This window comes from Lutjanus erythropterus, chromosome 9 (genome assembly GCF_056507025.1).
Source record: "Lutjanus erythropterus isolate fLutEry1 chromosome 9, fLutEry1.hap2, whole genome shotgun sequence".
NCBI classification, from domain to species: Eukaryota; Metazoa; Chordata; class Actinopteri; order Lutjaniformes; family Lutjanidae; genus Lutjanus; species Lutjanus erythropterus.
The window spans coordinates 21694780-21825633 of NC_139325.1; the positions used below are offsets into that span (position 1 = coordinate 21694780).

Here is a 130854-nt window from a genome sequence, read left to right on the forward strand (position 1 = left end):
GTATGAAACTCATATAAGCTAATGCAGTGTTTCCCAAACTTTTACTGACATTTCTGCATCACCTTGTATTAAACAACATGGGACATTTCAGCCTACTTCATAATAGGACAAAACAAGTGGATTTTTTTTCCGTAGTCTTTTATTTATTTGGTGACCCAAATAAAATCTCCTGTGACCCACCGGTGGGTCCCGACCCAGTCTTTGGGAATGACTGCTCTAATGTGACCCCCTTTGAAAGTCTTTTAAACTTTTAATTAGGGATGGATATTAGGATTTTATTTAGAACCCAACCAGTAAATGGGTCGACCGATATTGGCCTATTACAGTTATATCAGTCTTTACAGGTATATATGTTGTCAGATATGTGCGTATGTATATTTGATTCTTTTTCTAAATTCAGGCTTAAGTATATACATATATTTTGCTTTATTTATATTTTGTCATTTATAGTTTTACTTATTTATAGTTGTATATATAGTTTGAGGGGCTGCAGTAGCTCAGTCAGGACGGAGGGTCAACGGCTCAAGTCCAGTACAGAACATGGACTGGTAACTGGAGAGATGCCACTTCACCTCCTGGGCTCTGCCGCGGTGCCCTTGAGCAAGGCACAGCACCTCTAACTTCTTGGGCTGCCTGACTATATGTATGTGTGCAGCTCCCTCAATGATGCATGTCGATAGGTCCTGTTTGTTTGAGTATTTGGGGCCTGTGAGTTTCACAGAGTGAAAAAAAGTATTTTTTTCTGGGACTAATAAGAAACTACTATAAAACTAGCTGCCAATTAATGAATCAACACTTTATATTTAGTATAGTAGTACAGCGGTATCTGTAACATATATGTTGCTATGATCAAGTTGTGTTGTTTTTGGAATATAAAACAAGTTTTGAAAAATTACACCAGTTGACCCCACGGGGACACTATAATTAATCTTAGGCAACACCAGTCTAGTTATAAGAGAAGCTGGGAGGGCCATGAATTTTGGCAGCCTTTGCAAAACTACATGATTGCCACAACTGAGTGTGGGTCAAGATTTGAAACAAACAACAGGCAGTTGGCGTATTGCAGGTGCCTGCATCATTTACAGGTCACAACATGTTTACATGTTTGTGTTGTTTACCTATACATCAGTCACAGAGAAGACAGGTCTCAGAGGACCATAAATCAGCCAGTGACAGGAGACATTTCTGTCCCACATTGAGAGGCCAGGGAGTTGAGCACACAGCACTGTTGACATCTCATCTAAGAGACGTAGTATCAACTCTCACTCGACTGTGATGTTTATGCTGTGCAAAGTGATTGGTTAAAGCAGTGGTTCCCAAACTGGGGGTACAGAACTTGATCGAAACAAAATTGAATGAATATGATTTATGTAGGGAAAAAAACAAACAGGAGTTTGGTGGTGCTATCATGCCAACCTTCATTTCACTAAAATTCAGCTTGAATCCTTTTTTACCAGTTGCTTCCACAATCATTGTTCCTGATTAATAATAATTGTGAGGTGGAGTTTTATATTTTCTTGTAAAACAGAAACCATTAAAATATAACTGAAGGTTAGAAGTATACAGTAGTCGTTTTTCCAGAATCTTTGAGCACACAATCAAATTTCAGTAGCAGCAAAACTGCCTGCAGATCTGTTCCCTCTTTTGGTACAATTTACAAGACTTATTATTAAAGGGACAGTTCACCCCAAAATCAAAAACACATATTTTTCCTCTTATCTGTAGTGCTATTTATCCATCTAGATAGTTTTTATGTGAGTTGAGTTTTGGAAATATCGGTTTGTGGTGCTCAAAGGACAAAAAAGTACCTTTGATTGGTTACTTAAGATAATCCAGACCTTGTTGTGAGTGGTTTTATGTAGGAACTACTTTCTTTCTTGAAGAAAATAGTTCTAAAATGACAAATGATTATTGCATTCATATAGAAGTAATTACACATGTACTGGAAACACGTTTATCAATGAGATGATATCCCTGCATTAATAAATTATATATTATAAATTGTTTTTCATGGTAGATGCTGCCGTGAAAGGAAATTTTTAGGCCTCTTTTAATGTGCAATAAAATTAATTCCAAATACACTTTCAGAGAACTGTACTTTGAGAATGAATACTATGTATACTTAGTGTCTGCTGTACTAAAATATTATCCTATACATACTAAAACATGCAAACAAAGTCACCTTGAATGAGCCAAATAAAGAGTCGACACAGCACAGCTGATTGTAAATGTTCTATTCTAGAACATTTTGTACCAATTAAAACAGCTTGAGATACATTATAAATACAATTCTGTACATTATAATAGTGTAAATACTATGTTCAAATACATTTCTATTTACAACTCCTTATGAGGGAGAGCAGCTTTGTTCTCTTCTTTAAAGTAAGGTCTTGGGTTTGTTTCATTTACTTGAAATTACAGCTTGGATATAATAACTATTTCTAGTCAGTTCCACAGTTCACCACTTCCATAAAAATAGGACAACTTCTCCATAACAACACTACTTTTGCACCGTCTTGTGTGACCTGATACTGTCTGATCCAATCCTCCATGTGAAAAAAAAAAAAAATGCGTTATTAAGTACCTTTTAACATGTAGTGTTATACAGTATATCGGTCAGTTAACATATAAAATGCTGTTAAAAAGGTCTTCTATCAGTCAGTTGGCGAGGCTGGATGGCATTTTGAATGCATCATGATATACATACACAGGTTTCAGGTCCATACAGTTAGTTATTTAAAACTCAGTGAACTTATTATGGCGTTCATTGAGTGGTCTGGGGTCTATGTGCCTGCCTTTATGGAAACAGGGGCGTTAAGGCATCAGTATATCCAGGCCTCGACTTGGACAAAGCCTAGCTGCTTTGTTCCCCGCTTTAAAGTGATGCTTCTTCAGTTAGACAATATCTCGACAGTCCAATATGGAAGACGGTTGGTGAACTCTCCAAGAATCCTTTCCAGTGCAAGCTTTCAAACAGCAACAGTCTCATGCTGGATGGGGATCATCTCCTCCACAGTGTTACAGTACTTCAACAGGATAATTATTTAACACCTTTTAAACTGCAGTCAAACACTGAAAGCTACTCAGGTTGTGCAGATTTGTCCTCTGTTAAAAAGGGTATGTGGCATTCCTCCTAGAGATATGGCACTAAGCTTTACTTGGACACAGATATATAATGTTTACCTCCACATACATTAGAAAAATAACATATTACTCATCATAACAGCAGATATGGAACCGTAGTTCTTTGGTTACCCCTGACATGTCATATTGATGTAAATATCAACGTTTATTAACAGTAGTACATTCTTAATCTTCATCTCCCAGATTAATCCACTATGAGCCTCAGGGGAGGATGCATTGTCTTATAAAAATATTATATATAATGTCCAGAAACCAATGTAAGAAAATGTACGGGGGTAATATTTCCATATGGACTCCCAGTTAAAAGTGAAGTTCTCTATAAAAATATCACCGTGTAGAAAACTCAGATATGTGCATAGTGAATCTTCAGTGGACAGTAATTAGGCTATACCTTCATTAAATGCACAGGTCAGATATGCTTTACAGAATACATCAGCTCAGAGACTTGAGTGGTCACCCATAGGCACTGGATCTGAGGACCACCACCCTCTGGTCCCTGCCGCTCCACAGAAAGCTGGTCCGTCTTTGGGTCCTATCTGATCAGAGTCTGGGTTTCTGTGTCCATGGAGGGGGGTCCTCTGGTGAGACGAGATGGCTTCACAAACACGCCGTGGCCAGGGGGACAACGGAAGTACACTCTGCCCTGGACAGTCCCATTGTGCTTACCTAGAGGATCAATAATAATAATATGTCACATTTGGACCATTAATGTACACAAAAGACATTTGTTACCTATATTAAACAGTAAAGCACAAACAGTACTTGATTTTTGAAGCAGACACTCAAGGTTGAATTACTAAACAGGCAAGGAGCCCTGACTGTCCCATATCTAAAGGAACTGCAATTTAGTCAAAGGATCAGATTTGATTTTATCAAAGGATTTAATTAAATTATCAGTATGTAGAATTTAGCACCATCTAGTGGTGAGCTTGCAGATTGCAAACACCTTGAGAAAAATGCAAAAAGGTCACATCAAGAGTCAGTTTTAGGTTTTTGTTCTTGGCTGTAAACATGGCATCCTACATGGAAGAGGACCTGCACCTTCTATAGATACAAAAGTTTCATTCTAAGGTAACAAAAACATAACGAGCCTTATTTTCAGGTGATTATGCACTAATGGAAACATACTTGTGGATATTTCATTGAATTTCTGCCATGTTCCTCCAATACGTCCCCATAAATCTTACAGATTTAATGTGTGTCAGCTGGTTTGCTGTAAAGTCATTAATCATATACCAGTATATCTACGAGTAGTGCTCATGCTGGGATTAACTGGGGGTTAAATAAGCCTGATAATATTTTGGTTGATATTTGTTATTTAACACAGACAAAACATTTTTCTGAGGATCTCTACTAACAGAAAGTTGTTGGGTTTTTTTGGGACTCACCCACTGCCATGTCAAGCTTCACACCGATCCAGATCCCCTTAGCAAACTCCACCCCTCCAACATAGTGGACCGTTCCTCTCCTTTTCCCCACCCACACCTGCTCTCCGGGAGCCATCCAGTCAGGGAGCTGAGCCACGGGGGTGCTCTCGTCCCCACTGGAGTCGCCTGAGGGCTCTGCGCTGCTGGGGTTTGGGCTGGGACAGGGACTCCCATGAGGCAGATCTCCCTGGGCTGGCTCCTGGATCGGAGGCTCTCCTCCTGCTCGTGGAGTGATCGGAGCAGAGGATGGTGCAGTGGGTAAAGATGCGATCGGGGATGGTGATGCTGGAGATGAAGCTGGGACTGGGGCTCTGACTGAAGTGCAAACAATTGTGTTAGAGGGCACTGCTACATTAACAGACACTGTATAATTTGGACGTTTGCATGTAGCAGTTGAAGTGTTTTCAGGAGCTGATGTGTTGATAATACCAGAGACATCAGAGGAGGGTTGACTGCCACATGTTTCTATGTTTTCTGGCTTCGTCTGCTGTTTTGTAGACGACTCCAACCCCTCCTGCTCCCATCCCTCTGTAAAATGTGCTAAATCACCAATACTGTCGTCAGCTCCTTTAAAGTCTGTGAACTCCTGACTGGCACTGAGGACACAGTTGTGAGGAAGAGGGAATGTCTGCTGCTTGTCTCTGCAGTTTGGGATACTGACAGGCGGGGTGGTGGGGTGGCTGACCACATCCTGAACCCCACCCGCAGAGGAGAGAGGAGGCTGCTGGCTGTCACTCCCTGCAGAAACACTTTTGGTTTGGGTGCAGCCTCTCCCAGCAGGACAGCCGTGGGGGTCGTGTGCGTCTCTGGAGGTGCAGCTGAGGTGGTCAGAGCTCTCGCTGGCACTGAAAGGCATGTCTGACAGAGTGGCATTGGAGGCACTGTGTGAAAAATAGCCACTGGTGCAACTGCTGGCTGTGGGGCTACGAGGCACCTCTCTGTCTCCGCTCGCACCTCCACCTCCACACCGGCTTCCCTTCGAGTCAGGGCGGGAGGACAGAAACCCTTCCTGGCTCTCCAGAGTGGCATTGTAGATCTCAAAGTTGGCAAAGTCCTCTGGGATGTAAGGCTGAAAGCTGCTGTGGCTCTGAGGGCCCTGATCAAGGTTCAGAGTCATGTCCACGTCTGTTTCCTCATCCTCAGAGTCCTGCTGATCAAAACGACAGCAGCAGGACAAAAGACACGTCCCACCAGACATGACGTCAGTGACAATCTGCATAAAGCATCGGTCTACATAAACACTGTCTGTAAAGAGAATGAAGACAAATGGAAAAATGGGGTAAAATGTGATAATGGAACATGATGTGTATGAATAATGTGCCACATTTTTCTTTTACTTATTATTAACTTTGTTTTAAGGTATACTGTTGTGTTCATGTACTGTGTGGGCTTAAACCTACTGTTCTCAAGGTACTGGTGATGTTAGTGTTGAGAGAGGTATATATGAATATATGTGATTAAAAATAAGGATTATTAGGGCTGTAATTATCTCCTATTTCAGTCGTTTGTAGAATAGTATCTGATAATAGAACTGCACAATTAATCCAATATTAATCTCAATCACAATTTCACAATTACATGAACATGAACAACTGCAATATTGACATTTAAAATGTGTGCTCCAGTCATAGAAATGTCAAATCAAGTGATTCCTAAACTAACAGCCAGTCACCCTGCAGCAGCAGCCTGTGAAAAAATTTCCTGATGTTGCGGCTGCAGTCCAGAGTAGAAGAGTAACGTACAACACAGAGCAGACCAGCAAAATGAAAATCAAATGTTTGGAGTAGCAGGTAAGGTGCTTTTCCCTCAAAAACCTGTCGTTTAAAACTGTTTCAGATTTAGGGAAACTTTTTTAAACAATAATATAAAAATATGCAAAGGTGGCATAAGACTTGTCTGCCCTGTGAAGTAATGCAACTTGTTAACTTGTTGTCAACTAAAAAACACCACAAAGTGCAATATGATGAACAGCTGAAGGCCAGAATAATAACGTCACTAACATTACCTCCACGTCCTTGTCCGGTGACAACTCAGACATCCATAACGGTAAAGCTGTGCAGCATGGCGTTGTATGAATGTAGCACAATGTGAAAGTCACAGCAGTGCTCTGTTGATTTAATTTTGGGTAAAATGTTTTGGTACAATTTTTTATTATTTTGCTTCTAGGAGATGCACTGTTAAACACAACATGGAAGTGAGAGCAGTGCTCTGTTTATTTAAATGTGAGAATACAATACAAAATATTTAGTCCCTTAAATCAATGAATAATCATTATAAATAACTGTGATCTTAATATTATTTAAAATAATTGTGATTATCATTTTTGCCATAATTGTGCACCCTTCTTTCATAACACTGTAATAGTTGTCAGGCACTTTCTGAAACTCAACCATTAACATACTTACACTCATGAAAAAAAAGTTATTATCTCTTTCTACTTTGCAAAAACACAGTTTTTCCTTTTCTCTGCCATGATACATATCTATGCACACATGTACACAGTGTGGCCAGTCCAGTGTATGAGGAGCAACATGGCACTACATGCTGCAATACAAACATTAAACAGTCACATTCAGACAGAATCAGGTGTTGTGGCATTTAGCCACAGAGTCGTGCCAAAAGAAGATTCTTAATATCTCTACTTTTGTGTGCATTGCATAAACTGTAGCCAGATCCAGATGGACATGAAATAAACCAAGCGAGGACACAAGTGCAGAGTATCATCATGAACTGCGCTTGGATAACACCTGTTGTCAGAGAGGCAGTATTTCAGGCTGACCGTAGAGAGTCTGATCACGGGCTTGACATCTGGCCACGTTTCCCCAAAAGTTGTTTCAGTTTCAACTTTGTCCGACACATGCCGCTATGTTTTTTTTTCCCTGGCATCCCCTGGGCTCCCACCACCACAGTGTTAAAAGGACTGTCCCATTCAAAATGAATGAGAAAACTTCGCTGTGGCACTTGGTTCTGTCTGAATGTGGCTGAATTTTGACTTGTTGGATTCTGTGTAAGAAGCAAGAGAAGAATCACTTGACCAGGGAGTCAAGTTTCAAGTTTGATGTGATGCTCAAGATATCAGATGTTAGATTTCGACCATTTTATAACTTTGTATTTTTTTACTTACCTACAGTTAAGAAACTTGGAACAGAGTATGCGTTTTAATTGGGAATTCAAACTTTGTCAGAAAGACTTCATGGAAATCTTGTCAGTTCATGGAAAGCGTCATATGTACCAGTACAGAGACTGGTTCAAAAAGGGGTCCATGCAGTGTCATGGGGTGTATGTGTGTGTGTGTGTAAAACTCTTACAGTAACCTTCAGAGCAGTGTGTGCTGGTGTGTGTAGCACTTACAGCAGTGTGTGGCAGTGTGTGGCTGAGCTGTCTGCTGGTGGGAGTGGTGGTGGTGGAGGTGGGGGTGGAGGTGGAGGTGGAGGTGGAGGTGGAAGGCTTGCAGTGGCCCTCGCTGCCTGCCCTAGGACGGCGCCAGGGGCAGGGAGGGGGGAGCAGTGCAGGGCTGTCCACACATGAGCGCATGCTCTGCAGATGGGTCAAAACAACAGCAAACACTTCACACACACACACACACAGCATGCATGGAGCTGGGCAGGCCAGTTACACAGTTAGTGCCATGCAGTTGAATATTTCACAAAAAACAGTGCTTGAAGCGTGCTAAGTATGAGGAAAGGGTACTTTTTATTGCACCAACACTTATGTTTGACCTGCATTTTCTCATACACACTATCATACCTGTCAACTTCACACTTTTTCCCAAGATTATCCTTCTCTACTGCCATCCTCTGGTTTAAATATTTTCCTGTAAAGTATTTTTAACTTCACTAAAAAAGGCAGTCCTTACCTGTCAGGCCTACTTAATGTATTTGCTACATTCACTTAAAGCCCTCAGAGCAGACAGGTGTCAATTGGAGCGAAGGGATTAAAGTTTAACAGTGATATTGTGACATTAAATGTACAGTGAAGGCTACAGTTTACCCATGAACAAACTCCACAGAAGAAGTTCAAGAAGTTCCCATGTCTTGCTTCCTAGGTGTTGGGTAAAATAATGTTTTTATGCCATAAAAAGCCATCATCATGAAATCAATAGTCAAATCATGAGTTAAAAAGTCAATTATGAGGTAAAATGTCAGTTACAAAGTTCAAAATATGAGAAAAACGTGTCAAAACTGTGAGATATCTGTTGTGTAAGACGTGTGAGCAGTCTAAATGTAAGGGATATGTGGACAGTGGTTGGGGAAGTGGGATGGCCTGGGTGGAGTGCCGGAAAATTTCCCTTATTTTCAAATCCCAATGTTGACAGGTATGACTCACTATTATAGCCCATAGTGAACATCTTAGCTCTTTCTCCTTCTAACTTTTAATATTATACAAAAGACCATTTTTATCCAGACTGCAGCTATTTATGTATAACCACAATCATACGCTCAGAACTTACTCCCTCTCCTTTGCTGTAAACCTGCTGTCATTCTGCTGCTGATTTGTAAAGTACCTGCACCACTTTTAGTCCACTTCAAGCACGGATGAAAACAAATATGCACGGTTAGTTCAAATGGTCGCAACAGCCACGAACTCTGGAAAATCCAGTTATCACAAACAAAATCAGATATGAGACTTTATAGCGTAGCTCTGTCTAATTGAGTGTTATGGCTCTCCACAGCTGGAGTCATGCTCCTGTGAGTCAGGCTCTTTCATTTCAATACTGTGACACATAAACACAGTGGATGGTGCCACATCGTGTTTTCTGTCTAGTCATACAACAGCAAAGTCATTTTCACAAAACTCCTAAGGCAGCCTTGGACAATTAGTAATTCATGTCAATGTCAATATATTTAGCATGTTGTGGAGATGTAATTTGATATGATAAGTGACATGGTAAAGGACTGACAACACAAGCATATGAGGGACTGAAGATCAATGGGATAGGAAACAACATGGCAAAACAAACTCCCCTGTTGACGAAGAGTCATTTTAACTCTTTTCTCCTCCTTACCTCTTGTCCCAGCAGCGGCCGGGCCTCCAGGGCTTTCTTCGCCTTGTTCTCCTCTTTGACAGGCAGCAGAGACTTGAGGAATTTGGGTGGCTGAGGGGAGAGGACTTTGAAGGGGCTGGAGTTGAAAAACGTGGGGCTCTCTGGAACTAAACCTGCGTGGGAACATTTGGTGGCTGTAATGTAGCAGCACAAACACTGTTCATCGTACAAAAAAGGAAGTCAAGACAAGACGGAGATGATACACATCTGGATTTTCTGTAGTTTACCTGTATTCTCCTTGCTTTTGACTGGTGTCGTGCAAAGCGAGCCATCCTGGAGACTGCAGTTTGTGCCATCCACATGATCACAGTGGTCCTAGACAATAAAACACGGGTTGTATTTGAAAGTATCAAGAGATTAAAGTAAAGTTGCAGCTAAAAGTCTCTTTTGCTTTATTCATAGACGCCTGAGTAATGGAGCTAACAGAGCAGCTGCAACCCCACTGTTAGACTTTGGTACCCTCTCCAGCAACAAAAACAGGAAACAACAAACCAGGCAGTTACTTTGGTAACAGCTGAGACAACTCCTCAAATACTGTCAAACACGTTAAATGCAGAGTGAGTTAAGTGATCAACATGTTATTAAGGCACACCTGACTTACCTTACAGTCTTCATCGTCACAAACAGTCAGGTCAGTTTTACTACACGAAGACTGGAAGAAAGAAACAACATGTTATCAGTGTCATGTCATTTAATAAAAAAATATATATTATGGTTGTGTTGGCAGTGCAGTGAGTGATGTGTTCATTACATGCTGTACATTTGGTGTGCTGATACTCCTTCTTAGGTGTCTCCCCTTTGCACTGAGCGCTTCCTTCACCGTCACAGCCTTCAGGACAAAATAACAAGACAAGAGCATCTGTACATGACTCAAAACAGATGAATGATTTACACAGCACTAAATCACACTTTACTAAACAGCATATGTATAAAGATGCATGAAATACCTGTCGCAGCTTCTCCAGACTGAGGATGTTCTCCACCTCCAGAACTCCCCGAGTGTATTTCTCTATGTAAGTTTCTCCATCCTGAGTCTCCTCGCTGTCCCCGCGAGCAGCCATGAGGGCCAAGGTTTCCCTCTCTTCTGGCTCCTCTGAGGCCTGGAAGATGAGGAATCAGAAGTAACACAGAAAAGGGCTGATGAAAATCAACACCAAACTGGTTATTTACAGAGGCATTATGGTTTTGTATTTTTCATTATTATTTTTTTCTTTTAGTTTATATATTTTGTTTTCAATTAAGTTTAGTGTAAGTTAGTTTCCAGAGTGGATTTGCTTGTTTAATTTAGTTTTTTTTTTTTACATTATTTTATGGGAGGCATTTATCAGGGGCAGGACTTCAGAAGTTCAGAACAGATATTATTACATTCATTTAAAATTCCAGTTAACTGAAATGTCTTTTCACACAGTGTTTTAGTTTTTAGATTATTTTCAGTTAAGTACAATAAACGTTGGTTATCTGTCATGCATCTAAAACACAGTTGTACCTTTGGTATGTTGGAAACGATCTCATAAGTCACACCACAGGAATAAAGCGTGTTCTTTAAGGACATTCTTCGCTTGAGACTCTGAGTGAAACTCTGCAGGAAACAAATCAAAATGATGTTAATTAATCATTAACACAACTCATTGCACCTCTGCTGTGAGCTGACATCCTCTTGTGTTAACCTGTTTGTTGTAGATGTTGACAGCGATCCTCTTGCGGAGCACCAGCTCCATGGAGGCGGGGTGGCTGAGCTGCACCGTGGCCTTGATGATCAGGTAAATGCGTTCATTAGGAGACGTGATGCGGTTGAGGTGAACAGAATCGTGGATGGATGAGTCCCAGGAGCACACCGCAGACACCTGGTGGATTAAAAAAGTTGTGTGTCTTTAATGTGGCTGCACACACAGAGACATGGGCTACAGTCATGTAGGTGGGCTGTAGCTTTGAGTCAGCAGCATTTGGCTAATGAGCAGAAAAATCACCATCTCATGACACAATTTAGCACAATAAAGAGGGTAGTAATTACCGTGGGGTTAGTGCTGCTGCTACATCAAAGTAAGAAAAATTAAGACGACTTTTCTTTTAAATGCTTGCTCCCATGCATGACGCTGTGCAATTACAAGACAGTGTAATTATTCAATTATGTAACTAGTTGTAGGAAAAAAATATGTTGCCCTAAAGTGCTTGTCTGTGTGCGGTTATCTGAGAAAAAAAAGGAACTTCTAGCAAGAAATTAAGTAGTAAAATCAGCAAAATTCAACAAAGAGCCCTGGTCAAAACACAATGTGCATTTTTACTAGAGATGAAATGCTATAAAAAAAAATCATAGCATGATTATAGTGACCAAAATTATCATAATTATCAGTAATATTGTGGTATTGTTAAAATGTGGTGCTGAAAATGTTCACAAAGTATTGATACACACACTGAAATCATTTCACCAAGTATTATTTTGAAAACTTTTCATTGATTTGAAATGGCATCATGTCTTTTGCAATGTCAGTGTGTTCAGTGTGGTAATCACACACGTTTATTACAGTAACTAAAATCTGAGAAACAACAAAAATTAAGAAAAAAATGGAAAAGCCAAACTTTTACATTTACACATGGTCTTGTACACAGCTTTAAAAGCCAGGGACTTTATTATTTATATTATTTTATTATTTAAAATCAGACTAGCTAAGTTTACATGCACAAAATAAAAGACAATATTCTACCAAGCTGTTTATATGTCAAATGAAAATGAATATTCCATTAATATTCCAGTTTACATGCAGCCATGCCTACTCCGATTTACAAAATGGTGTATCTCTTATACCTACACCCTACAGAAATGTATAATATAAAAAAATGTCTTTCAGACGTGTTTCTCCTTCTGACCAGAAATCTGTGCTTTTCTTTTGTGCATGCATATCTACCCCAGCCTCGCAAACTGTCGGCTAGATGGTTTGTTAACATGTCCAAAGATTGCTCCTAAAACCCAAATAATATCAGCATATCTCTCAAGTCTTCAATTGGAAAATACTACATTTAGAATAAGGCCTAATTAGGATTATCCACATGGAACATGCCATATACCTGATTACTATCATATTCATAATAATGGTGTAAAATTAGTGTGTATGTAAACATAGTCACTGAAACTACATCTGCATCTATACTTGTTTATATTTCCCAGAGTTCTGTTTTTGGCCACAGGAGGGCAGTAAATTCAAACCCATTGCTCACCTCCTCATCACTATGCCTGATAATGGGCAGATAGAAGAACTGGCTTCCGTGCTCCTTGGGCAGGATGGAGTTAACGCCTGCAGCATGGGGGCCGGTCAGCTGCTCATTTACTGTCAGATTATCAGCTGGAGGCAGAAAAGACAGTTTGTGTTCGTGCAGCTTAAAAAGAAGCTGTGAAACATCAGTTATATGAAGGATGAGTCTGCTTTACCATTTAAATCCAGGAAGAGCACAGGGATGTGAGCTTCCATTCCTGCAGGTGGAGTCCTACAAAGAGATGAAGATAAAGTGAAAAAAGTGGGCTGCAAGTTAAGTCTGACGTATGTAGGGCAGTGTGTTGTTACCAGTCTGCAGGAGCTCCTGGGATGCCACTGCCAGGCGCAGGTACCAGCACTGCGTTTCTCTCTTCAGTCAGGCCGACCCACTGCTCCACCAGCCGAGCCTCACGCTCAATATCCTCCTCTGACTTCTCTGGAGAGATAAATGAGGAGAGAGGTTAACACTTATAGCTATATAAATATCCAGATAATGTTTAGAAAAAACATATTCTCACTCTCAACTCGTTAAATACTGCAGCTTGGTCAGTGGCCTTACGCTTTAAAATACCCCACTAGCTTTAGTTTTACATGTGCAGGGCTCCATGGCCAAGTTAGCAATAATAAATATGCAATGTCAAAATATAGCCACAAAAAGTAGGTAGGTTTAGGAAAAAATCATACTTTGGGTTGAGCTCACATATGTAACATACAAAAGTTATTTGAATAAATATATAAGGTATCATAATCATCAGTTGCAACTTTATAATAATTATCCAAATAATGTTTATAGACATTATTTCTACATAATGATTTCTTAAAGGTTTACAAATCATTTGGTAATCATTAACAAATACTGAATATAGTGTATGAAATGTTATGCAACGATAAACTGTTAGTTTAGTGATTTAATCACAATGTAATTCTCAGCTATGATAACTATATAATTTAGAAATTAATATTGGTTATATTACACAAACTAATGACCAAATAACATAAATAACATCCATGCTAACTATAGTTTAATTAAAGCTACTATGGGTAACTTAAGTATTTTGTTGATTTTGGAAGGCTCTGTGGAAAAAAGTGGTAGTGTTTCCACTGCCAAAATAAAGTACCAAAAATAAAATAATCCAAATTTAAATCTCCTCCTGCTTCCTTTTAACTGGCTAACATTAAACTCACTGTAACTTTGCCTGGAAAAATGTAAACACAGGCTCATTTCATTTGATATCATGGATAATCTCTGATCTGGTGGCACACACCACAGATAACTACACAGAAGATGCTGATCTTCTTCCTTGATGGTCTTGTCTAGTAAAAACTCTCTGTAGTAGGTTGAATTATTAATTTACGCTTTATTAATGATGGTTATTATGAAGTGTTACAGAGAGGTTTCATCACAACACTCTGACAAACATACTAAAAATAGAAGCACACAGCAGCCACTCTGCAGGTCCTTCAGCATGTGGTAGTTATAACAAAGGGCCTGAGACTCACCATGTTTGTTAATGATTTTCTTGATTTGTTCATCAAGGTACTCCCGCCGTTTGATCAGGGCCTCTGACCAGCGCTCTCGAACACAGTTGAGATCTTCCTCCTGGAACCAGACAGAGACCAGAATCAGTGCCAGCTGGCTCAGTGAGGCAGAGAGTCTGCTGCAGGGCACGGTGAGGTGTTAACATTGCAAGGTGAGGGCTGATCTGTCTGAGGGAGAACCGTAACTGCTCCTTAATACACCCACGTCTAATAAATTAGCCAAGCCAAGTGAACGCTAATCCTGACTTAAGTTCCCAAACCCCAGGTGTTAAAAATCAAAGCCTTCAGGCCTGCAGCTTTTACTGAATTGTGTTCAAATTCTCCAAACACGCACACACACTCGCATAAAATCTCTCTTTAGCCCATTTGCAACTTCCACACGTGCACTCACACATTCACACTTGCATGCACACACCAACATGTCCTCACATGCAGCCACAGCCACCACCCACAGTCCTACCTGAATGCACGGCAGACCACTCTGCGAGGGAACCGCAGAGAGCCGATTGCTCTTTGCAACGTCCACATTAACCAACAGACCTCAAAGCCAACCATAGAACATCTCTGACGTCAGCACACTTCCACCATGCAAAGTACTGTAATCATGCAGCCATGCAGTGCCCGTGTGATTAAGTGAGGCTTATTATTCCTGCAGCTCTTCAGTAGTGACAAGCAAACAGTAGCATTAGTGTGTGAACCTGAGAGGAAAGGCAAGAGAGAGCGGAACGAGATCCCTGGCAGACAGACTGCAGGCTGGCTGGGAGCTCAGCCATGGGTGGGACTGGATTTTGCAAAGACGGCTGCCAAAGAACGGTTGGTGAGATTGATAATTACAGCATCAGAAATCATCCGTATGTGCAGCTGATGTTTAATAAAGCGCTCCTTTAGCTCTCTGCCTCCTGCCTCACATGCCCTCAGCAACAGGCCTAGTGGCAAACAAACGTTCAGCTGTGTTTCCTTCATGCTGCAGAGTGAACTACGGGGAGAGCAGCAGCAGGAGGAGTCTGAGAGGGTACCTGATAACTATCCACATCGTCCTCCACCTCTCTCTGGCAGGAGAGAACACACTCAGTCAAACGTGAGGAACCAGAAAAGCCCGTGACATGACAGCTCATTGCTCATTTACTGCTTGAGTAACTTTCTATGAATCTCAGTGATACAAAAGAACAATTTACCTCCATGTTTATATGGTTTTGAGTAACGGAGAACTTTAAAATTAATGACCAGCCCCAGACTTTACTATTCTGAATTCGGAAATAAGTTAAGAAATAGTTTTCTGTGACTACTTAGAGCTTGTCGAATCGTTGTTTCTTGTCTGCGTCAGGGCATATCAGTGCATGTTAACAGAACAAACAGGGCACTAATGAGTTTGTACATTCATTCGTCTTCTTTAGACTCACTGCCAGCGATCCAGCTGAACCAGTCATGGCACGAAACCAGAGATGGACTAAGCATACTTTTCCTGTATCAGTATAATATTGTATGTCCCTGGCAGGAAACAAGTACACTGTTCCCAAAAACACTCCTCTGTTTTAATGCAGAATCACTTAAACATCATCAACCTGTTTTCCTTCACACTGTTTTTCTCAGCAACAGCTTAACCCCCACTGGCAGTATCTGCTTTTACATGGACCCTAATATTCTACTAATAATCAGAATAACTGTCCAGTCAGAATGAAAATGCCCCATGGAACCACCTCCATCAGACGAGACTCTGAAGTAAGTATCAATCAGGTTCAGTTGGGTGGAGTAAACCTTTGACAATCTGTTCAGTCAGAAAACATTAGCCTCTAATAAGCATGAAAAGGATTAATCTGATGTTATTCTTTGATATATTATTTTTGGGCATGTTTTCCCCATGTTGGGGTAACATTAGGTTATATCAACGAGTTTCTGGGAGGCACACAAACATAGTGGCAACAAAACAGAGCTAGTCTCTGGCTTTTGGTTGTGATCAAAATACTCAAAACAACAAATTGTTCAAACAAATATTTAGAAAAAAATTAAGCAGGAATCCACCGAAGCATCGACCAAATCAAAAAACGCTGGAAACGTTTGTTTTAACAGGTGGAAACACTTCCTCTTCTGTTATATTTCAACTAGATTAGATGCTTCACAGCAGGCAAAACCACTTTATGCGTGTCAAAAAAGTTGTACTCTGATTAAATGCCTTGGAGCATCTAAACAAATGTCTTGATAAATTGATAAAGATCACTTTATCAATGTTAACAGTTAAATTGGAATCAGAAAAATTGAAGAAATATAGTCCATGTGAAAACAGCTACTGTCTTTCATACCTTCCTGCACTCCACACGTTACATTAATGTTCTGTTTTTTATTTATGTTTCTTTGACTTGCAGTAATGGCTTTAATCTTTATTCATATTTTCTTGTACAATATTAACTGTATAGCACCAATATATCAACACAAATGCCTTGTGTGTGAAAACCTACATGATAACAAACCTGTTAGTGATTCAGAGTTTAAAAATGTGTGTTTGAGTTTCACAGACCTGGTAGCTGTCCAGTGGTCTCTGCAGTTTGGTGGAGCGAGCGGACACACAGCCGATAGAGACAGACAGCAGCGCCTCCACCAGCAGAGGCAGAGTGCCTGAGTTTTGGACCGGCTTCACACACACCTGCAGCCTCCTGGAGTGACCCTGCTCGGACAAATCCCCACAATTCAATGTCAGAACGCTGCTTTCAGCACTGCACTCTCAAAGTGCTAAACGCACACGTTCGTGTAGAATTACATAATTAATTATGATCCTTTTAAGTGAGTGTTTGATGTCAGGCAGCCAGTCTGACCTGAAGGGAAACTTTTGGCTCATAGTTTGTCTCTGACCTGTCGGAGCTGGAACACTCCTCCTGTGCTGATGTCTTTTCCAGGATGCAGCTCCACAGGCGAGTACTCTCCCTGCTCGTTCAGCTCCTGGATGGAAGTCCAAAGCTCGATCCTGCGAGACACCTCGTTCCACCTAAACAGCCAAGATTAGTCAGGTGTGAAATGTCAGTGCCTGTGTCTAAAAGTCTGAGTGATACACCTGTGAATGATGGACCTGTCTCGGAGCGTCTGTGTCTTGGCCTCCAGTGCGTCTAACTCCCAGAGTGAATGTCCGTTCCCAGCACAGCGGTGACCCCACACCTCTATGGCCAGCGCGCCATCCGATATAAACTCCAGAAACTCGTCCGTCACATGCACAACATAGTCCTGCACAAAGACCAGAGGTTAACCAAATCTGTCAAGGTGAGGCAACTACTATAATTTTCAAACTGGATCCTCTTTTCCCAAGTTTTTGTGTCTAAGTGATTAATTCAGACATTTTTAAAAAAAAATCAGTCCAGTATTGTGGGAGAGAGGGGGACTGCAGGAACTGCAATTTACAGAGGCAAGACAAAACTCACCTAAAAACATCTTGGCTTGTCTTTCCACTGTTCCAACAATCACAGACTCTATTTGGTTGCTAAAACTCTTAATTTACCGTGTTAGATGTGAAAATAGTGAAGAGGGAGAGGAGCAACGAGGAGAAACAGCGTGCACAGACAGAATATTTTCACATCTAACGCAGTGTGTTAAGGGTTTGTTTCAACGTAATGACCACACTTGGTGATTGTTGGAGGAGTGGAAAGACAAGCCAAGATGATTTTGGTGAGCCTTAATTTGTTTCGGTTGTGTTTAAATGAAGTGTGTTTTACGATGATAAAATTACTGTTTCTGTAAATGGAGCCTGGTGAGTTTGGTGAAAGCAATAAAACAGCTGTCTCTGGTTAAACAAAATGTATATTACTTTCTAAAAAGAGTCTCCAACAAGCACTTTTAGTGGATGTACTTTCACTTCTGCTGGCTGCAGTGCTCTCCCTCAATACTGGACCAATTTAAAAAATTTTTGTTCCTGCAAGTCCCTTAGACACAAAAACAAGGGCAAATAGGGTCCATGTTGAAAAATACCAATGTTTTCCTTTAACAACCAACAGCTCCTTTTCACTTACCTTGCAGTGATCAAACTGAACAGTAAATTGGGCGTCTGGGCTTCGAGGAGAAGGCCTGTCTGGGCTGACCATGGGAGGAGCCACAGTAGGCTCGCCGTGCTCCCAGAAGGTATACTGACAGAAGACAAAGTTGGACAGGTTGAGCGGCAGACCTGTGGCCTCCCTGATCCGAACCTGCCGCAAAGAGAAAAGCAGACAGGATTAAGCTGAGTCACTGAGACAGTCATCGGTTTGTCTTTGAACAGTATCTCCCAGTGAAATGCTTGTGCGTTTGCAAACAAGAAATAAGCCTTTTACCCTGCAGGTGAGCCTCTTGGCCATGTGGACCATTTCCCCGTTGGTGTCCATCACCTCGTAGCAGCTGCTCTCGCTGGAGTTCTCTGATGAGTCGTCTCCCCCGGACAGACGCTCTGGTACAGCTCCACTGACCCGCATCAGCTCAATGTGCAACCTGCCTGCTACCTGTGCACACAGGACAGAAAAACATCATCTCCTCCATTAAAAAAAAAGTCTGAAAATGTATTTGATAGTCTACTGCCTCTACATATGCATGTGCCCCATATATATTTTTTTAACACTGGTTCTTTTGTGGTTTTAACATCTGAAACATGTAAGACACAACAGACACATCAGAGGCCATACAAATTCTAACATTTGTAATTGTACATTTGTAATAAATAATATATGTCTCATATTACAAATTCACAGTACACAGAAGAGTGTCATTTGAAAAAAGTAAAGAATTATAGTGGGTAAAATAAAAATTAAAGTAAAAAGTGAATAAATGAAACTAAAAAGGGAGTGGATGTCTATAATCCTTGTCAGTGAATCTGTTGGTGTATCTATAGAGGGTCTGTCTGCATTCTGCCCACGTGTTTCTATAATCGAGTGTGACTAAAGAGTAAGTAGGAAACTAGTGGTGAAAATGGTGGTGTTTACATTTGTTATTATTTTGGGTCTGGTCTGGTTGAAGTAATTGAATGAAAGGCAACCATACTTTATACAAATTACCCTCTTGTTTTTTTCATGAGAAAATCATTTTATGACTTTTAAGTAGTACATTATTTACTTTAACATTCTAAATATACAGTTTATGCAACTCATCCTTTTATTATGGACCTGATGTAATATGAATATTAGAAAGCTGCGCCATGAATAATTTATATGTATTAATGTGTGTGTGTTGGTGTCCTCTTACCTCTCCCTGTTGGCTGATGATGGGGACAGCATACTGCAGTTTGACATCGTGGAAAAGGCACTCCAGAAAAATATTGGCCACTCCAATCAGGTTGTGGTTCTCTTGTGCCTCATAGAACGGGTCGCAGTTGTTACTGTGACCCTTGTTACACTGAAAAAAAATACAGAGGAAGACCTCAATAAGCCAATACATTAAAAAAAAACAAAAACAAATTTTGTTTTGGTTCTGATCATCAGTTTCTTACCGTCTCCTCTGTGCCTTCCCTCCAGTCCCTGTAGTGGTCTCTCATATCCACTAGTTTGTTTTCCAGCCTCTCAATGGTCCACACCTGCGTCCCCTTCCCTTTTCTCCGCACCTGAATGGCCGGCTCGCTCACTATCGCTCCACGCTGGATAAGAACACATTAACAGATTTAGACACGTCTACACCAACGACATACCCTGTCTATTCTGAAGTAAGGAGATACGGCGATGTGCGTTTGCTCAGCGTTCAGAGGTCTGACCTTGCGGTTGGCGCTGAGGTTGGCTGCAGGAATCTGGAGGGTGACCTGATAGTCAGTCAGTTTGTTCATCTCCTCCGCCAAAAAGTTGGCTTCTCGCACCAAGGTGTTGGCTTTCACGACCTGCTCCCTGAGCCGCGAAAGGCTCTGACGGAAAAGCTCATCGCTGACACATAAACACAGGACACATAGATCATTCATTCATGAAGATGAATCCGTTATCTACCCTCAATGTGGACTTCAAGCATCCTAATTTAAAGAAACAGCTTTGTACAACAGTATTGTATCAAATGTATAATTCTGGCATTGCGACTGAGTGGTGTTTTTTTTGTGCTAAAAAAAAACAACTGCTGTGAAACAAACAGAAAATAACATTTTATTTCTCTGATTCACAGGCTTTCTTCCTACCAGTGCTCCCTCACCTTATTCAGTCTCTCTCTTAATTGCCCACAGCTGTGTACTCTCTCTCTCTCTCACCCTCTCTTACTCTGCTCAGCCACACTCACATCCACCCAGGCACACGCATTTTATGTCATTTTATATGTTCGCCATGTAATCAATACTAGAAATGCAACTGTAGCTCACTATCACTGTGAAGATTCATACCGTAAGATGCTTCAGTTCGAATGTAGTACAGAGAGTTGTTGCAAAGGAGATGATACACCGTCTCACACAGTAACACTGGTGCAAACTGGCAGGTTTTAGGAACATTGCAGATCAGCACATTGCAAGTATGTGCAAGTTTCAACTCATCTAATCACAAATCTTTGGTCTGAACCTCACTGATCTCAGATTTGTCTCTCTCTCTCAAATATTTTAGTTATGTTAGAGGATAATGGTTAAAGCTAACTAGCTGTCAATTATTGGTTCCAGCGCAGTAATCTGCCATGCTGTCGATGTTTCAGGAAAGTTTTGGTGTTGTAGCAGTATCGGATATTCTCTTGTCAAATTTAAAATCTCTTGGGACACAATTTAAGCATTGTTTGAATGCCACAGTGTACCAAACATTGATGGTGAATTTGTGCATTCCTTCACTGAACCATTTTTCAAATGATGCTTTGAACAGCAGTGACCATAACGTCTCAGGATTATTGAAAGAAGACGGTAAGTAACTTTATTTTATCTCAGATCCCCGCTCACTGTCTAGATCTGATCTCCACATAGCATCTTTATGGTGAGGAGGAACTTAACGTCATCATGGCTCACTTATAAAATTGCAGGAACTGACTGACTCAGACTGAGTCAACATTCAACATAATCCCTGCGAGACATTTCAACACAGTGAATTGACTTAATGCTGTAAAAACCTGAGGATATTTTTGGCACATTTGGTTTCTACATGTTCATATAACTGGGTACATCTAATAAGGTGAACGTCAGAATATTTCATGCAACTCTGGTTAAAGAAATATACTTTGATTTTAAAATGATAAATAGTAACATATGTCTGTCACTCCACTGACCGCTCTTCTGTCCACAGCCGCAGCTTGCTGTGTGGCGTGTGCGTCGGGAACGTGAGGCGCTCGCTGCTGCTGCGGTGGTGTTGCGGCGTTTTCTCGGGAGACAGCTGTTGCCGTAGCGATTCCAGCTCTCGCTCATACATCATCCTCTGCTCCTCCAGAGCCGTGCGCTTCTCCTCCAGGTACTGCTTCTCCAGCACCTGGACCACGTTCTGCATCGGGTCTACACACATGAGAAACGGCACATTTGTCAATCTAATACACACAGGTCTTGATTATGACTTACAGGTACAGCACCAAGCAAAGCTTCAGCAATGCAACAGGACAGTAAACAACAACGTATAATTTCAGTCAATACTGATGAGGAGGAAAAAGGCTAAACCACTTTATTTTTCAAGGCACACAGGTAAGAGACTTGTCCTTTTTTAATTACTGCACACTGTTTCTGCTGTTGTATCACAGAGTGGTGAAACTGAACAACACATATCTTAAATTATTGGCTGTTCACACAAAAGCAATTTTTATTTCTCAGGTGATTATACACTAATGAAAACCATTTCTGCCACGTTTTGCCAATAGATGAGTCTGAATCTTGCACACTGGACCTGAAAGTGAAACTACTGAACATTTTCTTATTGCCATTGATATTGCCATGGTCTTTTGCTGATAAAGTAGTGATATCACTACTGTTTTATAGCACAGGCCTAAGACAAAATCAGTCATTTTTTCCCACAAGCATTAGCGTCTTCATGATACAAAAATATTTGTAATTCATACTGAAATGACTGTTTAAATAATCATTTAGACAATCAACCACAAAACTCAACAGATTGATAGAAAAACAGTTTGAAAACTAATTTTGAATCAAATTAATCATTTCTGTCTATTGCCAAGTACAAATGCTGAATCTTTGGTGACTCAGTAACTCTTTCACTTTCAAGAAACTCAAGACTAAAACCAAAGGAAAACCAGCCCTAAATGTTAGGGTTCGCATCTTTTCTCTGTTTTGTATCATCGTAAATCATCATTTTAAACTGAATATCTTTGGGTTTTGGAGTGTTGATGACAAAAAACAACTGTCAACATGGGTTCCAGGTAATTGTAATGTCCATTTTTTTTTAACATTTTCTGACATTTTAAGACAAACTGTCCCGAAATGATCTATAATGAATGTAATCATTACTTTGAGCTCTACAGTATCTGATCTGTCTCAGCTGTGGTGTCTTTTGTTCATCCCACCTCAGCTCCACCCAGGATCCATCTGACCACAAAAATCTGGATTTTTTTTTTTTTTTAGCAACAATCGTCTGACAAAATAGATTATTGTTGCAGTTAACACAAGAAATGTTCTTTTCTGTATTCAAGATCGGGAGATAAACAAAGTACACGAGTATATCTAAAAGATGTTATTAAAAGAGTAGCTGGAAGAAGCTACGTGGAGCACACTCTGTATACAGCTGTGGCCTAAAAGCTGAAAGGATAATGTAGATTGCAGAAGGCAGATTATCCTAATCATACCATTGTTCCCCAGAGTCTTCATTATGACCTCCATCTGGGCAAACTCGTAGCTGTAGTCCTGCTCAGAAGAGGCCTCGCTAGCCGTCTCCACATCTGCCTCGACAAAGCTCTCTCTGGGAGAAGCTCTCTCCAGCTCCTTTAAACGGTCCCGCCGCTTTCGTTTAGGCAGATTAATCCTGCAGAGCAACAAGACGACCAATCAGTGACTTTTTCATTTCATGATACACTTCAAATATAGAGCTGCAACAATTAGTTGATTAATCGATCAATCAGTTTAGAAAAAAATGTTCAAATTCTCTGATTTCAAACTCTCACGTGGATATTTTCTGGATTATTTACTCCTCTATGACAGTAAACTCAATACCTTTGGATTTTGGACAAAACAAGACACTTGAGGATCACTTTTGGACATTTTTTGTGACATTTTATGGACAAACAACTCATCTTTGAATCAAGAAAATGATCAACAAATTAATCGATGATGAAGTAATCGTTAGTTGCAGGCCTACTTGAAAGTCTTATACCTGAAGAAATGATTGTTGCCCCATAAGATTCGATCTCCGTGCCACAGGTGCACCAAGGAATCGATCATTGTTCCATTTACACAGGTCCTGTAGAAAACAGAAATACATAAATAGATCCACACACCAGAAACTGCTCATTTAGGATATTTAATAGCGTCACCACATGAGACGTTTTGGGCATCAGCCTTTCATCAAACATGAACAAGATGAGAAGACACACCTCGATATATACAACCAGTGGTGGTCACCCTACAGATCATGTGATCACACATGCAGATATACAGTGCAACACACTACAGAAACACTACAAAATTGTATAATTAGAAATGCATGGACAATTCATTCATTTACACAAAAAAGTGCATTTACAAGCAAAGTATATTTACAAAAAATATTTACAAAAACAAAAGGCCAGCAGTGCCTAAGGTATCACTTCAAATATCACATGCCTGAAATATCAGGTGAAAAAAACATGACATGCAAATTCAAGGTGAAACAACAGAAGAAGATAGTTTTATAATTCATATATTTTTTGAAGTGTCTCTAATACAACAGAAAATAGTGATACTCCATGACAAATACCACAGTGAAGTAACAAAGAGAGAAAATAAAATCTAATAATGAAGATGTCAGATGGTATTATAATCAACTTTAAACAGGGAAAAACTAATTGAGAGGGAAGAATCTCTTTGTAGTGGGAGGGAGACATGGCTCTGATATCAAAGCGAGGAGCTCAGATCATAGATTCCTGTACAGTGAGGTCATGTGAAACTCTGACGTCCAGTCATCCATGAAGCAGAGAGACAACAGAGAGACAGACGAAGAGCATGTTGGAGGTGGTTGTTTGGTAGCTCACCTGGCGTTCCCGATGGGCATCAGGGTGACATCACCATCTGGGCAGAGCTCCAGGACGCAGTGCTCCGGCTGGATGCCGATCCCAAACAGCTGGATGTCCTGAGACGTGTCGGCGCCCACACGCGTGTGCTCCTGGACACAGGTGGAGGACAGATTAAGGGAACTACAATGGAAGATCTTAAAATAATTACACTAAACATTGTGTTCCAACTGTCAGGTCATAGCCTTCTGCAAACTGTTTATTGAACCAATTTGCACAGGAGTATTGTCAGTAAGAAAAAATAAAACCAAGTAATTCTTTAATTTCATGAAATTCAAGATTAAAACAAAGCAAAACCATGCCTAAGTGAAAAAAAATCATGTCTCTCTCGTTGCAGGAGTGGGCGTTGTTAAACAAACATCCATCCCAGCTTCTAGAGGATGTCCTACCCCGCAGTGAACTAACCCACTTCACTCATTCCACACTGATATGCCAGGCTGGCCTGCAGCACGCAGACAAAGGCCTGTTGTTCAGTGCGCTGTACAGGCTGCTCTCTCACATGCCTCTGCTCTTACAGGTCCAGCTAACTGGCTGCTTGTTCCACTTCAGTGCTCTGCACAGTCCTGACTGGACTCCTCTCTGCTCTCACAGGGTCATCAGGATCACTGCAACATATGTGCTGTGTTCATGGCCTCATGGTCAACGGTAAATATTACTGTTGTGGTATGTGGGGGGGGGCAAGGTAGTGGGTTTGTGTCATTAACGATATACTGTAACACCAGAGAGCGAGGGAGCGTGTGACTAACTGGCTTTTTTTTTCAGCAGCTATTCTTGCAGCAACCTTGTCCACTTCTCTGACGTCTGTACAGACTTTACAAGGTGTTTTGGATGTGAGACTTTTGCAGACTCTAGAAACGAAAGGTTACCGCATTTGCCACAGTTAATCAAAATCACAAGATGGCCAAGTGCAATATCCAAATTGCAGAAGCTGCAATTAGTTGACAAAGGAAAACTATGTGACAAATCAACATTATAATTAAGTACTATAGTGCTGCAGATACATTCTGGCCTACAAATCCTGTTCTTTAGGTTGTAACCGTCAGTTGCTGTCCATGTAGGGTGACCTAGTTTAGTTTAAAAAGTTATTTATTAGCATTAACTCTGATAACAAGTCAGGTAATGCAATATTTTAGTGGTTTTAGGTCTTGTCCATTTTTTTTCTTTAAAGCTGCAGCACACTCAGATAGCAACATGAATCTTCACTGGGAGGCTAGTCACAGCCATCCATCATCCAGACACTTAAGCAGGTACAACAGCCCTAACCTACTCTTAATAGCGTCCATGTTGTTTCCACAATACAATTTAAAAGCTCGTGAACAATGCCAGAAAAATGGCTTCTCCACTCAGGAAATGAGACCATCTGAGGAGCACGTGAATGCAGCATGTTATAAGTATAAATCTTGATGTATTAATGGCAATAGGTTGGATGTGCGATTAGTCGTCTTGCCAGAGTTGCACTGTCACATGGCGTTACCTTCAGGTAGTAGACCAGCAGCTCGTTCAGGGCAGGATCTGCGTTCAGATTGACCAGGAAACACTTGTCTTCACCCACTTTAATCCCTGATGTCTCCAGGGAGATACCCATGCTCTCAAGCTGTTTCTGACGCTCCTGTAAACAAAGATAATTACAGTGTGACTGTACTGTATAAATATACTGAATATGAATTAAAGGTTCTGGAGTGTGTTTATGACTGATGTGCATACAGTGGCGATCTCCTCTGTCTTCCTCAGTTTCTCCTCCCAGGTGACAGTCATCTCCTGAATGAGTTTCTCAGACTCATGCAGTTTCTCCTTCAGCTCTGGAGCCTTCATGGACTGATGGGAACAGCAGAACAAAACAATCAGCTGGATCATCATGTGGTTTGATGACAAATCTGGCACAGATTCATTCGTAATCTGCGTGCCTCTTTGCTCCACCCAATCCCTCCTCTCACCTCGGCCTGAGAGAGCTGAACTTTGAGCTTCTCCACCTCCTCCCTGAGCTCTCTGATGATGCGAGCATTGGGGTCTTCATTCACCACGGCGTGGTTGACGATTCTCTTGGCTCTGTCCGCGTAACGGAGCGTGGACAGAGTCTCCTCATAGTTATCAGCTGCTGGACTAACTGTTGCTATCATGGCTGTCTTGCTGTTGCCTCCAAGATTGTCCTGAAGATACAAAAACACATCAGATGGAAGAATAGCTTAAAAATCTTTTCAGTCTGCATGCAAAGATTGCAACAACAAAGATAATAGAGTGCTGCAAGGACCCGGAAATTAGCAGCGCTCTGATTATCTCCAAAACAAGCTGTTTGGATTTTTCCATTGAATTGTGGATTGGTGCAGAAAATAACATCTGTGGCAAACAAAAGTTTATGATACTTACACATGACAGAAATTATGGTGTTTAATGTCCCAAACAACCTGTGTGGCCCGATTTGGCTTCAAAAATTCATGAATGGGATATTTACTGACATACTTTGTGTCACAGAACAAAATGTCATAATGCTGAGGGAGCCAGAGGTGCAACTCACGCTAAATGCTAACTCTTTTTCAGGTTTGATATAAAATATGACATTTTTCAGTCATATTTCAGCATGTCAAGAGCGAATCACATATCATTACTGATATCGATAATTCCATGATTAAAAAGTCTACCACACATTATTTCATATAAAAACCAATGAAAAATGACAACTTAAAAAATAATACTAAATCTGATGTGCACAGTGTTGAAACTTTGTTTTTCCTTTTAACTTAAAGTGGTTCTGCTTTCCTTCTTTAATAAATAAAAAAGCCAATCATGTCCAAAGCATAATTGTCTGAATGTTTGAATTACTTTTGTACAAAAGAAAAACAATTCAACAGTCAGTGGCAGTTCTTTTACAAAATCAAAGTCAAAATAATAAAATCAAACAATTAACCAGGTAATATTACAGTAGATACTGTCAAAGTCCAGCACAGTAATGAGGCACTGAGAGATTTTTTTTACTGCAATATCGCAGTTTGCAATATGTTGTTACATCCCTACCTGCACTGTCACAATTTCAGATTTTCACTACATGATTATTGTGGCCAAAAGAATTCAATATTGCAATATTTACAGAAAATCTAAAAAAAAAAAAGAAAAAAAAAAAGAAAAAGATAATGCTAGTAGTCAAATTCATCTTAAAATAAATTACACTCAAAATACGAGTGAAGGGAGCTGGAGAGAGAGTCTGTACAATACTATAACAATTAATAATAATATTTCATACTATAAATATTGCAGTTATTGACAATACCTGTATATCACAATACCCCTCATCCATACGTATCATTAAAACAGCCGTGACAGAGGGCAGTGATAAATATGTGTAATGTGCGTTTCAAACCTTCAGTAGCCAGGTGAGGACTGAGTCTCTGTATGGTACAAACTTGGCCTTCCCCTTTCCTGCAGACTGATCAGCCAGAGCAGAAATCACACATCCTAATGTGGTGAGAGACCTGCAAACACACACGCAAACAAATACATTTGAGCTGTGTCAGTGCTAACCTGTCAAATGATTCGTTGTGCTTATGTTAGGATGCCTTTCATATCAGAAAGTAAACCTACTTGTTAATGTTGCTGCCCTCTTTGAGTCTCTCTCCAGCAGCTCCGGTCTTGGACACTCGTTCACTTCCTGCCAGGTCAACCAGACTCATCTTGCTCACTTTCTCCCCTGAATTCTGTTTGCCACCACAGCATGAACAAACAGTCAGTCGGACAAATACAATCACAGAATAAAACACAAATGAGGTCATTCGTTTCACTTAATTCAAGGTGGAATTTATTGTTAAAGTGGCTGAAAAAAGCTGACTGACCCCAGACTGAAGATCATAAAGCGTTTGCGTGACAATGATACTGAAGACGGCGTGTGATCGACTGCTCTCCTCGTTCATGTTGGTGGCTGCGACTGTGCGAGATTTGTTCCCCTCTGACATTAACACCTCAATGTCCTGAAAAGACAGAGTTTTAGGAAAGACTGAAAAAAACAAAACAATTTGAGCACATTTCACTTTAAAACCTGAAAATGAGTCATTCTGATAACAGTAGAGTCAGTCGGTATTCTCACATGGCTGCGCACCACGTGATTCAGCCGGGTCACGGCAGGCGGTGGGCAATCCACTGGACTATCAGGCCGAGCAGAGCACAGAGGAACAGGGTGGAGATGTTTAAACTTAATTAAGGAAGGCCCTGCCAAGGCTTGGCATACAAACTACACGAAACCCCATGACTACATCCCCACATCAGGAATATGCGTCATAAAGAGTTTCTACACTTGGGAGGTTTTGAAACGAAATGGTTATTCCAAAGTAAATCAGCGGTTTGACAACTGGGGATATGATATTAAAGCATTTCTGCTGCATTTATAAATCATGTCTGCGTATATGAAATATGAGGCCTCTGGTCAGTGATACAGGGTGGATTCAGCTTCACCTCTGGTCGCAGTATGATGACAGAAGGGGGAAATACTCACCTCAAAGCTGGTCACAGCCAGCTGAGACAAGCCGTCCACATATGGACCCAGCACTTTGTGTTCCCGAACTTTCAGGGACTGTCGGCTCCTTCAAACATAAACGAAGCAACGGAATGAATAAAAGAAAAAGGATGAAAAAAGGAAAAAAATCTTACCATTTACAATTAAGGACATATATGTGCCAAAAGAAAGAGTGAAGATAATGTGAGAAGGGTTAGGGTCTCTCTATAAGGTCCATTTCATGTCACACACCTTCACATTCATGGCAGCTCAACAGATTCTGTCCCCGGAGAAGCTAAAAGCATCTCCTCTGACCTCAAGTGTTCGATCAGAGTGAATGGAAACTTGATGCTTCGGGGTTTTTAGGAGGTCAAATGACTCATTTATCCTCCTCTTGGAACATTAAGTCAAATCCTTTTCTGGTGAATTAGAAACAGCCTCCTGTTAATGTTTAGTAACAGTGCTGTTTTCAGAATAACTTCAATTCCTCTGAAATTCTCTGACTGCATATGTCAGACAAAACAGTTTTTATCAGCTTTTTAAAAATTTATCTGCATTCATATGTAGATATGTGTTCATAGAACTTGGCCTCCAACTCCATTCTAACGTCTGAAGTTGATAATCAGACTGCAAACAATGACAGGCACAAGGAAGAGGAAATCACGGCCCAGATATCCGTTATAAATTCTCCATATATCCGCCGGCTGCACCGGAAGCCTCAAAACATAGGCAGAGGCTGAATCACTGCCATCTGATAGCTTAAGGTTTCCAAGATGCTGATTAAATAAAAGTGCTGCGTCACCAACTTAAACTGTAGGAAAGAGTTTTACGAGACTGTGCAGGTGGATAAACTGCAGCTCATCTTCATGAGGCTGCCTGCTGGATGTTCAGGAGAAATCCTACAGACCAACAGGTCAGTGAAGCCCTCTAGATAGAATAGAAATAGAACCAGGGTTCTTCGGCTTGTCCCCGTAGGAAAACCCTTTTTGCTTCCTGGTTGTAGGTTCCACTTGGAATCCTTTCAAAGAGCTCTACCTAGAACCCAGCCTACACATAAAACCATCTAAGAAAGGTTTCACCAAGAAGACCTTATTAGAGGTTCTACAGAGAACCGTTCTACGGTGTTGTGGTTCCACCCAGATCTCTCACTGGGGGTTCTATCCAGGAGCTTTCCACCTTCTTAGGGTGCTAACAAAAACCGGTCCCGGGGGTTTTATATTCCAGGGGTTTAATCTAGAACCCAGTCAGTGGAGTATAAAGAGAACCCTCGTATATTCCACAGGTTTTATCTAGAACCCACCAGGGGTTCTCCGAAGAGCATTTTTATGTTCCAAGAGTTTTATCTAAAAAATACCCAGCAGGTTATTCAAAGAACCTTTTTATATTCCATAGGTTTAATCTAGACTTAGTAGAACCCACCCAGCAGGTTCTAACAAGAACATTTTTAAATTCTAAAAGTTTTATCCAGAACCCACCTAGCAGGTTCTACCAAGAACAATTTTATATCCTCAGGGATTTATCTAAAACCCACGCAGTGGGTTCTACGGTGAACCCTCATATATTCTAAGGGTTTTATCTAGAACACACCAGGGGGTTCTACCAGGACCATTTTTATATTCCACAGGTTTTATCTACAACCCACCCAGGGGGTTCTACAAAGAACATTTTTATATTCCAAGCGATTTATCTATAACACACCCAGAAGGTTCTACTGAGAACCCCTTTTTATTATGGTACAACAAGCCTTTGATTAAAGATTCTGTCAAGAACTTCAACTATCAATTAAGAACTCTTTCTTCCAAAAAGAGTTACTTAGGTTGAAAAGGGTTCTTAATAGAACCATTAGTCTTACAAAGAACACTTGACAAATTATTTCTTCAAAACAGGGTGTTTTCAGAAGCAAATGGTTCTGGGTGGAACCTCAACCCTTCAGGAACCCTTATTTCTATGAGTACACAGAACGACCGAGGCTGGCAGAAACCTCCTCTTGTAATTAACCACCCACTGCAGCAAACGAGAGGACGCAGCCGCTTCAGTGTCAAATTGATCCAATTTACGGTAGACTTTGCATGACATGTCCATATCTAGTATTTGATCCTACACATCACAGAGGCAGATAGATGCGCAGAGAGTGTGACGATTGTTATATAAGCGAGAGGAAGTTGCAGTCGAATGGGCTCTGGCTGCATCTTAACACATCTGCAGCACACAGAGAACTGCACTGTGGTCCCTCTGTGGAGCTCGGCTCACAGGCTGCTCTGACCGCTCTCTTGCTCCCAGCTTCACTAACAGATGTCCCTGAAACACACTCTTTCACAGTCCGCTCTCCCCTGCAGTCTGTCTGCCAACCCACATCAGACCACGGAGGCAAAGAATGCAGCAGTGTCCGAGGACGATGCTGGACGCTGTCCTGCAGGAAATGACTGGGTTCAGCTTCCTACTCACATCACTCTGTCGCCGTCCCCCATTCAGGCTACTAGACACAACAGAGCTGTAAACAGGGACGCGAACGAACACAAAGTACGTGCTCGTGCAGGAGTTGGAGCGAATCTAGACTATGAGACCACAGTTTGTGCAACCAGCTGTGTCTGTCAACATGTAGGCCAAAAGCATTACCAAAGCATTAGCTCATTAAATTCACATGTGCTTTTTTCTGAAGAAAACGTACAAGACCACACATCAGACTCACCCTTTGGGATCAAGCAGGTCACGGACCTTCTCGTTGTAGATCTCCATGTACGACACCTCCACCTTAAAAGTGTGGGCCTCGTTCTCCTCTCTGTGGACCCTCTCAAACAGCGAGCAGCAGAGTCGAGGGATTAAACCCGGCTGCTCCCCGTTCCCCATCATGGAAAAGGACTTGCCTGAACCTGCATGGACATTACAGTCACACATGATTATGTCCCCTACAGAGAGAGGGCTATACAGCACAGTGCTCCAATAACAGTGAAACTCTGAATAGAACACAACTGTTTGAGATTTTGCAAATTGAGCCTTTCTTGATCACAAAATAACAAATTCTCTACATGTTGTAACATTACATAAAGTCTGCAGCCAGCTAGCAGCTAACTGTGAAGCTGTATTTAAACATAGCAGTGCTTTGAGCTAAAGGCTAACATCAAAATGCTAACAAAAGTCAATGACAATGACAACAACCAACCAACCAACATGGTGATGATGAGGAGGTATAAAGTTGTCACCATATTAGTTTAGCGTTTAGCGTCATTGATCAGTTTTTGCAATCGGTGACTAGAAAGAATTAATCCATATCTCCCTATCGCATATTTGCATAATGAATATCAGCTGATAACAACTGGCGGCTGATCAATCTGGACATCTCTAGACCAAAGTCATTAGGATTCATGAATGAATGACGGCACATTGTGAACCAAAACAGAGGACCAACTGAAGGAACAACCAAAACTGCCATTCCTAGAGGTATGCCGCTAATATCACTGAAATTAATTCTTTTATTTAGACTAACACTGCTTTGAAATCAAACCAAACACCTTGTGCCTCTCTAGTTCCCAACATGACTAATGTGCTACTCTCTTTCTTAAACATCAGGTGACTGGAGGGCCACTGAAATATTTGTGCTCTTCTCTTCAAACCTTTGAGTAGGTGTGTCTCTTACTGAGCGTTTCCCTCTAAGGCAGGAAGTGGAATAAAAGAGCTAATTTGATTCATGATGAGGAAGGATATGAGTTAAGTGATTCACCAGTGCGATCACAAATACAAGTCTTCCTGTTCTTTCTACAGACACATCTGGAGACGACTCGACCTGCGAATATACTTAAAGACTTAAGACATTTAATAAAAGAGTGACTCAAAGAAGATTCATCTGGATTTTCAGTTACCTGTTTGTCCATAGGCAAATATGCAGGCATTATATCCCTGGAATGCATTTTCAAGTATTCCCTCTCCAAGGCACTTGAACACCACCTCTTGACCTTTTAGACAAAGACTTGGTTACCATGGAGATTATGGTAAACAGATCAAACATTCAGTTGCATAAGTACTCTTAGTTGTCTGGTTTGCAGCCTTAAATTAATGGAGTAAAATGAAAACAGAGAAATGTATCAACAAGGGCCTCTAAACAAGACGCAACAAAGAATACGATTCATGAAAGGTGACAGACTCCTGTCTGTCTGGTCATGAGGAAAATGTTGGACCGTGTAGAGAAATCTCTTGTGCTGCTTACTGTCGTGCTCCTGCTGAACGGGACAGCTGTTTAATGAGCTAAATAAAGCCTTGGCCCGGGCCCTTGAGGCAGCCCTTCACTGAACAGATTGCCTTGTCGGTTCAGCACAAAGCAGATGTAAAGCATTACATTTCCATCACAAAATGAGAGCAATATGACAAGGAAAATATCTACAATGATTATGTAAATGTGCCTCGGACACTGGCAGCAATAACCTCTTCTCTATAGATGGTACAAAAACTGTAGCTCTAACCTTTTCTGTGCGGCGCTCATTAGAGAAATGAAAGGAAGAAGACAATGAATGCTAGTTGAAGAAATTGAATTTAGAATGTGGTTTGGTACAAAAGAAGCAGAACACTGGTGGATGCTAACAGATACAAATACAACTGACCAGTATTTGAGTACATATTGCATAAAACCTGATGGTGGTTTCGCTATTTTCATAAAGATGATTAAGACTGGGTTGCACTAACAAAGGTTAATTTAATCTATGATTAGTTTAATTAGGTTTAAAATCAGTAAATCCAGATTTAAAATTAAACAGAGCTCTGTCGCACAATTCAAGACTAATCTCTGTTTTACAGTAATTTTAATGATTTAAACCAAAATTAAAGTTCAATCAATCAAATAAATATGTAAATGTTTGCTTATCCAAAATAAAATAAATTAAAAAATAAAAATAAAAATAAATTTGAGTGCTGTTGGGACCAGCATAGAGCAGGTGAAACTGTTAACTTTCATCTGTTCTGTATTCCTTAACAAAGTATCACATTGTTTACTAGCTGGCAAGAAAGTTAACAATACATTACACTGTTTGCTAGCTTAAGAGTTCATTAGCTTAGTTAATCTTTTCACGATGGCTCAGCAGAGAAGCTCTAATTACTCCTCCTTTTGCACAATACATCTCAAAAGGCAGCCATTTTAAAAGTTCAGCCTCCTCAAGTATGGATTTAAAGTTAATACTGGATCACATTTAAAATTGGCATTTAAAGTTTTGGTGCAACAGATTTAAATGTAATGTAGGTTTAGATCAAAAACTAAACTGAGGTTTAACGAGGCTGATATGTAATCTTTTTTCATTTTAACTAGTTTATAAGCTTGGTGCAACAAAATTAAAAATTAAACCATGATTTAAAAAGGTTTCAAAATTAATAATTGTTGGTGCAACCCAGCTTTAATGTATTCACTCACAATGCAAATGATCCTATACACCCACAATGCTTTGTTTTGCATGATGCAAAAAGAGCTTTCCATCAAGTGGGGACTTTCCCTGCACTATTGCTGCACAAAACTCAGCAGGTCTTCACTTGGGACATGATTTGAGTTCTTTGGTGATGAGTGAGGGATCAGTTTCACAGTACTTATGACTCACCGGCATATTTGGGAACGTTGGACTCATCCATGGACCAGAAACAGTGGTCAAAAGCGAACACCTGCAGAGGAGACAGCACAGGGGTGTAAACACACACTTCTCACACCTGTCCAAGCACGTACAGTACAACATAACCTGGTCTGTCTTAAGAGTGGTCTACTAAACCAGGCTTATTGTGCCTTACTGTAGCATGCCACCCTGCAGTAAATCAGCAGGACCGAGCTTGTCCGAGTGAGTAAGATGAAGTCTAACCAAGTATTGTTCGTGGTAATGCTCGTTAAGCCCGCGCCATGACTGTCTGCACAAATCCACTGTTAGCTGCTGCGTGTTTTGTCATAGTGGCCGGAGTTAAATGAATTCATAAATCAGGGTCAGCGCTCCCCAGAAGAAATTCCAGCACCCACTGACCCTCGTCTCCAAGGAAACGGGGCCATGGCTGTTCCCGGCGGTGCGGGCTGGCTCTCAGCCCTCAGCACTGGGTCTCACAACACAGACTTCAGCAGCAGCAGCAGAGACCCCTTGTGTCCCCCAGGCACCTGCATGAGCTTTGGATGTACAGCACAGAGAGAGGATGGTCTCTGGGAAAGAGCAGTGGCCTCATTTACCGAGGACCCCTACTCCTCTTCACAGACAAAGCTCCTGGTACTGTATATGCTGCAAATACACTTGAATCCCAAACATCTCAGGTTCCCCTTTAATTTCCCCTTTGAGTAATATAGAAATGTCTCATATAAATGTTTTATATTTTTGTGTTATGTGGGTTTCCATTTTAAAGGGATGGTTTGAATTATCTGAAGTGGCAGAAGATACGCACCCCCGGTTAGTCAGCAACAAAACATGTTTCAGCCACTAAAAAAAGGTCCACCTAAACGAAATCAATACACATATACATGCAATGTTGCAATTGTGACAAATCGTCGCATCCTCAGCATGATGTTTCCTGTACTTTATATAATAAAGCAACATTGCTAAAACACCAAAATATCTCCAAAAAGTAGTGAAAATGTTAACAACAATATTCCACCAACATTTAAAATAACATGCAAGTGACAAAATGAATTTCAGCTGTCTAGGTTGCTACAAAAAACATACAAGAATTTAAATTTAAAATACTATAAATATATGTAAATATCACATACACTTAAACTGATATTGATTTTTTTAGGTGGACCTTTTTCAGTACCTTTAATTGCTGATCTACAGACTATGTATATGTACGTGCCTCAAACAACTCCACATTAAATAACCCAAAATAAACCTTTAAATAAAGAAAAAAAAATCTACAAACTAATATTTTTACCCTAGCTCAGCAACTCTTGTTTTAAGATTGCACTGTCATCCTGCAGTACAAGCACAACACTGCTGCACATTACTACTCCTGGCTTCTAGTGCACTGCTGCTGCTCTGCCAAAGCGCTTTCCCTTGCACAAATACCCCAAATAATTGAGCTCCCTTCTAATCATAATAAGGGCTATTGGCCAGGGAACCACTGGTTGCACAGTCAGCATGGGAAGCACTGAGATCACTCAATGCTTTGAAAGCAAGACCTCCTCTTGTGACTTCACACAAGTGAGTGGGTGCCATTCAAAGGAACAAAAGTGCCATCATTCTCAATTAGGGCTGGTTTGGTTTTTGGTATCTAGGGCTTCATTCTCCTCTGGTCTGTCTCCGTCCAGCCTGAGGGTGTGACTGCACAACAAATTGTTCTTGATTGGACAATTACTTTTAATCAGCAGTACAAATAATGATGAAGACGAGTAGCACAATGCCCACTTTTGTCATTTCTCGGATGAAAAATGCTTGAAAGCGATTGGACTGCTGCAGCCTCTGTTTTCAGTTTTAGAACACAAGGAGACTAATTTGAGCACCGCCATAACTTAGCAGACAGCCACGTGCTCATCTAGCTGAAGGGTATTACAGGGTAACTCAGGTTCACGGGCCCCAGAGACCACGCACGCCTGCGGCCCATGTTAACGCTCCCTGGTCCTGTCAGCGGCCTGAGTGCACCGAGCACAAAGCCCATCCCTGGTGTGTGAAACATCTCTGAGCTAGTCACCAGCGTGTTGTCAAGGGGGGAGGTGGGGGTGCACTCCAACAATGCAGCTTTGAATGTGCACACACACTGCCCCAGTGTCCGCGCTCATCCCTCTCTCATTGTAGAGCCTTTGTGGGTGTTCACGAGATCTTAGAGCGCTGACACATTCACACGGACATCTATCCGGCTCCTGCTGACCAACCAAACTACTAAAACACTCTCAATCATGTCCCTAGAAACAACGCCACGACAGTACACCGACCCGTGCAGGGTGCTTCTCAGCCCCTCGGGGGAGCAGTGCTGCCTGTGAAGCAGCCTGCTTCTGGATGATTTCAGTGAGGTCGCAACTAACGATTTTTATAGTTATTATTGGTATAGTAGTTATTATATTATTGTTATAGTTAGTGATTGGTCATCATTTTCTCGGTTAATTGATTAGTTATTTGGTCTATCAAATGAAAAATGGTGAAATGTCTGTTTTGTCCACAACCTAAAGAGATTCAGTTTACCGAAGAAACTACAGACATTAATGAGTAATCATTAATTGATAAGTTATTGTTTATAATTCAAATAATTAAACATTAATTAATTAATAATTAATTAACAATTAATTGATAGTCTGGGAAAGGTAATGATTGTGCCTTATTTGACATTGGCAGAGGCATTTTGTTGAATAAGGGAATTTAAACTTAAAATAAGAAAAAAAAAAAAAACGAAAATTAGAAAAAAGGAACAAAATGTGTTTTTTTATTGTATTCATTTTTAAAAGTGATTAATCAATTAATTTATTGTTTACATTTTCAAGTGTCAGTTAAGAATAAGACATTTAAAAAGCTGAAATCAAAGACTTTGAACATTTTCATATTAAAAAAAAGAGAATTATTAATCAATACTCAAAATAGTTGGCAATTAAGTTGCAGCTCTAGATTTCAGCATGTTGTGATACCAGGACAGTCAGTGACAAGTTACTACAAATAGCTACTTGCACCAAAAATTAGGGCTGGGTCTTATTCTGGGCCGGGTATACAGTTACTGATACTTCGGCTTTGATGCCAGTTTTTGAACAAAACTTTTTTCAATACCAATTTTATAAAATGTATTTTAATGAAAAGAAAATAACATTACACACTACAAAGCAATTGCTCACTTCAAAGGAAATAGAAAAACATAGAGTTTTTCCTGCATCTAGATGTGCAATGTTTGACTGCCAATTACCAGAATTATTAGATTTTGGTATAAGCACGCTGCATGCTTGATGGCTTACTGACGCCAACGTTTAAGCATGTTATCAAAGGACAAGGCATTTTTCAATATTCTTTAGTATTGAAGCAACTGCGGCAACAGAACCAGATGAAAAATACATACCTTGGGTTGTTTCCTGTTGAATGAGAGTTGCAATCCATCATAAACGGAGAAAACCCATGGGGAACACAGAGAGAGAGCAGAAATAACATGGTTAGCATTGATGCAATTTAACAGTCAGAACATGTTCACACGCTCAGTAAGATGCAGCTGCACTTCTCACAGTTGGAAACTTCCCATTGTCTGTGTTGACACAAACAGCTTTTATCAATTGAAACGTGTGCATTATGAAACCTCCGACTCCTTTCTAACTTTCTGTACTTCCCAAATTCCTGGTGTGACTTCCTCATTCATTCCTCTCCCCTCATTCATTCACTCATTCATTTGCTTCCATACAGTGGTGTTTCCTGGTGGTAGGTGCTGCTGTGATTGGGTTCATAATTGGGCCAGTGGAGCGTGAGGAAGGGAAGAGATTTAGGATTCAATGTCCCACTGACTCTGTTGAGTAAATAGCTCTTATGCCTGTGGACTTAACAGAGAGGCCAGGTTGGGGAAGCCGCACTCAGCATTGGCAGCTGCCGGAACTACGGACAAAAGGGTAATATATATATGGCACTGAATTATGTAGGATTACTCACTTAACTGGAGGGGGAATTCCCCGAAAAAGAAAAAGTGTAACATTAAAGTAAGACCCAACAGCTCAAAGAAAATGTTACACAGCAAGGGAATTCCATGTAGGAAAAAAATTCAGTCCTCCAATAATTTTTCGATACCAGGTTTAAAACAATGCAATATCGATCAATTATGTTATCAAAAGTACCAAAGCTAAAAAAATATATATATAAATGCTCCTTCAGGACCTCAGTTCAGTCTTTACTGTGCTGCCTGAAATTTGGTTTGTAGCATTGATCTGAGCCAGATCATATTTTGTGTGCTTTGACTTTTTTTGTTTTGCTGTGTTATTAAAAACGGATTGAGTGTCATTTTTGCATTTAAGTTTAAAATTCTGCCACCGTGACAACTATGTATTACAATTTATTAGCACTTCATTTGAAAGTGTGTCCATACAACTGTTAGTCTTTATGAATGTTTGTGACTGCTGTTGTTAAAGAGATAGCTCACCCAAAAATGAAATTTCATTCAATATCTACTCAGTGTTGCAGTCAAGTCCAGTGCAATTGAAGTGAATGGTGACCAAAAAGACGCAATTTACACCTTGTTTTTAGCTTAAATGTCAACTGTAGCCACGTGCACACGCCTGAAGCGGGTACACAAGCTCTTGCCCAAGTGGCACAGCCGCAGCAAAGAAATTATGTTCCTCTTCTATGTCGAAGACTTCAGACAAGTTTCTTTGTTGAAAGTTTGCGAAGTCAACTGTGCATGTAACAAGTCACTATTTCTGAGCAGATCTCTCTCTGTTGTCTGAGTCGCCTCCAGGTAGCATGTAAACACAGACATGAAGGTATCGCGAGATCTCGTATAGCTCGTGTCGCGCTGCTTGGGCAAGAGCTTGTGTACCCACAACGTGTGTGTGTTCTTTCATCGTTTCATTTTTTTTTTTGGGAGCTGATGATAAAAGTAACAAAGGAGTGACACATGTCACCTCCTTCTCATCCCTGTTGAGAGCTGCACATGCTCAGTACTGATCTGTGCTTCCCCTCACCATGCTAGCATCACCATTGTCTCGATGCGTCTGACCAGAATGGAGATCCTGGCTGGACCAAACACAGCCTCCAAGACTGACAATGGCCACTTTGGTGACAGGGAATGCAGTACCAAGGTGGGTTTCTTGCTGAGTTTGGCTTCTGGCACCTCAGGGCAGAGTCAGCTAATTAGGCAGCTAGCGCCATGGCTAACTAGCTAATGCGAGACAGTGGTTAGAGGGAGAGACAGTGGTTAGCCTACTTTAGCAACAAGTAAACTAGCTCACCATTATTTGTCCACCAGTTAACGCTGTAAGCTAAATCACCATGGTACTGTACTCTGTCATCAAACTGGCCTTATAACACTTAATGACATCTTCATGACAAGTTAAAAATGTACCACTTCAAGGCAAATATTCATGAATCACTGCTCTCATGATGACAAGTGTTAAAGCCAGCCACATATGACAGTTAAATGTAATGTTAAAACATAAAGCTTAACAGTTTCTTTAAGTTTGATAATGTCAAGTTGCAAAACAAAGACATGTTCATCTTGGTTAATGTCAAGTTGTCATAACACAGACATCTCAAGCGATGTCAACTTTGTAATGGCAGTCCTATGCATACCCCTTCAAGTGTTTTGCATCAGCATGTTGCAGTATGCCGCAGCACAACATATGCACCACCCTTGTGCTTCTACACCTGCTACAGTCACGTCCTTCAACAGTCAGCAGATCTCTGCAAGGCGTCTGCTGGCACAGAGTCAGAGGTGGGCATCACCTTCACTCAGTAACTAATACAGGGCTGCTGTCGGAGGACTGAAACACTGCACCAAAGTGTCTCACACCAACTGAGCTGAGTCACCAAAAACAGCAGCACGCCTGGAGAACTATATGACAAAAATACTTGTCTGCACATTTTTTTTTTATGTCAGGCATTAAAAATCAAAAAGGAAGGTGACTTGAAGTAGGACTCATGAAAAAGATTTCCTTTGAAGATGACACCCAGGCCATTAACTGTGCTCAGGCTCATTATAATTAGAGACAGCAAAGAGAGTGAGTGGGAAGGGGAGTCAAAGAAAGAGGGCCTCGTTTGGGTTCATACTCAATCTGAATCTGGGCCACTGACAGCCACTGTGACTCGGTCTTAATCAGAGCAGACAAAGACTGCAGCCCCGTCCTCTAGTCGGGGCCCTCAACACTGCAGAGCAGAAAGGGGATGTCATTGACGAGCAGTGAGATACAGATCAGCATCAGACAGCAGAGAGCACAGATCTAATGCTGTGTTCTAGACAGCTCAGAACTCAAAAACGTCCAACCTTGGGAACTTGGGAAAATCCAGCTATCCCAACTTCAACAGTTGGCTGACATCACACAGCCATGGCACACTGTAAACAGTAAACCATCAACTAAAAGGCAACATGAAGTATATTTGGGTGTATTTGACACATTTTATAGATTTTTTATTACACTAGTTAAGAGAATATTTAGATGTGTTTCCAAGTATACAAATGGCACAAAATAAAATGTATGTGTACGCTTGCCAAAGAACGTTCAGTTTGTCAGGGTCAGCCATGTTTTTTGTTTATGTTTGTTACACAGCACTTGGAGTCACTTGATCAGAAGTTGAAAATTTCAAAGGGGAAATTCTGACCTCTGACTTTAAATCCACAATATGTAGATTTTGCCGCGAGGGCTCTCTCACATTAAAACAATAACGAAAGTTTGATGCTATTGTGAAGTAGCATGGGATCATAGCGAGGGATCATGGGAGTTGTTATCTTCATTTTGACCATAGCTGCTGAAAATCTAACATGACTCAGGCAGAAATTATGCTCATGAGGTAATATTTAACTTTTATTCATGTTTAGTCACATTTGCCAACTTCCTTCCTCACTCACTGACATATCCCAAGTATCCTGTGTTGTTCCTGGAAGTTATAACAACTAGCAACGGCTAGAGAGAAACACACCGTTACCCTGAACAAATTATGTATTTCTCCGTGTTCGAACATTGCTGGACACAACAAGCACACAACTCAACAAAATATGTCTAGATTTTAAATTTTAATGCAGAAATGTTACATCTTATAGTTTTAACTGTAACGCAGAATAAAACTTCCTGTGAGCAGAGTAGGAGGTGTGATCACGGACCATTGAGCAGGTCCCAATGCATGTTAAATTTAAAAAAAAAAAAAATGTCTGTCAGTGTTGCTACAACATGGAGATGCCAAAGATGAAAGAAACATGTGGGAGAGTTATGACAACAAATAGAGAGACAGCAGCTACAGCCTTGTAAAGAACTGGACAAAGACAGAGAACAGATGTAACCCTACGGAGAACAAAAGGACAACAGACACAAGGCCGGAAAGACACACACACACACACATGCACACACACAGATATTAATGTGGAGACAAAAGACATGCAGTTATGGAATGCATGCAGTCTAGACTCTGTAGCTGTAGCTGCTGTCATATACAGTATGTACAGTGTACGCTCGGTATGCTGAGCAGGACAATGGGAGGAACTGTTTCAAACTGGCTATATTTAGGATTTCACAGAGCTACAATTTCCTCCTCAAGTCTCATATGGAATTTGTTTCATTCCCAAAATGGAAAAAATCATTTCAGATAAGTATTGAATGTTATAGTGTTCTTCCTCACCTCCTCCCCCATCACAATATTAAGACCTCCCCCTCAATAAGTTAAAGAACATCTCCAGTTGTCCCACTCTGCTTTAGACATAATCTCTTTAATCTCCCCAGAAATCTGTGTCCATCTTAGCTATTTTGCACATTGCTTATAGACACCATGTAAGCTACGTCCTCTCTCTCGGTTAGTCCAATTTGGTTGTATAAATCTTCTATTATTCATATTGATGTTATAATTACAATACTTCATACTGTAAACTTTTGCACATTCCTGCACAAAATCTGCACAATTCTTTCATTTATATAACATATTCTACACATTCTTATGACATTTTTTCATATTTGATCATCTATTTTCTTTATTCTATTTATGCTTCTTCTTGCAGGACTTGCTTTTTTAATCTTCATATTTGTCTACTTATGATGTTAACTGTTATAAACTATAATTCTATGGCAAATTTCTTCTGTGAGAACACCTACTTCACAACAAATCTGATTAGTAGTGGTGTCAACAAAATCTTGTATTTTTTTTTAGGTATTATTGTCAAAGTTATTGTAGAATTGTAAAACTTTTGAACAACAAAACCATTTTATTGCACTTCTATAAATATAATGACTATGTTCAATGCAACAGGCGTTGTATATGAATATAAATTATCCACTCTGTCAATTCTTTCTATAAAATATCACAAAATAGTGAAAAAAGGCCATTATAATTTCCCAGAACCCCAAGTGATGCATTCATATTGCTTTTGTCCAAGCAGTTCTCTAAAAAACAAAGATAGTTTATCATATATGACTAGAACTTCATCAATCAAAAGAAAATAAGTCACCATCTATGACTACTAATTGTTTCAGCCATTTTTCAAGCTGAAATGTCAAATATTTGCTGGTTCCAGCTTCTTAAATGTAATGGATTAAAAAAAGCTATTTCAAGACATCACTTTGGCCTCCAGGCAACTGTGATGAGCATTTCTTTTTTTTTTCCATTTTATACACTAAACACTTAATTAATGGTGAAAATAATCGCCAGATTATTCACTCAAGAAAATGTGTGTTATTCGCAGCCCTTTATATGACAAAGAGCTCAAACCACAGACTGTTTGGCAGTTTTGACTTGCAATACAATATACAATGATTACACGTGATTAATTTAATCATAATTAGGCCTACAACATCTTAATTCCCATCACTTCAGTTAAGAAATAGTGCCGGTGGCAACTTGATCACAAATGTAGCAGTTGCGCGGTGCAGCTCCAGATGACTCACGCATGAAGCCCACAGGCTGTTTGCTTAATAATCAGCATGCATGTCAAGTCATGGCTCGAGGACTTATTAATGACTGTGTCGTGGTTGAACAAGTGTGTGGCACAAATGTACGGCACAGAAGTGCCAGATAGCATCAGATTCCTCCCCCCTCAGAGGCAGATGCAGGCGGACACTGCAGACCCAGCAGTCTAAAAGTCCCATTGGGGGGCAGGTTCTGCGTGCCTTAATGTGTGTGTCATCAAGGGCACGCTTGGGCTCCCACGCCTCCAGCTACCTGATGCCAAGGCAGCCATGAATGATTTCAACTTGGCTGAGGGTGAAAACTGGCTTCTTACACTACTATGATCCTGTGTCGCGGCAGACAGATTAGGATCTTCTTTCTAAAACCCTCAGTTTCTTATCACTTTTAGTCAGAAGAACCTCCTCGTTTCTAAATTGATTGATGAGGGTCAGATTCACTGCGATCACGCATGAGTGGAGAAAACATGGCATCTTTCTGAGCCTTGCAGCTCAGAGTCAGTCTCATGCATACTGGCACCCATAAGGAAGGTATGACAAGCGGAAGAGCAGCAGTGGAATCCCCCCTGTGGTTATGGAGCCGGATTAAGGCCACTGGGTTATTATGCCACCGAAAACTGCACTCTTCTAGCCCAGTGGGCAACACACCAGATTAATCTACTGTATCATCCACCCACTGAAGCATCTACGGATCTATCTTTAAAAAAATTACATTGCGTGCCCACGCAAGTATCAGACAAATGGATCTGAAAATTTTCATGTATCGTTTAATTTGATTGGACATCTATGATGACAAATTACAGCCAAAACAGGTAAAAAAACAAAAAACAAAACATATATTAGTAATGTTTGAGAACCACTGGTATGGACCATCTGCACCCACAAACAGCATACATGGTGTGATGAAGATTTTTCTCATAAATTTGTGATTTTTTTTTTTTTTTTCAAGTTTATAATCTTAGAGAAGATCTTATGTTTTTCTCATAAATGTACCACTTTAATCTTAATGAATATCCAAGATTTTTTTCTCTCGTTTCTTTTATTTTGGTTTATACTGCACATACTGTTTATATATCATCAACTTGTTTACCTATATGTCATCTTGTTCTTGTTTCTTCTTTCTTTACTTTGTTTTTTATTTATTAATTTAAGTTTCTAGTGTATTTTTATGTTTATGAATAGAATAATTTACAACACCAAGTAGAGAGACATGGCAAACTATCATTATACTGGTAACTTGTTTATTTCTACACGTGACAATAAAGCCTTTGAATGCTTTTTTATTTTATGTTTTTTTTCCTCAGAATATTACCCCTTCCCCCAGCTTCATATTTTTTTAAACCTTCAATAGGTCTAATGCATTGTCATAGTCATCCTTAAACACCCCTTTAACTGACATATCAGTTGGCTAGTTCAGATTAGTAACCAGAAATTACAATTATTAAGTGGTGTTATCTTCAGAAATCAGGTTTTTACAGCCCCAAGAATGAGTTTCAAATCAAAATAAAATAAAAAAAGTGCACATGCTGTAGCTTCCAATGCATTAAGTATATGTCATCTGTGTGATTTAGCGGCAGACACTGCACAAGTTTCTGATGATATAATCCTGCTGCTCCACTGGAATATGTAAATCACATGGATGAGGATCACCCCCCATTGAGATGACATTCACAGCATTCATCTGCAATGTGCACACACACACACACACACACACACACACACACACACACACACACACACACACACACACACACACACACAAACACATTTTTTTCCTGGCATGCTCCCCATAGAGTCAAATTCCTCTTCTCGATCTGTCGCTAAAACTATGCCTCCCCCACCCTTTTAACCTCCATTTAACCACACACATGATTCTTTCCCCTGTTTGGCTGTCGATGTGCTTCAGACAATTACAATTCAACAAGCTCCAGAGCCAAACACAATGTCCAGAGCTCTGTGTGCCTGTGTGTGTGTGTGTGTGTGTGTGTGTGTGTGTGTGTGAAAGTGTTGGGTTACAGCGCACCGTGCTCCCACAGGCAACCAGCTAACATTTCAGATGGTCTTCCAGTATGTTTAGAACCGAACACGCTGGTCCCCACCCACTCAAAGCAGAGGTCACCCTGCTGCACAGGCAGACAGACACAGACAGTCAGGAGAGAGCACGAAAATGCCAAGCAGAGTTACAGCTAGACGGGGGTGGCTCAGATGATTCCAAGGAAGCATGCAGCCTAATGTAAGATTGTCTGTGCTGTTGCTTTTATTAGCATGAGTGATCCTAAAGTAAACCTGACAAGTGGTTGAAGTCAGAGGTTTACATACAGGACATTCAAAAGTATTCGAAAAACAGCAGTAAAGGAAGTTGGCTTGCTGATGACAGAAACAGACCTGCAGGATTGATCCAAACTACTGAGACAGCTAACTATTTTGTCACACAAACAATTTCTGGAACTTCTTCGGTCTAATTACATAACAGATCTACTGCAAGTATACAACGTCTTGGCCAGTGGTGGAAGAAATACTCAGATACTTTAACTTCCCCTCCAGGTCCAGTGTGTGACATGAACGGAGGTCTACTGTCAAAATATGGCAAAAATCTAATATTTATAAGAATGTTTTCATTAGTTTATAATCACATGGAAATAAGTAATGCTGTGTTTTCGTTCTCATAGAGTGATCCGTTTCTACCGACAGAGGGTATGGATCCTCTTCTGCCATGTTGAATCGCCATGTTTCTACAGTAGCCCAAAATGGACAAACTAAACACTGGCTCCAGATTCTGACTTTCGAGTTCTGCAGCCAGTGTAGGGTCTCCTACATGCTTCGATTGAAAAAAAAAAACAAAACAAAACTGATTACACATACGGACTAAATAATTTAGCAAACACGTGTCGGCTACTGAAAAGGCGAAAAATGCCATTACCTACTGTTAGCTAACACTGTCATTAGATAGTTAGCAACTGCTACAGGTAGAAAAGAGATTGATAAGACAACTTGACAGTTATCCTAAAGTTCTGAGAGTTTATTTAAGATTTTGAGTGGTTATGATGCTTGTGTCATACACTTTTTCTATCTTTATTTGGGATAGGAACATTAACTTGAGAATGTTCATCTGTAATGGCTTTCATATACCTGTCCTAATCCAAATTACTATGGTAAGTTTCTGTGTTGCAGACCCACACGCAACTTCTCCTTGTGTGTCTGTGTTTGTTTGTTTGTTTGTTTGTTTGTTTGTTTGTTTTTTGTATTTGTTTTGTTTTTTGTGTGAAAATTGCAACTAGAATCTGCTTTTATATAAGTGGTCACAAGCCCAAAAGATTGGGATCCACCGATTTAATGTTATTCTGTAAAAATATTGTATTTCACAAGCTTTTTATATGAAATTTTGATAGGAAACGCAACTAGTAACTACTTATCAAACATATGTAGTGGAACAAACAGTTTAATATTTCCCTCTGAATTAGAGTATAAGTATTAAATAGAATGACAGAAATACCCACATAAAGTACAAATATCTGAAAACTTTAATTAGGTGGTCATACAGTACTTGACTAAATGTACTTAGTTACATTTCACCACTGCTCTTGTCTAATTACACATTTTTCAAACAAATGAGTCCATGTGTGATTGTTCTCAATGCTAAACTTAGCTTCCTATGAAAATATTTGGGGTGGCTGGGGGATATCTCTCATTAGGTCATCAACATAACTCCAGAACATTTCTGTATCTTGGCAACCTCTGTCGCTAAGCAACGGTGGTAAACATGGAGGCGAGACAACCTACCAGCCTCATGAGTCAAAGTTCCAAAATGAAAGCCAAGCTCAGGATCTCAAAAACAGCCTTAATGAAGAGCGCACATGATGCCGCTCATACCCACTGTTCTGTGTGGAGTTTCCATAACAAACGTTAACAACACAACATATGATGCAGGCACGATCTAATTTAATCCTGTCCGGCATTTCTGACACCACTGTGACAAGCTGGGTCAGCAGGCCGAGGGGTGTGTGTGTGTGTGTGTGTGTGTGTGCTAAAAAACACAGAGAGGAATCATGACCACATCTGCTCTTAAAAGCCCTAAATCTGGTTAGTTTCAAAGGAGACAAACAAGCCAAAAAGAAGTGAAGTTCATCAATTTGTTCAATATATTACGGCGTCCTCCCCGGGGGAAAGGAAGTGACACATTTACTACCAGGACACACCTCCTTTGACCCTGTCTGCTTGCTAAATGTCACTTATCTGAATACATGCGCCATGTGGCTGCTGAGGACAATAGACAACAAAAGCCACATGCTCATGAAGTGCAAAGCATATCGCAGAAGTCAATAATCGCAAAAAGAAATGTGCTAAAGAGATTGTTAACAGTAATTACATGCTTGAACGTAATGAGTGGAATATCTCTTTGCAGACGGAGATGAGGTAAAAACTTGTTTTTTAAGCTTTTGTTAATGTTGCCTGGCTCCACTTCCCCTGAATGAGACTGAAAGTGAGTCCACAATAAACCTATCCCACCATGAAATTAAATTCATGTAAACACAACAAGCCGGGCTTCAAAACTTCAAAAAGGCCTCATCTGAAAGAATCATGCAAGAGGGAAAACCAGAATCATTATGGAAGAAATGTCTGAGTGAGGATTTTTTTCACATCAACTGCTCTCAGAATGAGAAGCCACATCTGAGATTAATGAGGCACAGGCTTGACAAAGAGGGAGGACGCCATCTTTTCTCAATTCCGGATCAAGATGTAAACAATGTCCCACCCTCTAAACAAACAGGGAACAACTCCTTGAGGGAAGGCAATTGCTTTATCAGCGACACACAGCACTTTCTCCTCATGGCACGCATGAATACAGCTCTAAAGAGAAAAGTTGGGTTGATAGTGTGTAATTTAGGTCAACTAACTCTGAGAACAACATCTTACTGAATGGAAAGGTTGATTATTGGCACACAGGGAGCAAAATGGAAAGACAAAAGGAACATTCCTGAGGGTAGCCACTGGACAAGGCAGCATTGTCATTCAGTGAAGGCTTGTTTTGGAAAGCATGATGACACTTAGTCATGTGTGACTTGGGAGAAAGTGTGACCAACCTCCAAAACTTCAACAACGCGGGAGACTGTCATGTCTGCTCAACACCTTTTTTTTTTGCCTTTGACAGCTGTGTATCATAAGGGTTAACAAACAAACAGACACCATTAGAGGCTATCTGTAAAAGTTTAACAAAACACATGTTGACCACATTGGGTTGGTGTCTGGCAGTCACCAGAAAACGTCTCAATTTAAAGGAACAAAGCAAATGCTTCCTAGCGGAGAGTTACATGATACCACTCTCATATCTGAATGCACATGAAGCTACAGCCAGCAGCTGGTTAGCTTAGCTTAGCACAATTGCTAGAAACCCGGGCAAACAGTCTGGTCCTGTTCAAAGATAACCAAATTTGCCAACCAGTACCTCTAAAGCTGACTAATTAACATTTTATCTTCCTTGTTTAATTTGTACAACGGTGTTAAAAAAGTCCATATTACAGAAGCTTCCTAACTGAACTCCTGGCTTAACTGTAAAATAACCATGGTTATTATGGTTAGGACCTGACTTAGAAAAAAAAAAGCCCTTATAGATTGACAGTTTCTAGGTCAAAGCCCCTCTCCTAATTTAAGATTAACTTACTACTTAGCTAATGGTAGCTAACACTAGTGTTGGCTAACATTCGCTAACGGTCAACCGTAGTCAATAATAGTGTTCGCTAACAGTGACTAGCAGAAGTTTTAGCTAAGAGTAGCTAACAGTAGTGTTCGCTAACAGTGACTAGCAGAAGTTTTAGCTAAGAGTAGCTAACAGTAGTGTTCGCTAACAGTGACAACAGGTAGTTTCAGGTAACAGTCGCTAGTGGTAGTGTTAGCTCATCAACTCATGTGTTGAAGTTAAGAAGTTATATAACTCAGTGTATGTTACAGTATGTTTCAATGATAAAAACTAACAGATACAAAGTTGTTTAACTTGGCAAGATGATAAAAGTATTATTGGACAGAGGATAGCTAGCTAGTTTTTATGCTATGAAAACATAACCTGCTGCTAGCTTCATATTCAAACATGAGAGTGGTATTGTTCCTCTTCCTGATAAAAGCAATAAATCATATTCAAAGTATTTCTCTTTAACAGCAGCCTTTTTGTATAGGTTTCTTTTACAATTGAGGTTGTGAAAATAGACACACAACTATCTCCGAAAATACTTCCAAAATTATTTGTTCAAAATAATTTACAGCTGAAGAAGCACGGTGTAAGCAGCACCTTCCTAGTGGCTGATTCTTTAACTGAAGCTCCACTTTACTCTTCCAACTAAGCAAGATAACGCAGTGAAGTGGAGATACACCAAACTGAGCTCTTCTAACCATTAGCGATAAGGAAGAGATTAGAGCGGAAATTACAAGCTTGGTTAGGGACGTTATCAGATAAAGACATGCAGTACTTCCACAGTACTCGTCACAGCTCGTCTGCAGAGCTACAGTAGCTCGGAGGTTAAGAAAACAAGAATTACATTCAGAACCAAGAAAAAAAAAACATCTTTAGTTAGACATATTTTTAAAAAACTAGATGCTTGTAGTTAGCTACAATGAAAGGAAGGCAAAAGACAGCACCTTCCTCTGTCATAAACCAGACTCCCCTCTGCTTCTCTAAAAAGTTAGCTGTGGTTAGCTTTGGGCTTTTGAAACAACTCTGTTTATTTAGGCTGAAATATACAGAAAAAGGGGGGTTTACATAAAGACTTTCCAAGACTTGACGGTCCTGTATTCAATTGTTGTACGCTGACGGACATGCTGGGGCATGATAGATGTAATATGGCCCCGGTGTGTGAGTCGAAGGGTATTTTCTTGTCATGATGCTCCACCACTCATCCCCTGTGCAGACAGCAGCCTCAGGTATTTCTCCACCTCTCCACCCCCACCTTCATTGTGTCCAAACCCCAAAGGAAAGCAGACTGGCGCGTGAAAACAAAACTACTTTCCCAGACTCCCGTTTCAAATATGCCATTCGTGCCAACTTAGGAAACTTAACCTGTTGCCCTGAAGTCACAATCCATGTTTCATTCGCCCACCACTGAGATTACTGTTCATTTCTCAGGGAAATAGGAGAGGGGGGTTTGGGTCACGAGTGTTGCTATAATGCTTGGCGGTGCAAAGAATGAGGCTTAGCCATCAAAGGAAATGCCTTATATTTCTTTGAATTCTTTAGGTGACTTACATGTTTTCGTGGTGCTGTGTGGTCTCTGCAAAACCGGATTAAAGTTCAGATACAATCTGGAAAGTTTTCAGCTCAAAGCTCACCCCTCTAGAGACTTATTTCCAGTATTTCATCAGACTTAAGTAATATTTAGTATTTTTAGGTGTTGAGCAAAACTGTTGGAGCAGTGAGTTCAATTTATTTCAGATGTTTCTACATAAATCTATCTATTACTGCTGTTTTCTCTCTGAGGCTGCGCCTGAGCGTTCCCATGAGAGAGAAAAAGTTCCCATGATCTCGGCCCTGCAGCCATATTTGGCATGCTAATACCCACTAAATCTGACACATTCGCAACACACAGGAACAGGTGTCCTCAAAACAAGGAAAAGACTTAGTGATCAGGGTATCCCCTTTTGTGGCTCCACAAGCAGCCGAGAGGAAAATTATATGGTTTAAGAAAACCATGGCAGCCTAAACACAGAGACCCAAAACACACACACACACACACACAGAGAACACTGAAATGTTAACAAGTAATTATATGCCTGGACTACACTATAGAGAAGAAATGTGACATAATAAAACCAAACTGAATCACAACTGTTCAAGGCCATGGTCACTTTATAGCTACAGAATGTACTACCTTAAAGGGATAGTTCGAATTATAGGAAGTTGGATTGTATGAGGTACTTATTGATAGTGAATGTATTATCTACCACTAAGTAATGTACTGCTGTGGACAGGGTCAGCAAAAAAACGAGACGTCATTTTAGCCAAAACGGTCAATGTCAATTAAAGCGTACACTCTATTTAGAATATTTTCACTGCTTTAATTTGCCATCAGACGGACTTTTCAGACAGGAAACCTCCATTATAAAAGTCAAACACTGCTCTCTCCAAACCAACCAAACTACAAGGGCAAAATCAGTCATTTTACCTCGCAAAACACGGAGGTTGCTTACCTACCACTGCCAATCTGTTAGTTTGTTTATGACTTGAGAGATTTAAAAGCATCATTTTGGATTCTGAAGTCACACAATAACGTAAACAAACTAACAAACTGAGACAGCGGTAGACAAGTAACTCCTGTGTTCTGCAGGGTTAAACTACCAATTTCACATCACAATATTTCAGATCAAATAATCCGAGTCATCGGGGCGCCCCTATAGCTCAGTTGGTAGAGCGTGCACCATGTACTGAGGCTTGACTCCTGCCTATGGCCCACTTGCTGCATGTCATCCCCTCCCTCTCTCTCTACCCACTTTCCTGTTATATCTTCAGGTGTCACTATCAAAATAAAGGCAAAAGTCTCCAAAAATAACCTTAAAAAAATAATAATAATCTGAACTATTAAGACTTACAATTGATGAAATTGCTGGCAGAATAAAAATGACCTTGTCTAAACCCTCGGGCAACCATTTATATCATTGTCTCAGTCTGTGAAAGGAATCTCTGCAGGACTGATATGCCATCTACATCAGATATGGAAACTTCTCCTGAATGAAAATATGCTTGTGTCTCCCTCAACAACATGGCGGCAGGTCACAGTGGAAAGATCCAGCATCATATCCAAATACTCATCACTTAACTGAGACAATATTGCAGCTGCAGTCACTCTGAGTCTCTGTACACTTACTGTCATTCCTATGACCTCTCACCCACAACAGCTTTTTGTTCTGTTGTTACGTACCCTGCTCCACATATGTTCGCTCTGAGCGTGATTTGTTTAATTGCCTGGAACGACGCCATTGTGTGGCAATTTCTGTTCTGATAATTGCCTTAAATACAGGTTAATGTGTGGACCCAAGATACTGGGGAAGCAAGCTCATTACCATTTAATGCTGACTGCTGGTTACGTGGAGCAGCAAAGAAAGCGTTACACTTTAACAAGACTGGATGTGGGCCATGAGAAAAGCCTCGACTGTGTGGCATGTATTCACCTACTGTAACTTTACTTTCAGCAGTCACACTGTGGGCTGTTGCTCATTTGAAATAATCTGAAAAAAGGATCAAATTGTTGCCAGCCTCACAGTAAACCACAGTAAACTTCTTGACTATTAGGATTACTGTTTCAAATTTGAGTTATGATTATAACACGGCTTTGTTAAATGATTGGTTCTGATTGGTCAAAAAGCATTCTATGGTCTGTGATTTCGGAAAAGTGGTTGTGTCTAGAAGGAAACCTTTGATTGGTCAGATTTGTGAAACTCTCACAGGAACTGTACTAGTCCCACTGTGACTGGCTACCTCTACTGAATTGTGGTTGGATAGTATTTGTTGCCTTGATAACACACCTTTTAGATTACCAGAAAACCTTTCTAATGTGTAATGCAGGGACTTTTTTTTAATTAAAAATTATTTTTTTAACCATGAACCCTACACCTAACTCTAGTTTTTGTGCCCAAACATACCCGGGTAGTTTTGTGTGTAAATATAACCAAACTGCAACTAAAAAAAATACATTTAGGAAAAGAAACTGAAAGTAAATACATCACGTCCAAGTGTGCATGTGCAAGAATTTTGCAAATCTAGGGTTCCCTTCTAGACACAACCCTGAACAGCAGACCGTTGCTCTGAAGAATCTTTTGTGTCAAATTATTATTTTTTTTTAGTACATAGCCACGTAATAAATGGGATATTGTGTAGTCAGTGGGTTATTATTGCAAAATAAACCCCTTCAAAGTGAAGTTAGCTTACTGCACTTTGAAAAACTCATGGTAAATACAATCCAACATCAACCAAAGTCTGCAACAGTCTCTCCAATGGAGGTGCACCATGCAACATAGATTTGTTTTACACCAATGAAAACACTGACATCACAGACAAAATGTTTTTAAACATTTTAACAATACCACAATACTGACAAGCTCACTGAGTGATAAAAGGAAATAAGCAAATAGTTCTGTATTTTGTTTGCTAAATGAGCATCATTCTAGATTTATTTGGCCTTGTGGGGAATCAGGTCAGCTGTTTAATCATGTGTGACACCAACAGCAGAGGAGAGCAAACAAACCAAGCACAAAATTGAAGAAAACGACTTCAACTACGATGGGAAATAGGAAATATAGCATCTCTGACTGTAGCTAACAGGCATGACATATGAATGACTTCACAAGCACACAGCCATCATTAGCCTACATGTTATGTGGCTCCAGACATTTCCTCATTACACATTTGAAGGCATGTCAGATCACAAGCCAGCTGAAACTGCAGCTTTTTTTTCTGCCGACCTTCACTCTGCAGACCCGGCAGAGTCTGAGGTGGATGCTTTGCTTTCCTATTGTTGGAGAAAAGTGTCCTGCCATTTGTAAAAGACACGGTGTGGTCTAACACCACTTTGAACGCTACATAAGTTAGATTAGTTCTGACTCGGGAGATTTACGGTGATACCCTGAGGCTCGACATTAATCTGTTCTGTCTAATAGGCGTCTTCATGTGTCAAACAAGCTCAACCACCTCCTCTGGCCTCGAAACTCAACATTAAATACATGCAAAATATGACAATATTATATAGGGATGTACAATATGGTAAAACTGTGACTATTCTGACAGATATTGCAATATACTTCATGATTAGTGGGAATGATTTTGCATCACAAGAAAAAACATTGTAAGATTTGTAGGCCAGCACATCTGCACAGCACTACAGTGCTTCATTATACTCTATTAGATATAAGGGCTCCAAAATGGTTCTTCATGAAGGACTGAAGTTCTACCCAAAACCATTTGCTGCTGAAGAACCTTTTTTTTTTGAAGAAACGGTTCCACTAGAACCCCTTTTCCTCTAAAAAAACATTTTTGGAAGAAGCAGGTCTTCAAGGATTGGATCAGTATATTGAATTCCATAATTTTTGTGTCATGTGTATAATACAATATGGTTCTTTGTAGAAACCTCAGAAGACAACAGGGTTTTAGACAAAACCCTTATTAAAAGGGTATTTTTTAGATCCCTTGTTTGGGTTCTAGATGAAACCTTTGTAATATAAAAGTAGTATAATCTGAAGAACCCTTCATATGGGAGTCTGGGTGGGACCCTTTTATATATAATTCTTTATGCAGTGCTCTAGATGAAACACTCTAACAGGGGTCCAGGTGGAACCTTATAAAACATTCGACCAGGATCCAAAAAGAGTTCTCCTATGCAGACAAGCCAAAGAAGCCTCTATAATTCTAGGTGGCACCTTTATTTTCTGCTGTTTAGTCACACATTTTTCTACATCAAAAAATTGTAGCTTGTACTATTTGGATATTTCACTGGTCATACTACGATTTTGATATTTCAATTAATTGTGCAGCCTTTGTGTACATGCATTATTATGCTGCACTGATTAGTATTGGAAACTTCACATGAATTGCATAACATAATATCATGTTGCAGGCAGGTGGGTGACAGACACGGCGTCCTCAGCAGAGTGCAGTATTACTGCCTCTCTACTGCATTTATTTACTGGCGTTTCTCTTAACACATTATTTGAAATCAAGCTAAAAGTTTCTCATGCAGGTTGAAAGATGATGCTGCCTAACGTCCTGGTGTATTTTCGTACATTTGAACTAGTCATGTGCTCCAGGAGCTCACTCGATAGACAGTTATAACTAACCTTGAGTGTTATTGTTACTGTTATTACAAACAGGGTGGGATAAAGTTGTTACAGTAAGGGTGCAGTCTGCATTTTTCTGCACTTACAGACATTTCCAGAACACCCACAGTCCCCATAAGTGTCCTGCAAAGACCTTTTTTTCTCTGTTGCACTCAAACTAACCACAGCAAAGCGATAGATGCCTCAGCTACAACAAGCTCACTGCTCTATTAATCTTGTTATAATACACTTTGACTGTGTTCATGTCAGTGTTGGCAGTATTTCAGCTTTGTTTACCTGTTCTCTCCTTTTGCATTTGAAGGTGGAGGGTGTAGAACTGTTTGGTTGTCCTCCATATCCACGACACATTTTGTATTCAGTTCAATTTCTGCAAAGAAGAAGTTTGTTGGGAAAGTGAACAAAATAAAAAAGCAGAATAATGCGGGGGTGTGAAAAAGTAAAATCCGCTTTTCAAACTAAACTCAAGTCTGACTCCTGGCTCGTAACTCAGGCTGAAAGCAGCAATGGCGAAGAAATGAAAACTTTATGATAACGTAGCATGAATCCGAGGAGTTTGCAAACAGAAACCATCGTTATAAAACCACTTACCCCTGCGGTTCATGGGCCGAACTCTCACTGCAACTTTTACCTTTGTATCCGACATTTTCGTCCACTTTTCACTCCCACCCTGTCTCTATGCGCCGAGCTATCAATGTATAGTCTGTGAATCCCGAAGAAGCCCGGATTTCTGCCAGAATAAAAAAGCCTCTAGTCAAACAACCCCAAAAAGAGTCCAGACCTCGAGGAGAAGAGATGGAAATATGTTCATTTTTCTTCCTTTATATCCATCCGGGCTCGCTTTTTGTGCAAATCCAGCACTCTGCTCCAGCCCCAGACAGCATCCCCACCGCCATCTTCCACTGGGAGCACGACTGCTATCCTCTGGCAGGCAGACTGGAGACGGCTGTGCCAAACAGGGGGAAAGGATTTACGCACCGCGCCGCTTATTGGGGGGGAAAAAAAAAAAAAAAAAAAAAACAGTGGACGAGAAATGTGAGGCTGTCTGACAAGTTGATTAACATGCAGCCGCGATAAGCATCGTTTAAAGACACAATGAAGAGCAGAGGGATTATTAAAGAGGAAGTTTAAACAGTCATAAAAATAAAATGTCTTTCTCGCTCTGACACACACATTAACTGGATTTTATCAGTTATTTTAATTATTAAAATAAGATTAGTAATATCAAACACTTGTGCTTTGTGCAGCAGCAGGGCAGTAGCTAGGGTTTTAGAGATACTGATGGCCATGTGGCCCCAGTATTTATTTATTTATTTATTTATTTATTTATAGCTATATAAATAAATATTTGGCATGTAAGGACACTAAAAACTCGATATAAGATAATATCATGATAATGATGTTTAGCATGGTATAAAAAAAAAAAATAAGACAAAAATTTTTTACTCCAAGGTGTTTTAACTGGTTATGGAATAGTCTTATAAATAAACAAATCGGACCATCTGAGAGAAGATTGGTTACTTTTGTAGGTTTTCTTAATGCTTGCCACTAGGTTGGATTCTTCTTAAAATCAGATGAAACGTGTCTGTATTTACATTTTGCCTGGGAAAGTTTGCCAGTTAAAAGGAAAAGAGGATATTTTTTTACATTTTGTCATGGTGATGGAAACCTCTGTCCATAGGAGCCTCCAAAACCAACTTACTATTAAAATTCCTTTTTGTAGCTTTAAATAATTAATCTGATGTGTGTAACATCTTTTGTTCATATAAAATTCCTTTTTTCCTTTTTAACCTTAAGTGTGTCTATTTCTCTTCTTTAGTAAAAATAAAATAAAAGGAGCCAGCCATGACATAAGTATTTGCAGAAATGTTACTAATTTTATTTAGCAATTAATATTTGATTTATGTATGTATAAATGCAAAACAAAAACTATGCAGCAGTCAGTACCAGTCTTTTTATAAGATAAAACAAAATAATTAAGCATATAATAATGTATAATATAAAGTACAATAATATCACATATCGCAGGTTTCAGGAGATCATACAATGGATCATATGTGTGTTTGTGTGTTTGTGTGTGCCTATTTGAATGACTAATGGGAGCTTGTCTGCAGCTAATCTTGCTGGGAAAAAAATATTCCTGACATGTGCTCAGTAACTCTGTATAGCAGTGGATCCCAGTCTTTTGATTTGTGACCCCATTAAGATTAAATAATTTCTATTTGTCTGGCAGGTCATCACAGGTTTATGGGCTTGTGGACATGAATTGGAAGCAATTCAAGAGTGAGTTTTTTCCTTAGATTGTTTTATGTTATGTTTTTTGTGGTCCCAAAAAGTAAAAGTATCCTGTATAAGAAAACAAAAACAAACAAACAAACAGTTTTTATTTTCTTATCAGTTTAATCTTGTGACCTTTCAGATTGATCTTGGGACTCCTTTGAGTGATCCTGACCTCCTGCTTGGGAGATCAATGCATTATGAATTAGTAAATAGCACAATTCTATTTTCAAAAGCTGGGAAGAAAACAACATACAGAAACATTAGTCTGACATTATTGCACAGCATATATCCAGTCTAAAAACAATGACTATTCATTGATTTTATCATGTGCAAAACAAATTACAGTAGTCTGTAGCACTCATTTTATATTCACATTTATAATTTGTAAAAGTATTATATAAAAGTTGTTTTTTTTTAAAGGTATTGACAGATAATCTCATCACTTAATGATATGATCCACTGCAAAGGCTACACATAGGCCCCTCTAGGCCTGCTCATACTCAGCTATATGTTGGGCCCTGCATCAGATTTAGCAGAATAAATCTTCACTGTGTGGTCTCCACCATCCAGAATGACCAGCATGTTCTTCAATGACACCAGTCCAACTGGACGGATGAGGTCGTCTCCCACCAGAGGAGTCAGGGCTGGGCCATTCTGGAGCTTTCCCAAACTCCAAACCATCCCCTGGTTGGAGTCAATCACAATCACGTCTCCATCTACGTCGAAGGCTACGGCTGACATGTTGAGCCTCACCGTGGACTGCAGGGTCAGGCTGAAACTGTCCGTCTGATACAGGACGTTGAAGTCTTTTGAAAACACTCTCAGCCTCGTGTGCTGGTGCCTCTCAGGCGGATGTGTGTCATGAGGTGGATGCTCCATCACTGCAGTGTTCCCAGTAACCCGACAACAGGCCACTGATTTTGGCTGCTGGAGGTCTGAAATTACTGTTTTATGCTCCAGAATGACACCATGAGTATAGTCAACCTTTACCTGGGACAGCGTGCCAGCCTGGACATCCGAGACCAGGATGTGCCCACAGCTGTCTGTGTCTACACCCCAGGGCAACTGGAAGGAGTCTTTGACCATCAACACGTGGTTCCCTCTGGAGGTGAAAACCTTCACAGCTTTATCCCCTGCATCAGTCACCACCACGTAACCACAGGTAGTCACCGCCACGTCCACTGGATAACAGATCTCCCCACTGCCTTGTCCTCTTCGCCCAAAACGGTGCAGCCTCTTGCCCTGTGGACTGAACACCACCACACTCTTCTCTCCATCATGCACCACCACTATTGTCCCTGAAGAGCCCAATACCGCTATCCCAGTAGGGTTGATAAGAGTCCCCCACCCGCCAAAAGCTGTACAGAGGTGCAGAGCTGTGGATGTCAGACCTGCTGCCAAGGCAAGGCCTCCCTTTGGCCTGTGAGGAGGACTCCAAGACAACAAGAGCTCCTGCAGGTCTGTAAGAACCTGGCAGTGGGAGGTGCTGTCAACGCTGCACAGCTGTCGACAGAACGGGCACTCCAGCTTCCTCAGGAGAGGGTGGGACAGAGCCGTGATGCATTCCAGACAGAGTACATGGCCACAGGAAAGGTTCTGTGGTCTGCGCTCCCTCTGCTGAGTGCTGAACTTCTCGAAGCAGACTTTACACTCCAGTAAGTTGATCTGGATCTCTCTCAGAATCCCCGTGGGACTCTTCAGGCTGCCACGACTCAGGGAACCAGGACTACTGGACATGACTGAAATATCCTGATGTTGTTCAAACCTACAGGCTGCAGGAGGTTCAGCGAATAAAAAAGAGAGCTGGTAGTTTAAATGAGACAGAGAGAATGATGAAGAGAGGGGTTTGAAAGCAGAGCTCTGCAACATTCTTGTCAACACACTCATGTCCTGTGCTGTAGGCCCAAAGGGTCACGTGACATTTTACACACCACTGAGGCTCTCTGCTGCCCTCCTCTGGAAATCAAGTTAAACACAAGTTGGAAAAGTTAACTGGTTACTGCTGAGATTCACAGACACACAGACAGCAGAGGGAAACAGAAGGCAAACAACTTAACTCCTCAGTTTATATGTATATAAAAAATTTTAAAATAGAAGGCTATTTGTATTGGTTGGATGTGAAGCCAGGAGGTGTTATATAGTGTTAGAATGTGCACTGTAAAAAAAATAATTAACTAAACATAAATATACTAGTTTCAGAAACATTTCTTCTAACTTGATCTCTTTTGACTTGAAATGATGAGTTGAATGAATGTACTGTGAGGTTCAATCAACTCATTAAATTGTATTTCTTAAGAAACATGCTCAGCATATCAGCATACTTCGCAGCATACAGCATGCATGAGAAAATGTAAAAGGTATTAAAATTTGTAATGTTTGACTTAAAAGTTGTTGGTTCAACATAGTATCTTCAGGTAACATGTTTTCTCAAGAATAATTGAATTACACTCTTTTTATATAAAAATTAGCACATAAATGGAGTTTCTAAATGCTAAAAATAGGCAATAGGCCCTTTCTCCACTGCTGGTAGACAGTTTTGTCTGTTTTTTTCTGTCTGATGTGTGCTGGAAAGCCAATGCTCAACTCACATGTGCAGTAAAGCAGACAGAAAGATGTTTTTAAAAGTCTCTGTGCTTTTGTAGCTTCTAATTGAATCTCTGCGGTCTTAAGTTTAGTCTCTCTCCTGTGTAACTGTACTTTCAGCTATATGCTTTGTTTTATTTCCCGCTTCATAATTAATGCCTTTAGATAACAAAATATTTATTGTTTATTATTGCTTTTTGTAAAGGTGTTTATTAGAAAATTCCATTTGTTTAGAATCATTAAAAAGTAACCAACTCTTCTTTTCAAGCTCATTCTACTTAATAGGTGCAGGTAGCCTGACATTAACTTTTTTTTTTTAATTAAATAATTTAAGTTTTACAGTGTGCCTGAATACTCTCTGTCAGGTGACAACTGCCAAGAACTCTTTTTGGATATACCTCTCTCACTTCTGTTCATTTTTTTGCTGCTCTTTTCCCAGAGAACATCAATGGTACCTTCAGAAACATGTTGTTATAGGTCAGCATGAGGCAGCTATTTCTGTCTGAGTTCCATGGTGTGCAGACTGTGTGAAATCTGATCCGAGACGGGCCGTGGTTGAGTCAGCCAATCCAGTACTGCTTTGCTGCAGTGGGGCGCTCTTCAGGGGTCGAGCAAGGTCATTCATGATTTTCCTATTGTTAAACAGCCTCCTACTTACATTAATGTGACAGGAAGTAGAAAAATAATTCATTTAATGAGTAATAAAGGCATTTATTGTTGACAGTAGGGTGAAAGTGTGGTGTTGCTGCTATGTTTCAAAAACTAAACACAGCAAATGCCTCTAGTAACAACTCACAAAGAGTTTAAGAGGAAATGTAAAACATTTTAATGTTTCATTATTTCACAGTGAAAAAGAACAGCACAAGTAATTTTCAACAGAATTGCTTTTGGCAAATGACATCTAAATCCAGAGACAATGTACCATTTATAGTGTCTACTGTAATAAAGGAGCAAGGTCCATTCCACAGAGGTCAATGTCTGGATTGTCGAGGATTATGAGGGGATATATCTGTACTGAGATGAAGCTGACAGAGCAAATGAAAATAAACCTTTAGTAAAGCACTCGAAGCACAGAAGAAATCAAACACAAAAAGCCCAAATTTAGTATTAGTACAAACTGAGAATAAAAAAAACATGCAAACAGGCACTAAGGGATAAATTAAAATGTTACAATGACAGTGAAAGACATAAAAAGTACAATACTGGTGTCCTGGTGTGCGGTGTAATATAAAGTTCTGATTACTACTCTTGTAACATTTTCCTACTAAAACACTTGATTTGATTTGACACAGCCATGCAAATGCAATATATGCACTAACAAGAAGGTCAACAGCAAAAAAAAAAAAGCCAGGTAAAGCCTGACAACACATGCAGGAATTTGAATAATTGCCCTCTGTTATCAGTACAGTAAAAAAAAAAAAAAAAGTGATAGCAGCCACAGATGGACAGGAGAGTAAAATCACTCAAGGTCACAATGATTCACAAAATACTCAAACATTACAAAATGTACAGTATTTGCAAGAAAAAAACATTCTGGAAAGTGCTTAAACTGTGTGCTTTGCTTTGTTCCAGGTCAAACACAAACCTCCGTTGATACCAAGCTAAAGCTGTCTTGCATTGAAATCCTGCCCACAAAACAGGTGTGAATATCTATGACGAAAACAGACAATCAATAAGAGATGCTAATAATAAAAAGACTTCAGCCTTTTCTGTGCTATAAACATAGAGGCTCCAATTAATGTGATAAATTCTACATAATGGCTTTTTAACATTGACATGTGTTGAACCAACATACAGTACTGGAGTTAAGGCTGGTGTAAACCAGTCACATGTACATTAACCATCAATGATATACTGTATTGTAGGATAAATGTTTGCAAATTATAGTTTATCAGCTACAATGATCATGCAGTCACATCTAGAATCGGCAGTTTTTGTTCCCACCGCATACGCACACGTGCGTGTGCACACGCACGCACACACACACACACACAAACCTGTGATCAGTGGTTTAGGAGCTTTTTTTTATGACTACAGCACACAGTTAAGTGTGCATCTCTGTAGTCCAAGCCTCTGTTCACTCCTAATAACACTGCATGGACCTGTTCATCCACTTCCTTTACTGTCTCTACTCCCTCTGCTGTGGGTGGGGGCTTTCTATACTTCAATTACACCAGGAAGTGGTTGTATCTTTCACCCCCTTTTCACTCTGTGATCCTTCACGCCCGGCTCCTTGGAGTGAGTTCAGGAGTCGCCCACCGGCCTCTAGCTCCGTCTCCTACTGGCTGTCCAGGCCGTTAATAGATTTGGTCTTTCCAGAGCCCTTCCCTCTACGTCTGGTTGTAGGGCTGTCACCACCCACCTCTGTCTCTCCTGGAACGTGATGGTCAAACACTTGGAAATGAGTTTATAAAAAGATGCAACTGAACTTTGCAAATCTACAGCATGAGTGAAACACCATTCCAACCACTAGGGGGCAGCCTTTTACAGGATGATGAAGATGAATGTATACTTTTATGAGTCTTTTTATGTGGTTGATCAATAACAGTAAAGTCACTGTACCTTTAAATCCTTCTGACATGTAGTCAGGAGATTCTGTGTAATTACTGTCTTCACATTCTGAGAGGCTCTGAGAAAGGAGAAGAGGTCAAACACATGACACACACATACCATACACTGGACAAGTAACACACTGCAGCTAACTGACCCTGTACAGAATTCACACTGAGTGATAAGAATCTTTAAGGGACATATATATATGGAACATGCAACACTGCTTCACTGAGCTTCAGAGGAAGTGACTTCTTGTTATGTAAAGGATCTTCACCAATTTATTCAGACATGACAGAACATTTACAGAAAGCCAATATGCTAGTGAAATATTTGGCACTTGACACACGAGAGGGAGGACAATTTCCACTGCTGGAACCAGCGGTGGGTTGAAGGGTACAGCCACACTAAAAGGTTTAAAACAGTCTATGTCCAAACAAGCGTTTTAGCTCTTCTCAGAAATAAACTCTGTCCATACTAACACGCCTGAAAAATCATATCCCATGACCAGTCGCACACACTGCGCATGCATGTGGTGGTGTAAACAGGAAGCCAATTGTCTATTTTGCAGTTGGTTGCTTAGTTGTAGAAAATACTATGGACGGGAAGAACAGCAATGGTAAAAAGTGATTTCGTTTCTTGGATCAGCTAATGTGGAACTGTTCAGCTATAATTTCATTATCCATGTTGAATTAACTTCTGGTATTCAAGGCTGATGTTGTTTGTTTTCTTCTGGAAAAAGGTTCAGGCGGCATGAGGAGTCAGGGAATGACACATCATGACTGACGACACCGAATCAGAAAGCAAACAAGGATGTCTTGTTAACGAAAGTTAACAAGACATCCAAGAGTCTTCAAACTAAAACGGGGTCAGCAGCATTTCCAAAAATCTCTGCTTTAGGGAGTAGTATGGATGCATGGCATAAATGTAGCAAAAGTTGTGTTTTTTATGAAGAAATGTATTAGTGAGCATAAAATCAAAAAGTAATGATATCAAAGAAGAAGAGGGTTCTGGGTGTTCTCAGGCTGCATCTATGATGGATTTCAAAACTTATTTTACCGTTACAGCCTTATTAAAATGACCATCGTGAGGGACACCCTCCCTCATTTTCATATTTAATCCTCCAATGCATTTTCTCATCAGTAACTTATTAAATAGAATCCCAGCTGCCTACTGACCAACAGCACACAACCATAGAAGAGGCATTAAGTTTGAAAAATGAATCAAATCATACTTTCTCACATGCTGTCTGTAAAGCATTTTTGTGGATGTTTTGTGGCATTTAATGTTTTTGTTTGTTTTGTTTGACCTCCTCTTAATAAGGTGAACAAGATGTGTTTGAGTGTTTCTAAGTGTCAAGGTCAACCTGGTAAAATGGGTGACTTTGACATAAAAGTGCGTCAGGCGCTTATTCTAACATGTGACCAACTTGTAAATTTGCCACCATATTTACATAACATGTGCAAAGGGGGCTTTTGTTTTTAAGGACTTGTGCAGGTGTGTGAACTGTCATTGCCTCAGGGTTTTAAACAAACATGATAAAGATAAACAGTAAATACTTTCTGTTATCAACTAAATGACATACTGTACTTTTAAAGCCATAAACATACCTTTTCTCGTGGTCCGTAATTTTCAGCAAACCACACCATTCCATACAGGCACAGGAATGTAATGAAGGCCTAAAAACAGGTCAAACAGTTTCACGATTCATGGAAAATCAACCAGTCAATAAATACCTTACAGCACAGAAACTGTGATGTGTTGCTAGCAAAGTTAAGGCACATGATTTAATATATGTTAAAGCATGATGAGCCTTCTATTGCAGAAGACCAAAGAAATTCATTGTGACACACAAATGCAGCAGTGCTGTGATCCTGATCTTACCAAGCACAGTAGCCAGAGGATCACATAGAGGATCTGTGTTTTTGAGAATAAGTCCTGTCCAAACTTGATGCATGCCAAGGCCTCCAGAAAGGCTATTGCCCTGTGAATAAGGGGAGAAAAACCAACACACACAAGTGAAATCTCTGAATAACCTGCAGTAAACTTTCACAAAACAAACATGGCTGCATGTAGCTTTCTCCTGAGAGCAGTGCTCTGCTCACTGACCTGAACACAGTAACATTTGCTTAGTGAGATGTATTACCCTGGTAGATCAGTTAACATCACCTCCCTTATCTGCCCTCACTGTTTATAGCTACTTGATACACACACCACAGGTACACTGCAGTTCACACACACACACACACACACACACACGTATGTTGTAGAAAAACTGACGTTGAGGGTCTTTCTTGAAAGGAAAATCAACGTAAGTCAGGTTTACAGCTTAGGTTAACTTAACTTACCCAAACACCCAGCACTGGGTCCCAACTCTCTTACACTGTGTGTCTGTAAGGTATGCATAATACTGCCTAAAAAAAAACAAAAAAACACAATGCAAACATGAACAAATTTCACCTACAAATATGTAAGCATGTAGCAAAGTATAATATCCAAACAAAATCTGGCATTATTGGTTTCTAGGCACCACTAAGCTTGTAATAAAGCTGAATTTTGTGTTTTTACCTGACTGTTGGAGCTGTGATGATACCAATGAACAGGATCCGACACCAGCTGAGAGCATGGCTTGCAGGAAAGACAAAAATGTGCTTGAGGAAGAATGTGTTCAACTCTGTTAGCTACGGACAAAGAGGGAAACAGACAGGAGAGGATAAAGATTTTCGTGTCTACTAGCTACTGTGTAAACAGAGAAATAGGACAGAAACCCATTTTTACTGTTTTGGATCTGTATTTAAACACAACTGGGAGTGTCGGAACATTAGCACTTTTTATACATAGTCCCTGAATTGAAGGGGCCAAAAATTAGATGTAAAGTGTAAAGTATTCATATTTTGTGTTTGGTTCCATTTTCTTTGCTAATATTGATAGTCAAAATGAATATTTATGGTGGTCTCCTACACTGTTAGAAATTAGCATCTATTCCTACCAGTGTCCTCCCAATTAGGATGGAGTGTCCTTCAACACTAGCCTGAAAACCAGACAAATGTGCCGAGATCATGTTTGCATTTTCTTTGGAAGATCATTTCAAATTCAAATTAGTCTGGCGATGCCAGGCCACTTCAACAGCCTTAAAGCTGCAAGACGGCATCAACTCCAGTGCACAGAGCTAACACAATGAAAACTGTGTCACTGTTCTACTACTTATGGACTGCGCCATACTTTTAATTTCACAGGCCTTTTTCACAACAGACATTTTGACTTGTCATTGTAGGAAAAGCAAAAGTTATTAATAGCACAAGGAACCTATGGACTCACTGAGCTGAGCTAGCATACAACAATTTAATTTTTAACTGCAACTTGACAACTATATAACTTAATCTTCAACTCCTGTTAGTGCTCAGCATTTTACATTTCTTTATGTGAATATGATGTTCTTATGAGTAGTATGTAGTATGTATTGTATCTCTATATGTGCCCTGCAGCAGTGAAAGACACATTTCTTTTATTGCCAGCATTAATGGACAATGAAGTTTTAAATCCTGAAAATGAATGATGGCTCTAGTCTTTTCAAGTGTCCAAGGAAGCCATGACAGTGTAACAGTGAGTCACAATACCAGGATCTTGAAATAGATCTTTTAACAGCCATTTTGTCATGAAACATTAGAGTAACACAGGTTTTTACCAATGATACTAATCAAGGTTCCATTCCATTCAGGTCAAACTGAGTCAGGGTGCTCATTTTGTGTCAGCTATTGTTATCATAACACTGCAAAATGTAAGCAAGTCATAGGATAAGTGAGGAATTGTTTTGTGGCTTTATTTAATTACACATAATCTCTGTGTAATCTGACAGGAATTACAGTACAGTTCCTGTACAGTTTCTATGTGGCCTTTGATTGTATAAACCAGATTTCACAAAGACAGTAAAACCTTTTAGTAAGACAATATCTAATTTCTAAAACTTTTTATTATATTAAATTTTTCCTACCATGAGTTGATTTTTGTCTTGCATGAGCACTGTTGTTCAGTGACATTTAATGACAGCTCAGTTTCATTAAAATGCGGCAATTAGCAATGGCAATAAGACCACACCAAAACACAGCCCTGGAACTGACCCACCTACAAGGAATGAAGCCATTATTAAAGGAGAAATATGTCATGTATTTACTGATCCAAATCATAAAATGACTGTGATATGTTATCAGAGATTAAGGAAAATATGCTAAATTGAAACACTGGAAAGTCTCTGGTTTTTTTTGGTATGTGTGATTCCGCACACTGCTTATTTTACATTTAATCACTTTACCTAAAGTTAACATTAATACCAAATGATCACAGAATAAGTAAGTGTCTGTTTATGCATTGTAAGAAATAATTAATAATGTTTTAGAAGGAATCAATGTTAATAACTGTAAAATTTAGCAATATGTTAATGGAGTCTGGCAGGCAGTAACACAGGCAGTGGCTGAACTCAAAACTCCAGAATGTGTATTTTCAGAGCAGTGGGCTTTTGTTTTCAGGCTTAGTCACTGTCAAAATATGTTGCACTTTTCCTGCATTCCTGTAGGTTCAATGTCCCTGCAACCTGCAGGCAACCTGCTTTGAGTCTAATTAGGAGGGGTGGCAATGAAACAGTTCAGACCTATTTAACATACCGTCTATGTCTGCAACTTGCTGTTTGGACTGCAGGACTCATTTTTGAGCACTGGGGTGTTACATATTTCACCTTTAATTTAAAATGATATTTTGACAGACATTTCGCCTTTTGCAAATATTGCGGCTCCTGCAATTTGAAAATTGCAGTAAGCCAAATTGCAATTTTGATAAAAATTTCCATTAACCGCTCAGCCCTAACCATATCTCTGTTCCATTAACAGGTGCCAGTTAGCCATACCAGTGAGACTACACAAAGGCAGGGCCCAGGAAAAGGCCTGCCGATGAGGAATGCAGCCATTATCAATGTTATTAGTTACACCTGTGTTCGACATGTCAAAATGTGTGCTGTGAGTAACGTCTTCTGGCAATGAGGCTAGCGCTTTATTACAGGCAGATGCACTGAAAAGGTCAAACAGTTCTTCAGTTAAATGCGTAGATAGAACTATCAATGGCCTGGCGGCAGAAAACTGATTAACAGAGGTCCTTCTATTGTGCATGCTGGCTCACTATCACCATTACTGGGACACTTAATTGAAATGAGCCATAATTACTGCTAGTAAGTCCAACTGTGTTTTTCCTGTTGTGACAAGTCAAAATGTCTGCTGTGCCACCAGTCCATTGTTAAAGAAAAATGCAGTATATTCCCCTGGTGTAACTCCCTTAATTAATGAAACCTGGGCCTTCCTTGATTACATCTAGGAAATTTCCAGGTAAATAATGTTATGTTTTTATTTTTTCCACTCTATTTTTATAATCTGACCATGTACAGTATACAGATCATTTTATAAAAATGTCTCTTATTGCAGCCACTTTGAGTTGAGGTTAGGACACTAACAAACATTCTTTTACAATGCAAGTCACACTTGGATTAACAAATTGGCAACAATACAAGCAGTTCATTTTGGGGGACACTTTGTCTAAGCCCCTCTCAGCTGCACTGGGAGATAATGAGAGGGAGGCCTACTGCCATGCTATTCACTCATTTGGCCTGGAGCCTGTGCGGATGAACCCAGTGAGCAGCTAAACTGTCACCACGCTAAGTAGAGCTGAGCTGCCCCACATCTCTTCAACTAATTCTCAAAGACTGGTAATTACTATTTAAAGCCTCAAGAGAGCTAACTGAGGGAGCAGGGAGGACGGTGTTGTTTCATCACCACACAAAAATGAGACAAACAGCAGCTTTCATCACCATAGCAGCCCAGTGGTCAGAAATTTGGCAGCTATAGTTGACTCTGTGACCAATGGAGCTTACTCAAGTTCTCCATCCAGTTTTTTTTCAATACCATAAATTGCCTCTGAGTAATCCAGCCGGTCTTTCACTCTTATAGGATTAGCAGTTAATGTGTGGACAGTAGGACACTCATTATATGGATCCATGTGAGACAGGTTTTAGATTACAACAGCGGAGGAAGCAATTAGATTACCCTGGAATTAGCACGCAGAGCACACAGGATGATCCCCGACTAGTCAGCACTTAGTCACATCAGTCAGCAAGAGAGGACTGACCCACCTGCCAGATGATCATAAACAGATAGACGCCCATTACACGCTGCAGGGAAGACTTCGGGTCAAGCCAGCGTACATAGGTCCAGCTCGCGGGGGTGAACTGTAACACGGCTCGTTTGATCTTCCCCGTGGTGGTGTGGATGTCCCTGGATGGGAAGCACACAGGAGAAGGATTACAAAGACTTGCAGATAGATTTACAATAAGCATTATGGTAGTGCAGTGGACAAAGCCAGATGAAAGCAATGCCATCACATTAATCATTCAGGTCCACTCCTGCTTGATGAACTTGTGAGATCATGTTTCAAAACAACAATTTATGCATTTTAAGTGCAGTGGCAACTAAAATGCCTTATTTGAGTGGAATGGATTTCATCAGTTATAAAAGAGCAGAATCAAAATTAATGTATTACATAGTGTTTACTTGTCTGAATATCTTATTCTGACTGACCTTATTTCTTAAATATTACACACAAGTCACACTTTTATAACATGGATAAAAGTTACCAATTAAATATTTTTAAAAAAAACTTAAAGAAGAAATATGTAAGACCCTAGCCTTCACAAATGACAACTGCAGTCCAAATAGCAAGTTGGAGCCATAGATGATATATAATAAAGGTTGAATCCCTATCTAATATACAATCTATGGCTGAGGCAAATCGTTTCCCTGGCCCACTCCTCCCCAGACTCTATGCTCAGGCTGCAGGGGACACTTAACCTACAACCTATGCATGCAAGACAAGGGCATTATATTTTGGCAGTTACAAGGAATCCTACACAGTAAGTTGATCAGCAGTTTACAACTGTTAATTGTCTGTCAAAGTAAAGCTAAGCCCACTATCCTGAAAACAAAAGCCCACTGCTCTGAAACTGAGCTCACAATATAAACCCCACATCCCTTTTCACAACCTATAAATGGCTTAGAAAATGGGCATGTTTTTGTTCTGTAAAATTGTAACACAGTTGTTGTTCACTTCCGTACTTAATACTGGCCCAGTGGTAGGTCCTCATCTCCAAAAAGCGGCAAACAGTCATGCCAAGCCAGATGCCTCCACCATTGCACAGCAGAATGTCCAGAATCACCTGGTCCCACCAGCACTCAGCAAAGTTAGGCAGCAGATGCATGAAGAATAGCTGTGAGAACAGATGATTAGAAGGCTGTGAGAGTCTTCATCATATTTGAATAACTGTGAACCTTTCAGCCTAAAATAAAAGTCAATGAATGTTACATAAAACGATTGTGGATGGACAAACCCATCAATTTTCACCAGATAAACAACTTACATCACCAGCTTAGTTGACCTTAAAATGTTCCCATTATAAAGTGACAGAATGAGAGCGAGAGGTAGACAAAGTGCCAGGTCACAGGTTGCTAGTGTGATAACCTTATTTGATGTTCGCTTCCTTACCTCAGTAAGCTCCCAGGTGATACTGATGGTCCAGCAGAGGCCATAACTTCGAATGAGCAGGGCCTTCATACCCCAGCCCCAGAAATGGCTGAATGCAAAAATGTCAAAATGGCTCAGGATCCTCTCCCAGGTGATGACATGGCAGTTCACAGCATACTCCTGCAGAGAGAGCGGCAGCGCAGATAACCTCATTACAATGATTGATAATCCCCTGTCGGTGAACACAACTGGTGCACGTAAATCAGTCTGAAGATTATTTCCAGATAAGCCTTCATCACTCACCATTATGTCTGCCTCTCTCTTAGCATAACGCAGGTTTGGGTCCAACCAATACATTAGCTGCTTCACCTGCTGCCAGTTGAGGAAGATGATGAAAACCAGGAACAGGAAGTAGAGCACACTCAGACCTGAATAGCAGGGAAACATGACATTGAAGAAAGGAGGTCTAACCAAACAAAAACCATTTTCCCCCTTGTAAACAATTAGCAATACTCACCAAAAACTATTCGCCATATTGCTGGATGTGGTCTGGTGAATGGACCTACAGTGAGGAAGATATATCAAAGATATTATCTATGACAGGTGATGGAATAGATTTCACATTATGCCTAAACAATTAAATCAGTTTTTTTTCATTACTGTTTCACATGGGGGTGGACTGTACAAATGGTATAGAAAGTACACATGTATGAATTTGTCCTACAGTATGAATTTAAACTATACTTCATTTTGCTTGACCAAGGCAGACGTTGTCTCAAGATTTGTTTCATCTGGAAAACGTTTCCTTTTCCTTTCACATGCCCACTGGTAGATGTGATATATGGTTTTGAGAAGGAACTAAAATCTCTCTGATGAGAGTTAACTAACAATAGCAACTGAAACTGACAATGGAGAAACCAGACTGAATGAGGTTGTTCCCCCAGGATTCAAATTTTGTTTATACAGTGTATTTTCTAGTTATTCCTCTCATAATGAGATTCTCACTGAGGTGTTTACTTATTCTACCTAAGGGTCTCCTGTAAAGCAGTCATTACTTACCGTGCCAACTGTTTCTGAAGCACCTTGTTGCTGAATGAGGTCTATGCAAACATGCTTAACTACAGCAAAATAATAACTTTAGTGTCCTTTTTTGCTTACCATTAGGAAATGCCAAAACACTGATGACAAGGAAGAAAGAGATGACCAGGATGAGCCCCACCCAGAGATTACTGTCAGGATTCCCATCATCTCTGCAGGCAGGGTGAACAAACATTTCCCAATGAACAGTTAGTTAATATCACCAGTTAGACTGAGGTATAACTATATTAAAACAGCCCATTTTGTAAGTAGTGTATGATTTACACACATATGTTCAAGCAGTGCCGCAAGTAATGATTATTTTCATAGTTAATTATGGGTTGATTGTTTTCACGATTAATTAATAGTTGCTCACAGCCCAAAGATGTTTAGTTAACTCTCATAAAGAAGAAAAGAAACCAAAAAGATATTCACATTGAGGAAGCTGAAATCGGAGAATTTTATCTTTTTTCTTCAAAAATAGGTCAAGCAGATTAATCGATTATCAGAGCAGTAAAATGGAGCAAAAATGGATTAATAATCGAATGATCTTTGCAGTTTTGTAGTCAAGTTTCAAAGACACTGCAAATACATTAGTGTTTGCATTAAATTAGATTTGTAAATTGTGGTTTGTAAAGCAGTGGATAACTTAATCACTTCAAATGTTATGACTCGTTTCCTTGCTGGTTACATTGTTGTGGCTAATGTCAACACGGGAAACAGTGTCCATCCCTGAACTAACATTACATAACACATTAATTCATTTTATTAGTTAAGGTGAAAAACTAATAACAAGAAAATGTAGGCAGTCATCATTCAGAAAACTATTCCAATGCTTTTATGTGGATGTAAAATTCCTCTCAGTGATAAAATCCTTTACAGAGCAGCTAACAGCTAGCTAACGTGTCTGTGTTACCTGGCACTGTCACAGCAGCATCACTGCTCCTGTTAGCCGAGCGCCAGCTAAGCTAGGCTAGGCTAACCCTGCGAGCTAACTAACCGTTAGCGGTTAACGACTCACCTTGTGAAGGCGAAATACATCAAACTGAGCACGGTGCATGTCAGCAGTGTTATCGTGTGCGGCCTGTAGAAAAACTCTATGGTGATATCTTCAACCTGCTGCTCGTTTATCATTCGGAAATGCATCCTGTAATTCACATCATCCTTGCTTAAGGTGTGAGATCCGCTATACACGGACGCCATAGATGGACGCAGTCGGCAGAGCAGCAGCAGCAGCAGCAGCTCCTCACGGTAGCATGAGAAAGTGATCGGCAACGCACAGCTGCGGCAGCAACGACCACCACCACCACCAGGAAACAGTTAAAATAAATATAAAATGTCACATAGCTAGCAAGGATTGTTCCGCGTAGAAGTGACAGGCTGAGCAGAGGGAGCGACAGAGGGGTTAACAGAAGGGAAGAAACAGTTTGTGTGAAATCGTTCACTTTTGATTTTGATTGGTGTGCATGTTTGCAGGGAGTGTCCCGAAGCGGAAGAGTTCACAGCATGCCCTCCTTCATCATGTGCTGCTGCTGCTTCTGGTCTGGTTGCCCAATTTTTCTGGGAAGAAGTTTTAAGTGTGGAGTAGACCCTTGTTCCTTTTGTGATGTATCAGGCAAATCTTTCTTCTCATGTCCTGTGTCCCACCTTTTTTTTACACAGATAAATCCTTCTATATCTGATATAATAATGGGGTAAATAACATTTATTTTATTACACGGCTTCGTTAAATACTTGATTCTGATTGGTCAATGGCAGCATTCTGCGGACTAATATTTGCGTCACATAAAGTAGTACTTTTTTGTAAGTAACCATGTAATAAGTAGGATGATGTAAAGTGACCAGGTCATGATTGTCATCCTGTCAGGATTTATTTCACAATAACGACCTGCCCACTGTACATTAACCCTTCCGTAGCAAATAGATAAATAATAAGCTCTTATGTTTGGCTTATGATTATTTAAAGTTGTTTTTTGCATTCCGTAAAAATTCTTTCTCGTTAAGAGTCAAGGAAGATTAGTTGTTTTGATGTTTTCCCTTAGAATGTCCCTATGAACCCCCTTGAGACACAAGAGACTTTTTTTTCCCATGGGCCACCTCGTCCAGGGACGTGCTCCCTGGAGCTTATTAGCAGGCCACGTTGATCTGTGGACAAGGTTAGTTATGACTCTTTATTGACACTGAGCCTGCACATGTTGGGTGGCCTGTATGTCCAGAAGGTGGACTGGATTGTGCACCTCGTGATCTTCCTCTTCTTTTATTTATTTTTAGTTGTTTATCAATTTCTTTTATTGTATTTTTATTTTTGTTAAAATCCCACAATGTTAATGCTTTCAACAACTGATAATGTTTATTAACGTCTAGTATTCACATGTGTCCTTTACAAATTCCTGTATGAATGTATGTATGTTATCAATAATAATTAAAATTTAAAGGTGCTGGTGCTGTTTGTTTTTAGCGTGACCTCAATGCAAGGACTTTACAGCATGATTGATTTCTATGTCCGCCTAGTTAATGAACTCAGCTCTTAAGCTGTGACCTGCTGTATTACTGTTTAAACATATTTAAGCCTACAGCTTTCTGGTAACTTGAAAACTGTGTGGTACAACAGCTCCTGAGTGTGAATATCAGATGGATGTTTTTCCTAGAATACATCCTTCACTGAAAAGTAAGTTTAGTTGAGTCTACTTGCTGTGTATTTATCTCCCCCATGTGGTTGCTCAGGGCTTCACATGTCACTGAAATCAAAAACATCCTCAGCTCCCAGGAGGGGGCCCTATCACTTTTCATTAAGAGCAGCCACCAGTTTTATGAAGATTTACTTTTCCTGTTGTTTCTGGTAGTTCAGGAGAGATTTTAAAGTTACTGGACATATAGTTTCCTCATTTTCACTAAATTGAAGTAAAATATGGGTAAAAAAAGGTCACCTACTATGACCAGTAATACATTTTGTACTAAAGTAACCCTGATCGGTTCAATACATTAGATGCAGAACGGGTGTAAGTTTGCTGCAAACAAAATAACCCCCTTTATTTGCCTGAAACAAAGTTACAAATTTATTTACAAAAGACACTGTAAAAATGATCAGATAAAAAAAAAGAAAGTGAAAAAAATATGCATTTAGGCTATGTATTAAAAAAGCAAAATTCCTTATGGATAAAATATTCAAAAAGCAATGCAATTAAGTAATAAGCCTATTCTGACTCTCAACCAGAGTTCAAGAATGTCTCATCTATGTCAGTTATACAGTAATGTGGATAAGAACAATAAAAAATAATGCACATTTACAGACAGATGGGTATCAATAATCGATCTAAAATGAATTAAATACCAGCTGGTCCTCTTCAGTTTCAAAATTCATCATGGTAGTCAAGCAGAACTAATTATCACCTGCATCAGCTTTCACTAAGATGATCTCTTACAGCCTTAAAAAGGTTGATAATTTGCTATTTCAAAATATGACCTAAACATTCTGGAGTAGAGACAAAACAATGTTCTCTGGGACCTAGAAGGCAAATAAAACTTTGGAGTGAGGAAACATAAATTCTTATATACTGTTGTAAAATTATTAAACTATGCAATATAAACATGGATATATGATATGTTTCTACAAACATAATAGGTCATTTCTATCCTAGGAGTTGCTAATTATACATGCAATATGATGTTTTTTGCATATTTTTAAATACTTATGAAATAAAAACACTGTATGCTGTATGTTGAGGGGTGTATGACATTGATACAACATTGGTACCATGTATGTGGTTAGTTTTCACTCCATTGCGTCTTTGAATTCAGTCTCCTTGTTTCAGCAGTATGATGGGCTGCAGAGAGAAAGAAAAAAACACTGTTAGTTACAAATAATATTCTGCTTACAGTATCTGTGCTGTGTGTTTCAAGAAATCGACATACCAGCGTGTTGAATTGTTCTCTGCATATAGCTTTACTCAACCAGTAGATCAAGAAAACGGCTATGAGCTTTTCAATAACCAGCAGAAACATAATCAGTCCAGAGATTCCTTCACTGATCTATGAAAAAGACAGTGATGTAGGTGAACACACGTGTGCTTTGCATTTCAAAAAGCCACAGAGGTTAGTTTATGAAGGAGAAATGTTGTTTACCTTTAGATAGTCACGGCGCCAGGAATATGAAAAATAATGAAGATCAAATGCACAGAAACAAATTGCTGCGATCGACCAGAAGAAAGCGATAATGTTCAGGGAGAAGGACAGCTTTGTCTGCACAGTGAAAAACACAGTAATGATGCATCATTAGGAAGCAAAAGAAAAAGGGAAAACTTTCTAATTCTAATTCATTTTCTTACAAACCAGGATGAGACAACTTGTAATAATTTTGAACCTTCTTTTAAAATTATCACATAGAATTCTTTACACAACTCATTGTAAACAACCTTATTCAAATTCAAATTTGCATTTCTTTGAACTCATCTCCACGTCATTACCTGTTGGGCAATAATCTAAAGATATGTTTGTCAGATACAAGCATTTGTTTACAAATAAAAGTAATGGAAAAAACAAAATTCAGACAGTCTAACTGGATGGCAGACATGATTAAAATCTCACTTATATCTGGAAGTCATTTTAATTTGTCATTGACTTCTTGCTGACAACAAATTAGATATTAAATTTAAATGGGTTAATTTGAGTAAAGAATTCAAAAGAAGATGGGACATAAATTCCTATTAGAAACGTTAGAAATATGATATATTATCTAAAATAAGTTGGCACATGTCATTAATTTTGAATTAAAGGGTTAATTTGCCTTTTGATGCTAAACAGTGAACTTTTTGGATCTTTTGTCTTACCACATGCATGTTTGGAGACTGTCCAGCGGCAAACGACAGCATACCAGAAACCACATACTAAGATGTTGATAAAACATGTAAATGATTAATTATACACAAAAATACAATATTGAATATTTAAATTATATAATATAATATGTTATATTATGACTATTTTCACTGTCAGATAATCTGCCAGTTATTTTCATGATTAATTGATTAGGCTATAAAGAAAATGTATGAAAATATATTTGAAAATATATTATATTATATTATATCATATTATATTATTATAACATAACATAACAACATAATATAAAAAACTTTGTTGAGGCTGCACAGAGAATTCAGTGTCACAGCAGAAAAAGGAAGTAGGTACAAGAACAGATGCATGCTGTAAATATAGATAGATATACTATTTTCTGTCAGTCTAATTGTATTTTCTTTAATTATAATTGTTTTTCACAGAATAACTTATGAGAGAAAATTAAATTTGTAGTTTTGTCTTTGTATTTACCACAACACAGGGCAGAGTGTAGATTCTGAGCAGGACATTGTCTGGGTGGTTGTTTGAGAAGATCAGACCAAGAGTGACAATGAACACGCCAGCGATGGCCTGGGCTGCCTAATAAAAACAGAAAGAAAAGACCTCATTACAATGTTGCATTTTTTTGTGTTGAAGCAGAAAATACAAGATGACATGACTCTACCTATGAAAGAAAAAAATCAACTTACTCCAAGAGGTTTAGGTTTCCCATTGATGACAAAGACCTTGAAGGAATCTCTGTAGACACACTGAAACTTTTCTGGCATCAGTTGACCCTCTCGAACATCTGTCAGACTCCCAATGGGAATGGTGATGATCATTGATTCATCACAGATAAATGTCTTCTTCATTCTCCTGTGAACAACATCAGAGTAAAGGCTGTTAAAGCAGTCTGTGTCCCTGAGGGGAATCTGTTGTTCAAGTTTTCAGTAAATACCTTTTTTTTTTAAATCCTTGTATCTTGATTCTGACCTGAAATTCTCCGCTTCGTCAAATGACTTTAACAAGGAAATGACCTGGCACACCACTTGTCTTCGTCTCTCACGCCCTCTCTCTCTCACGCACATACAGACACACACAAACACACACAAACATGCATGCATACACAAACCCACAAAGTGCTTGTGTGTAGACCTTTGAAATTTAAAACTGTTAAGTCCTAACCTAAGCTTATTTGTGTGCATAAATATAAAGAAAAGTGATTTTGTTGAATCAGTAATCATATGCAGAATATAATAATAATATAAAACTAATTCTGATGAGAAACCGAGGGTTGAACATGAAGACAGACCACTGGTAGAGTGAGGAAGTTGAGGTGTGAGGTGGCCTCATCTGTCAAAGTATTTGCAGGGAAGTGAAGATCATATCTAAAGAGTGAAGCGCTTCATTGAGACCCATACAGAGTGTCAAACAGATACTGCTCAACTTAAACGTGGTAAGAATCACAATCTTAACTTTTTTGAATTTCACTTAAAAAAAAAACAAAAAAAACTTTGTTATACATATTTGCAACACTATGAATTTGAAAGCATCTCAAATTTTGTTTATTTGTATGTACTCTAAGTCAGTATATGAGAATTTTTAAGAGTCAAGGAAGATTTGTGGAAAAGTTTCTAATTTTTTGTTGTTTTGATGTTTTCCCTTGGAATGTCCCTATGAACCCCCTTGAGACACAAGAGACTTTTTTTTCCCATGGGCCACCTCGTCCAGGGACGTGCTCCCTGGAGCTTATTAGCAGGCCACGTTGATCTGTGGACAAGGTTAGTTATGACTCTTTATTGACATTGAGCCTGCACATGTTGGGTGGCCTGTATGTCCAGAAGGTGGACTGGATTGTGCACCTCATGATCTTCCTCTTCTTTTATTTATTTATATTTGTTTTTCAATTTCTTTTATTGTATTTTTATTTTTGTTAAAATCCCACAATGTTAATGCTTTCAACAACTGATAATGTTTATTAATGTCTAGTACAGTGTGTTCACATGTGTCCTTTACAAATTCCTGTATGAATGTATGTATGTTATCAATAATAATTAAAATTTAAAAAAGGTGCTGGTGCTGTGTTTGTTTTTAGCGTGACCTCAATGCAAGGACTTTACAGCATGACTGAATTCTATGTCCACCTAGTTAATGAACTCAGCTCTTAAGCTGTGACCTGCTGTATTACTGTTTACAGCTTTCTGGTAACTTGAAAACTGTGTGGTACAACAGCTCCTTAGTGTGAATATCAGATGAATGTTTTTCCTAGAATACATCCTTCACTGAAAAGTAAGTTTAGTTGAGTCTACTTGCTGTGTATTTATCTCCCCCATGTGGTTGCTCAGGGCTTCACATGTCACTGAAATCAAAAACATCCTCAGCTCCCAGCAGGGGGCCCTATCACTTTTCATTAAGAGCAGCCACCAGTTTTATGAAGATTTACTTTTCCTGTTGTTTCTGGTAGTTCAGGAGAGATTTTAAAGTTACTGGACATATAGTTTCCTCATTTTCACTAAATTGAAGCAAAATATGGGTAAAAAAAAAGGTCACCTACTGTAGTTATACGGCCAATAATACATTTTGTACTAAAGTAACCCTGATCGGTTCAATAAATTAGATGCAGAACGGGTGTGAGTTTGCTGCAAACAAAATAACCCTCTTTATTTGCCTGAAACAAAGTTACAAATTTATTTACAAAAGACACTGTAAAATGATCAGATTAAAAAAGAAAAGAAACAGTGACAAAAATATGCATTTAGGCTATGTATTAAAAAAAGCAAAATTCCTTATGGATAAAATATTCAAAAAGCAATGCAATTAAGTAATAAGATTATTCTGACTCTCAACCAGAGTTCAAGAATGTTCATCTATGCCAGTTATACAGTAATGTGGATAAGAACAATAAAAATAATGCACATTTACAGACAGATGGGTATCAATAATCGATCTAAAATGAATTAAATACCAGCTGGTCCTCTTCAGTTTCAAAATTCATCATGGTAGTCAAGCAGAACTAATTATCACCTGCATCAGCTTTCACTAAGATGATCTCTTACAGCCTTAAAAAGGTTGATAATTTGCTATTTCAAAATATGACCTAAACATTCTGGAGTAGAGACAAAACAATGTTCTCTGGGACCTAGAAGGCAAATAAAACTTTGGAGTGAGGAAACATAAATTCTTACATACTGTTGTAAAATTATTAAACTATGCAATATAAACATGGATATGTGATATGTTTCTACAAACATAATAGGTAATTTCTATCCTAGGAGTTGCTAATTATACATGCAATATGATGTTTTTTGCATATTTTTAAATACTTATGAAATAAAAACACTGTATGCTGTATGTTGAGGGGTGTATGACATTGATACAACATTGGTACCATGTATGTGGTTAGTTTTCACTCCATTGCGTCTTTGAATTCAGTCTCCTTGTTTCAGCAGTATGATGGGCTGCAGAGAAAAAGAAAAAAAACACTGTTAGTTACAAATAATATTCTGCTTACAGTATCTGTGCTGTGTGTTTCAAGAAATCGACATACCAGCGTGTTGAATTGTTCTCTGCATATAGCTTTACTCAACCAGTAGATCAAGAAAACAGCAATGAGCTTTTCAGTAACCAGCAGAAACATAATCACTCCAGAGATTCCTTGATTGACCTATGAAAAAGACAGTGATGTAGGTGAACACACGTGTGCTTTGCATTTCAAAAAGCCACAGAGGTTAGTTCATGAAGGAGAAATGTTGTTTACCTTTAGATGGTCACGGCGCCAGGGATATGAAAAATAATGAAGATGAAACGCACAGAGACAAACTGCTGCGATCGACCAGAAGAAAGCGATAATGTTCAGGGAGAAGGACAGCTTTGTCTGCACAGTGAAAAACACAGTAATGATGCATCATTAGGAAGCAAAAGAAAAAAGGAAAACTTTCTAATTCTAATTCATTTTCTTACAAACCAGGATGAGACAACTTGTAATAATTTTGAACCTTCTTTTAAAATTATCACATAGAATTCTTTACACAAATCATTGTAAACAACCTTATTCAAATTCAAATTTGCATTTCTTTGAACTCATCTCCACGTCATTACCTGTTGGACAATAATCTAAAGATATGTTTGTCAGATACAAGCATTTGTTTACAAATAAAAGTAATGGAAAAAACAAAATTCAGACAGTCTAACTGGATGTCAGACATGATTAAAATCTCACTTATATCTGGAAGTCATTTTAATTTCTCATTGACTTCTTGCTGACAACAAATTAGATATTAAATTTAAATGGGTTAATTTGAGTAAAGAATTCAAAAGAAGATGGTACATAAATTCCTATTAGAAACATTAGAAATATGATATATTATCTAAAATAAGTTGGCACATGTCATTAATTTTGAATTAAAGGGTTAATTTGCCTTTTGATGCTAAACAGTGAACTTTTTGGATCTTTTGTCTTACCACATGCATGTTTGGAGACTGTCCAGCGGCAAACGACAGCATACCAGAAACCACATACTAAGATGTTGATAAAACATGTAAATGATTAATTGTACACAAAAATACAATATTGAATATTTAAATTATATAATATAATATGTTATATTATGACTATTTTCACTGTCAGATAATCTGCCAGTTATTTTCATGATTAATTGATTAGGCTATAAAGAAAATGTATGAAAATATATTTGAAAATATATTATATTATATTATATCATATTATATTATTATAACATAACAAAACATAACAACATAATATAAAAAACTTTGTTGAGGTTGCACAGAGAATTCAGTGTCACAACAGAAAAAGGAAGTAGGTACAAGAACAGATGCATGCTGTAAATATAGATAGATATACTGTTTTCTGTCAGTCTAATTGTATTTTCTTTAATTATTATTGTTTTTCACAGAATAACTTATGAGAGAAAATTAAATTTGTAGTTTTGTTTTTGTATTTACCACAACACAGGGCAGAGTGTAGATTCCGAGCGGGATATCGTATGGGTGGTTGCTTGAGCGAGAGAAGATCAGACCAAGAGTGACAATGAACACGCCAGCGATGGCCTGGGCTGCCTAATAAAAACAGAAAGAAAAGACCTCATTACAATGTTGCATTTTTTGTGTTGAAGCAGAAAATACAAGATGACATGACTCTACCTATGAAAGAAAAAAACAACTTACTCCAAGAGGTTTAGGTTTCCCATTGATGACAAAGACCTTGAAGGAATCTCTGTAGACACACTGAAACTTTTCTGGCATCAGTTGACCCTCTCGAACATCTGTCAGACTCCCAATGGGAATGGTGATGATCATTGATTCATCACAGATAAATGTCTTCTTCATTCTCCTGTGAACAACATCAGAGTAAAGGCTGTTAAAGCAGTCTGTGTCCCTGAGGGGAATCTGTTGTTCAAGTTTTCAGTAAATACCTTTTTTTTTTAAATCCTTGTATCTTGATTCTGACCTGAAATTCTCTGCTTCGTCAAATGACTTTAACAAGGAAATGACCTGGTACACCACTTGTCTTCGTCTCTCACGCCCTCTCTCTCTCACGCACATACAGACACACACAAACACACACAAACATGCATGCATACACAAACCCACAAAGTGCTTGTGTGTAGACCTTTGAAATTTAAAACTGTTAAGTCCTAACCTAAGCTGATTTGGGTGCATAAATATAAAGAAAAGTGATTTTGTTGAATCAGTAATGATATGCACAATATAATAATAATATAAAACTAATTCTGATGAGAAACGGAGGGTTGAACATGAAGACAGACCACTGGTAGAGTGAGGAAGTTGAGGTGTGAGGTGGCCTCATCTGTCAAAGTATTTGCAGGGAAGTGAAGATCATATCTAAAGAGTGAAGCGCTTCATTGAGACCCATACAGAGTGTCAAACAGATACTGCTCAACTTAAACGTGGTAAGAATCACAATCTTAACTTTTTTGAATTTCACTTAAAAAAAAACAAAAAAAACTTTGTTATACATATTTGCATCACTATGAATTTGAAAGCATCTCAAATTTTGTTTATTTGTATGTACTCTAAGTCAGTATATGAGAATTTTTAAGAGTCAAGGAAGATTTGTGGAAAAGTTTCTCATTTTTTGTTTTGATGTTTTCCCTTAGAATGTCCCTATGAACCCCCTTGAGACACAAGAGACTTTTTTTTCCCATGGGCCACCTCGTCCAGGGACGTGCTCCCTGGAGCTTATTAGCAGGCCACGTTGATCTGTGGACAAGGTTAGTTATGACTCTTTATTGACATTGAGCCTGCACATGTTGGGTGGCCTGTATGTCCAGAAGGTGGACTGGATTGTGCACCTCGTGATCTTCCTCTTCTTTTATTTATTTTTAGTTGTTTATCAATTTCTTTTATTGTATTTTTATTTTTGTTAAAATCCCCCAATGTTAATGCTTTCAACAACTGCTAATGTTTATTAATGTCTAGTACAGTGTGTTCACATGTGTCCTTTACAAATTCCTGTATGAATGTATGTATGTTATCAATAATAATTAAAATTTAAAGGTGCTGGTGCTGTGTTTGTTTTTAGCATGACCTCAATGCAAGGACTTTACAGCATGACTGATTCTATGTCCACCTAGTTAATGAACTCAGCTCTTAAGCTGTGACCTGCTGTATTACTGTTTAAACATATTTAATCCTACAGCTTTCTGGTAACTTGAAAACTGTGTGGTACAACAGCTCCTTAGTGTGAATATCAGATGAATGTTTTTCCTAGAATACATCCTTCACTGAAAAGTAAGTTTAGTTGAGTCTACTTGCTGTGTATTTATCTCCCCCATGTGGTTGCTCAGGGCTTCAAATGTCACTAAAATCAAAAACATCCTCAGCTCCCAGCAGGGGGCCCTATCACTTTTCATGAAGAGCAGCCACCAGTTTTATGAAGATTTACTTTTCCTGTTGTTTCTGGTAGTTCAGGAGAGATTTTAAAGTTACTGGACATATAGTTTCCTCATTTTCACTAAATTGAAGCAAAATATGGGTAAAAAAAAGGTCACCTACTGTAGTTATACGGCCAGTAATACATTTTGTACTAAAGTAACCCTGATCGGTTCAATAAATTAGATGTAGAACGGGTGTGAGTTTGCTGCAAACAAAATAACCCTGTTTATTTGCCTGAAACAAAGTTACAAATTTATTTACAAAAGACACTGTAAAATGATCAGATTAAAAAAAAAAAAAAAAGAAACAGTGACAAAAATATGCATTTAGGCTATGTATTAAAAAAAGCAAAATTCCTTATGGATAAAATATTCAAAAAGCAATGCAATTAAGTAATAAGATTATTCTGACTCTCAACCAGAGTTCAAGAATGTCTCATCTATGCCAGTTATACAGTAATGTGGATAAGAACAATAAAAATAATGCACATTTACAGACAGATGGGTATCAATAATCGATCTAAAATGAATTAAATACCAGCTGGTCCTCTTCAGTTTCAAAATTCATCATGGTAGTCAAGCAGAACTAATTATCACCTGCATCAGCTTTCACTAAGATGATCTCTTACAGCCTTAAAAAGGTTGATAATTTGCTATTTCAAAATATGACCTAAACATTCTGGAGTAGAGACAAAACAATGTTCTCTGGGACCTAGAAGGCAAATAAAACTTTGGAGTGAGGAAACATAAATTCTTACATACTGTTGTAAAATTATTAAACTATGCAATATAAACATGGATATATGATATGTTTCTACAAACATAATAGGTCATTTCTATCCTAGGAGTTGCTAATTATACATGCAATATGATGTTTTTTGCATATTTTTAAATACTTATGAAATAAAAACACTGTATGCTGTATGTTGAGGGGTGTATGACATTGATACAACATTGGTACCATGTATGTGGTTAGTTTTCACTCCATTGCGTCTTTGAATTCAGTCTCCTTGTTTCAGCAGTATGATGGGCTGCAGAGAAAAAGAAAAAAAACACTGTTAGTTACAAATAATATTCTGCTTACAGTATCTGTGCTGTGTGTTTCAAGAAATCGACATACCAGCGTGTTGAATTGTTCTCTGCATATAGCTTTACTCAACCAGTAGATCAAGAAAACAGCAATGAGCTTTTCAGTAACCAGCAGAAACATAATCAGTCCAGAGATTCCTTCACTGATCTATGAAAAAGACAGTGATGTAGGTGAACACACGTGTGCTTTGCATTTCAAAAAGCCACAGAGTTTAGTTCATGAAGGAGAAATGTTGTTTACCTTTAGATGGTCACGGTGCCAGGAATATGAAAAATAATGAAGATGAAACGCACAGAGACAAACTGCTGCGATCGACCAGAAGAAAGCGATAATGTTCAGGGAGAAGGACAGCTTTGTCTGCACAGTGAAAAAAACAGTAATGATGCATCATTAGGAAGCAAAAGAAAAAGGGAAAACTTTCTAATTCTAATTCATTTTCTTACAAACCAGGATGAGACAACTTGTAATAATTTTGAACCTTCTTTTAAAATTATCACATAGAATTCTTTACACAAATCATTGTAAACAACCTTATTCAAATCCAAATGTGCATTTCTTTGAACTCATCTCCACGTCATTACCTGTTGGACAATAATCTAAAGATATGTTTGTCAGATACAAGCATTTGTTTACAAATAAAAGTAATGGAAAAAACAAAATTCAGACAGTCTAACTGGATGGCAGACATGATTAAAATCTCACTTATATCTGGAAGTCATTTTAATTTCTCATTGACTTCTTGCTGACAACAAATTAGATATTAAATTTAAATGGGTTAATTTGAGTAAAGAATTCAAAAGAAGATGGTACATAAATTCCTATTAGAAACGTTAGAAATATGATATATTATCTAAATAATACTATACAGTTGGCACATGTCATTAATTTTGAATTAAAGGGTTAATTTGCCTTTTGATGCTAAACAGTGAACTTTTTGGATCTTTTGTCTTACCACATGCATGTTTGGAGACTGTCCAGCGGCAAACGACAGCATACCAGAAACCACATACTAAGATGTTGATAAAACATGTAAATGATTAATTATACACAAAAATACAATACTGAATATTTAAATTATATAATATAATATGTTATATTATGACTATTTACATTGTCAGATAATCTGCCAGTTGTTTTCATGATTAATTGATTAGGCTATAAAGAAAATGTATGAAAATATATTTGAAAATATATTATATTATATTATATCATATTATATTATTATAACATAACATAATGTAACATAACGTAACATAACAACATAATATAAAAAACTTTGTTGAGGCTGCACAGAGAATTCAGTGTCACAGCAGAAAAAGGAAGTAGGTACAAGAACAGATGCATGCTGTAAATATAGATAGATATACTGTTTTCTGTCAATCTAATTGTATTTTCTTTAATTATTATTGTTTTTCACAGAATAACTTATGAGAGAAAATTTAATTTGTAGTTTTGTTTTTGTATTTACCACAACACTGGACAGAGTGTAGATTCTGAGCAGGATATCGTATGGGTGGTTGTTTGAGCGAGAGAAGATCAGACCAAGAGTGACAATGAACACGCCAGCGATGGCCTGGGCTGCCTAATAAAAACAGGGAAAAAAAACTCATTACGATGTTGCATTTTTTGTGTTGAAGCAGAAAATACAAGATGACATGACTCTACCTATGAAAGAAAAAAACAACTTACTCCAAGAGGTTTAGGTTTCCCATTGATGACAAAGACCTTGAAGGAATCTCTGTAGACACACTGGAACTTTTCTGGCATCAGTTGACCCTCTCGAACATCTGTCAGACTCCCAATGGGAATGGTGATGATCATTGATTCATCACAGATAAATGTCTTCTTCATTCTCCTGTGAACAACATCAGAGTAAAGGCTGTTAAAGCAGTCTGTGTCCCTGAGGGGAATCTGTTGTTCAAGTTTTCAGTAAATACCTTTTTTTTTAAAATCCTTGTATCTTGATTCTGACCTGAAATTCTCTGCTTCGTCAAATGACTTTAACAAGGAAATGACCTGGTACACCACTTGTCTTCGTCTCTCACGCCCTCTCTCTCTCACGCACATACAGACACACACAAACACACACAAACATGCATGCACACACAAACCCACAAAGTGCTTGTGTGTAGACCTTTGAAATTTAAAACTGTTAAGTCCTAACCTAAGCTTATTTGTGTGCATAAATATAAAGAAAAGTTATTTTGTTGAATCAGTAATGATATGCACAATATAATAATAATATAAAACTAATTCTGATGAGAAACCGAGGGTTGAACATGAAGACAGACCACTGGTAGAGTGAGGAAGTTGAGGTGTGAGGTGGCCTCATCTGTCAAAGTATTTGCAGGGAAGTGAAGATCATATCTAAAGAGTGAAGCGCTTCATTGAGACCCATACAGAGTGTCAAACAGATACTGCTCAACTTAAACGTGGTAAGAATCACAATCTTAACTTTTTTCAATTTCACTTAAAAAAAAACAAAAAAAAACTTTGTTATACATATTTGCAACACTATGAATTTGAAAGCATCTCAAATTTTGTTTATTTGTATGTACTCTAAGTCAGTATATGAGAATTTTTAAGAGTCAAGGAAGATTTGTGGAAAAGTTTCTAATTTTTTGTTGTTTTGATGTTTTCCCTTAGAATGTCCCTATGATCCCCCTTGAGACACAAGAGACTTTTTTTCCCCATGGGCCACCTTGTCCAGGGACGTGCTCCCTGGAGCTTATTAGCAGGCCACGTTGATCTGTGGACAAGGTTAGTTATGACTCTTTATTGACATTGAGCCTGCACATGTTGGGTGGCCTGTATGTCCAGAAGGTGGACTGGATTGTGCACCTCGTGATCTTCCTCTTCTTTTATTTATTTATATTTGTTTTTCAATTTCTTTTATTGTATTTTTATTTTTGTTAAAATCCCACAATGTTAATGCTTTCAACAACTGATAATGTTTATTAATGTCTAGTACAGTGTGTTCACATGTGCCCTTTACAAATTCCTGTATGAATGTATGTATGTTATCAATAATAATAATAATAATAATAATAATAATGTGCTGGTGCTGTGTTTGTTTTTAGCATGACCTCAATGCAAGGACTTTACAGCATGACTGATTTCTACGTCCACCAAGTTAATGAACTCAGCTCTTAAGCTGTGACCTGCTGTATTACTGTTTAAACATATTTAAGCCTACAGCTTTCTGGTAACTTGAAAACTGTGTGGTACAACAGCTCCTGAGTGTGAATATCAGATGAATGTTTTTCCTAGAATACATCCTTCACTGAAAAGTAAGTTTAGTTGAGTCTACTTGCTGTGTATTTATCTCCCCCATGTGGTTGCTCAGGGCTTCACATGTCACTGAAATCAAAAACATCCTCAGCTCCCAGCAGGGGGCCCTATCACTTTTCATTAAGAGCAGCCACCAGTTTTATGAAGATTTACTTTTCCTGTTGTTTCTGGTAGTTCAGGAGAGATTTTAAAGTTACTGGACATATAGTTTCCTCATTTTCACTAAATTGAAGTAAAATATGGGTTAAAAAAAAAAAAGGTCACCTACTGTAGTTATACGGCCAATAATACATTTTGCACTAGAGTAACCCTGATTGGTTCAATAAATTAGATGCAGAATGGGTGTAAGTTTGCTGCAAACAAAATAACCCTCTTTATTTGCCTGAAACAAAGTTACAAATTTATTTACAAAAGACACTATGAAATGATCAGATTTAAAAAAAAAAAAGAAACAGTGACAAAAATATGCATTTAGGCTATGTATTAAAAAAAGCAAAATTCCTTATGGATAAAATATTCAAAAAGCAATGCAATTAAGTAATAAAATTATTCTGACTCTCAACCAGAGTTCAAGAATGGCTCATCTATGCCAGTTATACAGTAATGTGGATAAGAACAATAAAAAATAATGCACATTTACAGACAGATGGGTTTCAATAATCGATCTAAAATGAATTAAATACCAGCTGGTCCTCTTCAGTTTCAAAATTCATCATGGTAGTCAAGCAGAACTAATTATCACCCGCATCAGCTTTCACTAAGATGATCTCTTACAGCCTTAAAAAGGTTGATAATTTGCTATTTCAAAATATGACCTAAACATTCTGGAGTAGAGACAAAACAATGTTCTCTGGGACCTAGAAGGCAAATAAAACTTTGGAGTGAGGAAATATAAATTCTTATATACTGTTGTAAAATTATTAAACTATGCAATATAAACATGGATATATGATATGTTTCTACAAACATAATAGGTCATTTCTATCCTAGGAGTTGCTAATTATACATGCAATATGATGGGTTTTTTGCATATTTTTAAATACTTATGAAATAAAAACACTGTGTGCTGTATGTTGAGGGGTGTATGACATTGATACAACATTGGTACCATGTATGTGGTTAGTTTTCACTCCATTGCGTCTTTGAATTCAGTCTCCTTGTTTCAGCAGTATGATGGGCTGCAGAGAGAAAGAAAAAAACACTGTTAGTTACAAATAATATTCTGCTTACAGTATCTGTGCTGTGTGTTTCAAGAAATCGACATACCAGCGTGTTGAATTGTTCTCTGCATATAGCTTTACTCAACCAGTAGATCAAGAAAACGGCAATGAGCTTTTCAGTAACCAGCAGAAACATAATCAGTCCAGAGATTCCTTCATTGACCTATGAAAAAGACAGTGATGTAGGTGAACACACGTGTGCTTTGCATTTCAAAAAGCCACAGAGGTTAGTTCATGAAGGAGAAATGTTGTTTACCTTTACATGGTCACGGTGCCAGGGATACGAAAAATAATGAAGATCAAATGCACAGATACAAATTGCTGCGATCGACCAGAAGAAAGTGATAATGTTCAGGGAGAAGGACAGCTTTGTCTGCACAGTGAAAAACACAGTAATGATGCATCATTAGGAAGCAAAAGAAAAAGGGAAAACGTTCTAATTCTAATTCATTTTCTTACAAACCAGGATGAGACAACTTGTAATAATTTTGAACCTTCTTTTAAAATTATCACATAGAATTCTTTACACAAATCATTGTAAACAACCTTATTCAAATCCAAATGTGCATTTCTTTGAACTCATCTCCACGTCATTACCTGTTGGACAATCATCTAAAGATATGTTTGTCAGATACAAGCATTTGTTTACAAAAAAAAGTAATGGAAAAAACAAAATTCAGACAGTCTAACTGGATGGCAGACATGATTAAAATCTCACTTATATCTGGAAGTCATTTTAATTTCTCATTGACTTCTTGCTGACAACAAATTAGATATTAAATTTAAATGGGTTAATTTGAGTGAAGAATTCAAAAGAAGATGGGACATAAATTCCTATTACAAACATTAGAAATATGATATATTATCTAAAATAATACTATACAGTTGGCACATGTCATTAATTTTGAATTAAAGGGTTAATTTGCCTTTTGATGCTAAACAGTGAACTTTTTGGATCTTTTGTCTTACCACATGCATGTTTGGAGACTGTCCAGCGGCAAACGACAGCATACCAGAAACCACATACTAAGATGTTGATAAAACATGTAAATGATTAATTATACACAAAAATACAATATTGAATATTTAAATTCTATAATATATGTTATATTATGACTATTTTCACTGTCAGATAATCTGCCAGTTATTTTCATGATTAATTGATTAGGCTATAAAGAAAATTAATGAAAATGCATTTGAAAATATATTATATTATATTATATTATATTATATTATATTATATTATATTATATTATATTATATTATATTATTATAACATAACATAATGTAACATAACATAACATAACAACATAACATAAAAAACTTTGTTGAGGCTGCACAGAGAATTCAGGGACACAGCAGCAAAAGGAAGTAGGTACAAGAACAGATGCATGCTGTAAATATAGATAGATATACTGTTTTCTGTCAATCTTATGTAAGTAAGTATTTTCTTTAATTATTATTGTTTTTCAGAGAATAACTTATGAGAGAAAATTTAATTTGTAGTTTTGTTTTTGTATTTACCACAACACAGGGCAGAGTGTAGATTCTGAGCAGGACATTGTCTGGGTGGTTGTTTGAGAAGATCAGACCAAGAGTGACAATGAACACGCCAGCGATGGCCTGGGCTGCCTAATAAAAACAGGAAAAAAAAACTCATTACGATGCTGCATTTTTTGTGTTGAAGCAGAAAATACAAGATGACATGACTCTACCTATGAAAGAAAAAAATCAACTTACTCCAAGAGGTTTAGGTTTCCCATTGATGACAAAGACCTTGAAGGAATCTCTGTAGACACACTGAAACTTTTCTGGCATCAGTTGACCCTCTCGAACATCTGTCAGACTCCCAATGGGAATGGTGATGATCATTGATTCATCACAGATAAATGTCTTCTTCATTCTCCTGTGAACAACATCAGAGTAAAGGCTGTTAAAGCAGTCTGTGTCCCTGAGGGGAATCTGTTGTTCAAGTTTTCAGTAAATACCTTTTTTTTTAAATCCTTGTATCTTGATTCTGATCTGAAATTCTCTGCTTCGTCAAATGACTTTAACAAGGAAATGACCTGGTACACCACTTGTCTTCGTCTCTCACGCCCTCTCTCTCTCACGCACATACAGACACACACAAACACACACAAACATGCATGCACACACAAACCCACAAAGTGCTAGGTGTAGACCTTTGAAATTTAAAACTGTTAAATCCTAACCTAAGCTTATTTGTGTGCATAAATATAAAGAAAAATGATTTTGTTGAATCAGTAATGATATGCACAATATAATAATAATATAAAACTAATTCTGATGAGAAACCGAGGGTTGAACATGAAGACAGACCACTGGTAGAGTGAGGAAGTTGAGGTGTGAGGTGGCCTCATCTGTCAAAGTATTTGCAGGGAAGTGAAGATCATATCTAAAGAGTGAAGCGCTTCATTGAGACCCATACAGAGTGTCAAACAGATACTGCTCAACTTAAACGTGGTAAGAATCACAATCTTAACTTTTTTCAGTTTCACTTTAAAAAAAACAACAACTTTGTTATACATATACATATACAACACTATGAATTGGGAGCTTCTGTTGATATTTTGAAAACAACTTTGAATCACTTTTTAAAATCTTTTTCATTATATTTTTGTGTTTCTGTTCCTTTACTTGATAGAACAGCTGAAGATAGACAGCAGAGGCGGGAGACAGAGCGGGGGTGATACGCAACAAGGAGCTGCAGGTTTGAAACGATTTCTGTATGAATGTTCTCTTGTTAAAAGGCTAAGAAACTTGCATAGAATTACATTACATTGCTCTAACAACAAAATAAATGTGTAGTACATTATTATGTGAAGGTCAATTACAACATTATAAGCAGGCCAACCCTCACACAAAACCTCACCTGTATATTTAATCAACCATGACAGTAAATGTATGAATTTGCAAACACATACAAATGTGTAAATCTTTCAGTGAAAAATCTGTCATCTTAGTAGCTTCAATGTTATTAAATTTATTGTATCGTTGCATGTCAGACTGCTAACAGACTGTTATATTATTTGTTTATGAAAAAAGTTCATCTATTCTGATTTGAATATGCCCTTGGTCATACTGCAAATTCAATAATATTTTTGATAATTGTGCAGCCTATAACATATATGTTTAGATTTATGGACACTACTCCTTGAATTATTTGGGTGCTTGCTTTGATCCATGGTCCTTTGGACTGCGTTATAAGACATCTCAGTCTAACAATTTATTACCAGACTTTTATATGGCATTGTATTACAATGTATAAAGGTTTCTATTTTTCTGGTCACCCTGTACTTTTTAGGCATTATACTTTAGTGATGTTAAGACCAAAGGAGAAATGTTTCACACAGTACAAACACATAATTACTTTTAAATCATTATATACTCATACACCATGAGAAAAACTCATCCTCCAGACCAGAGAAGCATCATGGCCTGTGCCGATATTGATATGGACATCCATGGAGAGGATGAGGATCCGAGCAGAACTGGCAGGAGAGCGCCGCCGATGGTACGATATTACCAAGCTACAGATTTCATGCCAGACAAAAAAGGGCCGCTGCATGAGCTGCTGCAGAAACAACCTGCTGTGTTAGGGGTAAGAGTGACAAAACTGCTCAGGACATACACGAAAGTCAACACTTGTTGAGTATAGATCATATTGTTGTCATAGTCATGTTGCTGAACTTTATGCTGATTTCTGATGTTGGTGTTGTACTCTTATTGTACTCTAACCTTATTTTACTGTAAGACAATGTAAGGAAATCATGGTTATTTTATCCAGTGCATTAAATTTGAGGTTGTGACCAAAATTTTTAAGTCTCAAAATGAGTATGACCCCAGAGTTTTATATGTCATATATTCATGTGAACTAGGAAGATTACATGGAAATGCTGACACATTGCAAATGATTATCAAGTTTCAGTAAAAAAAAAAAAAAAAAAAAAAAAAAAAACTTTGGAAACAGCCTTTACAGTGAGAAAAAAAGCAAAACATGTTACAATAGCTCATATTCACACCCACACAAATACATATATTCACAGATGGCCATGCATGCTGATCTCGCTCATCTGCAACAGTTGGGGGTTTAGTGTCTTTGCTCAAGGACACTTCAGTATGCAGTTTGGAGGAGCCAGGGATCAAACTACCAACCCTGCAATTACAGGACAGCATGAGCAGTTATGAGCTGTTATGGTTCAGCAGGTAGAGCAGGTTGTCCACTAATCAGAATGTCAGCAGTTCGATCTCCAGCTCCTCTAGTCTGCATGCCTGAGTGTCTATGGGTGAGACACTGAACTCAAAATAGCTGCACAATATGTGTGTAACTGGGTGAATGTGATGTGGTTTTTAAGTACTATATGAAATCAATACATTTATCATTTCCACTACAAACAAAAAATGTGTAATCCAAAAAAAAATGTTGAACATTGTAAGCTTTGTGTGTAAACGTGGCTGTAAACAGGTCTTTAAAGTTGAAGCTTTTTTTATTTAGTGTGTGTGAGTCTAAGTGTGCTGCTTCATAGTTGCGACAGATACTGTGTATCAGCATGTGCAAAAAGGAACAGAGATAGTGAACATCCTTTTTTATTATTCAAATTTTTTTTCATACTTGTTCACAAACACTGAAGTCCATGCATTGGTGATCTTTTATTTATTCCTCACTATAAAGTTTTTACAGCTGAGTTTGTGCAATACCTCACAAACAGAAAAAAGGTGAAAAAAGTATAAAGAGAGATGTCCACGATAACTTCTTCTATCTTCTGCTGATTTGGACAGCAGCAACAGGAAATGTTTGGTTGGGGTTTTTGTGGTTTTCTACCTTGTCAGTGTAAAGGCTGAAGTTTCATGTAACTCTCTGATACTGTGAATATGTGCACAGTATTTTCAGAACTAAAGTCTCTGGTGTGTTATTTCTTCATTTAGACCGTTTTTATCTATTATTATGATTTGGAAGAAAATTCATCTCGTTTTGGGAACAAAATTCACATTTTCTTGTATTAATGTTACAGACAATTAATTAATTACAGGACATTTCAGGCCACATACCGGGGGGTGGGGGGTGTAGAACCATTCCAGTGGGAGCGTGGATGACCAGGGGGAGATACAAAGACACACAAAGTTGAATGAACATGATATATGTAGGAAAATAAGCAAGTTTGATTTGCGGATGCTAATCTTTATTTCACTAAAATTCAACTTGAATCCTTTATGTATCAGTTGCTTCCCCAGTTATTGTTAATGACGGATAGTAATGGGGGAGGTGTCAAGAATTCATGCATTAGTCCACTCTGGCACATGCACCATTACTTGTGGAAACGAAGCTGAGATAATAAATTAATCTTCTAATATTTACTTAAAATAACAGTATTGTTCCTCTACCAGTCTCTGCAGGTGGTGAGCGGTCTCCTCAGTTTTGGAGTGGGAATTGTTTTTGCTGTGACCCAGGACATGGCCGAGTCCCTTTTCACTATGTTCAGAGTTTCCCTCCTGACTGGAGCACTTGTGAGTCTCTGCTCACATTATGTCAATTTAAAACTTGCTAACTTACTTAAAAGGACATGCACTAAGTAAAGCAGACAAAACTTTAAAGACTGCCATGGATGAATTGAAAGTTAATATATCCAACTTGTCTTGAATATAGTGACTCATGAAGTCAAACAGTGTTGATGTTTTTAGGCGTCACTAAGTTGAACTCTTCTCCTCTGCAGTTCATCATTGCTGGAATTGTCTCCAACCTGCTGTTCAAATATCCAGGATTACTGCCTGTGAGTACAATCAGTGCAAACCTAACAACACGAACATTACAGTTGGTGAAGGTGATTATTAGATGAATATATTAGTAAATAATGAAATTAATGTATGGTTTATGTTCCAGGTGTCCTTCATGGTGAACTGCGGCTCTATTATTGTGGCTGTAGTTGCAGCCTGTCTGATCAGTGTCGACCTGGCTAACTGGAATCCACAAAATGATCAGCATTGGAAGGTAAGACGAGGGAAGGAACATATTTAAATGGAACACTTGACAGTGCTTATTTAGCATTACTATACAGCTTTGTTAAATACTCGATTGTGATGGGTCAATTATGGCATTATAAGGTCTGTTACCTCTGTATAACACACCATTGCTATGAATAACAGACTATTGCTATGGATGCAGCTCTAATCATAGATCATGATCATACAATCATTTTTAAATCAATAAAATCATCCTTAATTATTTAGTGTCAAATAAGCAGGGTAATATACAGTGGGCAGGTCATTATTGCAAAAGACACCTTGTCAAGGTGATTCATTTCAACATAATAACCTGCTCACTGTACATTATTCCTTACATAGATACTGTATTTGCATATATTTACTGATAGAAAACTAACGCATACTCGATTATCTTTGTGTTTTAACAGATGGAGCTGCTGACGCTTTGTGTGTTGGGGCTTGAGGTTCTTCTCTCTGCAATCCTCTGCATCTGGTTCGCTAAAGAGAAACGTGCCAAATCAAAATGATCAAGCTGCTGAAATTATATGAGAAGAAATCTGAGAACTTAATATTTTAAATTAACTGTTTGGACTGTATATTAGTGCTTAAAAGAGGTTGAGGCAGTGTATTAGTGAACATAAGTGGCTTTCTGTTCTGTCTCGATTGCCTATATTGGAGTTCAAACCCCCACTGAACAAGTTGGGCTGTGGTCTGGGTGCGATGTTTGACTCGGACTGAGAATACAAAACTTGTGGTGAACAAATGTCAGCGTCTCTCATGTGAAGACAAAAACCACTTCTTCATTCTTCTTAAACTCTGCGTCTCTGTGTAACGGTAGCAGCGGGTCTCATAGTGATGTTTGTCACAGGGTCTCTGTATGTGGTTTTACACGCATTCTCGGTTATCAGTGGAAATATCTGCAACGTGTTTTCAGCTATATTCCCACTTTTAGCTGGTTTCACATATAGAGAGCTTTATTAAACTACGAGGGGTTTGTATGTTATACTTCAGCTGTTGTTATCAGTGATAACCAGTGATTAGCCACGGGTTAAAATACTTGATTTTGTGTCAATGAAATACATACAAAAACATGTTTTAAACATTTTAATAATCTGTACAAACATGTCATAGCACAGGACTGGCAACAAAAGAAAAAGAAACATGACAGTACAACATTGTATGATCTGCCTGCTATTTTTTCTGTTTTGTAAAATACATAATAAAAAAAAACTCATCTACAATATAAACACTGATTCTAGTTCATTAAAACAAATGTACAGACCACTGACGTACCATCATGGCAGTGAATATTATGTGTCAATTTCAAATTTACAGTATCATAATGAAATGTCATATAATCACTGAGCTTCATCCATTAAAGTCTCAGTCCTCCGCAGCTGGATTCCTCTTATTTTCATCTCCTTGTCCTCATGTACAAACTGCTGTGGCATCAAGTAGTGTTCAGCCTCACGACTTCAAAGCTGTGAAAAAATACAGAACAAGAAAGAGGAATTTAGAAAACAAAAATGTCTACACATTATGCATTCATATTACTTCAGTCAACATGCAATGTTAAGAATGTCAGTCAACTAACGGACCATATTTACACACCTTTTAGGTTTAAAATGGCATTACACACAACATATTTTAAATATTCTACATTTTGTCAAACCAATAATTCCACGGTTAGGGTTACCATAAATTCCTAACACTTTCAGTAATGACTGGGCATTAGTGTAGTGTACAAGATGAAGCAAAATATTACTCAAACTGTCTTTTTCAGCTGCAACTAACGATTATTTTCATTGTTGATGTATCTCTTGATTATTTTCTTGATTAATCGATTAGTTGTTTGGCCTATATAGAATGTCAGAAAACGGTGAAAAATGTCCATCAGTTTTTCTCAATTGTCTTGTTTTGTCCACAACTCATTCAGTTCATTGTCATAGAGGAGGAAAGAAACAAGAAAATATTCACATTTAAGAAGCTGGAACCAGAAATCGTATTAAAAACATTACTCAAACCAGTCAACTGATTATCAGACTAATTAATTATTATTATTAATCAGTAATTGTTGCAGCTCTTGTACTTTTGATGTAATTTTCAAAGCTATTTTTTTAAATCAATGATTTTCTAACTTTTTTTTTCTTAAGCAAAGTAAAGGGCAAGATATAATGTATTTTTCTGCAAAAGCAATGCTATTGTCAAAATGTGTGCATATACAGTCTTTTATACTTATTTAAAAGCTTAAGTCCATAACATTGCTAAAATTTTGCACTGAATGTTTCTAATTAGATTGCTGTGCACTTACAAATGAAAATACATCAGAAATTTCGTTTACCACTGACTGGAGCTCCAAGAGTTAATAAAGAAAGTTTCTTAAAAATTAACACTGAAACAGGCAGCAGAGGAGGTTTGGGGAGGCTATTTCATATTTAGAGCCTTTTTAAATAAAGAATACTTTGCTCTGTCTGCCTAAACCTTAAAAAAATATCAAAACAGGAGCAGACATCTTTGATAACATTTTAACAGCCACATATTTAACACACATATTTAACTTTGACACATTTTGGGGTCCTATGGTTTTGTTTTTTTAAGTACTGCATTTTAAAAGCAACATCTAAACATGGAGACTAATAAAAAATGTAATGATTTTAAGTGTTTTATTTATTTAGGTACAATCCTCCTGCCAGGTACAATTACAATGTAATATATTATGCATTTAATCTTTTAATATATCAACAAAAAACTCCTTTAACCATAAATGCATTCCAAAGCCCCACAACAACAGAGCATGCATGTGTTCAAACTAAGGCTGTCCCCGACTAAGAGTTCCTTTAGCTGAATTTTTTTGTTTTTTTCTGTGCCACACTAAATTCCTACATGAGTCTACATGAGTATGTTTTATCAGTCAGATGGCGTTTTAATACCTTTCTTTGTCACTTGTGATGTGAAAATATCAACATTTTCACACAGGCAATTAAATTAAAAGTGTGCATTCTTCTATAATTCAGTTAGAAAATCAGCGGACCAGTTGTCAGACAACAGCAGTAACGATCTGAGCCTGTCAGTGGCAAAAACAAGCTCAAACAACAAGCTAACAGGCAAGTGTCACTGGGTGTCTGGGTGAGGTTTCTGACAGCTTGTCACACTGTTCTGCACTTCTATTACATTTCTCCTCTTCCATTACAGTTTTGCATTTTGTGGTGATTTTGTGACTCAGTTTGCAAAGTTGACAGCCTGTCATGTTTTTTTTATGGAGCTGAAACTTGTTTACCGACCACTCGTTTCACCAACGGCGCATGTGGTCCCGAGGATATTTTTTATAAGTGCACCAGTCACTGACACTGCACTGAAAGACCGACAAAGGAAAATAAAAAAAACAAATGCTCAACTGAAAGAATCTCCAAATAATGATTTAAAATGCTGATTATCAGGGGGCAGCCTTAGTTCAAACATACATAAAACTCTTGATAACATGTATTTTCTGAGACAAAGTCCACCCTCATGTCAAACGGATGCACAAGGAAGAAAATGAGAGGACGAGGAAACCAAGAGGAAAACATGACAAAGAGCCAGAAGTTTACAAAACAAACCACCCATCAGGATGAGAGCCCTCTACACTGCCATGCAGCACACAATACAGGCACCAAAAGCACATTTTCCACACAGATTAGTAGTCAGGCCACAGGTTCCTCACAGTTGTTAATGAGGCTGTGAAGGGAACAACACAGATGTCCACTCTGGTGACACCAATTACTTACTGAGCTAAAACCCCTCAGCTCTGAGTCAGACCACAGTAGAGAGGCCTACTGCTATATGAGAGGTCGTGTTCTGGTAAAAACAAAACAGCAAAGAGGTGGTAAGTGAAATTGAATCTTCAGCTGATGACCAGCACTTTCCTTTACACGAGTCTGAAAATATACCAGCTCATTTAAATAATTAGTTCTCCCACAATGGTTACAATTCGCCAGTCAGTCTAATTGTCTTGTGTGGTGTGTTTGCGCTCGTTTTAAGTTTAATGAGACAGTACACATTTGGGAAGTAAAGCTCTTCAAATCATTGTGAGAATAAAATACTGTCTCAAGACTTTTCATGTTCAGATTTATGAAATTTCAGGCAAAAAAATAGAAAATGTGTTCAATATAATTGCAACAGTTTTGACTGGTCTAAAGTTTACTAAGACCACAAGAGATCTGAATCCTAAACTTCTTCATATGAGCAGATTTCACTGCAGATTTGACATGATTTAAAATCTATCACTTTAAAATCACCTAATATGTTCCTGGCATTAGACAAATAGTAAATATAGTGTTAAAATGTTTCTAATAACTATAGTTTTTAACCTCTATTGTCTTTGTTTCTTTATGACAGAAAATGCAAAAACTAGAACACTGTAGCTTCTTATTTACTGCTTCCAAGGCATTTGAATGTACATGATTATCCAAAGAGAAAAAAAATATTTATAAAACTAAAGGTATCTAAGTATTTTTAGCAACACTAATGTGATAAAATTCAATACTAAAGATAATAAAGCAAATATACATGCTATGATAACAGACATTTTTTATTCCATGTTATACCCTGATTCCAGTGTATTACAACAAACTGTAGTAGAAACACAGCACATTTTGGGCTGAATTTTCCATACTAGTAGATGGAGGCTTGGCTTAGAGAGACTTGCAGAATCAAAAATGTAGTACACTTTGGGGTAGAGTCAAAGGTACAAAAATAACTACAATACATTAAATCGAGTAGATTTCCTCTTTTTAAATAAAAAAAAGGCAAAAAAAAAACCCAACATATGAACAGGGTAAAAAAAAAGTTGGCAAGAGGGCAATAAAAAGGTGCAAAAGGAAAAAAAAAAACATTGAAAATGTTCCGAGGTCAGTCACACTTCTATAAATAGGTAGGCTTAAGCTAAAACACATCTTTATTTTTACTACAGCCTGTGTTGGTCATGACACATATCCACAAAGTTTACACTGAGGGGCACAAAGGCAACGGCTGCCTGCAGCTGCCATGTGCTTTATCTTTCTCTTAATCTCACCATCGACCACATGATGCTCCTTCTAATGTAGCACGTCTTGTGTTTCTATGTAAATGTACTTTTAATTTGTCCTGTTTGAATCTGAAATAATTTTTTAATGTTCTCGTTTTTAACAGCAGTTTTTCAAGACATATATGCAAAGAAACATTTCTTTTCACACAGATGGTAAACAATAAATTATTTTCTATTGTTTATCCTCAAAAGACACTCTCATGAAACAACATCAGGTCATCTCAATATAAGAAGATAATAAGAAAAGTAATCAAACACTCACTGCTGTGATGAACTTGGTGCCTGGGGGCTGGAGATCTTCCTCTTTCTGGAATATTGAAGGAGACGTTATGGAGGAAGGAGGCGTGGAGGAGCACAGGAAAGAGGGGGGCTCGTTGTTGTTGTTGTTGTTGTAGGCGTCCATGGCGATGCTGGGGTGTGCTGGTATAGTGAGGGTGCTCAGCCCAGTTACACTGTCACTGGAGGTGCACTGGGAGGACGTTTCTGAGCTCTCAGTGACTGTCACACAACACAGACAGAAATATACATTAATATACTGAATAAAGCGACACAGAACTCTTAATTTACTGTTCAGGGAAGAGTTCAAGTCATTGTGCAGGCAGTTACCACGTTTGTTTTAGCTTTGTGTTTTGCTTAAAGCTCCTTTGTGTAGGATTTCACCTACACATCGTCAGACGTTGGTGACTCCTGGTGGTAGCAGTAAAGCAGACACTGTTGCAGACAGTGAACCCTCATCTAACCCTGTAAAATGTCTATATTATAACTATATGTACATTATTTTCATTTCATCTTGAGGTACTTTTTCATTCTAATAGTGTTTATCTTTACTTCTTCTATCTTTTTCTTTCTTTCTTTTTCTGAATCTATTGTGATTTAATGCTGTAAAACAAAATAATGGACAAAATAATAACAATTTAAAGCCAGCACTTTGGACTCAGGCAAATTATGATCAATTTTCACTTTTTTTTTTACATTGTATAGACAAAACAATTCATCAGTTAATCGTGATCAACATGGGGTTAAGTTTCTTACTGATTTAATCTGTTTTAACTGTTTTTTTCACCCAGAATAAATATTTTTTTAGCCGATGAAGTGAAATGAAAACATATAAAAACCTGTTTAGGAATATTATATTCAATTTCTGCCATATTTTGCCAATAAATCTAATCTAAATCTTAGACAGTGGACCTATAGGTGAAGATAATGTGCCTTATGGGTTTGACAGCAGGAAAAATGTCCACTCACTCATGGAGGGCTGACTCCCGCTGTCCTGCTCCAGCTCGTCCTCCTCTATGCAGTCGTAGGGCCACTGGCCAAAGGAGGGAACACTGGTCATTGGGTACTGATGTGTGTGTGGGTGAGCGGGTGAGGAGTAAAGATGAAGATTGAGCGAGCCCAGCAGGGAGGAGGACGATTGGCTGCTGGAGGAGGAGGTGCTGCTGTTGGAGATGGTGGAGTGAGGTCTCTTGAACGAAGTGGCGTGCTCAAACGAAGGCACCGCGATGGACGCCCTGGTCCTAGACTCTGTCGGTGGAGACAAACACAGTGTCAGATATGAGATCATGGGAAAGAAGAAAAGTGACAAGAAAACATGAAAATTCCTGCGGTCGTTAATGATGATAATTAAGGCATGAATCTGTTATTTTACAGCATCTCTGGTGAGCCATGAAAGAGGAGTCATGTAAAAGAGTTTACTGCGGTTGTAATGACTTCAAATCCTTGAGGCTTGGATTACATCTGGTGTGTTAACTCGACAAAAATCCCAAAATACTACTTGGATTTAAACACCTGTAGGCGAGAGCCAAGTTTCTGTGGTTTCAGCAAAGAAAAATGTTGTGTATCTGCATGATTACAAGCTGAATCATGAAGACGCAACAACAAACTGGAGAGAGAGGAGAAGAAGAGTCAGGGAAAGAGGGGGAGAAAGAGACAGTGAGGTTCTGGAAGTGAAAATGCCATTTAGCCATAAGAAATAAACTCACCACGAGCTTTGTGAAACAATAGTATAATAATCCTGTAGAAGCCACAAGTCTGTATGGCATTAAAATGTCTTATGAAAAATGCTGTATTCGCATTGTCCCAGAAAGTACTACACTACCCACAATCCACAATCTAAAGTGTAACAGCGATGTCTGTGATGGAGCTCACTTTGACCATGGAAAGTAAACCAAAAAAAATAATGGCTGGCATGTTTGCTGCTTCCAATTAACTTATTTGTGTTATGTTTACCACAGAACAACCAGGATTTCCTTTTCTCTCACTCCCACTCCCAACCCCTTTGTGTGAGACTTTTAGTGTACTTAGGTATCATGAACTTAGAGTTATCAAATTTTTGATGAGCATTGTGTAGTTGGTTGGCTTGTTCCATGCTTAAAACTCTTCATATGAGGATTTTCTGAAACACCAATGAAGTAAATGAATGAGACACTGACTTCAAAAAGTTCTATACTATACCTGGCTAAAATAAGTGTATAAGAACGGCTCACCTGACCCCTTCATGATATAGTCGATGGCTCTGTCACTGATCGCTGCATCACTTGGCTTGATGTCCATGAAAGGTTTGCTCCCAATCCCCATGGACACCATCTCCTGCATCCGCAACGCTGAAATGCAAAAAAAAAAAAAGTTAAATATTTAATGACAAGACCTTTGTCTTACATGGGATAAGGAGGATAAGAATTTCAGATTGCTATTCAGATCAAAGTTACCTCTGTTTCTGAGCGCCTGCCTCCACAGAATCTTCCCTATGATGGCGGTCCACACAGCCTTGACCTCTGCAGAGCTGGCCTGGAGTATAAACGTGTCCTGTGACTTCCTCCGTCGGAACCAGATCTCAAAACGTAGGCCGCTATCGCCTACATTTTCTGTCATACCTATCTCTGCCGTCTAATTAAAAAAAAAGAACCAAAATTTATTTTACTGTTATTATACCAGCAGTGTAGACCAGAAACTGCCAAAAAAACAAAATTTCTTACTTTGAAGGACTGTTTATAGATGTAAATGTCGTATCCTCCTTCAATCTTTTTGGTCTTGCTGAAGAGGATGAGGTCTTCAAACAAGAAGACGTGGCGGAGGTATTTCCTCCGTCCACACCAGACGATGAACTCATCCTGGCAGCGGAGTTGACCCTGCTCTTTAAGGTTCACCTGGAGAGGAAACACAGCCGGTCACATGCGTCAGAGAGAACAATACAATTCCTGGTGGGACTCTGACCTCATTCTGCTGAATTCATAACAACATGACCTCAAATTCAAAAATAGTTGTAATAACCTCTTTCTTAACAGATTGTCTCATAGTAACGTTTAAGTAGTATTTTGCTTTTATGCTGACATCAAAATATTCATCACAGCAGCACATGCCATTATTACAGCTTACATCACAGCCCCGAATAGCATCCATAGCCAGCAGGTCATTGCCATGGCGAAGCTGAAACTTGACCATCTCCTCTGCAGTGCGGAGGTCACTCAGCTCCTGCTCCTGGGACTGACTGCACTCCTTGATCAGGTCTTTGAGCAGTAGTGCATATTTACTCATCCTCTGGATGGGCTTCAGCAAATAGGACGCCAAGTCCATCTTGTCCCCGAGCTCCAGCTGCTTATTCTGCAGAAGTACAGTGAGGATTATTATTGTGATATTATTTGCTTTTAAATATGAATCAACTTTTGAATATGGGGCTGCATACGCAAATTTTCATAGATGTGGTGAGTTGTGCAGATTGTTGGTCAATCCTGTTGCCTTGTATACAGTTTATTAGACTTTAGCTGATTGGTGTTGATTTTGTAAACCTGTTTGCCTGGACAATACTAATTTTATCAGGCCAATATTAACATCAGTTTTAATGATCCAGTGAAAATATATCAGCCAACTGTTTTTCAACATAAGCATATGCAAAAAAAAAGTGCTCACATCCAAATGCAATAGATACTGAGGTGTTGGGACAGAAATAAATGTCAAAAACCAAAAAATAATGTTGCTACATTAGGTAACGCTCCCACAAATTGGTGGTATATTACTGTATGTTCAAGGGAGCATTATATTGTGTAAACTTTCTTTTTCCACATAAGATACACAAATAAGGATCCTTTAAACATGCTTATTAAAGAAGTGTGATAAAGATGTTTCACACTAAAAAATAAACTTTTCTCTTCTCTCTGGTGGATGAACTATATTATATTATATATATTTATATATTTTGTATTTTATTACAATGGCAACACAGTTGATAAATTAACAACAACAGAGGTTATGATCACCCCAACCATCTCCACGACAACTGAGCAGCTCCATCAACAAGATGTGGTTGAAAGCTTCAGAAACAAGAAGTAAGTTGGACCTTGTGTTGAGAATGTTTTTGTCAAATTCAACATATTTTTTTGGCATCTGTGTACTGTAAACTGCCACTGAGACAGTGTTGCATGCTGGTTTAGTGATGACCCTGGGACCTGGCGCCCACTGTGTGAGGGATGTAACCAGAGGCAGAGTTTCCAGACGCACCTTAAAGAATTCGTTCCCATGGCTGCAGAGCAGATCGTCGGACTGGGGCTTATTCTTGCTGTACAGAGCATACATTCCAAACTGATCCTCCTGCACACAAGATTAACAAGTTACAACACTGACTATAGTAAAAAGTATGCAGACATTTCAGTATGCTTTGCCAAACACTATGAATGATTAAACCCACAAGAGACTGTAAATGTAATCAATCCATCATTTAAAAACTATATATAAGAGTGTGATAGTGAAACACTGACTCTGTACTGCAAATATTGCATTAAGTTGTTTCGAAAAACATAAGTAATTACTGGTCAACAAATCATTACGGTCACTGGATCAGCGTGTTGTTTTTAAGCTGTCAGCGAGCCGCCTCAGGGCAACACGACCGGCTGTCTGGACTCACATGTCTGAGAAAACAGCTACTGATGGAGAGCGGGGAGTGGGCACAGGACTCCAGATCCTTCAGGAAGTACTGAGTGTGGAAGTCCCACAGCTTCTCCACATTCCCGAAAATGATGCTGCGCTTCCCCCGCAGGTCTTGGGGCAAGTCAAGACGCTCCATTTCAGGGAAATAGTGCTCAATGATATAGCTAAGAGAGCGGACGTACTCCCTCTCTGTGGAGATCATCTCATCCATGATATGCTGCACTTTACTGGTAAACAAAAAGATATGATACAGTGTAAGATGAGAATATTTCTGATATTTACAGTGCATTGGTGTAATGATTAATATAATGCTAAACAACTTCAGGAAATCAACAAAATATTTTTTGGATTGGGGCTGTTGGTCAGACACAAAAAACATGGCAAAATAAGATAAATAAATGCATTACTTTATACCAGGGTATTAAGAAACATGCTCTATTGATTTACTGTAGTGGGCAGTATGTGCCACCAGAGGTCAGTCTCTCTACTGGTGGACATGGCAGCACAGCTGAGCAGAGAAACATGACGTCTGGGAGATAAAGTAACGTGATCAACTAGTAAAAAAGGAAAATGCCCCTGTCCCTGTCTAGGAGTATTTTGTCCTAATGATAAAGAGAACCCGGCAAACACAAGTCTACTGACTGGTAATGCAGCGTGTTGAATGTATTCTTTAGTTAAATGAGCATGAGGGCGGAGGAAAAGGTGAGCAGTGAAGTTGTAAGTCTGGCAGTAAATGTACAGTTTAGGTTTGAGTTTGTCAGTGAATAAAGGCTGCAGCTTCTCAAGACCAAAGCAAAGCTCCTGAGGGTGTGTTGTTTCCTAACTGTGGGGATAGTGTCGCTATGACAATCAGCTCAGCCTACTTTGAAGGAATAATAACTGTACATTAGAGTTGAGTTGAGCTGTTTTACACAACTGTTGCCAGGAAAGGGATTTTAACTTAAAGCACAACTGTCAAAAAAACTTCAGATGCAGGATATTCCAAACAGTATATGACAGATTTAAAACAGTTTATGTGTGATTTTGAAGCATTCTTTAAAAAACACAAACAGCTGAGCTGTCTGAGGCTTTTCTCAAATCAAAGGGTGACTTAAGTCATGAGCTAGCCATGAATTTTATAGTACTAGGTGTTTCTGTTACTTTGTCCATGCTCCATACATGCATAAAGTTAGAGCGGAAATCAGTTTCCCCTCCCTGCTTTAAAAATGGGTAAATAACATGGTATCTTGAAGACATCAAGTATACTCTGCTCAATACCCACTGCAAGTTTCTAAAGATCTGGAGATCATTTATTGAACATAGATGAAGCCTAATTGCATTAGTCTGTATTTTACTGTACTGTATTGTGCTTTGCTCCACCAAGTTAATTTCTTCTGGCCTTTGTTTTGGATCTTTCTCAACCTTACTTTGTCTTGGCAGCAGTTATTGTACAGATTGAGCTAGTGGTGTGTTTGTTTTTGTTTTGTTCTACCTGTCCATTTTTGTTCTCTGCGTTGTGAAAAAAGGAAAGATTTTCCTACATAAAATATATTTTTAAAAAGTAATGTAGCGGGTTATGTTTAATATCAGTAGTTCTCTACCTCACCTGCTCTGTTTCTTTCCATCTCCGTCACTGCGTCTGTTGTGGGCCCTGGAGGGCGTAGACATGCTGCGGCTGCGTCCTAATGCAGGGCTCGTCACATCAGGTCTCTGCAGCTTCTTCTCCGCAGACACATTATTGGCCACTTCCAAACCCTTGATGTACACCCCCGTGTAGCCATGAATGTGACTGACATCAGAGTGACCACTGTCCCTCGGGGTCAGCTCGTAGCTCATGGTCTTCTTCATGATCTTCTTCATTGGCTGCTTGCGGAGGCGGGCGGCCCCAGAATAGACGGGCTCCGAATGGCAGGAGATGGTGGAGTCGATGGTGCAGTCGCTGTCCGTGTCGTCAAACATGGACGGACTCTGTCTCAGTTTGCTGTCACAGTCTGTGGGGAAAATGAAGTGTGAGGAAGAAGAGATTGAGCTGGTGGGGCTCTTCGAGAACGGACCAGCAGAGTGAGGCTTGTTGTCCTCAAATGTTGATGGTGTAATTGCAGGTAAAAGCACACATTCATGAGCTCCATGCTGCTCTGTAGCGGTAGTCTGGCTTTCTGCAGTCTTTAAAGAACCCGAAGACGCAGAATCAACGGCTGTGGAGTTCGAGGAGTTCGCTGTCGTGGCTCGGGCCAAAGCCTCTTCCAGCTGCTGTTTGGTCTGCTGACATTTGTGCCACACTGAGTTCCACTGCTGCAGCTGCTGAGGACTCTCCAGGGACAGCACCATGTTGTTGAGGCTGCTGAAGTTGTCCACTGAGAACTTGGATGCCTCAGTGTAGTAATCCTGCAGAATCTGCACCACGGAAGACGAAAGTCTGACACCTGTACTGTCCAGACTCAGGTCCTGGCAGTGCTCCATCCACTGGTTCGCCTACGCATTTGAAAGAGTGATTATTTTTCTTTTCATCATAGATTAAAGACAGAATGGTTCAGAAAAGTCAGACAGACAGAAAAAGACATGTGCCTCAGTTGCAGAGTGAAAGTGGACTGAAGTAGCTGGTGCTACTACTCCAATCTTCATTGCTTCATGTTGTTGTTCTCATTTAAATTTATAAACATTTTTAACACCTGTATAGTTTTTAAAGAACATTATGTATAGCAAATGATTTATTTAGATGGTGTAAGTACCACAGAATAAATTGTGAATGTTGATAAAACTTTCAAAATAATAACAGTTTGTTTTGTTTTAAATGAGACGAAAATTACATTTAAAAAACAAAAACTTTTTTTAATTGTCGTAAAAAGTCTTTTCAGAACATTGGGCACATAAATGAAAGAAGATGAATAAAATGTCTCACAATGTCTCTTCTGTGCACATTAAAATGGAAGTTAATTTCAAAGCAGTTTCCCATCAAAACAAAACACTTTGGTGCTGGTTTGGTTGTGAAAAAAAATTAAAATATGGGAACAATAAATCAAAAGCTTCTCGGCTCTGCTGTCCAGATACCAACAAACCAAATGTGGGGCAAAGTGTATGTTTGTGTGGGACAATGTGGGACACATTCCTAATGCTGAGAGACAGTCTAAAATTTTAATATAATGTTTATGCAACTTACAGACCAAATATTTCTATTTTGCCCTTTAACTTGTAACATCTCTATGATGTATGGAGCTGTAAATCACAAGTTTCATCATGATATGATATTATATTATTCTTTGGATGATACAATATAATTTTGATTTAGTTCAGAATTGGGGGGTCTGTGATCAATATCAGATTATATCATATGTCCATTTAACACTTTCAGTTACATTTATGTCAATTCACAAAAAGGAATGTTTTAATTTGACAATTTTATGACTGAACTCCTTGTCCAGGAAAATGAACTGTCCATCTATTAGGATATTTCTCATAACCATTACATTCTTAAGGGTTTAAGGTTTGCCTTCTTTAATATTCATTGTAAAACGCTCTGGTTTGAAGTATATGCTCAAGTAAAATGTAAAATAACTTTTGACAAGACATCAACATTAGTCTTTCATACTTACTGAGTCGTAGAATTCATACAGGTTGGTTAGGATATCGAGCTGGGCCTTCCTCCTCTCCACTCTGGTTAAGATGGAGCCCAGATGTTGCTTAAAGTCGAGGAGAGCAGAACCTGGAAGTGACTCCGGAGACTCCTTCACCAGCTGCAGGCCGTGTCTCTGCTGGTGCTGTCAAGGTGAAGACAAAACTGATCAGTTTAGCACCGTTTGTCTTCTGTGGTGCACAGGAAATGTAAAAAAAAAAACTGTGGCGCTATTTACCACTGACTCCTCCAGAAACAGCTCCAAGCTCTCTCTCATCTCTTTAATTTTGTCTACAGACAGAGTCAGTGATTCCAGAGGTGTGAGTTGCTTCTCCCCCTCGCCACTGAACCACAGTTTGATCTGGAAAGACAGGGGATTGTTTATTAATTGACTATATCATTTTGTTGTTAGGAAAAGCAGCAGAAAATATGCAGCACAGATGACAATGTCAAGAGAGACATTCAACTCTGCCTGACATTTCCTTGGTATGTTGACAATAAAAAGGTTTCTAAACAATTCCTAGAACAGATATGCTCACCATCCAACTGCATAAAATGTAATTCTTACAGAAATCTACAAACATTAAATTTTTTTCAAACCAAATCAAAGCATGTTTTTTATGATATTCCTCATCGGATTTTTGACATTTTTTATTAATCCTCAAGGATTCAAAAATGGTTAAATTTTGCACCAAATCTGAGTAAGAAATGATATCAACCCCAAAACTGCTGCAACATCTAATAAGATATGATAAGAGCATGAGAACAGCCGTCATATAACTCCATCATAATGTTCTAAGCTCTTATACACTCTGAACTTAAAAAAAACCACCACCACCAACAACAACAAAAAACACAGGTTCACATCAGGTGTGTTGGAGCAGTGAAAACCTGCAGGGAAGTGGGTCCCAATACCCAGGTTTGGGAAACACTATCACATCTATGTGGCATACACTGTTGGCCTGCTATCTCACCGTAAAGATCCCCTGACCCCGTAGAAAAAGATAAAAATGGGTCTATGGTAGGGTGAAGGCGAGTTGAAGAGTTTAAGCTCACCTGTTGTGTTTGCTCCTCAAACTTGCGCACCTCCAGCAGGCTCTCTAACTGTTTCTGAGACTTGTTGGAGAGGATAACAAGCTTATGGACTTCTTCATCTACTTGGTTGTACAGTGCATTCAACATGTCTACAGCATCTCTAAAGGACAAAAGAAAACAATATCAGGGTTAAACAGGTTATACAGAGTTAATTACTATCACCATGTTGATCAGTCTCATGTGGTTGAGAGTCCACCCCGCAGTACCTGTAGCTATCATTCTCACAAGCCTCTTCCTTCCTGATGCGGGCGAGGACGGTGCCTCCTTCTAGACGCAGTCTATTCAGACGGTTGTCATCGAGTACACACTTCATGAGATGCTTCTGCTGCTCCATCACCTCAGACACCTCCTGAATTAAACGTGCAAATAAAATCAAATGAGTAAATATATTTGACGTCTGCTATATTTCAAACTCAAAACGAAATCCTTTTGAACGTACTGACCTCAACAGGCACAAAGATCATGAATGTTAACCATAAAACAAACTCCTGAACTGTTTACTCCAGCAGAGAGCTATTGTGTGTCAGTGGAGACGCATAAATCTGAAGGCCAGACTGGCCGCAGGGGGCGGGTCTGACCTTAGAGGTCTTCAGGTTGCTGCTGTTGCTCAGTGTGCTAATGGACTCCTGGAGGGAGGAGATGGCTGCGCTACAACTGCTGGCAAATGGCTCAATTTTCTGTGAGAGAGACAAAAAGAGATGGAGAGAGATTTTTAATTAATTCTACTGACTTTTATTTAGCGATATTTGGACCCCCCCACACACACACACTATTCTTAAAAACAAGAGAGAAAAGGCAGGAAAGAAAGTGAACAAAGCATAACTAAAATAAACATAAATAGATATAAAATAATAAATAAATCATAAGAGTCACATGTGTTAGAAGCATCATTTGCTGTTTGAGGTAGTGGGACCGCGCATGGCCATAAGCACAAAATTAAACATATTACAAAACTGTCACTTTTATAATGACATACAGATGGACAACTAATTATGAGGGTGAAAATAACACACATAAATAAATATGCAAGTATCTATATGTAACTCTGGCAAACAAGAGGTATCATAATTTTCTTTTTTTTCTTTTTTTATTAGAGGAGCATCTTAGAGTGTACACTGCAAAAAAAAATGTTTTTTCAAAAGTATCCCCACCCTTGCCAAGCTCTGAAGTAAGTATACAAATATGTTTATTATGCTGGCTACAGTCCAGCCACCTCCATCACACCCACCTGCCTGAAGTGGATCCAGTGGTTGTGGTCGTAGTGGAAGGTGCCCTCCAGCTCTCGTGTGAGCTGGGTTTGGTCGATGTGCTTCAGCAGGGCTTTCAGAGACGACAGCGTCTCTGTCTGTGCCAAGAAGAAAAACACAAACTCACAGGTTCACGTCTCAGTTTGAGTGTGTCTGCTGCCCCGCTTCGAAGCAACAGAAACACTGTATTGATAATAGTTAAGAGGCTCATACAACCCCACTTTAAAGAATCTGAACTATCCCTTTAACTACAGCAATGAGATTAGCTAAAAAAAAATCATTTCAATCCAGTAACAAATAAGCTCACAAAATCTGAATTACTGCAAACCCCTTATGAAATCTACTTATATCTAACATTCAACAACACGATTACATCACTTTATTTGAAAAAAATCGTATCCATCCCTTAATAAGAGTCTCTACTTACCTGTACATTGATGTCTCTCTCTGATTTGGCTGCTGCCTCCTTGTCCACCAGGAAGAGAACTGAGTAAAGTGCATTTGGTACTAGTGCCTGAGAAAAACATGTACAAGCAATTTTAATAGTCACTTTAAACGAAGACAATAAATTATAATACATGTAGATTCTTTGCATTCGCAGCTAAACAATGTAAAATGCATATCTAAAGTGACTTATAAAGTATGTGTTGTGGTTTGCAGAAACACAGTCCTTACATCAGAACGAAACTCATCATCATAACATGATGATATGTCTCTTGCACGTTGGCTGCAGCCAGCCCGCTCCCAGTGTGTGGTTAAAAACAGACAAGTAAGCACAGGCTTCTCCACAAGAGCCCTGAGGGCAGCCTTTTTCACAAAAATGTCTTGGAAACTGCAGTCACTACAAATTCAAAGGTGTGCCTCTTTAAAAAACCAAACTGTGTCAGAGACCAAGAGGTCGGACAATAAGAAACGTGTAAGGAATGCTGTCATAGTGTAATAACTCTTCAGAGAGACATAGTATTACCACTCAGAGGACAACAGAGACTCAGCAGGGCCTGAACACTCTCTGGGCATGTGTGTGTGTGTGTGTGTGTGTGCGTGTGTGTGTGTTGGAGGGTAATTACATATTTTCCACTGTGGGCTCACCTGCAATTCAGACAGAGATGACAACAGAGCTGGAACAGGCTGCTGCCTCCTGCTGTCGATTACAACAGAGAGACCTTGATCACGCCTTTCTTTCCTGAAACCAACACAGAAACAGTCATAAAATAAATATAAATATTATTTTGTTGTGTAATCTTAAAGCTCAATCAAGAACTAATATGAACTTAATTTTTTTTAAAAACACATTGTGAAGCTAGTTTCCTGTGGGAAAAGATTTGTTCTCAAGAGGAGTGGGACCTTATAAAACTCAACATACACACTATCTGTCATAAATAAAACAGAATATATACATATATATATATATATATATATATATATATATATATATATATATATATATATATATATATATATATATATATATATATATATATATAAATATATGTATATATATGTTTCTAAAAATACTGTCACTATAAATCTAATTATTTGAATTACTGAAGGGGTCCTTTCAATTTTATTTGTTTTTTTCTGTTGCTTCTATTTTGTCTGGTCGTTTTTTTTGTTATAGAAAAGATATACTGTAATGTCTTCATATTGTCAGGAGGATTATGTATATTATTTGCCTGTATTAATTGATTTTTTAAGCATTACAGTTTGTGTATATTCTGAGACAGACAATTATAATGTAATACTATTTTTTGTACAAGCGTAGATATTATTATTGTCTGATAAATGACAAAAATCTAAACCCAGAAGTATATGATTATTTTGTGTTATCTGTAGATGGGTGTAGACTAGGGGTTCTCAAATAAAGGTCTGTGGCACTCTGCAAAGCGGCTGACATTTTTCATCATTTTCTGATATTTTATAGGCCAAACAACTAATTGATTACTCAAGAAAATAACCAACAGATTAATCACTAATAATAATCACTAGTTGCAGCCCTAAAAATACATTTTTTTACAAAAGGATTCATAACTCAACAACATCAACAGACATGGATATAAATCTTTTATTTTGTACAGCTTTTTTGAATGTATTAATACACTGCTTTATAAAGTATAAATTATAATATACAAATACTCACTTTTTTCATTCATCTATAAGCTCAAAGTAACAGCTGCAGTGTGTAGGAACATATATAATAAAGTCTGCATGGGACAGGTGTGAAAGTTACTGGAATTATTCTTAACACAGAAACCCAAGTATGCATGACTTACCGCAGCGTGTAGTAGTAGTAGCCCAATAAACAGGTGAGGTCATTGACCGTGCAACTCTCACCAGCCCACACCTGAGCTCTCGTGCACACCTGCAGCACCGCCCTCCCACTGCGATCTCTGTTTCCTGGAAGAGAGATGACCAGCAGGGGGTCAACACTTAACACTCACTTGTCTGCTATCACTTAATAGGTCAAGAATGTTTGAGCTCTAGACAGTTCAGTATTATTATGATGAGAGAGTTTGCTTCTTAAGTGATACAAAGTGGGACTGATGTTGCAAAATAGTACTTTATACTTTCTTAAATATATGTTAATTTGTAATTGAAGGGACATTAGAACTGGAGATGGTCCCAGATCATGAGAGGCTGAACATTTTATTGCAGAGGATTAATGACAAAGTACCAACTGTTAAAGGCTGTCAGAGAGTGCTGTTTGATTTTGTGCCATTAGAATACCTTACATGCATATTAAATAAATAAAAACAGACCAATTCTATTTGTGAACTCTAAACTATATATAGCCTGGTGTATTGTTTAATATTTGAACTTTTTTTCCTTCTCCTGAGGATTTCATAATGTATTGTTTTGCTTGTCAGCCTTTTCAACAGACAAATGCAGTACAATATTATCCAGAAATAAAGAACTAATAATATAATTAAAAAAACTCAAAATTCACACGAAGGACCATGAACTAAGTTGAGGACATGCTCTGTTGCTATTTTCCAGAAACTGACTGGACATGTTGGACATGTGGTATGTTGTGATTTAAAAGGATTTTTAACAAAGTGATAGTAGTGTTAATAAGAAATGAATGCATCTAAAAAATTAGATCATTTTCTTTTCAAAACATCACACGAAAGAGCTCTTTTCTTTTTCCAATGTGAGCTTCGAGCACATTTTCAACTGACTGAAATGAACATACAGCACAAGACTATTAACTATTAAAATAAAGCAATATGAGAGAGGGAGTGCTGTTGCGCTGAATATCGGAACGCTGTGATTCAGTTGGAGGCATGAGGCCGCAGATAATAATACGTTTTTATGGTAGGAGAAACTGCTAATTAATCCATCTGACAATTGTGAAATCTGTTCAGGAAGCAATCATATAATTGATCTGTCTAAACAATGTAAATATTTATGCATGTAAGTATGGGGTATTTTACCTGATTGACAGGTCAAAAGCTGTTAAAACTGCTGTCCTTGTATTCTACTGCATGTACTTAGAAAAAAGGGAAGCTATGGGGATTGACTTGCATTTGGAGCGAGCCTCAAGTGGCCACTAGAGGAGCTGCAGTTGTCGGCTACTTCCACGTCAGCTTCATGGAGGCTGCCGATTGACTATTACGCATAAGTCAACAACAGCTATTATCAGGTGTGTCTGAATCACACGTCCACCTACCTGGCAGGATCACAGCACCCGACATGAGCAGCTCTTGGTTGACCTCTGATACCAGTTTGGGGAGGGCTGAGGTCCTCTCACAGGGGGAGCTTGATACTGAAGCCAGCCTGATGGCCGTCCCGTTGGCAGCTTTAGGACTCTGTGACTCCTCTGCATTGTGCCTGTGCCGCCTGTTTTCACTGGTCTCATCACGCTGTCCTGTAGAAGTAATTATAAATAGTGAGCACAACAGTGGTAGATTGTCTAAGTGATATTTACAACGGCTTTGACTGTTCAAAAACACAGTTCAAACAGTAGAAATTAGAAGCTTCTTTTCACCTCAGTGTTTTCTTAAGAAACAAGCGTTTATTAGTGGTGTGCTGTAGTAGTGAGTTCACACTGACTCATCATGGAGACCAGGTGTTTAGTCAGCCTGACTCATGGGTAACACTGGCGTTGTTGGACTCTCATATCTTCACATCACCTTCCATACCTGGAGGCTTTGTTTATAGGAATGCTGTTCCTGACATTCCCAAGTGGTACCACAGTTTATAGACTTGATCCTCTTCCTGAGGCAGTGAAACAGTGTGCAAATCTTCACACAGGGAGCACACAGTATCTCTGTATACCTAACTGGATACTTCACTGCGCACTGACCATGGAAAAATGTCAAGGAAAAATGTCAACAACTGGGGTAAATGGAACGCACAGCCTGCATGGTATACAGCAGAGCTGCAACAATCATCTAATTGGTTAGTTTTAGCATCACAAACGTAAAGATTTGTTGCTTTTCTTCCTCACACCTGATAGTAAATTGAATATTATGAGGTTATGGACTGTTGGTCAGACAAAGCAAGACTTCTAAATATGTCACTTTGGACTCTGGGAAATTGTCATTTGCTTTTTTCTACATTTAAATTCACAGAAGAATCTGTGTTTTCCCTTGGTGGTACTCTCACATCGCCACTTTCCTGAGCTGCCCAGTATGAACCAATACACAAGCACAAAACAAAGCAGCCTGGTAGTGGTAAAGAAAACAAAGGGTTGTGACTGAAGTTGTGTCTCAGGGGTAGGGTCATACCTGAAAAGCATCTGTCACCAACCATCTGTCACCAACGACAAGCATTAATGCTTTTTTTGTAACTATTTTTTGGCACATTTTCAAAACAAAACAGTTAATGGGTTTACATTATTGAAAATAATTGGAAGATTTTTTGATAATAAAAATGACCATTAACTGCAGTCCTACTATAGAGGCAGAAAATGACTGTTCTGTTTTGGTTGCCATGTTTGCAGTACAGCTGCAACTAACGATTATTTTCATTATTCATTAATCTGCAGATTATTTTCACAATTAACCGATAAATCAGAATTGTGACAAATGGCTTCTTTTCTTCTTTCATTTACTATCATAAATGACAAACAAAACAGCAAATCCTTACATTTAAGAAGCTGGAACCAGCAAATATTTTACATTTTTGCTTGAAAAATTATTGAAACGATTATTGATTATCAGAATACTTTGCAGCTACTTGTTTGCCTGTTTGCAGAGTTTGGACCAGGCAACACCTGAGCCTGGTGAAGCAAGAAAACCCCTGAAGCACAATATTCCTCATCCATGTCCTAACCTTAGTGATTTCACAGACCTACTCATTCATTTCAAATAATTTGTAATAAATACTTTATTACTACTGAGTCTAAGAATCACAATATCATGGTCTAAGAATCAGGCTGAAACAAATGTTAACACTAAGAATATATGAGAACATTTAAATCACCATATCGGCTAATAAGACTACAGTCAGAGCGATGCTTTGGGCTAAATGCTAATGCCAGCATGCTAACATGCTCACAATGACAACAAGAACTACAACTCTGAAAGAGTGGAATGCTGTGGGAAAGGAAAATAAAACAGAATACACACTTGTCTTGTCTTGCCTTTGTACTGTATTCAACTGAATATAGATCAAAATGGATTTGCAAATCACTGCATTCTCTTTTTATTTACTTTTTACACAGCGTCACAACTTTTTTAGAATAAGGATTTTTTTAAAAACTACAGCTGAGACTGGTGGGAATTTCAGTAGTTTTGCAGGTATTTGTTATATGGATCCATCATCAGGCAATCCATCCAGAATAGTTGTTGAGATTTTTCAGTGTGGACCAAAGTGGTGGACTGACCAGCTGACCGGCAGACTGACATTGCTGTCTCTTTTTCAAAACATCAGTCATCCAAGCACTGATAGGCTTGAAAATAAACATAAATCCTTGATAAGCTTAACTAATAGATGTGTGATTATAGATGTGTGTCTGATGGACACCTGTTGTGTGTTGTCTTTTTACACAGTTTGAGGCCTCTTGTATTATCCTGCTCTGTTGTGTGACAGTAAACCCTCCCAGCTCAGCCTCTATTGTCTTCAAACAGTCAGTGCATTTCCTGTGCGACTGTGTGGCCCGGCTTGTGTTTGCTGCATGTTTCCTAAATTGCTTTGTTTTCAGAGGAAGTGACAAACGTCGAGTAAAGCCTCCTGAGTATTGTCCTGCGTGAAAGTCTATTTTTTGTGTAGTCTGTGGGACACATTTTTAAGCCATCAAAGAGGCTAAATCTGCACTGGTTGCACTGATCATATGAATAACAGTTGATGTATTCTGATATTGCAGCGTTTTCTTGCTCATACGAGGAGTAATTTAACCCTTCTGGGGTATTTGTTCACAGTGGTGTGAGTCAGTGCAAGTTAGGTCTTGTGTTTCTGGCCTGAATGGACTCTCCAAAGACACAGGCTAAGTTTGAAAGGCTTTTTTTTCATGGATCCCCAGTGGCTGATTGATTCACAAAGGAAACTTTTGTAAATGAGGCAACCCATCTGGGATCAGTGCAGCCCCCAGTCCCAATAACACTGTAGGGTCATCTCATTGTGGGATGCTGGGGTCCCTGTGGTTGGTTTACAGGGTTTACAGGATCCTTTGTTGCCTTTGAAATGTCGTTGTGGGAAACCTGCTTTGCAGCGGCTGAAATACAATCCCCTCTGAGGTAATCTCAGGAACGCACCAGTGATGTGATTTAACTGCTATATTTTTGCTGAGGTGGGTGTATTTAACACTGTCAAATTAACATACATGACATACATAACATACATTTTTATAAAAAAAAAAAAAACTGTATTAACAATCAAAGCTATGCTCAGGCATTGTGCTGGGATAGAATTCAGAGATTTTAAATAAACTCAGTCGGTTTTCCCTCTACATTTCAATTCACGGAAGAATCTGTGTTTTCCAAAAACAGCATGATTCCCTTGGTGGTACTCTCACATCGCCACTTTCCTGAGCTGCCCGGTATGAAGCAACACACACACACACACAAAACAAAGCAGCCTGGTAGTGGTAAAGAAAACAAAGGGTTGTGACTAAAGTTGTGTTTCAGGGGTTGGGCCATACCTGTCCCTTGAACGTGCCAAAGAATACACTGCGGCTGAAAAGCAATCTGTCACCAATGACAAGCATTAATGCTACAGAATTGTGAGCTGTCTCAGCCAATTGACGAACTGTTGTAACTAGTCCTGCTGCAGGGTATGATTACACAACATAGCGAGAAACCACCATTATCAAACTATTAAGAGTGATACTTGGCTTTCACACCCTCAGGTTGTATTATTTGACAAGTGAGAAATTATGAGCAATGGACTGTCATGGTGACATAACGACTGTTGGAGAAAACCAAACTTGTAATAATGGCAAAGGAAGTATTAAGGTCCTTTATTCTAAGGATAAGGCTAGTATTTTTCCATATTAAATCTGTTAAATACCAAAACCAACAATGTGCTAGTCTGTCAATACCTTCTGACATCCCTATCCTGATTGTGGCACTCAGCCCAAAGCCCACTTATTTCAATCCTACTGAAGAAATCACATGGTCCAAATGAATACTTTAACTTCCTAAAAAGCCAAGCAATCTCCGAAAGTAGCTGGACACTGTAGTTTTTTTTAAACAAATTCTCAAACAGGAGAAAATAGTAATATTTGGGACTATTTTCAGCTGAGGTTTAAGACACATTTTGGTGCTCTTGTGAGTATTTATGGAAGCAGCCCTATTCTTTAAGTGAAAGTAGCAATACTCTATTATGAGTGAAACTCCTGAATTCAGAATTTTATAAATGTGTATGTAAATGTGCATGTCTGGTATTTGGGGGTCATATTCTGTTTTTTTGCAAGGTTTTTGTTTCCTTCGTGCCTTTGTCCTGCCTCTTTCCCGTTGAGAAGTATGGGGGTTGCGCTGGCAATTTTGGGTGCAAACTCAAGAGGGTTATCTTGCTACTTCCTCTGGTCAAATCTCTCAAGTCTTGTTCAGATGGACAACTAGTAACTATGACCGTGAAATATATGTGGTGGAGTTAAAAGTACTATATTTTTTAAATGAAATGTACATAGTAGAGTACAAGAATCAGATGCCATGAAATCCAACTATGCATGTTAAGTACAAGTATCTAAAAACTGAACTTAATTACAGTGTGTGGGTCAATATGTTTAGGTCCTTTATATGGCTAGGCAATAGATGAGATATTTGCCTCTATTATGATTAACAGTAACTTGAGTGTTATATTTGTGCAGCATCACATACCTGACTCCTCTTTGCTGCTTCTCCTCTCAGAACCAGGCAAAGCTGCCTCAACATCCAGCTTCCCAAAACGAAGAGCATAGCCATTCATCAGCTTTTTGGGTGAGATGCTGACTGAGCCTCCAGAAGAGGATCGTTCCCGGTGGCCTTTAACCTGGCCTGCCTTGTTAGTCCTCTCCAGTGACTTTGAACGTCTTTCTGCTCGTCTCTCTGCACTCCTCAACCCTCTCTGCAGGTAAAGTAAAGGTGTGCTTGGCCTGGAGTCATCACCGCTGAGCCAGCCCCGGCTGCCCAGCCTCCGAGATAAGAGGTCTCTGGAGGAGGTGCGGGTGTCAGGGCTGCTGCCTGGTGTCACTGTCCTCTCTCTGAAGCTGGCACCATGCTCTGGGCTTTCCTCCAGGATGGATTCAGAGCTGGACCCGAGGCTCATAGGGTTCTGTAGGGCCTCCATGTAAGATTTCCTGAAAAGTCTCCTGCTCTCGAAGGCGACAGAGTCCCTTGGGAGACGGCGTCGAAGGCCTGGGTTACTGAGGTCCGTACTAAAAGAGAGCATCTTGGGCCCTCTCTCTTCACTCCCTTGTCCTGTCCCACACTCCTCATTGGACCTTTCGATTTTAATAACAGGTGTAGAAGGCGTTGATGTGTCCGGTACACTGACACTCTCACTGCTGGGGTCCACACGGTTTCTGTTTGGTGAGGTTGGTTCAGAGAAGATGGAGTCAGCTCCCTGAGAGTGCAACGACTCTCTGGAACTGCGGTGGCTGTCCAGAGTCCCTGTGGATCCACTGGTGCTGCAGGTACTGAGATGGCCACGGAAGCCTCCTCTGCTGCAGCGTGCTTGCATGATGGCGTCTGACGTGCTGCTGACAAACAGTGGGTTGACCACGTTCTTCCACGGCGTCCTGTACACAGCTGTACCAGTGGTGAGCAGGCAGTTCTGTAGCGGGTGCAGGTTCCGGTCACGTGTTACATTCTGCAGGAACTCAGCGGTGAAGACGCTGCCATACATGCTCTCTGCGATGGGGACCTCTGTGATGGCCTGCCCGCTGGCCGACAAACATTTTATCACAAGTTTGGCAGTTTTGCGGCCTAAAGGGACGATCTGCAGGTAGAAGTCTCCTTGCTTTAGTCGCACTTTGTGCAGAGGGGCAAGCTGCAGGATGACTTTCTCATGGATGCAGAGAGGCCAGCCCTCATGGTAGAAGAGCAATCCTCTGAACCTCACCTGAGGGAAAACACAGGAGTCAGACAGGGTCAGGGTTGGCCATTTGAACCGATATTGTACCTGGAATTCAGTACTGATACCCGGTGGTACCTTTTGGTACCCTATACACAAAGTTACTCTCTCCCAAGTACTGAAATATGGCACCAATTGATTTAATGTGAATCAGTAGCAATGTAATTCAGTCAGGACCCTTGAAAGTACAGAGTTCAGTACCCAACCCTAGTCCATACCCTCTCCCATAAAAGATTATTATCATCTGTTTTTTTCATGGCTCAGCTGTGGTGCAACTTGCATCATGCCGACTGACATCTGCAAAGCTGTTTTCAAACACATGTTTAACTTTAATGGAGAGGCGAGATGTTTTCATGGTACGCGCTGGATGAATCACTGTCAGCAATCATTCGACTGAGGAGGAGAACCTGTCTGATCAGGCCTGGTTTCGCAGCAACCACAACACAAATCTTCACTGTGACGGAATAAAAAACAGACCCTAAGAGCAAAGAAAGACACTGCGCTCAAGGGTTGACTTTTTTCATCTCTTATGAATGTCAAGGCACAGACGGAGGATGTAGCCTCTCATATTGCCTGTGAAACAAAGACTCTCATGCACGACAGGCTGTTCTCAGGGGCTAGGCTTAGGTGAAACTATTGCTCTATGGCCGTCGTCACAGTGTAATCACCACAGAGATGAATACAGAGGAATAAAGTTTCACTGCTTTGGTCGTAGAGCTCTAACCCACAGCAATCAAAGCTTGTGAGAGACAATATTGAATTTCACTGTGGACCCAAGAGCCCATGGCAGCCTCTCAAACAGACCACAGTTTCTCTCTGTTTCCCTATTCAGAGAAGGATGGCTGCTTTTCAACTTGTTTTCAGAACAATAATCAACTCTGTCTCAGTCTGATGCTCCTCCATCCTACTCAGCGAAGATATTCACACTCAGCAGCGCAGTTCTCACATTCTTTTGTCGCAAATATTTTGCCTGGCTTATCTTTCAAGATGTTTATTATTCTCTATTCAAACTGTTTAGACAAGTACATGAGTTAAAATGACCCAACACATAGAATCGTGTTTTCTTGTTGCGTCCTTGCTAACCCTTTCTCAACCTTTTAGTTTCAACAGATGAGGCCAAAAATGAAAGTACCAGGTAAATCTCTGACTATGTTGTATCTCAAAATCAGTTCTGAATTAAATCACAAATCTATCAGCCACTCACACAGGTTTCTTGTTGGATGATCTGCAGAATCCTCTTGGCAGGAAGCAAGAAATCAATGAGACAGCGGAGACCGTCTCCTCTGTACTGTCTTTCCACCACACTGAAGAGCTGCCACAGGACAGTGGCAGCGGTGACACTGAAGGGTCGGTACAGGGCCGACAAGGTGCTCTGGATACAGTTGTCCAAGGACTCAGCGTCCTGAGGGAAAAGAAAAGACGGATTAGACTGGAGTCTAGAACAGTGATTCCCAGCCTTTTTGGCTTGTGACCCCTTAAAACAAAGAAATGTCTACCTAATCACAGGTTATACTCTTGGTGTGAATATCAGCTGTGAGCAACCAAACAAATAATGAATACCGTTCAGACTGTGTAGTATGCATCCAGAATTTCACAACAAAAAAGCAAAAAATCAGAAAAAAATAAACATGAACTTTGTTTAAAAGTTTTTCTTGCATATCCCTTTAATCATTCTATGACAGATTTTCTTCACCCCCAGGTCTAGAGTGCTTGAAATGCAAAGAGGTTATAGGAGTCTACAGCCATAATACTGGATGTACATGAGCACATTGATCACAATGACATGCTAACATTTTGTTTGCATGTTCAGCAGGTATAATGTTTACCTTGTACACCATTGTATTTTAGCATGTTAGTATGCTAGGATTTGCTAATTAGCAGAAAACAATGGAAATTTCCTGAAAAACTGCTTGGCAATCCACCCAAGAGCTGTCAAGGTATTTTGTGAAAAAGCTGAATGTCCACCTTCTTGTAACATTTGAACAGTATGGGATTTTCACAAAATGATAACCATCTCAGAAAATATCACAGTTTCAAGGTATTATCATTATCATCATATCATAATCATGGTTATTATTATTATTGTTATTATCTATTACAATGATCCTTAAACAAATAGAAACAGTGTTTTTTACATTGAATAAACACTTCATTAGAATTTCACAAAATATTATATCCTGACAGACTTGAAACTTCCTCATAATAACACTAATACGGCATGCACACAGTACAGTACAGTACCCATACAGTACGCATGCAGTGATACAAGTACACCACTGCAACTCTAGATCACAAAAGTAATTGAGATTCATCCTCTGGGACCCATGAATGTCTAAAATTTCATTTTAATCCATGTAGTAGTACATGAGATATTACAGTCTCAATGCTGCTAGCATGGATAAAAATACCAAACAAATCTTGCACAACTTTGAATAAACTACAAAATATCTTCATACTATACATGTATTTCAGATAAACACACAGTTGCATTATGCACGAGTCCTGAGCATGATCCCATCTAGCCAGACGGTCAGGAAGTTTGACCATGACAGGAAACGTCAGCCATGATGGTTTTTCCATCAGAGAGAGGGGAAACACCTGGTGAAAGTGACGTCACCATCAGCGGACACAAACAGCAGAACTGGAAAGTCCAAACTGGACTCCAGTTGCAGTCCGGGCGGTGCAATGTTACCCACTAATAACAACAATGTCATCGCTGATGATTATCTGACCCTTACACGACCCGGGCCACCACCACCTGTCCCCAACAGACCAGATGACATGTCCCCACACTGGCGCTTACAAGTTGTCTGGAAATGAGATGGCACATTTGGGATTACAGCAGTTGTGGATGAGGTTGACCTGGTCGTGTAGTTATGTTCACGGTTCAGGCTGTGACCTTCCTCTCAGCAGCAGTCAGAGCCAAGGCCAAACATCCCTTGGCTATCTGTCCTTCCCGAGTGGAACACAACAGTGGAATAGAGACATCTGCCTCCAATGATAACCACACAGACACATAGCAATGCCAGGGAAAGTCCCACATTATTACAACTGTGAATCATATTGAAGAACACATGGGGGTTAAGAACACAGAACCAAGGTCCTGTTCAGACCTGATATTCACTTGCATCCTGGGTGATGTGATCACAAGAGGACAGCTCTAAGTACAGATGTGAATGCATAAAATGTCAAAAAATAGTATAAAAAGTTTCCCAAAGCCCAAGGTGTTGTCCTCAAATGTATCAAAGTTTTGTCCAGAACCCAAAGATATTCAGTTTGTTGGCAAAGAGGAATAAAGAGACCAGAAAATATTCACATTTGAGAAGCTAAAAGCTGAGAATTTTGATCATTATTCTTGGGGGTGGGGCGATTAATCGATTATAAAAAATAGTTTGGTAAACTAAATAAATAAACGTTATAAAACACTCTCTCTCACTCTATTTGGGTCCTCTTGTAAATTTGGTTAGTTATTTCTTTGTAGAAAAAACACTATTTGTTTGTCCCAGCTGCCCTTTTGAGCTGTTGAAGGTTATGTGCTTACAGAGCATGGAAGCAAAACAGCAAATTCTCAATTATTGGGGCCTTCTTTTAAATTTTGAATTAAATACAATGCATTGAGGTGTTTCTTTCCTCGTCAAAACACTGTGTTGATCTGAAGAGCAGACAGGAGAGATGCTCTGTGGCACACTTGGCCTTTTGCTGACCTTGTCTTTAATGACAGTCTCTGAAAACATCAGATCTCCACACAGTCATCCTGCTCATAGTTCAGTTATAAAATCCCAGTGCACAAAGAAGCAAAAAAAAAAGGTAAAATCTTGTTATTTGAACGGACAAATAGACAGTGATAGACATTCAACTGACAAAATGGCCCTTGTGTTTTATATAGAGTGGGGAAGAGATCCGATCTCAAGTGGTCACTCCAGATGCATCTAGAGACGCATTGTAATGCCACGTCTGAACTCACATACTTGGTGCTGTCCACTTGTGATCAGATCACCCAGGACACATGCTAACAGCAGGGCTGAACAGACTCTAACTTTTACTTGAGTGTCCAGGCTGCATTTACATGACAATAAAATGTGTAAAAAACATTGACTACAAATCAAGCGATGGACTGGTCTGTGGTGAATTGAGCCTGTCAGACAGCCCATGTTTCACTCTTTGTAGGATCTGTCCTGTTGATCTAAGCAGCTCAGCACCATCAATTAGAGGAGAGTGAGTACAGTTCAGTGCATTGGTACACATGCCACGACTCTACTACAAGGCGCTCATTGTGTACTCCGCCTCTCTAAGTGGTATGTGCTGTACAGTGTTGGTGCGCTGAAACAAAACGCTCACCTCCATTAGCAGTCAGTCTGCTTTTAGAGAGACAAAAATGTCTCTGGGCATTAGTCACTGTTGCACCCGGGAGGAGAAGAATAACACGGTGTTTTATTGGAGGAAAGCTAACAATGGGAGGAAAGCCCTCACTACATAGTCAGGACAGAGCAGCAAGTTTCTCTTCAGGTTCCCAAGGCAGAAAAAACAGCAGCAGTGACAGTGGAGAGTGTTTTGAAGAACAATTACTCAACATAACAGAGACATGAGCTCAGTGATCAAGGTGAGCTATAGGGCAGAAACCTCATACCTCTATTAGGGGTGTAAGAAAATATTGATACACTTGAGTATCACAATATGATGTTTTGTGATACTGTATGAATTCTCAAAATAGTGCATCATGATATTGTGATAAATGCAAAGCTTTGTGTTGTGCTAAATAGCAGTGTTGTTGTCTATCTTCACTGTTCTGACAGCATATAAAACTAAATCTTTTTAACTCAGATGTTATGGTGGTGTTTTCCTTATATAGTTTTCCTACAATTAGACATTAAAAAAGCAATATATGTGCACTATACTCACTATTATTTTTTTCTGGCATTTGTTGTTGGCAATTGTTTGACATTTTGAGCACCACAAGCCAAGCGACATCTAGTTTCATTATGTTCGAGACAGGGCATGCATCTACAGCCGATATCTCCAAACTCTGCAGCTCACAACAAAAAAGATCTGGATGGATGAATAGCACAACAGGTCAAAGGAAAAATATGTATTTTGGGGTTGAACTGTCCCTTTAAGTTTACTAAGTCAACCTGTTGAACAGGAGCAGTAATCCAGTGCTACAATATGGACACAAAAACTGCCTTTATCTGAACAATGGCTGCATAACACAATGTTTACATTCAGACAAGTGGTATTACACATTACATCATCTCCCTGTAGATAACATCTTACATAATGTACGACATGTATAACTTTCCATTGTCAGGAAGCATGTGAAGCTATGTGTCACCTGGTTGGTAGGAGACATATCTGCATGTCTCAGCAGAACAACGGAGCTTAGCCACCAGAGCTGAGCTTCCCATCCGCTCTGAGCCACAGAGGAATGTGGTCTGTATGGTTGTGTATGTCTAGTCTCAGACCCTCGACCAGGGCAGGAGCCGATTGGGAAGTCCCACCCTTTCTGATGCCAGGTCTTTATAAGCAGCCGCCTGTGCTGTGGTGGAGGTCTGAGGTGGTAATTAATGGCTTAAAGCTCCAGGTGGGACACTTTTGTCTGCACTGTCAGTAAACCAGCTGTTCAGAAGGTGCATGGGGTGGGGTTATCTCTCAAAGAGGCGTGATTCTCTTTAATATGGCTGAGCTTGAGGTGAGGACAAATATTGCAATGTAAGGAAAAGCTTGCAAGCCACTAAAAAAATTATCACTATTATTATTGTATTTTTTTCATGTTGTTGAGTAAATTTTGTTATATCTGAAGTTTGAAATTTTGCCAAGACAAAAAAAGCACACTTTATATACTGTATAGTTGAGCACACAGGTTTGTGATGCCTATCAGTATAATTTCTACTAGAAAAAGGAAAATGTGAGATTGTTTTGAATATTTAGGAAGTTGGCTGGGAAGAGATGACACACAGATGACAAAAAGGTATCTAGAGGCTCTGGATTGGTAAAAGTAAATCCCATTAAATTAACTCATTTGACATTCACACACACACACACACACACACACCATGCTCTCACTTCAGCTCTTCAATAATATCCAGCTTTTTGAAATTGCTAAAAAAAAAAAAAAAAAAAAAAACAGCAGAGAAGAATGATCTCTCTGATATGATCCTCCTTATAGAGAAAACTTTGGAAATCCCTTTTAGTCATCACTTATGACCCACTGAGAGCATGGTGGGGGCCGTATCTATAGGGACACTGGCTTCTGCCTGTACTTCCTTTTTATTTTGCTGTGCTCAGGATGAATTATGAACCCAAAACATCAGTATTTGACATTCTGGGAATGAGACTCAACAATAAACTATCTCTCTGGTATGTTTACGAACAGCTTGGACAAATCCGACTGATTCTACCTTTATGTTTACATGGATAAAGGAGCAAAAATATGACAGACAAATGGATCAGATGCTCAAATTACATAAGAGTTATCAAATACACCACGGGCAAATGTTCCATCAGCTTGTGACTCTAAAAGTACAGTGCCTTTTAAAGCATGTGATACACTGCAGAGATAAGAATCAAAGTCAGAAAGAGCGAAGGGGTGCATCCCAGAGAAAGAAAGAGTGAGAGACCTACAGAGACAGAGAGCGAGAGGTGGTCACTGACACATTTAGTGGGTCAGGGACACAAAAGGCGCTGCCTACCAGGCCTCCAGTGGAGCATGAAGCCACCAGGGGAGTGTAACAGGAGAGCCCTGGAGCCCCCATACAGGCTGCTCACTAACCAACCCACTAACAGCCTCAAAGGCAGCGAGCTGACAAAGGCCACAGGTTGCTCAGACCTGCCCCGCTGCCAGGTGCCAGGACGCCAACAAAAGAGCCTGGAGAGACCTCACTATTGAGCCTGCAGTTTGATTCAGCTTTTGATCTGTGCCAATAGAAATCCTATCTGATGAGAGGAGGAGAGACGAGGAAGAGAGGGGCAGGGATATGAAGTCAGACAAAAGATCTGAACACAGTACTAATGGCTCCCAGTAAATTTAACAGCAGCATTAACCCTTATTAGATATATCAAGCAGAGATAAACAAGTAATTAAAAAGACCTCTGTTAAATCAAAATATTGCTCTTGCTCAGCACAGTCTGCAGATCTTTTGTCTGACTTCTGCTTTTACATAAGTAATCAGTACTGAACTGAACTGTACCTGAACCACATAGGACCTCACACAAATGTCACACACAAACCTAAGCTAAGATGAGGTGATAAAACTCATGAAGTAGACTAGTTTATAACTTAAACCCGCTTGCGTCTGTTATGTTTCCCCGTCCACTTGGTTCAGCTGTAAGGAACATAAACCCCATCTTAAAAAACTGTTAAAAGGTGATCATAATATTGAGAAGTGGGTTTTAATTTTAGATTGACTTTTCTTCATCCGTTCATTTTCTTTCAGGAGAGAATTGTGATGCATCTAAGAATTGATTCATCCATGATTTTTCAGTTTTGAGCCCAACTCAAACTCTAAAGTTTATATTTTCAAAACTTGAATGAAAGTGGGTAATGAATAATGTTAAATAATATTTTCAATTGCAACCATTTCATTTTCAAGCACACAAATAATGACAAGTCAGGTTCAAAGCTGAAAAAAATTTGAAATACAAATTTTGATGGGATTCTGAAACTCAAACATTCAAGTTTATCTTAGGTGAATTATCTCAACAAAAGGTATAGGTCAGCAAAACTTTGTTTAGTTTATTTCAAACTTAAGAGTCTGAGTTTGATTCAAAACTCAAAAATCTACTTAAGGTAGTTTTTTTTTTTGTTTTACTGTGCACAGAGCAGTTTTCAGTGGACCAGAACATAATATTAGACTGACATTGTAAAAAGACACTTTAGTAAATGTTATAATGTTATCTGAGCAGATAAACTTTAACCCCTGAGAGGCCCACACTGATTGTGAGACAAACACAGCTGCGTCTGGAAGGTGACGGCGAGATCAACAATAATGGAAGTCTGGAGGTGATAAACTGGCCCACCCACTCGTCTACAGCAAGTTACTGTTTTTGATTTTCCTTTAAATTTAAATCTACATTCCTATGGCTTGATTGTAACGTAACAAACAGAGAAACAAATCTGCTAGTCATCAGGCTATAGGATATATAAGTGCACGGCCTACATTTGTTCAAGCTGGGTCATTAAAAAGTATTACAGAAAAGCAACGATGCAAGCTAAATAAAACAAAATTAAACTGTATTCGGTATGATTTCACAGATTCCCACGCTGGTTATCAGAAAGACCTGATATATGTAGTCATCTAGTAACTAATGACTTTGTCGTACAGGATGTAAACAACATTGGCAGGATATTGTTCCTGAGCAGCCCTGACAGACCTCACCGGGCCTATAGATAGACGTATTGTACACACCCCACACATTCACACTCATACAGTCACAGTTTTGATCAGGCCTTCGCATAAAGGAAACCCCAACAAGAGGACAAAAAGTGAATGGAGGTCCTTCAACCAATCAGAGCAGTGATGAGCAGGAACAGAAGAGACAAAGGAGTCTAACAAAGTCTGCTGATACCTCTGCAGCAGGGTAAATATAGCATGGCCGCATACCAAAACAAGTGGGAGGATGATAAAGGAAACTCACTTATCAGAGAGGATACAAACTTGTGTATTGTCACTGACCCAAGAAACGATAACTAGCACATTCATCAACACTTGTGTTTGTGCTTTCTTTACTTTTTTGTGGACAAAAGCCCACTATTGATGAATGCACAAGGGCTGCTAATTAGTTGTTAGGTCCATACAATGTCACAAAATACTGAAAAATGTTGATTAGTGTTTCCCAAAAGTTCTGAAATGTCTTGTTTTATCCAAACCCCAAAGATATTCAGTTTACTCTCATAGAGGAGTAAAGAAACCAGAAAATATTCAAATTTGAGAAGCTGAAATTAGTGAATTTGGACATTTTTTTTCTTAAGAAAATGATTCAAATTGATAAATTAAGTTGTCTATTAAATCAATTGCTGACAACTAGTCAGTTAATCGACTAATCGCTGCAGCTCTAGATGGAACGCAGCTGAAATATGTTAATGTCTGTGTCTGCTACAGAAATAAATACATGATTTGAAATAGGATTTATTAGTTCTTTTCTCCAATTCCAGTGTTTATCTCCCCATCCAGACCTCATTCAATTTGTCTTTAATCACCATGCAGACACACTATATTTAGTCGTAACTGTCATTCAGCAGATGGAGAACATGTTGAGGGGCCATCAATGAAGAATAACACTCCTCCTACCCTTCAAAGTGAACACGGAGTCCAAATTGGCAAATATCAGAGAGCAGCAGACAAGATTTTGCTGACAATCCAAACATTTAAACATTAACTGTGACGTATTAAGTCTTCTACTGAAAAATAAGAGCAAATTAAGTCAGAAAATAATTGAAACTAAGCAGAATTATAATGCTAGATAAGCACAAACATTACACCCCTATATCCCTCACGTTATGCATGTGTAAAAAGTTACCTGTTATGTTTTGACCACAGAACAAGAAGTCAAAATATCATCTGTCTACGAGCTGAGACAAAAACATCAATGCCCTGAGTGCGCACAATAACACACATACACACACACATACACATACACAACACAGTCGCTGAAGGTTCCCAGGAAGCCAGGTTTACACTCACTCACTCAAATACACGCAAAAACACACAAAAACAACAATCAAATCCCAAAAAGTCACAACAAAACTGTAATGAAGACAAATGCCAGGCTCATACCTTAATACTCAGGTAGTTGTCACAACTCCGGGACTTTGCTCTGGAGTGCATTTTGCCCAGTGACAGCATTTAGGCACCAGACAAAATACCAAGTGTCAGTAAATAAACTGGTGTCATCAACTCCAAGCACTAAAATCCAGTGTGCAGTAATCCAGTCTGTAAGTCATTGCTGTGAGATCAACAGGTCCTTTTCTCTGCCCTGCTCTCCTCTCTGTGTGTGCTGTGGTGCAGGCAGCTGGAGCAGACTAAACTCCTGTCGGAGCGTGAGAGAGGCAGTGCGCTGGCTTCCCCGTCACTCACCCTCCCTTCCTCCCTCCCTCCCTCCCTCCAGCAGAACCTCCCCCGCCCTGCTGCTGCTCCACTGCCACTGAAGCCTCTTCCAGCTGGATAAATGCACACGGCTGCAACTTCAGGCTCATCATTCAGGAAAAAAAAAAGAAAAAACAACACTACCTGACCTGCACACCCCCCACCTACCCCGAGCCTCCAGCGCTCCACCCAGCAGGGGTCGGACTCTGACTAACTCCTCTCTGCCCCCCTTGACCCCATGCACCCCTACCTCCACCGGCAGCTCCCCTCCACCCCTCCTGCCACAATGGTCTCTCTTTGTCCTGACAATACAAATGGACTAGGGTTTCAGCTTATTCTGCTGCTTTTCAAAAGGAAAAAGAAAGGAAGACATCAGCACAGGATTGGTGGCTCAGGTCACTCACTACAATGACTTTCCCTTTAAATATTGTCAGGGGAATACCCAATCTGTTAACTGTCCTTTACACATCACCACTGACATATGTGGGACGTCTGTCTTCTTGTTACATCAGACAGGTATGACACCTTCAAAACAGACACTAAAACTATCTCTAAACTTTATATGCTATTAAGTTTTTTACTGCAAAAAACTCCAAGAAGATGGCAAGAAGTTGGATGCTCGTTTCTTATTTAATTGACAAAAAACACTTGAAAATACACAACATGCATGAATTGCCACATTGGTGGCAATAGACATGAAATGGTAGGAAAATTTCAAAG

At 39.0% G+C, this 130854-nt stretch overlaps 8 protein-coding genes across 15 annotated transcripts; 1 reads left to right on the forward strand and 7 right to left on the reverse strand.

Moving 5' to 3' along the window:
* Positions 1–2219: 2219 nt before the first annotated feature.
* On the reverse strand, positions 2220–56344 carry kif13a (kinesin family member 13A). Of its 7 annotated transcripts, XM_084726558.1 has the most exons (41): positions 55850–56344; positions 55538–55628; positions 37936–37948; positions 34536–34596; positions 32820–32912; positions 31652–31832; positions 28963–29050; positions 28307–28441; positions 28059–28171; positions 27838–27949; positions 26420–26632; positions 26190–26300; positions 25960–26094; positions 24447–24577; positions 23591–23677; positions 23067–23242; positions 21552–21771; positions 20092–20254; positions 19834–19977; positions 19590–19739; positions 18689–18853; positions 18392–18565; positions 17461–17612; positions 17247–17379; positions 16915–17061; positions 15419–15451; positions 14364–14463; positions 13173–13299; positions 13040–13095; positions 12829–12953; positions 11283–11459; positions 11102–11194; positions 10563–10715; positions 10367–10444; positions 10217–10267; positions 9843–9930; positions 9577–9728; positions 7923–8108; positions 5001–5718; positions 4533–4886; positions 2220–3810 (listed from the first exon to the last, which is right to left on the reverse strand). In XM_084726558.1, exons 1-41 carry the CDS (start codon positions 55902–55904, stop codon positions 3677–3679), a joined length of 5868 nt encoding a protein of 1955 aa, XP_084582684.1. In that variant the 5' UTR covers positions 55905–56344; the 3' UTR covers positions 2220–3676. The 7 variants fall into 7 exon arrangements, with proteins under 7 accessions (XP_084582684.1, XP_084582682.1, XP_084582681.1 ...); XM_084726556.1 differs by having other exon boundaries at positions 4533–5718; positions 10376–10444; positions 55850–56329; XM_084726555.1 differs by having other exon boundaries at positions 4533–5718; positions 55850–56321.
* Positions 56345–57638: 1294 nt separating this feature from the next.
* On the reverse strand, positions 57639–59794 carry LOC146321415 (E3 ubiquitin-protein ligase NHLRC1-like). Its single transcript, XM_084726562.1, has one exon. It carries the CDS (start codon positions 59423–59425, stop codon positions 58043–58045), a length of 1383 nt encoding a protein of 460 aa, XP_084582688.1. The 5' UTR covers positions 59426–59794; the 3' UTR covers positions 57639–58042.
* A 1129-nt stretch (positions 59795–60923) lies between these two features.
* ptdss1a (phosphatidylserine synthase 1a) lies at positions 60924–72827 on the reverse strand. The gene is made up of 13 exons (XM_084726563.1): positions 72324–72827; positions 71384–71475; positions 70743–70787; positions 70529–70653; positions 70247–70405; positions 69820–69971; positions 68841–68982; positions 65240–65352; positions 65020–65085; positions 64556–64655; positions 64282–64350; positions 62684–62750; positions 60924–62494 (listed from the first exon to the last, which is right to left on the reverse strand). The coding sequence occupies exons 1-13, from the start codon at positions 72503–72505 to the stop codon at positions 62400–62402; spliced, it is 1407 nt and encodes a 468-aa protein (XP_084582689.1). The 5' UTR covers positions 72506–72827; the 3' UTR covers positions 60924–62399.
* A 1479-nt stretch (positions 72828–74306) lies between these two features.
* Positions 74307–77083, reverse strand: LOC146321417 (membrane-spanning 4-domains subfamily A member 4A-like). The gene is made up of 6 exons (XM_084725679.1): positions 76843–77083; positions 76625–76732; positions 76129–76185; positions 75425–75541; positions 75215–75331; positions 74307–75126 (listed from the first exon to the last, which is right to left on the reverse strand). Exons 1-6 carry the CDS (start codon positions 77002–77004, stop codon positions 75097–75099), a joined length of 591 nt encoding a protein of 196 aa, XP_084581805.1. The 5' UTR covers positions 77005–77083; the 3' UTR covers positions 74307–75096.
* Positions 77084–78431: 1348 nt separating this feature from the next.
* On the reverse strand, positions 78432–81753 carry LOC146321418 (membrane-spanning 4-domains subfamily A member 4A-like). Its single transcript, XM_084725680.1, has 7 exons — positions 81565–81753; positions 81317–81482; positions 81095–81208; positions 80594–80650; positions 79890–80006; positions 79680–79796; positions 78432–79590 (listed from the first exon to the last, which is right to left on the reverse strand). Exons 2-7 carry the CDS (start codon positions 81476–81478, stop codon positions 79561–79563), a joined length of 597 nt encoding a protein of 198 aa, XP_084581806.1. The 5' UTR covers positions 81479–81482; positions 81565–81753; the 3' UTR covers positions 78432–79560.
* A 6386-nt stretch (positions 81754–88139) lies between these two features.
* LOC146321419 (membrane-spanning 4-domains subfamily A member 4A-like) lies at positions 88140–90758 on the reverse strand. Its single transcript, XM_084725681.1, has 7 exons — positions 90636–90758; positions 90388–90553; positions 90172–90279; positions 89617–89673; positions 88904–89020; positions 88694–88810; positions 88140–88605 (listed from the first exon to the last, which is right to left on the reverse strand). The coding sequence occupies exons 2-7, from the start codon at positions 90547–90549 to the stop codon at positions 88576–88578; spliced, it is 591 nt and encodes a 196-aa protein (XP_084581807.1). The 5' UTR covers positions 90550–90553; positions 90636–90758; the 3' UTR covers positions 88140–88575.
* Positions 90759–92096: 1338 nt separating this feature from the next.
* On the forward strand, positions 92097–95592 carry LOC146321420 (uncharacterized). Its single transcript, XM_084726567.1, has 5 exons — positions 92097–92269; positions 94054–94173; positions 94380–94436; positions 94547–94654; positions 95076–95592. Exons 1-5 carry the CDS (start codon positions 92102–92104, stop codon positions 95172–95174), a joined length of 552 nt encoding a protein of 183 aa, XP_084582693.1. The 5' UTR covers positions 92097–92101; the 3' UTR covers positions 95175–95592.
* A 144-nt stretch (positions 95593–95736) lies between these two features.
* plekhg4b (pleckstrin homology domain containing, family G (with RhoGef domain) member 4B) lies at positions 95737–130065 on the reverse strand. 2 transcript variants are annotated; one of them, XM_084726564.1, is made up of 24 exons: positions 129826–130065; positions 121260–121457; positions 118822–120043; positions 114228–114425; positions 112831–112954; positions 111650–111743; positions 110988–111074; positions 110542–110658; positions 109892–109990; positions 109520–109662; positions 109275–109413; positions 108457–108579; positions 108199–108363; positions 106215–107080; positions 104607–104856; positions 104204–104293; positions 103085–103309; positions 102685–102855; positions 102418–102595; positions 102196–102312; positions 100955–101233; positions 99972–100207; positions 98412–98481; positions 95737–96128 (listed from the first exon to the last, which is right to left on the reverse strand). In XM_084726564.1, the coding sequence occupies exons 1-23, from the start codon at positions 129892–129894 to the stop codon at positions 98437–98439; spliced, it is 5235 nt and encodes a 1744-aa protein (XP_084582690.1). In that variant the 5' UTR covers positions 129895–130065; the 3' UTR covers positions 95737–96128; positions 98412–98436. The 2 variants fall into 2 exon arrangements, with proteins under 2 accessions (XP_084582690.1, XP_084582691.1); XM_084726565.1 differs by lacking the exon at positions 98412–98481.
* Positions 130066–130854: the final 789 nt, after the last annotated feature.

What these genes read in the sequence shown, in the direction of transcription:
- kif13a (XM_084726555.1), bottom strand. Translation starts at nt 55,904, where the DNA reads ATGTCGGATACAAAGGTAAAAGTTGCAGTGAGAGTTCGGCCCATGAAC. An exon ending in GACCTGCTTGATCCCAAAGG is followed by an intron (nt 29,051 to 31,651) that starts GTGAGTCTGATG and finishes TTATGTTTGAAG; the next exon opens with GAGCCGACAGTCCCTGAAAG. An exon ending in GGGAAGGCACAGAGGAGACG is followed by an intron (nt 19,740 to 19,833) that starts GTAAGAAACTGA and finishes ATTTTTTTTCAG; the next exon opens with TGTAACAAGGGTCACAGTAA.
- LOC146321415 (XM_084726562.1), bottom strand. Translation starts at nt 59,425, where the DNA reads ATGAGTGTGTTGACAAGAATGTTGCAGAGCTCTGCTTTCAAACCCCTC.
- LOC146321417 (XM_084725679.1), bottom strand. Translation starts at nt 77,004, where the DNA reads ATGAAGAAGACATTTATCTGTGATGAATCAATGATCATCACCATTCCC. An exon ending in ACACTCTGCCCTGTGTTGTG is followed by an intron (nt 76,186 to 76,624) that starts GTAAATACAAAG and finishes TCAACATCTTAG; the next exon opens with TATGTGGTTTCTGGTATGCT. An exon ending in GGCGCCGTGACTATCTAAAG is followed by an intron (nt 75,332 to 75,424) that starts GTAAACAACATT and finishes TCTTTTTCATAG; the next exon opens with ATCAGTGAAGGAATCTCTGG.
- LOC146321418 (XM_084725680.1), bottom strand. Translation starts at nt 81,478, where the DNA reads ATGAAGAAGACATTTATCTGTGATGAATCAATGATCATCACCATTCCC. An exon ending in ACACTCTGCCCTGTGTTGTG is followed by an intron (nt 80,651 to 81,094) that starts GTAAATACAAAA and finishes TCAACATCTTAG; the next exon opens with TATGTGGTTTCTGGTATGCT. An exon ending in GGCGCCGTGACCATCTAAAG is followed by an intron (nt 79,797 to 79,889) that starts GTAAACAACATT and finishes TCTTTTTCATAG; the next exon opens with GTCAATCAAGGAATCTCTGG.
- plekhg4b (XM_084726564.1), bottom strand. Translation starts at nt 129,894, where the DNA reads ATGCTGTCACTGGGCAAAATGCACTCCAGAGCAAAGTCCCGGAGTTGT. An exon ending in TACTACTACTACACGCTGCG is followed by an intron (nt 111,744 to 112,830) that starts GTAAGTCATGCA and finishes TGTTGGTTTCAG; the next exon opens with GAAAGAAAGGCGTGATCAAG. An exon ending in TCTATAAACAGTCCTTCAAA is followed by an intron (nt 102,596 to 102,684) that starts GTAAGAAATTTT and finishes TTTTTTAATTAG; the next exon opens with ACGGCAGAGATAGGTATGAC.
- ptdss1a (XM_084726563.1), bottom strand. Translation starts at nt 72,505, where the DNA reads ATGGCGTCCGTGTATAGCGGATCTCACACCTTAAGCAAGGATGATGTG. An exon ending in TGTTTTGGCATTTCCTAATG is followed by an intron (nt 70,788 to 71,383) that starts GTAAGCAAAAAA and finishes TCCTCACTGTAG; the next exon opens with GTCCATTCACCAGACCACAT. An exon ending in AGAGAGAGGCAGACATAATG is followed by an intron (nt 70,406 to 70,528) that starts GTGAGTGATGAA and finishes CTCTCTCTGCAG; the next exon opens with GAGTATGCTGTGAACTGCCA.
- LOC146321419 (XM_084725681.1), bottom strand. Translation starts at nt 90,549, where the DNA reads ATGAAGAAGACATTTATCTGTGATGAATCAATGATCATCACCATTCCC. An exon ending in AGTCTCCAAACATGCATGTG is followed by an intron (nt 89,021 to 89,616) that starts GTAAGACAAAAG and finishes TTCACTGTGCAG; the next exon opens with ACAAAGCTGTCCTTCTCCCT. An exon ending in GGCACCGTGACCATGTAAAG is followed by an intron (nt 88,811 to 88,903) that starts GTAAACAACATT and finishes TCTTTTTCATAG; the next exon opens with GTCAATGAAGGAATCTCTGG.
- LOC146321420 (XM_084726567.1), top strand. Translation starts at nt 92,102, where the DNA reads ATGGCCTGTGCCGATATTGATATGGACATCCATGGAGAGGATGAGGAT. An exon ending in AACAACCTGCTGTGTTAGGG is followed by an intron (nt 92,270 to 94,053) that starts GTAAGAGTGACA and finishes TTCCTCTACCAG; the next exon opens with TCTCTGCAGGTGGTGAGCGG. An exon ending in AAAATGATCAGCATTGGAAG is followed by an intron (nt 94,655 to 95,075) that starts GTAAGACGAGGG and finishes GTGTTTTAACAG; the next exon opens with ATGGAGCTGCTGACGCTTTG.